General features: G+C 45.9%; 1 protein-coding gene across 3 annotated transcripts; it reads right to left on the bottom strand.

Annotated features, from left to right (window-relative positions):
* Positions 1-2,221: 2,221 nt before the first annotated feature.
* Positions 2,222-59,181, bottom strand: dnaaf4 (dynein axonemal assembly factor 4). 3 transcript variants are annotated; one of them, XM_073032837.1, is made up of 10 exons: positions 59,034-59,181; positions 38,386-38,533; positions 38,145-38,278; positions 25,137-25,371; positions 20,334-20,476; positions 18,672-18,781; positions 13,786-13,939; positions 12,398-12,503; positions 8,500-8,531; positions 4,575-8,254 (listed from the first exon to the last, which is right to left on the bottom strand). In XM_073032837.1, exons 1-10 carry the CDS (start codon positions 59,154-59,156, stop codon positions 8,171-8,173), a joined length of 1,269 nt encoding a protein of 422 aa, XP_072888938.1. In that variant the 5' UTR covers positions 59,157-59,181; the 3' UTR covers positions 4,575-8,170. The 3 variants fall into 3 exon arrangements, with proteins under 3 accessions (XP_072888940.1, XP_072888938.1, XP_072888939.1); XM_073032839.1 differs by lacking the exon at positions 8,500-8,531 and having other exon boundaries at positions 2,222-4,696; XM_073032838.1 differs by lacking the exon at positions 8,500-8,531.
* Positions 59,182-144,179: the final 84,998 nt, after the last annotated feature.

Raw genomic sequence — 144,179 nt, forward strand, 5'->3', positions numbered from 1 at the left:
CAACGTCCTTGTAATTTTCTCTGCACTCTTTCAACCTTACTTACATCTTTGGTAGGTGGGTAACCAAAACTGCACACAATACTCCAAATTAGTCTTCATTATCGTCTTATACAACTTCAACATAACATCCCAACTCCTGTACTCAGTATTTGATTTATGAAGGTCAATAATGGTATGTCAAAAGCTTTCTTTACAACTCTATCAACCTGTGATGCCACTTTTAAGGAATTATAGATTTGTTTTCCCAGATCTCTTTGTTCTACCACACTCTTCAATGCCCTATCGCTGTAAGCCCTACTCTGGTTTGTCCTCCCAAACTGCTGCATTCCTCCAGCATTGCGTGTGTTGCATGGATTTCCAGCATCTGCAGATTTACTTTTTTTAATGGTTTGAACCCCACACACTTGTCTGGATTAAACCCCATCTACCATTTTTTATTCCATTTTTCTATCTGTCCAGATCCTACTGCAAGCTTTGATAGTCTTCTTCGCCGTCCATTATACTGCCAACCTCGGCGTCAAATTTGCTGATCCAGTTTACCACATTATCATTCAGATCGTTGACATAGATTGACAAAAACAACCATCACCAATCACTGTGGCACACCACTGGTTACATTGCCTCCAGTCAAGGACGCAATGATCTACTGCAACTCTTTGGCTTCTCATATGAAGCGAATGTCTAATCCAATTTTTACCTCCTCTTGAATAACAAACATTCCTATAACCTACCCACTACTGATGTCAATCTCACCAGCCTATAATTTCCCACTACCCTGTTGTACATAATATTTGTTATAAATTACTATAATTGCACATTTGAATGGAGACATAACGTAAGAGCTTTTACTCTCATGTATATGAAGGATGTAAGTAATAAAGTCAATTCAATTCAAAAACAGAACATAAAGTGCAGTGAAAAACTTCATGGCATTATGTCACCAATCAGATCAGCCTCAATATCAGTGGTTGTGAATTATGTATATGTTTCCACTCCTTACTTACCCTATTGGACCAAACAAGGTGGGTCTTACACAGTGAACTGTAGAGCACTAAGGAGTGCAGAAGAACAAAGGGTTCTGGAAATATTGGTCCATAGGTCCATAATTCATTGAAAGTGGTGCCACAGGTAGATAGGGTCATAAAGAAAGCTTTTGGCACATTAGCCTTTATAAATCAAAGTATTGAAGTAATGGAGATGGAATGTTATGCTGAAGTTCTATAAGACATTGGTAAGGCCTAATTTGGGGTATTGTGTGCCATTTTGGTCACCTACCTACAGGAAAGATATAAATACAGTTAAAAGAGTAGTGAAAACATTTACAAGGATATTGCCAGGTCCGGAGAACCTGATTATAGGAAAGACTGAATAGGATAGGATTTTATTTCTTGGAATATAGAAGATTAAGAGGATTTGATGGATGTATACAGAACTATGACGGGGTATAGATAGGTTGAATGCAAGCAGGCTTTTTCCACTGATGTTGGGAGGGGCTACATCCAGAGATTATGAATTAGGGGTGAAAGGTTGAAGGGGAACATGGTGAGAAGTTTGCATAGGTACATGGATATGGACGGCTATAATACTGACACAGGTCAATGGGAATAGGCAGTTTAAATGTTTCGGCATGTTTCTGTGGTGTACTTTTCTAATCGAAAGTTTATAAATGAATTCTTAAAACACACACATACAGATCAAGGAGAATCCTGGAGAAACAATTTCCTTGTTCTCTTTAAATTCCCACAATTCTGTTCCATCATAATTGCAAAGATTTAGATAGCTTATCTAGATGGGCCAAAATTAAATTGTAGTTTTCTGTCCACCTTGTCTCTGTAGAACAATGACTTTTAAACCAAACATCTAGAACACACTGTTACTCTGCACAGGTTTTAGTTTTTGCATACATAGGCTGCTCATGGCCTGCAACTTATGAAACAGAGGACAGGAAAAGGTTGCTTAATAGAAATAGTTCCTGATCAGCTTTTATTTGCAATCATCCTGTGCAGATTGTGACCAGAAAACCACAGAACATGCACACAGGACCAAGGCCAATTATTAAATCATCTATCCCCACCCCCCCAGTTATATGCCAGAATTTGCCATACAAAGGATGCATCAGAGAAACAAGAATCCGTTTTAGACCTTTTCTTTTTTTGTTGCAATTTATTTTTTTATTGAGTTTCATCATTAAACAAACATTTCCATAAAATTTCAGATATTGTACATATATATCATATAGTCATATATGCCACAAATCTCCACATAATATTTATGAGGTATACACTTATAGAAAAGAGGGGAAAGAAAGAACAAGTGAAAGGAGAAAACTATGTACAAGTAGGGAGTGATTTTTTTTAACAACATATTCATTGATTTGTGAGGATAAAATCAGGCCTACGAGGTGTTATGTAGTTAAACCATTTTTCCCAGTATAAATCAAATTATTCCAACTTATGATTCTGTTATCTTCTCCATTTTGTAAATGTCCATTGTAATTTCCATCCATGCACTTAAGGATGGGCTCTCCTGTGATAACCATTTCCTAGTAAGAGTCTTTTTAACAGCCACCAGCAGTATATTCATTAAATATTTATTTCTTTTCAACCATTCTTGAGGTATCTACCCAAAATATATGGTCGTACTTTCTAAGGGTATTTCACATTTAAAGATGTCTTGTAGGGCATTGTGCATCCCACTCCAATACTCTTTGATAATGGGGCATTCCCAGCAAATATGGTAATGGTTTGCATTTTGATTTCCACAATATCTCCAGCTAACAGGGAGGTTACTGTCATAATGGGATTTCTGAGAGGGTGTAATAAAATATCTTATCAAGTTTTTCCATCCAAACTCCCTCTACTTCTGTGAACTGGTACACTTCCATTGATACCTCCATATTATTGTCCATTCTTCCTCAGATATAATTATCCCTCCTTTCTTCTCCCACTTTGTTTTAATGTATGAAGTCGAATGTGTTTTAAGATTTGACAAACCCTTATACAAGCTTGAAATGATTTTACTACCGTTATCTGAATTATATGCTTTTCTAAATAGCTCTATCAAACATGTTCTTGCTTTGGTTACATTTTTAACCATCCTATTAACATATTGTTGCACTTGTAAATACCAATAAAAGTCTTGTTTTTCTAATAAATGTTTCTCTTTAAGCATTTCAAAACTGAACAGTGTTCCTTCTTTCATTATATTGCAAAGAACTGTCATTCCTTTAGCTGTCCAGTCCTTAAATCTAGCATCCAGTTTATTTGGCGTAAAATCCGAGTCATATGCACGTCATTTAAGAATTGCAATATCTCCCTCTAGTTTATATTCTTTTATAATCATTTTCCATATTTTAAGAGTCCATTTCACCCATGGGTTATCAATAGTATTTTGATAACCCCCAAAATTGCCTGTATGGGGATGGGAAGTACCCGCTCCTCAATGTTTTTCCATTGAGTGTCATATGATGGGTTGCACCAACATATCACAGCTCTCAACTGTGCTACAAAATAATAATCTCTAAGAGAAGGTAGGCCCCATCCCCCCTTTTCCTTGGCTAATTGCAAAGTTTTGAGATGAACTTTAGGTCTTTCACCTTGCCAAATATATCTTGATAACATTTTGCTCCATTCATTGAATTGATTTTCATTAATCTCTGTTGGTAGGGTCTGAAAGAGATATAATAGTCTGGGCAGTATATTAATTTTAATAGATTCAATCCTGCAACTAAGACTAAAAAAAGGAATTAGGTTCCATCTTTATTTTAGACCTTTTTAAGTCAGTTGTGACTGTATTATGCATTTTTCCCATTTTATACTTCCATTTCAAAGTAGCAGTTTCACCTGTATAAAGAAATGCTCCACACATTATTCTAGAACACGGGTTCCCACCTTTTTTACGCCACGGACTAATGCCATTAAAGCAAGGGGTCTGTGGAGCACTAGTTGGGAACCCCCTTTCTAGAAGTAATTTCAGTGAACAAGATTAGTAATTATATCTGGGCTCTGTTAACCTTTTGTAGCAGAGAGGAAATGATACAGGTTTAACTACACAGGAAATATGAACTGCTGACAGAAACCAATACTAATTACATGAAAAAAATAGGAAAGTCCAAACCTAACTGTTGCATCACCCAGTACTTAGTTGAAGGACCCACTTATTTCCTGGGGTTGTGCTCTTCATGTTCTTTGTACTGCCTTGTACAAAGAAATATGAACTGGAACCTTTATTCAACATCATATGAACATATAAAGCAGCATTTCTAAAATATAATCAATGATCAAACTGTTCAGCACATGCACAACACATGCATTCACTGATTTTATGTATTTTATCTCACATTTGTCACAGTTCAAAGTACATACTGTATTTATCACCATACACAACCCTAAGATTCATTTTCTTGTGGGCTTACAAAGTAAATCCAACCAACATGATGGACAAATGACCAATGTGCACAAAAGAACAAACTGTGCAAATACACACAAAAAAAAACACACAATAAATAAATAAATAATATTGAGAACATGAGGTGAAGAGTCCTTGAAAGTGAGTCATAGGTTGTGAGAAGTGTTCAGAGATGGGGCGAGCGAAGTTGAATGAAGTTATTCCCTTTGGTTCAAGATCCTGATGGTTAAGGAGTAATAACTGTTCCTGAACTTGATGCTTTGGGTCCTGAGGCTCCTGTACCTTCTTCCTGATGGTAGAAATGAGAAGAGAGCATGGCTTGTATGGAGAGGGTCCTTGATAATGGGTTTCTGTGGCAGCACTCAGATTAGTTGTGCTCAGTGATGGTGAGGGCTTTACCCGTGATGGACTGGGCCATATCCACTATTTTTTTGTTGGATTTTCCATTCAATGACATTGGTTTTTCCATACCAGATCATGAAGCAATCAGTTAATATGCTCGCCACCACACATCTATAGAAGTTCATCAAAGTTTTAGATGTCATGCTGAATCTTTGCAAACTTTTAAGGATATAAAGCTGATGGTTACAGAACATATTATATCCAAATACTACACAAAGACGTTTCAAGTTGCTTTATAATTTAAAACTAGGAAATTGTTTTCTGTTGACAGTACCTGTCCAGTAGAGAGAAAATACGACAATCAAGGCATGAAATGTAATTGCCCAGTGCCTTTTGTCGCGTGAATGAAGTCACTGAGAAATGTATTGGTAGTTATGATGCAGTTTCTTTATTTGACAACAAAGGTATGACAGGCATCATATGGAGACACTTTTTGGTCGAAAGGTCTGCCTATGCCCAACACTACACTCATTTTAAATGCTGACGATCAAAGAGAATTCAGGACAAGTCAAACAAATGCATATTTGCAATCTTCCCACCATCACACCCAATACGTGTTAAAGACTGTCGCATCCATGCCATGATTGGACTTTATGCAGACCATCAGCTAGTGCCTGTTTCTTGGTCTGCCTAGTCTGTGAACGTGTGGTTCAGAGCATTAAAATCAAATCCACAATTCAGATCTGAAGACTGATGGCTGAAGTTATCTGCTAAATGTGCTAAACCCAAAAATTATTCCAACACCTTTATGTAGAAGGCTAAGGAAATGTAGCATATCCCTGTTGACCCTCACCATTTTTCATAGATGCACCATAAGACTGCAAGAAGTAGCAGAGAGTTGTGTCCATAGCTCAGCCCAACAAGAAAACCAGCCTCTTCTCCACTGACTTTGTCTCCACTCCTTGCCACCTCAGTAGAGCAACCAGCATAACCTGAGACATAAACAACAGATGTTCTTTCTTCTTCCCCTTTCCATTGGGAAGAAGATGCAAAAGCCTGAAAAAATGTACCATCGGGCTCAAGGACAGCTTCTATCCTGCTGTCATAAGATTCTTGAAAATAGACTTTTTATTATATTGAAGATGAACTCTTGACCTCACAATCTACATACCTCGTCATGGCCGTTACACCTTATTGCCTACCTGCACTGTACTTTCTCAGTAAGTTAATACTTTATTCTGCATTCTCTTACTGCTTTTCCTGTACAACCTCAAAGTATGCATGGTTTTGAAATGAATCTGAATGGATGCTGAATGGACAAGTTTTTTTCCCCACTGTATCTCTGCTTGTGGCATTAATAAACCAATAACAATTCCACAAATGATTCATACACTACTTTTCACCACCAATTAAAGTTATAACCTCAGGGTACTTATTGTTATAACAAATCTCAGATGTTCCTAGATATTATTTTAACAGTAGTATCAGAACTTGAATTTTTCCAAGTTACAGTATAATGTTTAAATCAGGAAGCCAAATGAAAAAAAGTTACCAATCAATTCTCAAAGCAATTCTGTTCCACAGGTGCAGTCATATGTTTAATTGGACTAAGACAATATTAACCAAGTTCATAATTACATCATGATATATAATTGCAAGATTACCAAAAAGTGACATTTGCTAGGTTCAGCTCAATATAGAATTAAATTTATAAATAAAATACCACAGACTAGATCTTGAAATATTTTTGAAAATGTAAGATTGGCAAAGTATATTCCTTTAAAGTTAGACTGGATCATATTAATCCATCAATTGTTTAACATCAGAGCTTGTCTTCTGCATTGGTGCTGGCTCACCTCGATGTTTTTCTCTTCTTGCTTATTGCATACTCCCCATATAGTAAACACAGCTGACAGTCAGACTCATTCCCCCTTTCTATGCTAGTATTTAAGACTGGTTTAATGCATTTCTAAATTTCAGGATTCTCCATAACACCTGCCTTGTTGCTGATGGGTTAATTCCCTTATTCATTTAAAACTTCATGTTTAAAACAATTTCCAAAGGAACACGCTAATATAAACAACACATTGCTCTAACAAACAAATCCAAGGTACATTGTGTGGTACTTTCAGAAATAGTCTGCTGTATTTCCCAGGACTTTGAAATAATGTTTATAGAAATTATATGTGTGAAACTATATTAACATAGTTGTTGAATTATTCCGAATTATTAATTATACCAACACAGCATTATTATTGTTTCACTAAAAGCTTACGAACAATTTTTGTTAATTTGCAAATTCCATAAGAAGTGATATCCATCTTAGATTGGATACATGTCAAATGAGCAGTATGGTGATACTGGTGATTGAGCAGGAAATACTAAAGCTTTGATTCTTAGGTTTATAGAGTCAAAGCAAGAAACAGGCCCTTTGACCCACCAAGTTCATGCCAATCCTTAGGCACCCATTTATACGCAACCTACACTAACTTAATTTATTCTTCACACATTCCCATCAATTTCCCCTTCCACCAAATTCTACCGCTCACCTACACAATGGACAATTTACAACAGTCGATTAACCTACCAACCTGGACATTTCTGGCATCCAGAAGAAACTGAGAGACAACCCACACATGCAAACTCCTCACAGACAAGTCATGGACAAAGCCAGGTCTTGTTGGTCCTACAATGTGCCTACCTATTTCTGATGGTAAGATCCCACACTATGTCATTACAAACAATTCCTTCTTCACTTTGTGAATGGAAGAGAACCAAACTTAAGAGCAGTAGTGCATTAAAATCTATGAATCTGGATGTGTAACAAAAAGTATGATTAATTCTTAAAATATTGGTTATTGGTGACAACATGGCAACAGGCAATCTCGGTTTAAAAAAAAAGGACAGAAATTACATCTCCTTCTCCCTACCTTGTCATACACTCATCACCCAGATGGACCTTCATGAACACAAAATAGCATTCAACTTGACTTCTCTTAAAGAGCAAGAAGAAAAGATCTAATAATTGATGCAGAACCTCTATCTTATTTAAGGTTTATTGTCACCTTAAAACAAGTCCTGAATCCCCTGAGAAAATCAAAAGAAGCCCAGACTGAACTGAGGATCCAGGCTGGATGCTGCCTCTGACTACAAATGTCGACAAGTTTTAACAAGGTATATGGGGTGTTGTTCCTCCGGCCTGAGTGTGGCTTCGTCTTGGCAGTGGAGGGGGCCATGGATGGACGTATCGAAATGTGAATGGTTTATGGGCTGAGTGCGGGCCAGTGGGACAAGGTGAGAGTAAGCGTTCGGCATGGACTAGAAGGGCCGAGATGGCCTGTTTCTGTGCTGTAATTGTTATAAATATGCTCATCTTTGTCATTGTTCATGCAGCTTTAAAAATCAGGAGGAATTCCTTGAATCACTCTACGTATCTTTTCTGCATCTGCTTTAACTGCTGCATTGTTTGGGTCAATCTTAAGAGCTGCTTCATAATCTTGAAGACCTGCCAAAGCATAAATCAAATATTAATGTAATGTAATGTAATATTGACCCACCAAGAAAAGTCCAGCTTGAACCACTAGTGTGGGCTTGGTTGCAAAATCTAATGTTGATAGCAGGGAGCTACAACTGGTTTCAGTCATTCAAGGGGAGGAAGAGGGAAAATAATTCAGGATTACACATTCAATTCAACAAACATCTGCAGATTAACATTATATATTCATTGCTTGTGCTTCCACTGATACTCACCAGCATCATTAAAGAGTGGTTATAACATATCCCTGCAACAAACAAGGGTTACAAGTTATAAACAGTCTGCTGCAGGAACTCAGCGGCTAAGCAGCATCTGTGGGAGGAAAGGAATTATTAATTTTCCAGGTCAAAATTCTGTATCAAGATACAGGGTTTTAACAGAAAATGCTGACAGTTCCTTTCCTTCTGCAGATCCTACTTCAGCCACTGAGTTCCTTTAGATGAGTGTTTGTTGCTTCAGGCTCCAGGATATGCAGTTTCTTATGTTTCCATGGGTTACAAGCTACAACGCTACTTTCAGGAAAAGAAAAGGAAAAAGTATTGTGGAAAAAAGAACACTCGTGCAACTAAGTTTCTACCATGGCATCCAATATTTCTAACTGCATACATCATGTAAATAAGCCTTCAAGAGGAGAGGCTGTACTTGATCAGATATTGGGAAATGAACCTGGTCAGGTGTCAGATCTCTCAGTGGGAGAGCATTTTGGAGATAGTGATCACAATTCTACCCCCTTTACCGTAACATTGGAGAGGGATAGGACCAGATAAGTTAGAGAAAAGTTTAATTGGAGTAAGGGGAAATATGAGGCTATCAGGCTGGAACTTGGAAGCATACATTGGAAACAGATGTTCTCAGGGAAATGTATGGAAGAAATGTGCAAAATGTTCAGGGGATATTTGCGTGGGGTTCTGTCTGGGTACGTTCCAATGAGACAGGGAAAGAATGGTAGGTACAGGAACCATGGTGTACAAAGGCTGTTGTAAATCTAGTCAAGAAGAAAAGTGGAGCTTACTAAAGGTTCAAAAAACTATGTAATGATAGAGATCTAGAAGATTATAAGGCTAGCAGGAAGGAGCTTAAGAATTAAATTAGGACAGCCAGAAGGGGCCATGAGAAGGCCTTGGCTGACAGGATTAAGGAAAACCCCAAGGCATTCTACAAGTATGTAAAGAGCAAGAGGATAAGACGTGAGAGAATAGGACCAATCAAGTGCGGCAGTGGAAAAGTGTGTATGGAACCGGAGGAGATAACAGAGGTACTTAGTGAATACTGAAGCAAAGTATTCATTACAGAATAGGATCTTGCCAATTGTTGGGATGACTTGCAGTGGACTGAAAAGCTTGAGCATGTGGATATTAAAGAAAAGGATGTGCTGGAGCTTTTGGAAATCATCAAGTTGGATAAGTCACCTGGACCAGATGAGATGTACTCCAGGCTACTGTGGGAAGCGAGGGAGGAGATTGCTGAGCCTCTGGCGATGATCTTTGCATCATCAATGAGGACAGGAGAGGTTCTGGAGGATTGGAGGGTTGTGGAGTAGAGATAGCCTAGGAAATTATAGACCAGTGAGTCTTACTTCAGTGGTTGGTAAGTTGATGGAGAAGATCCTGAGAGGCAGGACTTATGAACATTTGGAGAGGCATAATATGATTCAGAATAGTCAGCATGGCTTTGTCAAAGGCAGATCATGCCTTACGAGCCTGACTGAATTTTTTGAGGATGTGACTAATCACATTGATGAAGGTAGAGCCGTAGATGTAGTGTATATGGATTTCAGCAAGGCATTTGATAAGGTACCCCATTGCAAGGCATATTGAGAAAGTAAGGAGGCATGGGATCCAAGGGGACATTGCTTTGTGGATCCAGAACTGGCTTACCCACAGAAGGCAAAGAGTGGTTTTAGACGGGTCATATTCTGCATGGAGGTCGGTGACCAATGGTGTGCCTCAGGGATCTGTTCTGGGACCCTTACTCTCTGTGATTTTTATAAATGACCTAGATAAGGAAGTGGAGGGATGGGATAGTAAATTTGCTGATGACACAAAGGTTGGGGGTGTTATGGATAGTGTGGAGGGCTGTCAGAAGTTACAGTGGGACATTGATAGGATACAAAAATGGGCTAAGAAGTGTCAGATGGAGTTCAACCCAGGTAAGTGTGAGGTGGTTCATTTTGGTAGGTCAAATATGATGGCAGAATATTGCATTAATGGTAAGACTCTTGGCAGTATGGAGGATCAGAGGGATCTTGGGGTCTGAGTCCATAGGACACTCAAAGCTGCTGCGCAGGTTGACTCTGTGGTTAAGAAGACATACAGTGCATTGGCCTTCATCAATTGTGGGATTGAGTTTAAGAGCTGAGAGGTAATGTTGCAGCTATATAGGACCCGGGTCAGACCCCACTTGGAGTACTGTACTCAATTCTGGTCACCTCACTACAGGAAGGATGTGGAAACTATAAAAAGGGTGCAGAGGAGATATACTGGGATGTTGCCTGGTTTGGGGAGCATGCCTTATGAGAATAGGTTAAGTGAACTTGGCCTTTTCTCCTTGGAGCAATGGAGGATGACAGGTGACGTGATAGAGGTGTATAAGATGATGAGAGGCATTGATTGTGTGGATTGTCAGAGGCTTTTTCCCCAGGGCTGAAATGGCTAACATGAGAGGGCATAGTTTTAAGGTTCTTGGACGTAGTACAGAGGAGACGTCAGGAGTAATTTATTTATTTATTTATTTTTAAAAACGCAGAGTGAGGTGAATGTGTGGAATGGGCTGCCAGCAACAGTGGTGGAGGCGGATACGATAGGGTCTTTTAAGAGACTCCTGGATAGGTACATGTGGCTTAGAAAAATAGAGGGCTATGGGTAGGCCTAAGGTAATTTCTAAAGTAAAGGCCAGTTCGGCACAGCTTTATGGGCCAAAGAGCCTGTATTGTGCTGTAGGTTTTGTATGTTTCTATTATCGTGGGTCTGACCAGAAAAAAAATTGCAGGAGCCCTGGCTGAGATACTGTACATGGTCATTGTTAGTGATGGGTGATTTGCTGGAAGACTGGGCGATGGATTATGTTGTGCCTTTATTTAAGAAGGGTAAAACATGTAAAACCTGGGCACTATACAACTGTGAACCCAATATCTATGCAAGTTACTAGAGGAGCTTCCGAGGAAAAACATGGGTTGATCAGGGATATTTGGTATGGCTTTGTGTGTGAGAGATCATATCTCATGAATTTGATTGATTTTTTTTGAAGAAATAATCAAGAAGGTTGATGAGAGTAGGGCATTTGATGTAATCTATATAGAGCAGTGAGACATTGGATAAGATGGGCTGTTTTGGAAAGTTAGATCACAAGGGATCCAAGGAGAGCTTGATGGTAGGAAGCAGAATGTGATGGTGTTTTTCAGACTAGAGACCCATGACTAGTGGAGTGCCTCAGGAGACAGTGTTCCTTCAAAGTGGCGTCATAGGTAGACAGGGTGGTGAAGATGTTAGGCATGCCTACTTCTGTCGGGGCACTGAAGATAGAGCTGGGCTGATGTATTGCAGATGTACAAGATGTTGATGAGGCTGTTTTTGGAACATTGTGATCAGTTTTGATCACCCTATTAGAAGGAAGATGTCATTAAGCTGGAAAGAGTGCATGAAGAGGCGTTGACCAAGTTAGGACTTTTTTCACTGGAACGTAGGAGTATGAGGGGTGACCTTTGAGAAGTGTATAAAATTCTGAAGGTACAGATTGGGTAAATGTACATAGTCCTTTTCCTAGGGTTGGGAAATCAAAAACTAGAGAATATAATTATAGAGTGAGAGGGGAAAGAATTAAGAGGAACCTGACAAGCAATGTTTTCACACAGGGGATAGTCCATAAATGAAATGAGCTGCCAGAGAAAGTGTTTGAGGTAGGTACACTAAAAACATTTAAGAGACACTTGGACTAGTGCAATGGTAGGAAAGGGTTAGAAGTTCATGGACAAAATATGGGCAAGAGGGACTAGTTTAGATGGTAAATTTGATTGGCAAAGACTAGTTGGGTCAAAGGAGCTGTTTCCATTCTGCATGACTCAATGACTCTATTACCACAAATTCATTAAACTTAAATATTAAAGGATCTTCTTACCCTCCACATACAATTCCAACTCACAAAATGCTGCCCCTCTTCTGACATGGGCCTTCAGTCTGCTCTCAGCATTGTCTGGAACTGCAGGAGTTAATAATTCAAGTGCCTTAAAAAAGGACAAACAGGTGTCTTTCAAAAATAAAATCAAAGGAACTATTATAATTCAGAAAGCTTTTAAAGATTCAAGAATTCTCTCATGGCTTCCAAAGTTCTAAGTTCTGAGAGCAAAATCGAAGAATTTTTTTTCTCTTTGTTACTTTGATGCATTTATGATTTTACTACATTTAGGATTTCCTGCACCAATCAGCATAATTTTTTGGAGGACATTACTGTATGGATAAACTATTGACACACAGCAACTGGTTTTACTTGCAAAAAGTAGTATAACAAAGAAATCTGGGTGTGGAACCTTGTACAGTATAGGAGCAGAAAGAGTACTGTATCACCTTAAAGATATCTCGTTAACATACAGCCCTTGATTTTGCCAGCCTTGGCGGACTTCATTAGTTGGGAGGGCTTTGAGTACTTTGTGGAACGGAGGGAAACAATTCTACACCCATTGATCAGCAAGAATGGCCTTAAAAAATACTTCAAAATTTACTTTGCTAGAGCATTGATGAGTTGATACTCTTCTCAAAATTCAAAGTTGAAAATAAAGTTCATTATCTAAGTAGATTTATATCACCATATACAACCCTGAGATTCATTTTCTTGTGGGCATACTCAACAAATCTATAGAATAATAATTTCTGTATAACTGAATCAATAAAAGACCACCCAACTAGGGTGTTCAGCCAGAGCACAGAAGATGACAAAACTGTGCAAATACAAAAAAAAAAGAAACAAAATAAAGAATATTAAGAACATGAGAGGAAAAGTTCTTGAAAGTTGAATCCATTGGTTGTGGGAACATGTCAATGATGGGGCAATTCAAGTATCCCCTTTGGTTCAAGAGCCTGATGGTTGATAGTTCTGTTGTGACCCACGAAATAAATTGTCACTGCTCTTCACACTTTCAGGCTGCAGGTTAAAATAGCAAATCTGATGTAATTGGTACTCAGTCTGCAAACTGAAAGAGGATTTTATCTTTTTTGTCTGTATGCTGTTGCTGATCACACTTTAGTGAGTTGCATTAAGAAAAGTAAAGGAATGAGGTTATCTACAGGGTATCCTCTATATTAGAAAGATATTTCATTAAAATGTGTAAGTAAGAGGGGAGATGAATGATCTGAAAAGCATTAACAACAGTAACAAATTTAGCACTTAAATATTCAAAAATAAATAGTTTAGGATATATCAAAATCAAAAATTCAATTGATAGAAGGTTCTAAATTTAAATTAAAAAATCAACCATGGTTAATCTTTGCACAAGCAGATTAAGAACTAACCTTGGAACAGTCTTCAAGGGCTTTGTGCAAGTTTCTTAGCTTAAGATGGGTTGCAGCCCGATTTAGATACAAAGCTGGAAGATTGTTATTCAACCTTATTCCTAGATTGTAAGCGTTAATAGCTGCAAGATAATCTCCCGATGCAAACAGTTTGCTGCAAAAGGAAAGCAATTTTTAACAAATATGATAATCTGATTGATATTTCATTGCAGAACAGTTAATCAGGTCTGAAGAGAAATCTGCATTTCCTGTGCTCCGGAATGTCCTTTGGACTGTACACATATAATGGGAGATCATTATACCCGTAGGGATTTGGTACTGAAACTTAAAACTATCATAGGACATAACCGCACAGGTATAGGACCATTGTTCCACCAAATCTGCACCAACCATAATGCCAATCTGCACTAATCCCATCTGCCTTCACATGTCCATATCCCCTATTCTCTGTCTGTTCAAATGGGTGCCTTTTAGAATTGCACATAATATTCCAAATGTAGCCTAATCAAAAAGTTTTGTACACTGCAACATGACTTCCTGGTTTTTACACTCAATGTCATGACTGATAAAGGCAAGCATGCCTTTTGTTTTTTTTTTCAAACCACCTGATTTACTTATGTTTCTACTTTAAAGGAGCTATTGACTTGGACTTCAAAATCCCTCTGTACAAGGTTCCTGCCATTTACTGTATTCTTTCCTCTGGCATTTGATCTCCCAAAATTCATCACCTCGTGTTTGCTGTGTCCTTTGAAAGATACTCGTTATCAAAACTCCACCAATTTTTGTGCAGACTTACTAATCATTTTCATCTAAGTCATTGATATATGTCATAATTAGAGGTCCCAGCATTGATCCTTGCAGAAAACCACTATTCACAGATCTCCAGTCAGAAATCATTCTTGCCCCTCTGTCTTCTATGGCCATGCCATTTAAAATCCAATTTATTAACTCATCATGCATCTCCAGTGACAATCTTGTGAACCCATTTGCCATGATAGACCTTGTCCAATGTTTTACAAAAGCACATGTGGACAACATTAATTATCTTATATCATCAATTATCGTTGGCACTTTCTCAAAGAGCTCAAATTTTTGAGACTGGACCTTCTACCCAAAAAGCCATGCTGACTATCCCTAATAAGTCCATGCTTTTCCAAATGTGAGCACGTTCTAACTCTAAGAATCTCTACAATAATTTCCTTACCACTGATTTAAGGCTCTTCAGCCTGTAATTCCCTGGTTTATCCCAAATGCCCTTCTTAAACAAAGGAACGACATTAGATCCAGGCTTCTGGCATCTTGCTTGTGGCTAAAATAGATAGAAAGATCTCTGCCAAGGCCAAAGCAATCCTATCTTGTCTGTCTAGGTATCTAGGATAGATCCCATTATGTCCTGATGACTTTTCCACCTTAATATTTCAAGACATCCAATCCCTCCTCCCTCTTAATATCAACACATCCCTCCCTAATCTCACAATCATTTATATTCTTTTCCATGGTGAATAATCAAAGGTACACATTTAGGACCTTACTCACTTTCTCCACTCACAACTCTTTGCAAGCTGCTCTCTCCTATTCCACTCATTACTTGTATACTAATCATCCATTCTTTAAAATCTAAATTCTATGTCTAAGAATTTCTAATAATGTTCTTTTAAATCTACTTTAGAACTGGAGAGAGTGAGCAGTTTCAAGTTCCCGGCTGTCAAGATCTATGAGGATCTTACCTGGTCCCAACATATCGATGTAGTTATAAAGAAGGCAAGACAGCGGATATACCTCATTAGGAGTTTGAAGAGATTTGACATGTCAACAAGTACACTCAAAAACTTCTATAGATGTACTGTGGAGAGCATTCTGACAGGCTGCATCACTGTCTGGTATGGGGGGGGGGGCTACTGCACAGGACCGAAAGAAGCTGCATAAGGTTGTAAATCTAGTCAGCTCCATCTCCATCTACAAAGTACCCAGGACATCTTCAGGGAGTGGTGTCTCAGAAAGGCAGCATCCATTATTAAGGACCTAAGGACCTCCAGCAGCCAAGGCATGCCCTTTTCTCACTGTTACCATCAGGTAGGAGATACATAAGTCTGAAGGCACACACTCAGCGATTCAGGAACAGCTTCTTCCCCTCTGCCATCTGATTCCTAAATGGACATTGAATCCTTGGACAGTACCTCGCTTTTTAAAAAAAATATATACAGTATTTCTGTTTTTGCACATTTTAAAAATCTATTCAATATATGTATACTGTAATTGATTTACTTGTTTATTTTTTAATTTTATTTATTTTTTCTCTCTCTTCTAAATTATGTATTGCATTGAACTGCTGCTGCTAAGTTAACAAATTTCACGCCACATGCCAGTGATAATAAACATGCCTGAGATCTGGCAACACTTTATTCTGCATACTGTTATTGTTTTACCTTGCAGTGCCTCAATGCATTGTTGTAGTAAAATGAATGGTCTGCAGACAAGTATTTTCACCATACATGTGACAATAATAAACCAATTTACCAATTGTTCTGTCCACATTGCCTTGCTGGATGAGCCCTCCAGAATGCCGTCTTTTAGTGCAGCCATAGTATTCTCCCTAATCAGCAATGCAACTGCCCCATTTCTCTCACACCCTTCTCTGCCAAGTCTGAAACACCTGTACACTGGAACATAGACCCATCAGTGGATTGCTCACTCTCTCCACTTCTAAAGTACTCTGTGATTAGAAGCCAATACCCATCACAGTCACTTTAATTTGTGCAAGTCACTTTAGAGGACTAGAGCTGAATAAGATGAAGAAAGATGGACAAGGCAAATACAGTGCACAAATTCTGAGTGGAAATTAGGCTCTAGCCATGTGGACCATGACATATTCAAAAGAAGATTTTTTTTGCAGATCACACAAAGCTGTAAAAAAGAAGGTAGAACTGAATCATGACCATAAGACCTAGCAGCAGAATTGGGCTTATTTGGCCCATCGAGTCTGCTCCGCCATTCCAACATGGCTAATTTATTATTCCTCTCTACCCCATTCTCCTGTCTTCTTCCTGTAACCTTTGATGCCCTGATTCATCAAGAACCTATCAACCTCTGCCTTAAATATGCCCGATGACTTGACCTGTACAGCCATCTGTGGCAATGATTTTCTCAGATTCACCACCCTCTGGCTAAAGAAATGTTTCCTCATCTCTGTTCTAAATAGATGTCCCTCTATTCTAAGGCTGTGCCTTCTGGTCCTAGGCTATCCCACTATAGGAAACATCCTCTCCACATCCACTCTGTGTAAGCCTTTCAATATTCGATAGTTTCAATGAGATACCTCCACCCCTTCCTTCCACCCCGGACTCTCTCCAATGCTAGCACATATTTTCTTGGATGAAGGGCCCAAAACTGCTTACAATATTCCAAGTGCAGTCTGACCACTGCCTTATAAAGCCTCAACATTACATCCTTCCTTTTATATTCTAGTCCTTTCAAAATGAATGCTAATATTGCATTTGCCTTTCTTAGCAATGACTCAACCTGCATGTTAACCTTTAGGGAATCCTGCACAATGACTCCGAAGTCCCTTTGTATCTCTGATTTTTGAATTTTCTCCACTTTTAGAAAATAGTCCATGCTTTTATCTGCAACTTCTTTGCCCATTCTCCCAGTCTGTCTAAGTTCTTCAGCAGATTCCCTGCTTCCTCCCAACACTATCTGCCATGCCACCTCTGTCTTTGTATCATCCACAAACTTGACCACAAAGCCATCAATTCCATCATCCAAATCATTGACATATAACATGAAAAGAAGCAGTCCCAAACCAACCCCAGTGGCACACCACTAGTCACTGGCAACCAACAGTAAAAGATCCCCTTTATTCTCACTCTTTGCTTCCTGACAGTCAGCTAATCTTCTATCCATGCTGGTATCTTTCCTGTAATACCATGGGTTTTTACCTTGGTAAGCAGCCTCATGTATGGCACCTTGTTAAGGGCCTGAAAATCCAAGTAAAGAACATCCACTGATTCAAAGCAGCCCCAGCCTATCAAACTATACAATTTTAAATTTCCTAGTAAACACGGATCAGCTTGATGACAATCTGGTACAGTAGTTACTGCATGGTATAATGCTCTGTATATGAAGCTGTTCTGAGTTCCAATTGACTTCCCTTGGAGCTCCAAATAAGAAGAGGAGCCACTGATTAGTGCATAGCAAGGAGCATAGATCTCTTAGGCTGAGTATTATTGAAGTGAATGAGGAATAGAATGCAGTGGAAAATAAGGCTAAGTATCTTTGTAGCTGAGCCAAATTACCATTCCTGTGCTGGAGGATTACACACTTCTGTTCCACTAATATATATATGTTCCATCATCCACCTACTTTATGAAGTGTCTTTATACAAGTGTCTGCCTTGCCAAGATTGTCTCATTATAAACACAAGAGATTCTGCAGATGCTGGCAATCTTGAGCAACGCACAGAAAATGCTGGAGAAACTAGCAAGTCAAACAACATCAAAGAAGTGGAATACACAGTTGATATTTGGCCCAAAATGGTGGCTGTTTTTTACTTCTACATAAATGCTTCTTGACTTTCTGAGTTTCTCCAGGGTTGTCATATTGTCCATGCAGTACCATCATTGCTAAATCCATCCATGTCTTCACAACATCTCCATGTGTACAGATTAGACAAGATTTGCAGCATAGTGATTAACAGAAGAAATGCAGTTAATTTTCCACACTGTAACAACTCCTTTTGGAATTTCTTTTCTGTCACCCAGGGAAAGAGCAGATTACTTAATCAGCAGAGGCTGGGATTATATCTGGAACACCCATGGTTATTTTATTCAATTTGATAAACATAGCTATGTATTTCATGAGTGATTTTAAATGTTTTCATTACTTACTTCCCTTTATCCTTCAGCCAGTCTGGATTTTTTTCTTCTTCTTTTAAATCTTTAAGTTCTGGAACATATGCATTATTGGCTCGTCTAGCTTCTGCTTGTTTCCTTAGCCACTTAAGTAGAGAAGGGAAAAACAGTTCATGAGCAACAAATCCCAACCACCCATTGTTTCTTGTAAAGATTATTAAATTGAGCTATTAGCACAGCAAGAATAACAAAATAACAGGCCCCTTGGCCTACCCTGGCCAAGTTGAGTATTATGACCCCATCTCCACTAATCCCAATTACTAGCACTTGGTCTGTAGCCTTCTGGGCTTTGGTGATTCAAGTGGTCATCCAAGTATCTATTAAATGTTATGAAAGTCTCTGCATCCACTATCCCCTCAGGCATTGCATTCCAGATTCCAATCACCCTCTAGGTTAAAACATTTCTTCTCAGAATGTCCTTTAATTTCTTGCCCAGAAACACTAGTTCTAGTCACCTTTGTTATGGGAAAGCTTTCCTAATATTTGTTCTATATAGGCCCTTCATGATTTCTATATATCTATTAGGCCTCCCCTCATTGCTTTGCTCCAGCAAAACAAATCCAATTCATCTAGTCTCTCATAAAGGAAACACTCCATCACAAGCAATATCCTGGTGAATCTCCTGTACACTCTGCAGAGTACAATCCAGCCCTTCCCATAGTGTGCTAACCAGTACTAAAGCTGTGGCTTAACAACATGTACCATAACAGTCCTTACATTCCTATTAGACAGCTAATGAAAGCATATGTCGCATATTCTTCTTCAGCACTCTACCTGTGCTGCCACTTTCAGTTATCCTGGCACTTGCCCACAAAGGTCAGCAAATGTGTTTTAAATACAGTGGATTTTGGATAATTGGGACACAATGAGATGAGTACATTTTGGCCCAATTAAACAGCTGCCCCAATTAGCTGAAGTTTCATGATGTTTTATAAGGTATAAAATCAACAAACTACTGTTTAACTAACAAATCATGTATTTAAATGAAATAATGAATAAATTAGAACATTACCAAAACTACCACAGCACTATAACAATGTATTAGTTCCTAATAATTATTGAGGGAGGAATTCATCCAGTGTTTGCTGCCATGTTCTTTTGATTGACAGTAAATCAGTACAGACACCTAGTGCAGATTATGGACTGCCTTCATACAATGCTTTCGACAATTGCATCCTCCAAATATTCATTTTCATTGTAACATCCCAAATTATTGATGATACTTTCAAATTCTCCATAGTTTCTAACCTGTTGAAAGTAGTGAAATTGTTTCATGTTTACTCCTGACTGTTTCTGGCATCTCCAAGCTTGAATGCTTGAAACCGCTGTAAGCAAAACAGTCCAAATTGTCTTACTGGTTACTTCTCGCCAATTATCAGTGACACAAGTCACTGCTTTTTGAAGACAAACACAGGCAAATGATGCTATTTAAAACCTGTTCACTCTAAGCACGGTGTAGTGTCTAATGGCCCAAAGTACACATGACCGATGTCAGTTAGAAACTACTCAGCAACAGTCTCCTGTCCTAATTAAGTGACATAGTGTCCCAAATAAATGAAGAGAATCCTGGCTATTTTCTCAATTATTTTTTGTTCTTTAAGAGTTTTGGAATCCACTGTAGTTTTACAAAATCCTTACCTCCTCTTCCTCAGCAATGAGAGACTCTCGCAGTGCAGTAGGAAAAACTCGAGGTGTGAATTGTATCTGTATATTACCAGCTGAACGAGGAGCTGGGATCATTTCTTTTCTGGCATCTTCAGTAAATATATTGCTAGCATTGCCTGTAAGTAAAATGCAGTTAGAAGTTTACCATTAAATCCATCCTGTAAAAACAATGTTTTTTTTAAATATATAAAAGCAGATTATGATTTACAAAATAGGCAAAAGGTGACATTTTTCTATTTGGTATAGATATATCAAGAAATGAACTATTTCTTGCACTTTCTTAAATTAAGATAATAACCAAGGAATTTGCTCAAGCAATAGGATCTACTTATTGATATATACTATGCATAAAATTACAGTTACTATTACTCTCTTACTTAATGGTTGCCACATGAAACTATTCTGATCCTGAAATTAAATCTACTAATTTAAAGCTGCTAAACACAGGCCATATCCATGGACAAGACACTGATAAATTTTAATGGCACAAATAGGATAGGCAGTTTCCATATCTGGTTACTACCCTCAGCATCCTTGATGTGATGCAAAAGTTGACTAATATAGAGCTGTTTGCACCAGAACCTTGAGAGAGGAGTTGGCTAATGTTAAAATAAATGCTTATTTTTTACCCACAAAGTTCATTCAATGTTGAGGCTTCAAATATCCTGCCATGATAAATCTAGCGATCAGGCTGATTGAAGGACTCAACCAGAATAAATATAGATAGAGGGGATAAGGAAAGCACTTGAGCAACAGGGAAAGGGCTTAACTAATTATGCAAACACCAAAAGAAATGTGCACATACTTAAGTGTGGCACATTTAACATTATAAAATGTCCCAACGTGCTATAAAGCAGTATAATCGAACAGCTTGGTCCAAAAGGTAGAGAGAGAAAGAGTATCAAAAAGGAAAAAAGGAAAACAAAAAGACACGGGGAGAAAATTTCAGAATTAGGAACCAGTCACTGATGGCCAAATGCCAGTGATGAAGCAATTGAACCTGGGGTGAATCAGGAGGCCTGAAATTTAGGAATCTAGTAATTTCAGAGATTTTTAGGTCTGGAGATCAGTAATAAATGTGAGTGAAGCCCTGGAGAAATTTCAAAACATATGATTTAAGAGCTACTTTGCTTAACAGTGGTTCACTGGCACTCTGTCAAGAAAGCATTATCACCTGTTTGCTTTAAGCAAGGTTAGATAAAGCAGAACAAAAACAGAACACTGGGAGCAGGCAGCAACTGAGGAGGCAAAATAAAGTATATGCTGATGCTCAGCCTTGAGACACTGCATCAGGACTGGGAGGGAACAGGAAGGATCACCAGTACCTAGAAGTGTTGGGCAGCAGAAGGGGTAGGGGTATTTGGGAAGAGGCTGGTGGCTCTTTTGGTGTTAATGGGAAGGGGATGAAAGGCAGACAGAATCAGGTACTTGAGAGGATGAGATGGATGAACAAAGGACAAAGAAAAGTAGATGAGCAGGAAAGTGAGTGTGGAAGGAAAGAAACCAGGCACATGGGTTACCTGAAAGGGAATAATTAAATGTTCATACTGCAGGCTTCCCCCGCCATCCAAGGTAGAGCGTTCCTATGAAATGGTTCATAAGCCAGAATGTCATAAAGTGAAGAAGCAATTACCATTTATTTATATGGGAAAAATTTGTGAGTGTTCGCAGACCCAAAAAATAACCTACCAAATCACGCCAACTAACACATAAAACCTAAAATAACAGTAACATATAGTAAAAGCAGGAATAATATGATAAATACACAGCCTATATAAAGTAGAAATACTTTTCTGCAATCATTGCAGCACTGTCCACCGTAGTGAAAATCTCACGCAAGCACTCTCAGCAGAAACACTTGGCACAAGCACTCTCGCAGAAGCACTCTTTCCAGTAACCTTTAAGCTATGAAGCTGCCAAATCCTACCAAATAACACATAAAAATACACAGTCTATATAAAGTGGAAATAATGTATGTACAGTGTAGTTTCACTTAATGGAACTGGGAAGACAGCAAGCACACTGATAATGGTGTGTTAGGCTGAGTCGTCAGAGGTTGGGGTGGTGGGAGGTAGAGGAGACTGGGGTGTCAACTCATCATCGTCTGTTTCCATCAGGACAGGCAGGTTCATCTTCTTCTACGTCTGCCTGCCTTGATGTCGAAGGTCGAGGTTTGTCGTCTGCTGTGGCTGATGTGGAAGGCTTGAAAAACGACAGTATGCTTGACTGCTTAGCCTCATGCATTTTTCTATCATAGTTCTTTGTAAGCACTCAAACCATCCTGCAAATATGCCCTAAACCTATGTAACCTTTCAAAAGTAAAGTCGTACTTTTCTGCAATCATTGTAGCGTTGTCAATCGCAGTGAAAATCTCACGCAATTGCTTCACGTTCAGTTCCTGGACGACTTCGCTACTGCGTTTGGTTTCAATTGTTATCCTTCCCTCTTCCAACTGCATCAGCTCTTCATCTATCAGTTCTTGGTCATGGGGTGCCAAAACCTCTTCAACATCATCTTCGTCAATTTCCACAAGCCAAACTCACTTTGTCCTTACTTCGTTCACCATGATCAAAACACTTAATTATGTCTAGTTTTACGCTAAGTGTAACACCCTTACGAACTCTTTTAGGCTTTTCCGATACCTTAGAACTCATCTTGCTAACAGATGCACAAAATAAATCAAGATAAAGCACAGATGCTCACAGGCACATGTTTAAGCAATGGCGGCTAGAATGTAGTTCCAGGGGAGGAGCTTGGCTGCTCAAAGTGCGACTTGCCTTTTTCCGTAACAGTGAAAACACCTTCTGTTAGCGAAAACAGGTAACTAATGCAGGTCTTTCGTAACAGCAAGGTGTCGTAAAGCGAACGTTTGAAAAACAAGGGACAACTGTACAAGGTTGTAAGTTCCAAAAGGAGGATATGAGATGTTGTTATTCCAATGGTGAAGGCAGAGGAAAGACAGGCAAGAGTGGGAGTGGGAAGGAAGATAAACTGATTTGCAACAGGAAACTTAAGATGACCATTGTGGAAGAATTCTAGTTCTCTACAAAATTGAGACCCCTGCTCCCAAATGGCTCATTTATACCATCAACGTCTAGTGTCCATATCAAAGTCAAAATGTAAATTATCTATTAGGGTTGGCTACCAATCTGATTGATAATAAATTAAGCTTATATTCTCTCTATACACAAGGGCTGCTGCTCTCTCTACTTTATCCACCATTCAAACTTCTCCCCCAAAATTCCTGACAAGACATCAGAACTGAACATATTTTATGTGCTATATTCTTTTGTTTCAGGTTGCATCCCCAACTTCTTACTGAGAACATTGATAGTATGTTGGTACCTGCACTGAACTAAAATGTTACATCACTTTGCTGCCAAGTTTCACTCTGCTCCTAGCTTCATATAATCCATCTCTATCACTTCCCTTTCCCTCCTCAGTTTCTCCATCTCCATTTTAAGAGATATGCTGGCTATTGGTATACAGTGAGATATTCTGATGAAAGGTCATTGACCTAAAACACTTTCTCTCTTCATATCCTTCTGGATATTTCCTATATTTTCTGTTTATTTCAGATTTCCACAATCAACAAGTTTTTTTGCCTTTTCTCTGCAGTCTCTGGATCTCAGAGATACTTGAACACCATTCTTTGGCCATTAATGCATCCTACTATACTGTCTGTTATAATACCACCTTACTTGACAGTACTTCCAAAGCATTTTCTATCAATTTTAATAATAGTTTTGTCTCCTCTGCTGGATGGATTTCAACCACGTCTGCTCCTTCTCCCGTATTTCTGCTAACTCTACCTGGGTAATTTTCACCTGATCCAGTACCATAATTAGATTTCCCTTCACCTTCAAGAAGCCTCTACATTCAAACTGCAGAATTTATGCCTCCCCCAATATAAGATATAGGAGCAGAAATAGGCCATTTCAGTCATCGAGTCTGCTCCACCATTTCATCATGGCCGATCCATTTTTCTTCTCAACCCCAATCTCCTGCCTTCTCCCCGTATCTCTTCATGCGCTGACCAATCAAGAATCTATCAACCACTGCCTTAAGTTTACATAAAGACTTGGCCTCCACAGACTCACCACGCTCTGTCAGAAAAATTTCCTCATCTCTGTTCTAAAAGGACGTCCCTCTATTCTGAGGCTGTGTCCTCTGGTCTTAGACACTCCCACCGTAGGGAACATCCTCTCCACACCACTCCACCAAGGCCTTTCACCCTTTGATAGGTTTCAGTTAGGTAACCCCTCAGTCTTCTGAATTCCAGGCCCAGAGCCATTAAATGCTCTTCATATGACAAGCTGTTTAATCCTAAAATCATTTTTGTGAACCTCCTTTGAACAACATGTTCCTTTCCCCTTGCTTTTCAATATTTCAAATAAATAATTTCCTCCAGGAGCTCTGGTTTACTCTTTCTCTGCCTTTCTATGGCACTAATCACAAGAAATGAAACATCAGCTCTATTACATCTTCCTTTTACAACATATAGGGCCCTAAATACTGTTCAATTGAAGCAACATTATATTTGCATTTCTTGCAATGTAATAAATGCATTCACTGCTTGTAACAAAGTATTTTCTTAACTGGGAAAACTAAATGTGGATTGGGTTACTTTCCTCTTCACAGGGACCATCTTTGATCAGGAATTCTGTGGGAAAACCATTTCAAATGAGTTTTTGCTGATTTTCTGTGGATGGAACAGTTTCCATATTCAAACTTAAGATTACTACTGTATTAATCACTGATGTGAAATAGATTTACCTTTTTTGAGAGAGTGCTTGTATGGCGCTTCTGAGGCAGAATTTTGTATTATATTTTCACCTTTCTTCCACTTTTTTTCTGCTTCAATTTTTTGCCTTGCGATCTTTAGTTCCTCCTTTCTCTTTAGTTCCTCCTCTTCAAGCTTCTGAAGCTTCCACTTTTCTAGCTCTTCAGTAGCTTTTATTTGTTCTTGCTTTTTCAATTCTTCAATCTGTTTTCTATTATCTTCCTCCACCTTTACCATATAGCACATGTGCATCATTTTACCGTACTTTCATATAGACTATGCTTACTGTATTCTATTATCCTTTCTACTCAAATACACATTTGAAATTTAATTCAGTTTCATCTGAAAACTTAAAATGAAGTTTAGAAGCATCTTGCACTAAAAGAGTGTTTAACATCTATATTGAACATAAGACCAATATAAAAATATATTGCTGTTGACTTGTGGCATGCAGGTAAGAGACAGTTAAAAGATGGACAGGACTGGCAACTCAGTATCACAAGGAATAGAATTTTGAGGGGAAACAAAGGGAGATACATATGAGGTGGTGATATTGTTCTGTTAATCAAGGAATATATTAATTTAGTATCGCGAGAAGACATCTCAGAAGGCTTCTTAAATGAGAGCATATGGGTATTTCAGTTCTTCTTTGCAGTTGACCATCTTGAATACGTTTTTAGAACCTCACTGTTCCTGTTTTATGGTGTCTCAGGATTAAGAATGCTTTACTTAGAGTCATAGAGTAATACAGCATGGAAATATGCCCTTCAGCCCAACTGGTCTATTCTACCTTGCTAGTTCCAGTTAGCTTCATTTGGTCCAAAACCCACCAAAGCCTTCCCTCCACGTATATATCTGAATGCCTCAAATGTTACAATTGTAACTGCCTTGACCATTTTCTTTGGCAGCTCATTCCCCTCAGTCTCCTCTGTGTAAAGAAGTTACTTCTCGAGTCTCTTTTAAATCTCTTCCATATAACCACATAACAATTACAGCACGGAAACAGGCCACCTCAGCCCTTCTAGTCCATGCCGACGCTTACACTCACCTAGTCCCACTGGCCCACACTCAGCCCATAACCCTCCATTCCTTTCCTATTCATATACCTATCCAATTTTACTTTACATGACAATACCGAACCTGCCTCTACCACTTCTACTGGAAGCTCCTTCCACACAGCTACCGCTCTCTGAGTAAAGAAATTCCCCCTCGTGTTACCCTTAAACTTTTGCCCTCTAACTCTCAAATCATGTCCTCTTATTTGAATCTCCCCTTCTCTCAATGGAAAAAGCCTATCCACGTCAACTCAATCTATCCCCCTCATTATTTTAAATACCTCTATCAAGTCCCCCCTCAACCTTCTACGCTCCAAAGAATAAAGACCTAACTTGTTCAATCTTTCCCTGTAACTTAGGTGCTGAAACCCAGGTAACATTCTAGTAAATCTTCTCTGTACTCTCTCTATTTTGTTGACATCTTTCCTATAATTCGGTGACCAGAACTGTACACAATACTCCAAATTCAGCCTTACCAATGCCTTGTACAATGTTAACACTACATCCCAACTCCTATACTCAATGCTCTGATTTATAAAGGCCAGCATACCAAAAGCTTTCTTCACTACCCTATCCACATGAGATTCCACCTTCAGGGAACTATGCACCATTATTCCTAGATCATTCTGTTCTACTGCATTCTTCAATGCCCTACCATTTATCATGTATGTCCTATTTGGATTATTCCTACCAAAATGTAGCACCTCACACTTATCAGCATTAAACTCCATCTGCCATCGTTCAGCCCACTCTTCTAACTGGCCTAAATCTCTCTGCAAGCTTTGAAAACCTATTTCATTATCCACAACGCCACCTACCATTGTATCATCTGCATACTTACTAGATAGATAGATAGATACTTTATTCATCCCCATGGGGAAATTCAACTTTTTTCCCAATGTCCCATACACTTGTTGTAGCAAAACTAATTACATACAATACTTAACTCAGTAAAAAATATGATATGCATCTAAATCACTATCTCAAAAAGCATTAATAATAGCTTTAAAAAAGTTCTTAAGTCCTGGCGGTTGAATTGTAAAGCCTAATGGCATTGGGGAGTATTGACCTCTTCATCCTGTCTGAGGAGCATTGCATCGATAGTAACCTGTCGCTGAAACTGCTTCTCTGTCTCTGGATGGTGCTATGTAGAGGATGTTCAGAGTTTTCCATAATTGACCGTAGCCTACTCAGCGCCCTTCGCTCAGCTACTGATGTTAAACTCTCCAGTACTTTGCCCACGACAGAGCCCGCCTTCCTTACCAGCTTATTAAGACGTGAGGCGTCCCTCTTCTTAATGCTTCCTCCCCAACACGCCACCACAAAGAAGAGGGCGCTCTCCACAACTGACCTATAGAACATCTTCAGCATCTCACTATAGACATTGAATGACGCCAACCTTCTAAGGAAGTACAGTCGACTCTGTGCCTTCCTGCACAAGGCATCTGTGTTGGCAGTCCAGTCTAGCTTCTCGTCTATCTGTACTCCCAGATACTTGTAGGTCTTAACCTGCTCCACACATTCTCCATTAATGATCACTGGCTCCATATGAGGCCTAGATCTCCTAAAGTTCACCACCATCTCCTTGGTCTTGGTGATATTGAGACGCAGGTAGTTTGAGTTGCACCATATCACAAAGTCCTGTATCAGTTTCCTATACTCCTCCTCCTGTCCATTCCTGACACACCCCACTATGGTGTGTCATCATCTTTCTGGCTCTCCGCTTCACCCCACCCCCTCCGGTCTTCTCCTATCATTTCGCATTTTCCCCTCCCCCTCCTACTTTCAAATCTCTTACTATCTTTCCTTTCAATCCTTCCTTTCCTGACGAAGGGTCTCGGCCCGAAACGTCGACAACGCTTCTCCTTATAGATGCTGCCTGGCCTGCTGTGTTCCACCAGCATTTTGTGTGTGTTGCTTGAATTTCAAGCATCTGCAGATTTCCTCGTGTTTGCCTCCAATGATTTCACTGTTTCAATGACTCCATATCAGAGAACGTATACAATAAACAACCTGAAATTCTTACTCTCTGCAGACATCCACAAAACAGAAGAAAAACCCCAAAGAATGAATGACAAGAATAATGTTAGAACCCCAAAGCCTCCTTGCCCCTCCCATACACAAGCAGCAGCAAAGCATCAACCCTCCCCCCCCCACTTATTCCAGCAAAAAACATAAGCCTCCCCATCATCCACTATGTAAGCAATAGCAAAGCTCCCGAGGAGACTATGATCTAGAATCCATCAATAGCTACCTTTCGCCCAAGATTTCGACATGCCACACTCTCTCTCACTAACAAGGGAGATAGAGAAATCACTCCTGTCACAAAGAGGAGACCAACAGCTCACTGTTTCGGTGTTACAGTCTGCAGCGTCACTTTTATTTCAAGTTCCCCGATTCAAGAATTGGCAGCAAACTCTCTCTCACCATTGAAAGAGAAAGAGAGAGAGAGTGATCACTTGTGAAGAGGCCTCCAGCAGCTGCACCCGCTGTCTCGATGCGCCGTTTCAGTTGGTGAGACCAGCGGGGAATCGAGCGTCCACAGGGCCACACCCTGAAGGCACATATCTTTCAGGCCGCTCCTGGAGATATTGGGAATGGCCTCTTGTCAAACACTGAGAACAGGAACCCACTGCCGTGAAGAACCTTCATGATTTTATAAATTTCAGTTTGTTCATCCCTCATTCTCTAATGCTGCAACATATAAAGATCCAGAGTGGGCAGCATCCCTCTTTAATTCAGGATCTCTAGTCCAGGCAGTATCCTCGTAAATCTCTTCTGTACCCTCTCCAGTTTACCAAGGCTTTCCTACAATAGAGTGACCAAAATCGTGCACAATACTCCAAGTGCTGTCTCACCAACAATTTATATAACTGCAACATAATATCTATACTTTTAAACTTAATTCCCTGACTGATGAAAGGCAGCAAACAAAATGCCTTCTTCACCACCCTGTCTAATTTTGCAGCTGTTTTCAGTAAACTGCACACTTGTAGAAGTCCTAACCTGATTTGTATGTCCAAAATACATCACCTCACACTTAACTAAGTTGAAAACCATTTGCCAGTCCTCAGCCCATCTCCCTAACCAATTAAGATCTCTTTACAATTCATCATAGCCTGCTTCAATATCAACAGGATCCCTAGTTTAGTATCAGCAACTACAGCATCCATATCATGTATGTTCACATCCAAATTATTTATATAAATTAATATCAGAGGTCACAACCAATGAGCACTAGGCAGCCCACTATTCACAGACCACCAGTTGGAGAGTCAAGCCTCAGTTTTCATACTCTACTTCCTATTGTCGAGTCAATTCTGAATCCACCTTGCTGGATCCCCTTAAATCCCATGAAACCTAACCTTCAAGATCAGTCTGCTGTGTGATATCTTATCAAAGGCTTTACTATAGTCCATTTAGACAACATCTACTGCCCTATCTTCTTTTATCCCCTTAGTTACATCCTCAAAAAACTACTTTCCTACTTCATTTCTTGAACTTTTTTGCATACCAGGGGAATTAAAGGTTACAGGTAGGTGCAGACGAATCCATGGCCAGATCAGCCATGATCTTATTGAATGATAGAGTAGGACCGACGGACCAGATTGCCTACTTCTGCTCCTATTTTTTATGTATGTTCAAAGGAATAACATTTTCCACCCTCCAATGATCTGGTATTACTCCAGTGGCCGGTGAGGAGGCAAAAATTATCGCCAAGGGTGCAGCAATCTCTCCTCTCGCTTCCCGTAGTAACCTGGGGTATATCCAGACCAGCCCCTTTATCAGGTACCTCCTATAATGGTTTTCTGCTGCTGTGACCCAACTATTTCAAGGTTTGACATAAGGTGCATCCAGAGATGTCCTTCTGCACTCACTGTTGTAATGCCTGGTTATTTGAGTTACTGTCACCTTCCTGACAGCTTGAAAACCAGTCTAACCGTTCTATGACCTCTCTCATTACGAGGGATTTTCATTCACAGAACTGTCACTCACTAGATTTTTTTTTTGCACTATTCTCTGTGAATTGTTGTGTGCAAAAATCCCAAGAGATCAGCAGTTTCTGAGATACTTAAACCACTGTTTGGCACCAACAATCATTCCACGGTCTAAGTCACTTAGATCACACTTCTTCCCCATTCTGATGTTTGGTCTGAACAACAACTGAACCTCTTAACCATATCTTCATACTTTTAAACACTGAGTTGCTGCCACATAATTGGCTGAATAGATATTTGCATTAATGAACAGATGTACAGGTGTTTTGAAACTGTTTTGAAAAAGGTCCTGCACTTCCTCTTTCTTGAAATCAACATATTCCAGCATATCAACCTGCTTTATGCTGTCCTCACAAACGCCAAGTTCCCTCTCACCGGTGAATACTGAAGCAAAGTAGTTATGAAGGACCTCTGCTAGGTCCTCCAACTCCTGGTACACACATCACTCCTCTCCCTGATCACCCTCACAACACTCATCCTCCTATTCTTCACATACATGTGCAATGTCTTGGGATTTTCCTTAATCCAACTCAGAAAGATCTTTTTATGCCCGTTCTAGCTCTCCTAAGACCATTCTTCAGCTCCTTTCCGGCTAATCAATATTAGGGAAATATTGAAGGATGTGCCAATCAATATTAGAGAAGCTGTAGTCACCCATGACAGCAACCCTGTTATTTATGCACCCTTCTAAAATCTGCCTCCTGATGTATTCCTCGGTGTCTCCAATGCTATTGGAGGATCTATAGAATACTCCCAATAGAGTGATTACCATCCACACTGACTCAATAGACAATAGACAATAGGTGAGTAAATACCTGGTTCCTGCCTTGTCCCCATATCCCTTGATTCCCCTATCCATGAGATACCTATCTAGCTCCTTCTTGAAAGCATCCAGAAAATTGGCCTCCACTACCTTCCGAGGCAGTGCATTCCAGACCCCCACAACTCTCTGGGAGAAGAAGTTTTTCCTTAACTCTGTCCTAAATGACCTACCCCTTATTCTCAAACCATGCCCTCTGGTACTGAACTCTCCCAGCATCTGGAACATATTTCCTGCCTCTATCTTGTCCAATCCCTTAATAATCTTAAATGTTTCAATCAGATCCCCTCTCAACCTCCTTAATTCCAGCGTGTACAAGCCCAGTCTCTCTAACCTCTCTGCGTAAGACAGTCCAGACATCCCAGGAATTAACCTCGTGAATCTATGCTGCACTTCCTCTACAGCCAGGATGTCCTTCCTTAACCCTGGAGACCAAAGCTGTACACAATACTCCAGGTGTGGTCTCACCAGGGCTCTGTACAAATGCAAGAGGATTTCCTTGCTCTTGTACTCAATTCCCTTTGTAATAAAGACTAACATTCCATTAGCCTTCTTCACTGCCTGCTGCACTTGCTCATTCACCTTCAGTGACTGATGAACAAGGACTCCTAGATCTCTTTGTATTTCTCCCTTACCTAACTCTACACTGTTCAGATAATAATCTGCCTTCCTGTTCTTACTCCCAAAGTGGATAACCTCACACTTATTCACATTAAACGTCATCTGCCAAGTATCTGCCCCCTCACCCAGCCTATCCAAGTCACCCTGAATTCTCCTAACATCCTCATCACGTCACACTGCCACCCAGCTTAGTATCATCAGCAAATTTGCTGATGTTATTCTCATTGCCTTCATCTAAATCGTTGACATAAATTGTAAACAGCTGTGGTCCCAATATCGAGCCCTGTGGCACCCCACTAGTCACCACCTGCCATTCTGAGAAACACCCATTCACCGCTACCCTTTGCTTTCTATCTGCCAACCAGTTTTCTATCCATGTCAATGCCTTCCCCCCAATGCCCTGAGCTTTGATTTTACCCACCAATCTCCTATGTGGGACCTTATCAAATGCCTTCTGAAAATCAGTAGCCAGTCCCTCCACAATGTCGTCCCCTTCTGCAGCTGTGTTTAGCAGTACCACTCCCCATCCCTGTTCTTTTTGAAACATTTAAACCCCGGAATATCCAGCAGCCATTCCTGCCCTGATGACAGTCAAGTCTCCATAATGACTGCAACATTATAGTTCCATGCAGTAAGTTCATCATCCTCGTTCCTGATGTTTCTGAAGCCGGCTCTCCCGTCCATTCTGCTCTCCAATGTCCGCTCCCTGGACAATAAATTGGACTACATCTGACTCCAACGAAATACTCGGCAGGAGTACAGAGTCTGCTGTGCGTATGTTTTTATAGAAACGTGGCTCACTGATGGAATTTCGGATGCCGCCGTTCAGCTGGACGGGCTCGCTTTGTTTCGAGCAGACAGGGATGTAGCTCTCTCCGGTAAAACTCACGGTGGTGGCTTGTGTGTTTACATCAACACTGAAATTCTGTGCTGGTTTCCAGATACTGCTCATCGCTAGTGGAGTTTGTGGCTGTTAGATGCAGACCATTTTATCTGCCATGGGAATTCACCTCTGTCCTTATATTCGGTGTGTATATTCCCCCCAGCACTAATGCTAAGGAGATGCTCTGTGAACTGTTCGGGGCTATTAGTGAACTGCAGAACGCACACCCTGATGGACTGTTTATTGTCGCCGGTGATTTTAACCACGTGAACCTTAAGTTAGTGCTCCCCAAATTCCATCAGTAAGTGGACTTTACAATGAGGGGGGAGAACGCATTGGAGCTGGTTTACACAAACATCCCCGATGCGTACCTGGCAGAGACCTGCCCCCACCTCAGTTATTCAGACCACATCTCGGTTATGTTAATCCCAGCATACAGACCGCTCGTCAGGTGCTCCAGAACAGTTCAGAAGCAGGTGAAAACCTGGCCAGCAGGAGCCATCTCTGCTCTTCAATATTGCTTTGAGAACACTGACTGGCACATGTTCAGGGAGGCTGCAACCGATGGCGACTCTACCAACTTAGAGGAGTACACAGCATCAGTGATCAACTACATCAGCAAATGTATTGATGATGTTACTCTGTCCAAGACCATCACTATACACACTAACCAGAAGCCATGAATGACCGTGGAGGTGCGTGCATTACTGAGGTCCCGCGACTCCGCCTTCAGAGCAGGCGACAAGACAGCTTTAACAACAGCAAGGGCCAAACTGTCCCCAGCCATCAGAGGGGCAAAGCGTGCACATGCCCAGCTAATCCACAGTCACTTCCAGGACAGCGGTGACACGCGGCACATGTGGAAGGGCATCCAGGACATCACTAATTACAAGACAACATCACCTGACTGTGTGGGTGATGCCCCCCTCCCAGATGCGCTGAATAACTTCTACGCCCGGTTTGAGGTGGAAAGTAACGTGGCGGCAAGGAAGTCCACCCCTCCTACAAATGACCAGGTGCTGTGTCTCTCCATGGCCGACGTGAGAAGAACCCTGTGCAGGGTCAACCCACGGAAGGCTGCTGGACCAGACAACATCCCTGGTAGAGTGCTCAGAGGATGTGCAGACCAGCTAGCAGATGTTCTCACTGACATCTTCAACACCTCCCTGAGCAGCACCACCGTTCCAACGTGCATCAAGGCCGCCACCATCATCCCCATGCTGAGGAAGTCTTCAGTGTCCTGCCTAAATGACTACCGTTGCACTCACATCCATCATCATGAAGTGTTTCAAGAGGCTCGTCATGAGGCATATCAAGACCCTGCTGCCCCCCTCACTGGACCCCCTGCAGTTTGCGTACCGTCCCAACCACTCAACAGATGACGCCATTGCCATCACCCTCCACCTGGCCCTAACCCACCTGGATAAAAAGGACACGTACGTTCGAATGTTGCTCATAGACTTCAGTTCAGCATTCAACACAATCATCCCTCAGAAACTGATTGGAAATCTGAGCCTACTGGACCAGAACACCTCCCTCTGCAACTGGATCCTAGACCTCCTTGTCTGGATCGGGAGCAGTATCTCCAACACCATCACACTGAGCACGGCCGTGTACCCAGGGCTGTGTGCTCAGTCCACTGCTGTTCACTCTGCTGACCCACGACTGTGCTGCAACACACAGCTCGAACCACATCATCAAGTTTGCCGATGACACGACCGTGCTGGGTCTCATCAACAAGAATGACGAGTCAGCTTACAGAGAGGAGGTGCAGCGGCTAAAGGACTGGTGCAGAGCCAACAACCTGTCTCTGAATATGAACAAAACATAAGAGATGGTTGTTGTCTTCAGGAGGGCACAGAGTGACCACTCTCTGCTGAACATCGATGGCTCCTCCATAGAGATCGTTAAGAGCACCAAATTTCTTAGTGTTCACCTGGCAGAGAATCTCACCTGGTCCCTCAACACCAGCTCCATAGCAAAGAAAGCCCAGCAGCATCTCTACTTTCTGCAAAGGCTGAGGAAAGTCCATCTCCCACCCCCCCATCCTCATCACATTCTACAGAGGTTGTATTGAGAGCATCCTGAGCAGCTGCATCACTGCCTGGTTCGGAAATTGCACCATCTTGGATCGCAAGACCCTGCAGCGGATAGTGAGTTCAGCTGAGAAGATCATCAGGGTCTCTCTTCCTGCCATTATGAACATTTACACTACACACTGCATCCACAAAGCAAACAGCATTATGAAGGATCCCACGCACCCCTCATACAAACTCTTCTCCCTCCTGCCGTCTGGGAAAAGGCACCGAAGCATTCGAGCTCTCACGACCAGACAATTTAACAGTTTCTTCCCCCAAGCTATCAGACTCCTCAATACCCAGAGCCTGGACTGATACCTTACTGCCCTATTGTCTTGTGTATTATTTATTGTAATGCCTGCACTGTTTTGTGCACTTTATGCAGTCCTGGGTAGGTCTGTAGTCTAGTGTAGTTTTTTTCCTGTGTTTTTTTACGTAGTTTAGTCTAGTTCTTGTACTGTGTCATGTAACACCATGGTCCTGAAAAAACGTCTCATTTTTACTGTGTACTGTACCAGTAGTTATGGTCGAAATGACAATAAAAAGTGATTTGATAAAAGGTGACTTGACTTGATAAAAATAGACACATTTCAACCCATCCCACTGACTGCAAATTAGCTTTATTGACTTCTGCCTACCCTTCCTTACAATCTCGCTACACGCTGCATCTACCTGTACACCAATTGCCCTATCCTCTGACCCATCAGTGTGGTTCCTCTCCCACTGCCAAACTAGTTTAAAACCACCCTAACAGCTCTAACATATCTGCCTGCAAAGATTTTGGTCCCCTCAAGTGTAACCCGTCCTTTTTTACTAGTCCTACTTTCTCCAGTAATGGTCCCAATGACCCACAAATCTGAAATCCTGACCCCTGCACTAATTCTTCAGCCACACATTCATCTACCAAATCATCCTATTCTTATCCTCACTGATGTGTGGCACATGCAGCAATCCAGCAGTTACTATCCTTGAGGTCCTATTTTCCAGCTTCCTATCTCTCTTCAGGACCTCATCCCATTTCCAACCTATGTCTTTGGTACCAATACTTACCACAACTTATGGCTGTTCACCCCCCCCCCCCTTTAGAATTCTATGGACCCAGTCAGAGAGGTCCCTAAACCTGGCACCTTGTAGGCAATATACCATCTGAGAGTCTCTTTCAGGCCCACAGAATCTCCTGGCAGCTCCCCTATCACCACTGTACTCCTCAAAACGTTATGATAGGTACAGTCAGCAGCCACTTTATTAAGTACACCAGCTCGTTAATGCCAGGGTCCCACAGACCTAGTCACTGCGATTTTCCCCTGGTAGGTCATATCTCGCCCCCTCCCCAACAGTATCCAAAGTGATATACTTGTTATTGAGGGGAATGGCCACAGGGTTATTCTGCACTAGCTGCCTATTCCCTTTCCCTCTCCTGACTGTCACCCACCTACCTGCCTCCTGCAACCTAGGGGTGACTACCTTCCTGTAGCTCTTTCTTATTTTCCCATATGAACCGAAGGTCATCCAGCTGCAGCTACAATTCCCTAACATGGTCTGTAAGGAGCTTCAAATGGATGCACTTCACATAGATGTAGTTATCAGAGAGTCTGGAGGTCTCCCAGAACTGCCACATTTGACATGAAAAACACACCACTGACCTGGAACCATTAGCCTAGGCCTAATAGAGAAGGAAAGAAATGAACTTGCCAGAAACTTACTTTAGCCTCTGCCTCTTGAGCCAAAGCTGCAAGCTCTCCACTAACACCAGCCCATTCACACCATGGCCACTTCCACAATGGCTTCTCTGCTTAAGCTACACTTCTTTTCATAGACCTTTGCCAAATACCTAATAAATCACAATATCTCAAGCCTGCCAAAACATTTTGAAAGGTTCTGCCCATATTTTAAATCTCGTACTCAACTCACTCATCTCCAAACAAGCAACTGTTTGTGATATCTCAAGTCTACCAAAAAGTTCTGAAAGGCCCAACTCACGTTTTAAATCTCATGCTTATCTCAACCACCTTCAAACAAACAACTGCTCGTGATATCTTTTTATCTTCATCAAGGGGTTCATTCATATCCAGCTGCCTAAAAGTTATGTACACTTCCTCTTTCCTCCTTACCAGAGCCCTGAATTTGGTATGTCTATCCTTATCCCTAGCAGAAACATACTGCCATTGGACTCTTAAACTGACCCTGTTAAAAGCCTCCCACTTGCCAACTGTTCTTTTACCTTTAAATAGTCACCCAGTCACCCCCAGCTAGATCCTGTGCTCCAGTTTAGGATATTCACCTCTGACCCTAGTCTACCTTTTACCATAACTATTTTAAAACTAATACAATTATGGTCATTAGACGCAAAATGCTCCCCAACCACCACTTTAGATACTTGAATCGCCTAAGAGGAAATTCAGTATTGCTCCTTCTCAAGTAGGTTCCTCTATACATTGTGTGAGAAAACTGGCTTGAGTGCCCCATCCATCCAGGCCCTTTAGCACTACCCTACTATTCACACAACCATGTGCAATTTCTCGAACCATCTGCAGACTACTGGGGGGGGGGGGGGGTGTGGTCTATGATATATTCCTTCCATGGTGACCATCACTTTCTTATTTCTAACTTCTACCTAATGGCATTGGTTGATTCCTCAACAATATCCTCTTTAAGTAATGCAGTTATATCCTGCCTTAGCAAAAGAGGTAACAACCCCTCCCCCCACCACTCCTACCTGTTTCTCTGTCACGTCTACACTCCAAAAACATCAATATCCTGGAACATTGTGCTGCCAGTCCTGCCCGTCGCTCAGCCATCTATCTGTAATGTCCACAATATTGCTGCAGTCCCTAAAGGAAATCCACATTACTCTGCCTTACCTGTTAAGCTATCTGTATTGAAATAGGTGCAACTTAAAGCAGTGGTTCTGTCTGCCCTTTTACTATAACATGGCTATCCTGATTGCGAGGCTTACACGTTTTGGTTGCTGTACATAGTCAGTCTTTTCACTGACTTCACTCTCTCAAGTCCCACACCCCTGCCAATCGTATTTGTATACTCGCTGTTGGGATATTGGTGGCCCTCTGGTACAAGTTCTACCTGTCCCTCTTGTACAGGGCACCTCTACCCCAGAAGAGATCCTAATGATCCAAAATCCTGAATCTATATATATGAATAAGCTCACATAATATTAAGTTCAAAAATCTGACATTCATTCCTACAAGCAGTAGAACTAGTTTCCACTCTCTCTCTTTTTCCCACTCTTAATAACTGTTCTTTCTTGGCAGAGCTTTTGTTGCAATTCATTACAATTCTGTGCAGGTATGGTTAGTACAGTTAACGATTTTTGTGTACTTTCCAACTTATGAACAAAACCGACTTTATGGACTTCTATAAAAACAGTGACCATTTGTTATCCCAGGTTGGCCTGGAGTTAAGTTGTATATTTTATTCAAATGTTAAGCAAATTAGTAGCTTTACACAAATTCCTTGCCTGACTCCTTCTGCACCAACATACATGTTCAAAATGAAAAAAAAATATTTAACATGTTTAATAATAATCACCTTCATCATTTTTTCCAATGAGTATTTCTCATTTTCTCGCTTTTTAATTGCTTTTTCTTTTGCAGCTTCTTGTGCCTTCACTTGAGCAGCAAGAATGGCTCTCTCTCTCTTCTCTTGCAACTTTTCCTTATTAACTATCAAAGCAAAACCATTCAGTTATCATATTTCAAATAATCAACACAGCTGTTGTATTCACACTCTAAAGTCTACGTGAAGTTAAAACAGTTAACACTTTCCTTACCTTCAGTAGTTATAAGTTGTTCCCACATTCTAGATTCTCTTTTATGCAAGGTGAAGATGACAGCACCATTTCCAAGCTGAGCTGAGCTTTTCGATTCATCAATAGAAGCATATAGCAGCACTTCAAACAGAAATGGAGGGAAGTTCACCTGTTAAAACAAACCATATATCACTAGCTGCAGGCTGCAATTAACAACTGCACAAAAGGAATCAAATCCTTCATTCCTATCAAAACTAAAAACACAAATTAAATACATTATCATGAAGCAGTCCACAATTGAATATGGCAAGACTGTTCTTAATAAATTTGACACCATACAGAACATAGCAGCCTATTTGATAAGCACTCCATCTGCAACCATTCACTCAGTTCTCCACCTACACATAGTAGCAGCAGTTTGCACCACCTACTGCAGCAGCTCACCAAAACTCCTAGGACAGCACCCTCTAAACCTATGACCTCCACCAGTTAAAAAGACAAGGACAGTAAATATATGGGAACACCAGCACCCCAAAGATTTTCTCTGTGCCAAACATCATTCAGACTTCCTTTACTGTTGCTGGGTTAAAATTTTGTCATAGTACTGTGGGTATACTGATATCGCAAGGACTGCAGCTCACCATCATCATTTCAGGGGGCATCTAGGGACAGGAAATTAAATGCTACCTCAGCCTGTGAAACCCACATCCCTTGAATAAATATAACAAAAAATACACCAGTAGTATCCTTAAATGATTTGGAGATGAGTAATGTAATCATATTAAACTCAGATGAATGACTCAAATATAAAAGATCAAATACTGGTTTATGATCTGGCTTGACTATTGAAATCATTAAGATCATAAGACATAGGAACAGAAATAAGTTACTTGCCCCATCAAGTCAGCTCTGCCATACGATCATGGCTGAATTATTATCCCTCTCAATCCCATTCTCCTGCCTCTCCATATAGCCTTTGATGTTCTTACTAATTAAGAACTTGTTGACCTCCGCTTTAAGTAGACCCAATGACAGCTGTCTATGACAATGAATTCCACACATTTCCTGCTCACCAGCTACAGAAATTCCTCCTTATCTCTGTTCTAAAGGAACATCCTTGTATTCTGAAGCTGTGCCTTCTGGTCCTAGTCTCACCCACTGTTGGACCCTCTCAAAGTCCATTACACCTTGACCTTTCAAAATTAGGTTTGATAGGTTTCAATGAGACTCCCCTCATTCTTCTAAATATTACCGAGTACAGGCCCAGAGCTGACAAGCATTCCCCACACATTAAACCTTTAATTCCAGAGATCATTCTCATGAAATTCCTCTAAACCCTCTCTAACACCAGCATATCCTTTCTTAGATAAGTGGCCCAAAACTGCTCACGATACTCCAAGTGACTCATAAAGCCTCAGCATTACATCCTTGTTTTTACAATATATTCGAGTGCTCTTAAAATGAATGCTAACATTGCAATTGCTTTCCTTACTACTGACTCCACCTGCAAGTTAGTCTTTAGGGAATCCTACACAAGAATTCCAAAGTCCCTTTGCACCTCTGATTTCTGAAATAGCTCCCCATTTAGAAAATAGTCCACACTCTTATTCCTTCTACCAAAATGCATTACCATACACTTCCCAACACTGCCACTTCTTTGCCCGCAGTCTCCTAATCTGTCCAAGCCCTTCTCCAGACTCCCTTCTTCCCCAACACTGACTACCCTTTCACCTATCTATGCATCGTCTATAAACTTAGCCACAAAGCCATCAACTCCACCAGCCAAATTATTGACGTATTGTATAACGTGAATAAGAAGTCTCAATACAGAAGCCTCCAGATCTCCATTAATCATCAGCACCCAAATGGAAAGGCCCCCACCCCAATCCCATTCTTTGCCTCCTGCCAGTCATCCAATCTTCTGTCCATGCCAATTTCTTTTCTGTAATACCATGGACCCTTATCTTGATTTGCAGCCTATGTATTGTACCTTGTCATAGGCCTTCTGAAAACCCAAGTAAACAAAATCCACTCAGCACACAGAAAATGCCGGAGGAACTCAGCAGGCCAGGCAGCATCTATGGAAAAAAGTACAGTCAACATTTCGGGCCGAAACCCTTCGGCAGGACTTGCCGAAGTCAGTCCAACATTTTGAGTGTGCTGCTCGAATTTCCAGCATCTTCAGATTTTATCTTGTTTGTCAAACAAAATCCACTGACTCTTTTGTCTATCCTGCCAGTTATTTTCTCAAAGAATTCCAACAGATTTGTCAGGCAACATTATCCCTTAAGGAACTAAGCCTATTTTATCATGTCCCTGTACCCCGAAACCCCATCCTTAATCATGAACTTCAGCATCTTCCCAACCATTGTAGTCACAGGTTAACTGGACTATAATTTCCTTTCTTTTGCCTCGCTCCTTAATGAGTGGAGTGATAGTTGCAATTTTCCAGTCATCCAGAGCTATTCCAGAATCTAGTGATTCTTGAAAGATTACTCCTAATGCCTCCACAATCTCTTCAGTTACCTATTTCAGAATCCTGTGGTGTAGTTCATCTGGTCCAGGTGTCTTATCTAACTTCAGACCTTTCAGCTTCCCTAGCACCTTCTCCTTAGTAATAGCAATTACATTCACTTCTTCCCTCTGACACACTCAAAGTTCTGGCATATTGCTGGTGTCTTCCATAGTGAAAAATGGAGCAAAAAACCTAGTGTTTGTCTCCTATTTCTTTGTCCCCCATTGGACATCTCTGGCATCATTTTCTGGTTGTTCGATATCCTCTCTTGCCTTTCTTTTACTCCTTATATATCTGAAAAAAAAATTGCTGTCCTCTTTTACATTATTGGCTAGCTTACCTTCATATTTCATCTTTTTCCTACTTATTGCTTTTTAGTTGCCTTCTTTTGTTTTTTTTAAAGCTTCCCAATCCTCTAGCTTCCCACTATTTTTTTCTATATTGTATGACCTCTCTTTTGCTTTTGTCTTTCACTTCCCTTGTCAGCCATGGGTGCGTTATCCTCCCTGTAGAATCAAGTTTACACATTTATGAAATAAGAAAATGTATGTGAAGTTAATTTGTAGAGAACACGTAAAGGAAGACAGAATAGTAGAGGGACTTTTCCCCTTCTCTTAGATAGATAGATAGATAGATAGATAGTTACTTTATTCATCCCCATGGGGAAATTCAACATTTTTTTCCAATGTCCCATACACTTGTTGTAGCAAAAACTCATTACATACAATACTTAACTCAGTAATAATATGATATGCATCTAAATCACTAACTCAAAAAGCATTAATAATAGCTTTAAAAAAGTTCTTAAGTCCTGGCAGTTGAATTGTAAAGCCTAATGGCATTGGGGAGTATTGACCTCTTCATCCTGTCTGAGGAGCATTGCATCGACAGTAACCTGTCGCTGAAACTGCTTCTCTGTCTCTGGATGGTGCTATGTAGAGGATGTTCAGGGTTTTCCATAATTGACCGTAGCCTACTCAGCGCCCTTCGCTCAGCTACCGATGTTAAACTCTCCAGTACTTTGCCCACGACAGAGCCCGCCTTCCTTACCAGCTTATTAAGACGTGAGGCGTCCTTCTTCTTAATGCTTCCTCCCCAACACGCCACCACAAAGAAGAGGGCGCTCTCAACAACTGACCTATAGAACATCTTCAGCATCTCACTGCAGACATTGAATGACGCCAACCTTCTAAGGAAGTACAGTCGACTCTGTGCCTTCCTGCACAAGGCATCTGTGTTGGCAGTCCAGTCAAGCTTCTGGTCTAACTGTACTCCCAGATACTTGTAGGTCTTAACCTGCTCCACACATTCTCCATTAATGATCACTGGCTCCATATGAGGCCTAGATCTCCTAAAGTCCACCACCATCTCCTTGGTCTTGGTGACATTGAGACGCAGGTAGTTTGAGTTGCACCATATCACAAAGTCCTGTATCAGTTTCCTATACTCATCCTCCTGTCCATTCCTGACACACCCCACTATGGCCGTGTCATCAGCGAACTTCTGCACATGGCAGGACTCCGAGTTATATTGGAAGTCTGATGTGTACAGGGTGAACAGGACCGGAGAGAGTACGGTTCCCTGTGGCGCTCCTGTGCTGCTGACCACCGTGTCAGACCTACAGTCTTTGCCTGTTCTATTCTCCCCTACCATTCTGCTTGCTTCCCAACTCTCTTTGGCCTATCCTCCATTTCTCCTCAACTTTCTCTCCCCCTCCTATTGATGTGAGCTAGCCATGGTTATTAAGAGACTAAGTAAAGTTTTAGGTCAAAAGAAAAAGTACATGTTACCACAACAGCACCAAGATTGAGGAAATTAGAAAATTTTGTAATTCTGTCAAGTAGGATGAGGACATTGAAAAGAAAATGGGAAGTAAAATATACAAGTCTGTTATCAAGAAAAATAAAAATAAGTTGCAAGAGTTTCTATTACATATATCTAAAAAGGAAAAGATTAGCTAAAATTGTGGGTACCTTACAAATAAGAGAAACTGCATTGCTGGATAAGGAAATGGCAGAGAAGTGCTTTGTGTGTGTTTTCAGAAAGATGCAACTTCCTAAAAATACTAGAGAGAAACCGGACTAGAGTGAATGAGAAGCTTAAGAAAATTTCTGAAAATTATTGGATTGAACCATCATAATCCTATAAGACTTAATGACCAACACCCTTTGGTTTTGAAGGGGGTAAATAAGGAGACCGTGATGCACCAGCTGTCTTCCAAAATTCCACAGAAATGATCACACAGATTGGAAGATAGCAAATGTAAGTCCACTATTTAAAAATGAAAGAAAACATGGAAAATATAAACCAGTTAGCCTGACATTGATAATAGAAAAAAATGCTGGAATCAATTATTAAGAAAGTGGGCACATGACATTTGGGGAGAAAATGAGGTTCGGGAGGATTAACATGGATTTTGGATGTGTATGGGGTGTGCAGGGAGCGTAGCACCTCTGGTGAAAGGGTTTGTCATGTTCATTCCGGGGCAGCTTACTCACCTTTGGTCCCCACCAGGCACTCATCTCTCCAAACTAACCGTTTGCATGAGATAGCAACCACACCCCTGTTTACAGCTTCGACATGGGGGATAAACCAGGTGGGGGTTGCTGGACAGCCTCATACCCTGGAGAGATAAGGACGCACCTGGCCTAGCATGTGAAGTCAGCTCCAGCACAGGTGGTAGATGAGATCAACACTATGATCCAACAGCCAGGAAGGTGGTTCTGCAACACTTTGTGAAAAGCGAAGGGCATGAAGAGGCACAGAAGTCATGGTCATCCACTGCATCCAAACAAGAAACCAATTGTGATGATTATTCGTACTACTGAACCCTTTTTCCCCATTTTTCTATCATCCATGTGCCTCTCTTGAGTGACGATGGCGCTAAATGGCAACTCCTTTGCTTGCATCTTCGGAAACAGCTTTATTTCTATCTTTGATATCTCTTTTTTTTCCTTTTCAAGGTGCTTTTGAAGACCCTGACCTGGGGTTACACTCTGACTTTGGTTCTTTGCAGGAATGGGGCCCTCTCTCAGTCGCTTCTCGGTATGCCAAGGACGTGGCCTGGAAGATGAGCATGCCTTCAGGGTGCTGGATGCTCATGGTTCTGGAGGCAGACAGATGCAAGGCTGGTACTGCTACCGTTGATAGATGCGTCGCGGGAGAACAAGGAAGATCAGAAGCAGCGGGCTTGCTGTTGGCTGTGTGCCCAGCAGCATAGAGCTCAGAAAAAGTGATGCAACAGACTTTTAACACCATAGATCAGTGAGTTGTTTTGTTATGTTTCCTCTCTTGCTGTGAAACAGGGACACCTCGTTTTCCCGTGTGAGAGAGAGTGAGAGTGAGAGTGAGAGTGAGAGTGAGAGTGAGAGTGAGAGAGAGAGAGAGAGAGTGTGAGAGAGTGAGAGTGAGAGTGAGAGAGTGAGAGTGAGAGAGTGAGAGTGAGAGAGAGAGTGAGAGAGAGAGTGAGAGAGAGAGAGCGCCTGTGGTATATTGGATACTGGGTGAAAAAGTGGTCTTTGGGGTACTGCAAGTCTGTGTCCTTATTGATGCTTTGCTGCACGCTTGAGTGTCCAATGGGGGGCACCAGTGCTTTTTGCTGGTGGGGCAGGGGAAGGGCTGTTGCCTTGCTACTGCCTGTGCATGGGTGGGGGGTGTTGGGGGGGGGGTTGGGGTTCTAACACTTAACTGTCATTCATTCTTTGGGGCACTCCTCTGTTTTTGTGCATGTTTGAGAAGAAGAGGAATTTCAGGATATATATTGTATACATTTCTCTAAAAATGTACCTATTGAAACCTATCCAAGAGTTTCTTAAATATCCTTAATGTAACTGCCTCTACCACCACATCTGGCAGTGTGTTCCACCAACCCACCACTCTCCGTGAGAAACACATCTTCGACTCCTCTTTATATTTTCCACCCATCTCTTTAAAATTATGCCCTGTCGTATCAGCTATTTCCATCCCAGGAAAAAGTCTCTGGCTGTCCACTTGACCTATGCCTTGTTCTTCACCTTGTTCAAATATCTCTCAATTAACTTCTCATCCTCCTTCAATCCAAAGAGAAAAGCCCTGCCTCACTCAAGCTACCCTCACAAGACACAGTCTCTAATCCATCCTGGTTAATCTCCTCTGCACCCTCTCTGAAGCTTCCACATCCTTCCTATACTGAAGTGATCAGAACTGAACACAATATTCCAAGTGTAGTCTGACCAGGATTTTATGGAGCTGTACATTACCTTGTATTATCAAGGGGAAATGAAAGCGAGACCTCCTCACTCAGAGGGTGGTACGAGTATGGAATGAGCTGCCAGTGGAAATGATGGATGTAGGTTCGTTTGTAACATTTAAGAGAAGCTTGGCTAAGTACATGGATGGGAAGCATATGTAGGGCTATGGTCCAGGTGCAGGTCCATGGGATTAGGCAGAGTACCATGTACTAGATGGGCAAAAAGACCTGTTCCTGTGTTGTAGTTCCCGATGACTCATCCTGGTGAATCTCGTCTGCACCCTCTCCAAAGACACCACATCCTTCCTACTGTGTGGTGACCATAATCGCACAAAATATACCAAATGTGGCCTAACCAAAGTTTTATACAGCTACAGCATGACACTGATTTTCATTTCCGACTATGAAAGAAAGCATGCTATATAAATATTCTTTATCATGCTATTCTCTTGTGTTGAGCTTGCACTCCAAGATCCCTCTGTATATCAATTTTCCCAAGTCCTGCTATTTACTGTATACTTTCCTCTTGCATTTAACTTCCCTAAAAGCATTAAAATCTGTCATTTCTCCAGCTAAATTGCCAACTGATCTATATCCCACTTCCCAATACAATCCCACCACTTTCCATGTCTTCTACAAACTTACTCATGAGACCACCTACACTTTCATCCTAATCTTTTTTTTTAAACAAACAATAGAGCCCCCACCACTAATTTTTACACAACACCACTGATCATAGATCTCTAGTCAAAAAAAAAACAACCTTTTACCACTACATAAGCATAAGAAGTTCTGCAGTTGCTGGAATTCCAGAGCAACACAAAGTGCTAGAAGAACTCAGCAGATGAGGCAGCATCTTTGGAGATGAATAAACAGTTGAGGTTTTGGACCAAGACACTTCACCAGGGCCTGGACGGAAGGGGAAAGAAGCCAGAATAAGAAGAGGGGACAGGAAGCTAGAAAGTGATAGGTGAAGCCACGTAGATGAAAGAGGATGATGAAATAACCGACTGGGAGGCAATAGATGGAAAAGGTAAAGGGCTGGAGAAGGTATCTGATAGGAACGGAGAATGGACCATGGGAAAAGGGGAAGGAGGAGGGACACAGGTGGAGGTGATGGTGAAAAGAGAAGAGGTAAGAGGGCAGCCAGAGTGGGGAATTGAAGATGAAAGGGGGAGGGGGGAAATTTACTGGAAGCTGGAGAAATCAATGTTCATGCCATCAGGGTGGAAGCTACCAAACAGAATATAAGGTATTGTTTCTCCAACCTGAGAGTGATTTCATCGAGGCAGTAGATGCGGACATTGATCAACATGTCAGAGTGGGAATGAAAATAGTTGGCCACTGGAAAATCTTGCTTTTTGCAAAAAGAGCAAAGGTGAGAGACAAAGTGGTCCATCAATCTACATCAAATCTCACCGATGTGGAGCAGGTCGCATCTGGAGCACTGAATGCATCACTACCCTCTGTTTTACAAGTCCAGCCAATTCACTGAAAATTCAATGTGACCAATTTACCAAAAGGGGTCTGTCGAATGGCAGACAACATCCACTGCCCTAGCCTTATGAACCACCTTCATTAGCTCCTCAAACCTCAGTCACATTTGTGAGACAGCATCTCCGCCACACAAAACCCTTTGGACTATCCCTGATATGCAATGTTCTTTTTCCAAATGCAAGCAAATCCTGTCCATAAGAATCTTCTACAATAATTTCCCCAGCCCTGATTTAAGGCATACTAATTCCTAGTTTTAACTTGGTTGCCTTTTTTAAACAAAAGGTCTCCAGTCTTTTGGCACCTCGCCTGTGGCTAAAATCTAGGTCTATGCAAAGATCTAGGTCAAGATCCCAATCTCCTCCTTGCCACCTTCAAAATCCAGAAATAAATTCTATCTGGCCCAGGAACTTATCCATCTTAACACTTTTCAAGGAACACAATATCTCTTCTTTCTTATAATCAACATGATTTTAGATATGAACATATCCTTCATTGATCTCATTATCATCTCCCTTCTCCTTAGTGAATACTGATGCAAAGTACTCATTTAGGATCTCATCCACTTTTTCTGGTTCCATTCTTAATTTTCCTCTTATATCCTTGAGTGAACCTACCCTTTTCCTAGTTCCCTCTTGCATGTAATATATCCTCTTCCAATTCAAGTGCAACATGTCTTTCTCATACAGGTCCCACCTGCCCTGGAAAAGAACACGTCGATATAGGTACAGTATTTGAAAACTTCTCTCTTACACTGGCTCTCTAGCCATGCATTGACCTGCACTCTGCTCATATTTCTTGCTTAGCTAGCATGTAGCACAGGGATTAATCCTGAGATTAATTGCTGAGATGTTATAAAGTATTAAGATTAATAGTTGAAGGCATTGTTCAGATTGCACTTGGAATAATATGAGCAGTTGTGGGCCTCTTATTATGAGAGGATGTATTGCCATTGGAGAGAATCCAATGTAGTGTATATGGATTTCAGCAAGGTATTTGATAAGGTACTCCATGCAAGGCTTATTGAGAAAGTAAGGCGGTATGGGACCCAAGGGGACATTGCTTTGTGGATCCAGAATTGGCTTGCCCACAGAAGGCAAAGAGTGGCTGTAGATGGGACATATTCTATATGGAGGTTGGTGTCCAATGGTGTACCTCAGGGATCTGTTCAGGGACCCCTTCTCTTCATGATTTTTATAAATGACCTGGATGTGGAAGTGGAGGGATGGGTTAGTAAATTTGCTGATAACACAAAAGTTGGGGGTGTTGTGGATAGTGTGGAGGGCTGTCAAAAGTAGGACATCAATAAGATGCAAAACTGGGCTAAGAAGTGTCAGATGGAGTTCAACCCAGATAAGTGTGAGGTCATTCATTTTGGTAGGTCAAATATGATGGCAGAATATAGTATAAATGGTAAGATACTTGGTAGTGTGGAGGATCAGTGGGATCTTGGGGTCCGAGTCCATAGGACACTCAAAGCTGCTGTGTAGTTTGATTCTGTGGTTAAGAAGGAATACAGTGCATTGGCCTTCATCAATCGTGGGATTGAGTTCAAGAGCTGAGAGGTAATGTTACACCTGTACTGAACCCTGGTCAGACCCCACATGGAGTACTGTGCTCAGTTCTGGCCACCTCACTACAGGAAGGATGTGGAAACTATTGAAAGGGTGCAGAGGAGATGTACAAGGATGTTGCCTAGATTGGGGAACGTGCCTTATGTGAATAGGTTGAGTGAACTTGGCCTTTTCCCCTTGGAGCAATAGCGGATGAGAGGTGACCCAATAGAAATGTACAAGATGATGAGGGGCATTGATTATGTGGATAGTCAGAGGCTTTTCCCCAGGGCTGAAATGGCTGACATGAGAGGACACTGTTTTACAGTGCTGGGAAGTAGGTACAGAGGGGATGTCAGGGGTAAGATTTTTTTACGCAGTAAGTGGTGAGTGCGTGGAATGGGCTGCCAATGACTGTGGTGGAGGTGGATACAATAGGGTCTTTTAAGAGGCTCCTGGATAGGTGCATGCTTAGAAAAATAGAGGGCTATGGGTAACCCTAGGTAATTTCTAAAATAAGTACTTGTTCAGCACAGCATTGTGGGCTGAAGGGCCTGTATTGTGCTGTACATCTTCCATGTTTCTAGTCCAAAGGAGATTCACAAGAATGATCCCAAGAATAAAAGGGTTAACATATAAGAGCATTTGATGACTCTGGGACTGTACTTGCTGGAATTTAGAATGACGGGAAATTTTATTGAAACCTATTGAACGTTGAAAGGCTTGAATAGAGTGGATGTGGAGAGGACAGCAGTCCCAGCCTCAGAAAGAACGTCCCTTTAGAACAGAGATAAAGAAGAATTTCTTTAGCCAGAGGATGGTGAATCTGTGGAATTCATTGCCACAGACAGCTGTAGAGGCCAGTCATTAGATATATTTAAACTAGAAGTTGATAAGTTCTTCATTAGTATGGGTGTCAAAGGTTACGTGCAAAAGGCAGGAGAACAGGGTTGAGAGGGATAATAATTCAGCCATGATCAAATAGCAGAGCAGTTCTGATAGCCAAATCACCAAAATCTGCTCTTACGTCTTAATGGTCTTATGATTACAATTTAAAGCTTAGCTCAGCACATCACAGGAGCCAGCCTTCCCTCTGTGGACTCTCTCTAGACTTATTTCTACCTCAGTAAGTTGTCATTCAGTTTGGAAAGACCATCAGTCCATTACCAATTCCAAAAGCAAAACATTTCTGATGACTAATTCTAGTTAACCCACCACGCCCCTCTACCTACTACCTCAGTTATTGCACTGTAAACACTTAAAAGCACTTTTATAATGCTGTTTACATTGTAAATACATGCAACTATCTATGCATTTATGTACATTTCATTCAGTACCACACTTCTAACTTTATTTTTATATAATTCTTTACTTTTTATAATTGTTGAATGTTGTTAATTTTTGCGGCATGTAGCTCCAATAAAGCACAGTAAATTTCTCATACATGTAAATGCATATGATGAATGAAGTTGATTCTCGATCCTTAAAGCAGCCAGCATAATCAAAATCTCCACCAACCCTGGACATTCTTTCTTTTTGTCTTTTGTTGAAGATACAAAAGCCTGAAGGCGCATACTACCAGGCTCAAGGAAAGCTTCTGTTATCAGACTTTTGAACAGACCGCTTGTATGATAAGATAGACTCTTGGCCTCACAATCTACCTTGTTAGGATCTTGCACTTTTATTGTTTACCTGCACTGCAGTCTTTCGGTAGACTTTACATTTTATTCTGAATTATTATTTACTGTATTCTAGTTCAACATTCAACCCTGTTTAGCGTCATTTCCTGTACACAAGTGTAAAGGAGAATGAAATAATTGTCACTCCAGATCCAATGCACCACAAAAAAACACCATAAGATAAAGAATGCAATAATAAAACAAAATATAAATACATAAGAAAACTGATATAGATTGGTTATATGTCCACAAAATGATGCTAGACACAGGAATGTCTGTACATAAGATGACTGACAGGAAATGATGAGGTAGTGGTGGTTGGGATTGTGGCGGGTTCAGTAGTGGGTAGAGGTGTTGATTAGCCTTACTGCTGGGGAAAGTAACTGTTCTTTTTTTGAGTCTGGTGGTCCTGGAATGCATGCTACATTGCTTCCTCCCTGATGGGAGTGAGACAAACAGTCCATCAGCAGGGTGGGTGGGATCCTTCATGATGTTATTGGCCCTTTTCTGGCACCTTGCTGAATAAACATCCTTGATGGTGGGTAGGCTGGTGCCAGGGATGCGTTGGGCAGCTTTTACAACCCTGTTGTATGGCCTTCCTGTCCTCTGCAGTGCAGTTTCTGTACCATGCAGTGATGCATCTTGTTAGGATGCTCTCCACTGCACATCTGACATGACATGAATATAGATGAGCATGGTCACTTTTCTTCAACTTCCTCAGAAAGTAGCTGCATTGCTGAGCTTTCCTGACTGTGTAGAATGTGTTCAGGGACCATGAAAGGTTGTGCAAGATGTGCAGTCCCAGGAGTTTGAAACTGCTCAGTTTTCACTGCTGTGCTGCTGATGTAAGGGGGGGGGGGGGGTGAGGTGTGAGTGATGCGCGTTCTCCTAAAGACAACAGCCATCTCCTGTCTTGTTGACAATGAAGAGGAGATCATTTGCCTAGCACAAATGTACAGTGTAATGATTTGATCTGTATATACAGTAAGCAAGACAAGCTTTTCACTGTATCTTGGTAAAAAAAAACCAATAGAGGTCCTGATTTATAATTTTCTATCAAATTCCCCAAATTCTTTTTGCAGTCTCATTCCTCTTTTTGACTATGCTATTGGTACTAATAGCTTCATGGTCTCTGGCTGATCAGCCTTTCCTTTCAGTGTGTTCTCTGCCCATTCAGAGACATCCTTGACACTGGCACGAATGTGAGGTCAACCATTTTGAGGCTACCTGCCTTTTAAATCACAACAGGTTAAAAGATGCTCAGAAGCAACAAAAAAAAGCAATAAGGACAAAAAATTAAATATGAAGGTAAGATACCTAATAAGGTAAAAGAGAATGCCAAACATCTTCTCAGATATATAAAAGGTAAAAGAGAGGTGAGAGTGGATATCAGACAGCTGGAAAATGATGCTGGAGAGGTAATAAATGGAGGACAAAGAAATTGTGGATTAAGTATTTTGTGTCACACTAGAAGACACTAGCAATATGCCAGAAATCAAGTGTCAATGGGCATAAGTGCCTACTGCTACTTGCTACTAAGGAGAAGGTGCTTGGGAAGCTGAAAGGTTACCTGGACCAGATGAACTACACCCCATGTACTCAAAGAGGTAGCTGAAGAAATTGTGGAAGCATTAGTAATTATCTTTCAAGAATCAATGGATTCTGGAATTGTTCTGGAGGTCTTGGAAATTGCAAATGTCACTCCAATCTTTAAAAGGGAGGGAGGCAAAAGACAGGAAATTATAGGCCAGTTAAATGGACTTCAGTAGTTGGGAAGATGTTGGAGTCCATTATTAAGGATGAGGTTTTGGGGTACTTGGTGGAATATGATAATTAGACTGAAGTCAGCATGATTTCCTTAAAGAGAAATCTTGCCTGACAAATCTGTTAGAACTCTTTCAGGAAATAACAAGCAGGATAGAAAAAGGAGAGTCAGTGGAGGGGAACCAATATCCTGGCTGGGAGGGTTGTTAATGTTACTCGGGAGAGTTTAAAATAGCTTTTTAGGGTCTGGAAACAGGAGCCTCAGGTCAGTAAGGGAAGGATCAGACCAGAAGGTGGATGTCAGGAAAAGTATTGAAAGGCAAAATCGAAATAACAGGTATGATGGGTCGGATAGTTCAAAGTGTGTATATTTTAATGCTAGGAGTATTATGGGTAAGGATAATGAGGTTAGAGCATGGATTAGTACATGGAACTACAATTTTGTAGCCATTACTGAAACTTGGTTGAGAGGGAGCAGGAATGGGAGATTAATGTACCAGGTTTTCAATGTTTTAGAAAGGATAAGAGGAGGAGGTTAAAGAGGAGGTAGAGTTGCCCTACTAATTAGGACAATATCACAGCTGCTCTCAGTGGAGACATAATTCAGGGGTCAGACACTGAGTCCATCTGGGTGGACCTCAGGAATACGAAGGGTGCAGTCACACTAATGGGCTTGTACTAAAGATCCCGTAATAGCCACCGGGACATTGAGGAACAGATATGTAATTAGATTAAGGAAACGTGTAAAAACAATAGGGTTGTTGCATTACCAACTTGATTGAGTTTTTGACAAGGTGACAAGACAGACTGATGAGAGTAGCACAGTGGATGGTGTCTAGATGGATTTTAGTAAGGCATTTGACAAAGTGCCTCATGTAAGACTAATCCAGAAGATTAAGATGCATGGGATCTATGGAAAATTGACTGTTTGTATTCAGAACTGTCCAGAAGACAGGGTAGTGGTTGAAAGAAATTATTCGAGCTGGAGTTCTGTAATTAATGGAGTTCCACAGGGATCTGTGCATTACAAGTGTGCAGATATACAAATATCAGAACAGAAGTAAGAAAGAATAAAAAATAAGTTACCTCAAACAATCTAACAGGAGGGGATCATCACTTCCCTGGCTATAGGTTGACTCAATATAAAGGCTAATGGCCGAGGGTAACAATGACCTCATGCAGCCTCTTTGGAGAAGCGCAGCTGTCTTAGTCTATTACTGAAAGTGTCCTCTGTTCAGCTAAGGTGGCATGCAAAGGGTAAGAAACATTGTCCACCATTGCCAGGATTTTCCATAGGTTCCTTTGTTCTACCACAGCCTCCATTGTGTCCAGTTTGACTCCTATTACAGAGCCAGCCTTTCTAATCAGTTTATCGAGCCTGTTGGTATCACCCATGTTGGTGCCATTGCTCCAGCAAACCATTGCATAGAAGATTGTACTGGCGACAACAGACTAGTAGAACATGTGAAGGAGAGACCTGCATACTCCAAAGGACCTCAGTCTCCTCAGGAATTAGAGGCGACTCTGGCCCTTCTTGTACACAGTCTCTCTGTGTTGATGCTGCACTCAAGTCTGAAATCCAGATTCACCCCCAGGTATTCGTAGTTCCTCACCACATCCATGTCCTCACCATCAATAGTGACAGGGAGCAGTGCAGGCTTAGCCTTCCTAAAGTCCATCACCATCTCCTTTGTCTTACTGATGTTCAGCTGCAGATGATTCAGCTTGTACCATTTGACAAAGTCCTCCACCAGGGCCCTGTATTCATCCTCCCGTCCTCCCTTTATACACCCAACCACTGCTGAGTCATCAGAGAATTTCTGCAGACGACATGACTCAGTGTTGTATCTAAAGTTCTAGGTATACAGGGTAAGCAAGAAGGGAACCAATACAGTCCTCTGTGGGGCCCCAGTGCTACTTATAACCACGTCTGACACACAGCTCTGAAGCCACACCAACTGAGTTCTGCTGGTCAGGTAGTACATTACCCAGGATCCAATTCAGTGCCAATCTGCATTGAACAGAGCTTTTCCCTCATGGAGGCACGAGAAATCAAGAAATATGATCCTCACAGTGCTACCCTGATTACCCAAATGGGAGCAGGCTTTGTGCAGAAGGTAGATATGGGAAGACTGGCAAAGAATAGAGCACATTATCGACCAGTTACAGATACGGGCTGAGAAATGGCAGATGGCGTTTAACCCAGATAAATGTGAGGTGTTGCACCTTGGTGGGGCAAATGCAAGGAGACAGTACATTGTTAAGGGCAAGATCCTGAACAGTGTTGCCGAGCAGAGAGATTTCAGGATCCAAGTTCATAGCTCCGCAAAAGTGGCTACACAAGTCAATAAGGTGGTTAAGAAGGCTTATGGAATGCTTGTTTTTATTAGTCCAGACATTGAGTTCAAAAGCCAAGAGGTTATGTTGCAACTTTATAAAACTCTGGTTCGGCCACATCTAGAGCCTTGTGAATAGTTCTGGTCGTCCCACTACAGGAAGGATTTAGAGGCTTTGGAGAGGGCGCAGAAGAGGTTTACCAGGATGCTGGCCTGATTCAAGGGTATGTACTGTAATGAAAGGATTGGACAAACACAGTTCTGGTCACCTCACTACAGGAAGGATTTAGAGGCTTTGGAGAGGGCGCAGAAGAGGTTTACCAGGATGCTGGCCTGATTCAAGGGTATGTACTGTAATGAAAGGATTGGACAAACACAGTTCTGGTCACCTCACTACAGGAAGGATTTAGAGGCTTTAGAGAGGGCGCAGAAGAGGTTTACCAGGATGCTGGCCTGATTCAAGGGTATGTACTGTAATGAAAGGATTGGACAAACACAGTTCTGGTCACCTCACTACAGGAAGGATTTAGAGGCTTTAGAGAGGGCGCAGAAGAGGTTTTCCAGGATGCTGGCTGGTTTAGAAGGCATGTGCCATCATGAGAAGCTGGATAAACTTGGGTTGTTTTCTCTGGAGTGTCGGAGGTTGAGGGGAGATCCAATAAGAGCTTTACAAGATTATGATGGGCATAGATAGAGTGGAGAGAGACAATCTGTACCCAGGATTGAAATGTCTAATAACGGAGGGCATGCATTAAAGGTGAGAGGATAGGTTCAAGGGGGATGTAAGGGGCAAGTTTTTTTTACTCAGAGAGTGGTGGATGCCTGGAATGCACTGCCTGATGGTGGTAGAGGCAAATACATTAGAGGCTTTTAAGAGATGTTTAGATAGGGACATGGATGTAGGGAAGATGGAGGGATATGGACAGGAAGAATTAGTGTTTGGGTATTTTTGATGTTCAGCACAACATTGTGGGCCATACAGCCTGTTCCTGTGCTGTACTCTTCTATGTTTACTTGGATTTTCAGGAGTTTGACAAGGTGCTATATATTAGGCTGCCAAACAAGATAGGAGCCCATGGTATTACAGGAAACATACTAGTACGGAAAAAGGATTGGCTGACTAGCAGGAGAAAAAGAATGGGAATAAAGGAGGCTTTATATAAAAACTGACTGTAAAAGCTTTTATAGATACGTGAAAAGAAAAAGATTGGTCAAGACAAATGTAGGTCCTTTACAGTCAGAAACAGATGAATTAATCATAGGGAACAAAGACATGGCAGACCAATTGAATAACTACTTTGGTTCTGTCTTCACTAAGGAGGACATAAATAATCTTCCGGAAATAGTAAGGGACCGAGGGTCTAGTGAGATGGAGGATAAATACATGTTAGTAGGGAAGTGGTGTTAGGTAAATTGAAGGGATTAAAGGCAGATAAATCCCCAAGGCCAGATGGTCTGCATCCCAGAGTGCTTAAGGAAATAGCCCAAGTGGATGCATTAGTGATAATTTTTCAAAACTTCTTAGATTCTGGATTAGTTCCTGAGGATTGGAGGGTGGCTAATGTAACCCCACTTTTTAAAAAAGGAGGGAGAGAGAAACCGGGGAATTATAGACCGGTTAGTCTGACATCAGTGGTGGGGAAAATGCTAGAGTCGATTATCAAAGATGTGATAACAGCACATTTGGAAAGAGGTGAAATCATTGGACAAAGTCAGCATGGATTTGTGAAAGGAAAAACATGTCTGACGAATCTTATAGAATTTTTTGAAGATGTAACTAGTAGAGTGGATAGGGGAGAGCCAGTGGATGTGGTATATTTAGATTTTCAAAAGGCTTTTGACAAGGTCCCACACAGGAGATTAGTGTGCAAACTTAAAGCACACGGTATTGGGGGTGTGGTATTGATGTGGATAGAGAATTGGTTGGCAGACAGGAAGCAAAGAGTGGGAGTAAACGGGACCTTTTCAGAATGGCAGGCAGTGACTAGTGGGGTACCGCAAGGGTCAGTGCTGGGACCCCAGTTGTTTACAATATATATTAATGATTTAGACGAGGGAATTAAATGCAGCATCTCCAAGTTTGCAGATGACACAAAGCTGGGCGGCGGTGTTAGCTGTGAGGAGGATGCTAAGAGGATACAGGGTGACTTGAATAGGTTAGGTGAGTGGGCAAATTCATGGCAGATGCAATTTAATGTGGATAAATGTGAGGTATCCACTTTGGTTGCAAGAACAGGAAAACAGATTATTATCTGAACGGTGGCCGATTAGGAAAAGGGGAGATGCAATGAGACCTGGGTGTCATTGTACACCAGTCATTGAAGGTGGGCATGCAGGTACAGCAGGCGGTGAAAAAGGCAAATGGTATGTTGGCATTCATAGCAAAAGGATTTGAGTACAGGAGCAGGGAGGTTCTACTGCAGTTGTACAAGGCCTTGGTGAGACTGCACCTAGAATATTGTGTGCAGTTTTGGTCCCCTAACCTGAGGAAAGACATTCTTGCCATAGAGGGAGTACAGAGAAGGTTCACCAGATTGATTCCTGGGATGGCAGGACTTTCATATGAAGAAAGACTGGATCAACTAGGCTTATACTCACTGGAATTTAGAAGATTGAGGGGGGATCTTATTGAAACGTATAAAATTCTAAAGGGATTGGACAGGCTAGATGCAGGAAGATTGTTTCCGATGTTGGGGAAGCCCAGAACGAGGGGTCACAGTTTAAAGATAAAGGGGAAGCCTTTTAGGACCGAGATGAGGAAAAACTTCTTCACACAGAGAGTGGTGAATCTGTGGAATTCTCTGCCACAGGAAACAGTTGAGGCTGGTTCATTGGCTATATTTAAGAGGAAGTTAGATATGGCCCTTGTGGCTAAAGGGATCAGGGGGTATGGAGAGAAAGCAGGTACAGGGTTCTGAGTTGGATGATCAGCCATGATCATACTGAATGGCGGTGCAGGCTCGAAGGGCCAAATGGCCTACTCCTGCACCTATTTTCTATGTTTTTCTGATTGGCTGCCAGTGACTAGTGTTGTTCTGCAAGGGTCGGTGATGGGCCAGGTTTGCAGAAGATAAAAAGATAGGCGGAGGGCCAGTCAGTGTTGAGGAAAAAGGGAGTCTGCAGAAGGAATTAGAGAATGGGCAAAGAAGTGGCAGCTAGAATATAGTGTAGGGAAGTAAATGGTCATGCACTTTGGTAGAGAAAATAAAGGTGTTAACTATTTTTTAAATGGGGAGCAAATTCAGAAATTGAAGGTGCAAAGGGACTTGGGAGTCCTGATGTAGGATTCCTAAAGGTTAAGTTACAGGTTGAGTCAGTGGTAAGGAAAGCAACTGCAATGTTTGCATCCATTTTGAAAGGACTAGAGTATAAATCAAGAACATAATGCTGAGTCTTAATAAGGCATTGGTCAGATCACACTTGGAGTACCGTAAGCAGTTTTGGTCCACTTTTCTAAGAAAGGATATGCTGGTGTTAGAGACAGTCCAGAGAAGTTTCCTGATAACGTTCCCGGGAATGAAAGTGTTAATGCATAAGATGCATTTGATGGGTCTGGGCCTGTAATTACCGGAGTTTAGAAGGATGAGGGGGAATCGCATTGAAATCTATTGAATACTGAGGAGAGGATGTTTCCTATAGTTGGTGGTCTAGGACCAGGGGGCACAGGTTCAAAGTACAAGGAAGGCACTTTAAAACAAAGCTAGGTGGAAGTTCTTTCGCCAGAAGGTGGTGAATCTGTGGAATCTGCTGCCACAGACTGCTGTGGATATCAAGTTATTGGTTATATTTAAAACAGAGGTTGATAGGTTCTTGATTTGTAAGGGCGGCAAAAGTTATGGGGTGAAGGCAGCAAAATGGGCTGACAGCGATAACAGGCATCCAATCTGACTCGATGGGCTAAATGGCCTAACTCTGCTGCCATGTCATATTGTCCAATGGTCAGAGGAACCTGGGTGTACATGTCCTACAAGTGATTAGGAAGACAAAGATTGTTTATAACAAGATGAATTCAGTTCTTGAAATACCTTACCTAATTTACAGAGCCCTGGCACAAATAAACCTGGAATATTGTCTACACGTCAAATTGCAACCACGAGGAAAGGTACGTTTACAAAGAAGGGAGTGCTTCAAAAATATGCTCAAATGATTCTCAAGATCACAGTTTTTCTTTTAAATCAGCATAAGTTAAAAAGACCAGCCTATATTCAAAGATGATTTTGCATCCACAGATGACTGCATTGATACAATAGATGAAGGGATGATGTCTCGCTGGCTGGAGGGAACAGAAAATATTACAGTTGCAGAATAGCAAGTTTAGGTTTGGAGCAAATAAGAGATTTCCTCTCCCATTGGTTCTTGAAAATTTTAAATCTCTATTAAAAGAAAACGAAGGTTAAGTCAATGAGAATATTCAAAACACTGTGGATTTTTGTTTACTGTATTAAGGACTGAAGGGATAAATAAATGGTCAGCACAAGACAGCAACATATTAGGTAAAAAATCTGCCAGGAGCTTACTAAATAGCCAAACTTTTGATTCTCCTCTTTGTTGGTCCATTTCCATCCTTTCATGTGCACCCCCATCTGCCTTCCTCTTCTTCGCCCTTTCTCTCCTCCTCTTCTCTACCCTCAACCCTCCCCCTCCCCTTCTCTCCCCCTTGCTGCCCTCCCCTTTCCCCTTCTCTCCCCTCGCTGCCCGCCCCTTTCCCATTCTCTCCCCCTCTGCCCTCCCCTTTCCCATTCTCTCCCCCTGCCCTCCCCTCTCCCCTCCCCTTTCCCCTCCTCTCCCCCTCTCTGCCCTCCCCTTTTCCCTCCTCTCCCCTCCCCTTTCCCCTCCTCTCCCCGCTCCCCTTTCCCCCCTCCCCCCTCTCCCCTTTCCCCCCTCCCCCCTCCCCTCCCCTCCCCCTCCCCTCTCCCCTCCCCCTCCCCTCTCCCCTCCCCTCCCCTCCCCCTCCCCTCTCCCCTCCCCTCCCCCTCCCCTCTCCCCTCCCCTTTTCCCTCCCCCTTTCCCCCCACCCCCACCCCCCTTTCCCCCCACCCCTTGCCCAGGAGACTGCCTGAATTCCATCGCCGATCCTGATGCCGCCATTGCTTCCCTTGCCTTCACGTAATCCTCCGCACAGAAGATGTCCGCTTTTCCAGCGCTGACCCCCTTCAGCGGCACCGTGATAAACACTTCGGACTCCACCTGCTCCCAAGTGTAATCTTTGACCAGCACCGGCATCTCAGCCCCGATGGCGCCGTTGCTAAGGAAGCTGCCTTGATTGCTAGGGGCCGATATTTCCGGTGACGTTTCGGTACTTCCGGAGGAAGTGGGTGTTGCTGGAGGAATAGAGTCAATGTAGAGAGCAGGGAAGGCGTGAGTGAACTGGTATCACTCCCCCCTCTCCCAGAGCTTTTAAAGAGAGCTGCAAGGTTTATGGTGTCAGTGTAGGCTGCTGAGATGATTATCCAAATTAGTGTTGTCTGTGATGGTTTAATCTCAAAGAGGGAGTGTAACCTGTGGAGATCAGATCGACCATCTCACTCTTGTCAGAGGGAAGAGATATGGGGGGTGGGGAGGATGTGAGGTTGATAGAAAAGGATTTAGACACTGACTGAGGTACTGACTCTTGAATGAAACTTTAAATTGAAGTACCATCTGCTCTTCAGAAGTGCCATTTTGTAAAAGAACAGGAGAATTTTTTTAATATACAGATTTATTACTCTCAACAACTCTGATTGAACCCTAACTGAATCACTGAACAACTTAACATGACCAGTTAACCTACCTGATGTATCTTTGGACTGGGAGGGAACCAGAGCAACTGGACAAATAGAGACTCCTTACAGAGGACGGAGGGGTGAACTCCAAAGCCGCGAGCTGTAATAGTGTAATGCTAACCGCAGGGCTGCCGTGGCACCCTTATTCCATTAATGCGTCTATTATTCTTCACGCAACATCACTAAGCAAATTTCAATGTTGTACAGCTGTTCCTTTTACTACAACACTGGGTACTCTTCAAAATTATTTCCTTAGCTGTAAAGTATTTAAAATATCTTAGAATACACGATATGAATACACAATATGAATACACTATATGAATACACTATATGAATACACGTCTTTGTACAAGCTGTTGTTGCACATTTGATGATTTGGAAGACTGCAAGGACTAAGCCCTTGCCACCACACTCCAGACTGTTACCTTGATTAGTCTTGATTGGCACATACTCAATGGGCCAAGTAGTCTACTTCTGCTCCTATGGTCTTGTAGGGTAAGGTAATGGCTGGAAACTTATGCAAAATTCACAACCACCAGTATTAAGTTGGGATTCATTTTAAGCGGCTGGTCTGACAAAATGACGTGGTTTTGTACTGCACTTTATGTTCTGTGTTTGGAGGACAATAAAGGAGCTTTTACGATTTCCTTCAAACATAAAACCCCTCTGCTGTTTTATTTACTAAAACCTACATTGGTGACCATGATGCTCCAGGACGAATCCAGAGTTATTCAACATGTCAGCCAATGCAGTCGCTTTGGGAGCAAAATGCTTTTGCTTGATTTGTACAAGATTTGGCCCAGTTCGTGATGTGAGGAATGGCTGTGGACTGCTCCAGATATTACTATGTGTTAGTGTCGCTCTGTATTCCACAGCAGTAAGAGCGATAAGCCAGCTTCAACACCCTCTTCAGCTGGAAAAATATGGCACGCTGAAGACTCACCTACTACAGACTTCTGAACTATCGAAGTCTGAAAGCGCCAAGCAGTTGCTCTCCTTGCCCAGCCTGGGGGATGCTAGACCTTCAGAGCTAATGGACCACATGCTGTCTCTCCTGAGAAATCACCATCCTTGTTTTACTTTTAAAGAGCTCTTGTTAATGCACCTATGAAGGACTATAGAAGCTTGCTAAAATGGCTGACCGTCTTAGCCAGGCAGAAGTGCATAATTCCTCCTCCTTTCCCTGCCTCAGTAAGCCCGATAGCAGGGGCTCCAGAACACGCAGCCCTGTGGCTGCAGAAGAGACAACACTGTGTCTGTGCCTTTACCTCGCTCGCTTTGGTCCAAATGCCAAGAAGTGCCAGCCATCTTGCAGCTTTGACTGTGCCAATGCATCGGGACATCAGAGGTCTGTGAACGCCACGGGTTCCGGCTGCCAGGGTCGTCGACTGTTCATTACTGACAGGGCAACGCTGCTTTTGTGACATGAGAATTCAAATGAGTGTGCTGCCAGCATCACCTATTGATCAGAAGGCAAAGGACAGTGAAACCTTGCTGGAGGCCACCGACAACAGGATCCAGACTTACAGGACACGATGGAGGATGCTCTACTTCAGTGAGTGACGTAACACGTGGGACTTTGTCCTTGCTAAGTGGCTAGACCTCTGCTCAGTGCAGATTTCCTGTGTGCCCAATTGATCAAAAGCTGTCAGCTTTTGGATGTCATTGGAATTTGGGTCGTTAACCCTGTTCCCCCAGTAAGTTCCCCAGGATGACTTTGTCAAGTGCATGCACCATCAAATGTGAATTTACTCATCTGCTGGGCAAATTCCCAAACCTACATTCCCCACAACAGTCACAAAACATGGGGTCAACCACCACATCTCCACAACTGGCCCACAAGTCCATGCCCATGTGCGTAGATTGGACCCAGAAAAGCATAGTTGCTGCACATGAGGTGATTACCGATGCCTTAACAAGGTCACCACCTCCTCCCTGATCATTACCTGGACCCACACATCCAAGACTTTATGTTTAGCCAGCAAGTTAATTTTTTCTAAAGTCAGGTGCCTATGTGCTAGAGGACATTCCCAAAACCACTGTGATGATCCAGTTTGCCCCTTTGAGTTTTCTACACTTGCTATTTGCATTGAAAAATGCAGCTCAGACTTTCCAACAGCTAATGAACTCTATTAAAAGACTTAGATTTTCTTGTTGTTTATCTGGATGACATACTTGTCACCAGTACATCCAAATCCAAACACTTATCACATATGCACAGACTTTTCAAGCACTTAAGCCAACATGGGTCGATTATTAATCCTGCTATATGCCAGTTTGGGTTGTCAACCATTGCCCTTCTCGGCCATCACATCTTTGCAGAATGTGGTAAAATCCTCCCATAAAAAAGCTCGCACTACTTTGGATTTCCCTACAAGTGAAAACCTACAAGAGTTTTTCGGCATGGTGAATGTCTGTCATTCTGTAAGCTGCTGAACTTTTACTCACCTGGTATAATGTGCTTAAAGGCAATGCCTCTAATCGCGTGCTTGACTGGTCAGCGGACACGACCAGAGCATTTGATGAGTCACTAAATGAGCTCTATCCAATGTGACCCAGCTCCTCAATGCACCCATAGCCATTATACTGATGCTTCAGACTATGCTATGGGTGCTGTGCACAAACATTTGGTCGGGGGCTTGTGACAGCTGCTCCCTTCTTCAGCTGTCAGCTCTGTTCCCCCCCCCCCACCCCCAAAAGGAAGTACAGCACGTGTGACTGTGAGCTTCTCTGTCTCTATCTGGCTGTCCGCCTTTTTCATTTTCCACTACAGGGTCATCATTTCACAGCACACCCCAAACCCCTTGTGCATGTGATGGCCAAAATGTCAGACCCGGGTCTGCGTGGCAGGAACCAGGTGGCTACATATTAGAGTTCACAACTGACATTAAACACATCAAGGAGTAAAATAATGCCATGGCTGATTGCCTCTCACAGCCACCCTTCGAGGCCATACACATTGGGGTTGACTATGCCAGCATGGCAGCCAACCATGTTGATCCAGAGGTCCAGGCTTCCTGAACAACAGTCACTGGTCTGCGGATGGCTGGCATGAAGTTTGGGGAAGCTGGAGTTTCTCTTCCGAGCGATGTCCTCACCCCATCGGGCCCACAAACTGCAGGCATACTGTTTTTAACTATATTCACAGCCTCTCACATCCAGGCTGGAAGGTCTCAAAGGAACTGGTTGCATTAAGGTTCATGTGGCATGGCCTTAGAAGGGATGTGTGTGATTGGAGTGCAGCCTGTCTGTGGTGTGCCAGTGTGTAAAAACTACCCCCCCCCCCCCAGTAGTTTCATACACCTCCTTACCACCAGGTGGCCAGAGGTCATCCCTCTAGCATCAACAACAGCTACAGACGTGGCTCGGGCATTCATTAGCATCTGCATTGCTCAGTTTGACACCCCATAAGATATTTTCTCCGACAACGGTCCCCAATTCACATCAGATTTCTGAGCTGCGATGGCCCAGAACCACAGCACTAGGCTATATCACACTATGGTGTATCACCTGCAGGCCAATGGCCTATGCAAGTGGTTTCACTGCACCTGAAAGGTTGCCCTGAGCACTCTCCTGATGGATAAGTGTTGGCATGATCGTCTCCCATGGGTCCTGCTGGGGCTCAGAACAGCTCCAAATGTGGAACTTCAGTTGTCCATAGCTGGGTTGGTGTATGGGCAGCCGTTAAAGAGTGCCAGGTGATTCTATTCCTGATGCCACGGCCGCTAGGCCTCTCAACAGCATTCCACCCTCCTCAGTAAACTCTATTCCTACCTCCCACCATAGTGTACAGCACTCTTGGGTTCCTGTCGACCTACATTCTGCCTTGTTCATTTTTGTCTGGTGTAGTGCATGCTGATATCCCCTTGGGCCCACTTACAATGGCTCATTCTGCATTTTGGAATGGAGATAAAAGACTTTTATCATAGATAGGAGGTGTAAACTTGAATATATTTTGGTAATCTCCTCTTAACTAGCCCACCAAGATTTTGAAGATTCCACTATCACGCCCCTGGCATCATGACATGACCATGAGCATGGCAACACTCCTCTGGATGAGCCAGAGGCACCTGCCATTCCTCCACCCAAGCTGTCTGAGTTCCAGACAGGCTCATGATACCAGTTTTGGTGGATTCTTGCGGGCTCTGTGTGCGGTAATGTAATTGGTGGAAACATATACATAATTCACTACCACCAGCATTGTGTGTTGGGGTTCTATTTAAGAGGCTGGTCTGACGTGATGATGTAATGAGACCACAAGATATAGGAGCAGAATTAGACCATTTGGCACATTGAGTCTGCTCCACCATTTCAGCATGGCTGATTCAATTCTCCCCTCAGCCCCAATCTCCTGCTTTCTTCCTGTATCCCTTCATGCCCTGACCAGTCAAGAATCTGTCAACCTCTGCCTTAAATATACATAAAGATTTTGCCTCCACAGCTGCCTATGGAAAAGAATTCCACAGGTTCACCACTCTCTGGCTAAAGAAATTCCTCCTCATCTCCATTCTAAAAGGACACCACTCTATTCTGAGGCTGTGTACTCTGGATTTAGACTCTTCCACCATAGGAAACAGCCTCTCCACATCCACTCTGTCAATCCCTTTCACCATTTGATAGGTTTCAATAAGGTCACCCCTCATTCTTCTGAATCCCAGTGAATACAGACCCAGAGCAATCAAACACTCTTCATATAACAAACCATTCAATTCTGGAATTATTTTCATGAAGCTCCTTTGAATCCTCACCAATTTTAGCACATCCTTTCCAAGATAAAAGGACAAAAAAGCTCACAATACTACAAGCGAGGCCTCACCCCTGTTTTATAAAGTCTCAACATTACATCCTTACTTTTATATTCTAGTCCAGATGAATGTTAACATTGCATTTGCCTTCCTCACACAGACTCAACCTGCAAAGTAACCTTTAGAGAATTCTGCACAAGAACTCCAAAGTCATTTGCGCCTGTGTTTTGTTTTTTGTTTCCAATTAGAAATTAGTCAATCCTTTCATTTCCTCTACCAAAGTGGACGACCGTACATGTCCTGACACTGTATTCCATCTGCCCATTTTTCTACTCTGTCTAAGTCCTTCTGTAGCCTCTCTGCTTCCTCAGAACTACCTGCCCCTTCACCGATCATCATATCATCTACAAACGTTGCAACAAAACCATCAATTCCATCATCCAAATCATTGGCATATAATGTAAAAAGAATCGGTACCAATACAAACCCCTGTGGAACACCACTAGTCACTGGCAGTCAACCAGAAAAGGCACCCTTTATTCCCACTCTTTGCCTCCAGTCAATCAGCCACTGTTTTATCCACACTAATATCTTTCCTGGAATACCATGGACTCTTAACTTTTAAGCAGCTCTATATGTGGTACCTTGTCAAAGGCCTTCAGAAATCCAAGTACACTATCAACCAATTTTCCTTTGTCTATCCTACTTGTTATTTCTTCAAAGAATTCCAAAGATCTGTCAGACAAGATTTTCCCTTGAGGAAACCATGTTGACTTTGGCCAATTTTATCATGTACCTCCAAATACCCTGAGACCTCATCCTTAATAATTGACACCAATATCTTCCCAACCACTAAGGTCAGACTAGCTGGCCTATATTTTCCATTCTTGAAGAGTGCAGTGACATTTGCAATTTTCCTGTCTTCCGGAACCATTCCAGAATCTAGTGATTCTTGAATGATCATTACTATGCCTGCACAATCTCTTCAGCCACCTCTTTCAGAACCCTGGGGTGTACACCATCTGGTCCTTCAGACTTCTCAGTTTTCCAAGAACCTCTCTCTAGTCATGGTAACTTCACACACTTCATGATCCCTGACACTTAGAACTTCCACCATATTGCTAGTGTCTTCCACAGATGCAGACAGTTGGAACGCTTTCCACAATACACTTGTAGAAACTTGTGAGTGGTTTTGGTGACATACCAAATCTCCTCAAACTCCTAATGAAATATAGTCACTGTCATGTCTTATTTGTAGCTTCATTGATATGTTGGACCCAGGATAGATTCTCAGAGAACTTTGAAATTGCTCACTCTCTCCACCTCTACTCACTCTATGAGGATTGGTGTGTGTTCCCCTCATCTTCTACTGATGTTGAATACAAGGTTGTTGCTGTGACAGCACTCAACTAGCTGATATTTCTCACTCCTGTACATCCTCTCATCACCATCTGACATTCTGCCAACAATAGTTGTATCGTCAGGAAATTTGTAGATGGCATTTGAGCCATGCCTAGCCACACATCATGGTGTAGAGGGGGTAAGTGGGCTAAGCACATATGCCTGAGGTGTACAGGTGTTTGATAGTCAGTAAGGTGGAGATGTTATTTCTGTTCCGCACAGATTGTGGTCTTCTGGTTAGGAAACTGAGGATCCAGTTGAAGAGGGAGGTACAGAGGCCCAGGTTTTGGAGCTTTTTGATCAGATCTGTGTTAAACGCTGAGCTGTAGTCGATAAAGAGCATCCTGACATGGGTATTAGTGTTGTCCAGATGATCCAAGGTTATGTGAAGAGGTAATAAGATCGCATCTGCTGTAGGTCTATTATGGAGATAGGCAAATTGCAGTGGGTCCAGGTCCTTGTTGAGGCAGGAGTTAATTCTAGCCATGACCAACCTCTCAAAGCACTTCACCTTCCACATGTGAGTGCTACTGGCCGAAGCATCAAAATTCTTCAGTGAGGAAATTTACATAAAGATTATTGTGTAATGACTAAATTGTAAAGTCAATCAGAACCAGCTGCAACATAAATTATATCGTGTAATACAAATTAAATTGAAGATTCAGAAGTGAAATCAACTTCTTAAGGTGACTGTTTTACAGATGATCACTGCTTGACTATTTCCAAACCAATGGCACCCGGACCAAGGCTGATGATTCATACCAATTCGCTAATTTATCACAGACAGGCACAAGATCCAATACGTAGTTCATCGAGTTTGAAATAAAACCCATGACATGCAAAATCAGCTGTCAAATAAAAATGTTAATTAAGTCTGGCACAATTCTCTTTGTGATAAAATGTTCTGTTGATTTCTGCTTGACAAAAGCTAATGTGCTTCTAGTCTATCCTCAGTAGCTCAAATGTTCGTATTCTGGCAGCAAATATCAACCTTACATAGATCATAGTATCCAACATCTTTTGTTCATAAATTGCTTTGCAAGATATATTGTATGTAGTTGATCCACTTCTGTCAAACAAAATCCTTCCTGTAGCTGGTAAACCTGGGCTTAATCAGTATAATTTTTGATGGGGGGAGATCTTATTTTCAACTAATTACATTGAATTTTTTGGGGAAGTAATGGAAAGTATTGATGATGGCAGTGAATTGATATATTGTGCGTGAATTCCAGTTTAGCCTTTGACAGTGTCCCAATATGTTAGAACTGATGGGATCCGAGACAGTGTGAGAAATGCAATTCCTTCTTTTATTACTCCACTCATTTTACTATTTGATTGTTATACAATCTTTCAGTAGCCTAAGACGATCAACATCACCATCATTTTATACATCATCTCTGAATTTACTAATCAGCACTCCTACATTTATTTCCAAACCATTAACATACAATGGAATTGGAATTCACAAGTAACAAGATACAGAGAAAAGCTTGTTATGTATACTGAATACAGAGTAAACTGTAGCAGTTACAGAGAACATGCAGTGCGGGTAGACAATAAGATACAAGATAATGAATAGGATGGTAAATAGGATTAGTATATATATTCACTTTATGGCTGGCATAGACATGAAGAGCCTACTGCTTGCTGGATAACTATCTTTCTATGATTCCATAATGACTTGGTTTATTCTGGATCATTCTAACTCTAGTCGTGAAGCATAGTTGGTTTTTACTGTTTAAGTTTATTCGTTTATAGCATATCGGTCTCTAGGATTGCTGATATTTATTACACTATCCCTGATTACCTTTGAACTGAGGAAGCAGTTGGTGGGTCCAGACTAACATAGACCAAATAGACCACAGCATATTTCCTCACCTGTAGAACGTTAGTGAACTAAATAGATTTTTAACAATGTGGATGCCATTAATGAGACCAGCCTTTAATTCCATAATATTTTTAAATGGTTGATTATGCAAATATAAATCACCTGGCTGTTACAGTGGGATTTGAACTTTGATAAGTCACCACTGCAGACCTCTGGCTATTGGTCCATTAACATAACCACTACTGTACTTAGAAATATCATCGGCAATAGCAGCGAGACACTCCCCAAGGAACCTAACCTGAATTAAGCAGAATCATGAAAACTTACAAAGCTTTCTCTGTTTGCAAGCAAAACTAACTGCTTTACTAATGCAGCCACCATCTTAGAACCAAAAATAAAGAAACTGGAGCAAGCCGTGTGGTCCCCTCAGCACCAGTCAGCATCACAGCTGATCTGATCTTGGCCTCCACTCCAGTTATCTTTCTGATCCCCTCAATCCTTGATCTCCTCACTGTACAAAAAATTTTCTTCGCTTTGATCAATGACTTATCAGGGCACAGCTGCTGTGAGCCCAGTGGCTCTGTGGCTGGTTCTGAGGCTCAGCAGAGAAGCGTAAGGTCAGGTAGAACAATAGTGATAGGAGACTCGATAGTTAGGGGGGCAGACAGGACATTCTGTAGTGGTGAAAGGGACGCCAGGATGGTGCATTGCTAAGGCCTCAGAGCAGCTGCAGAATATTCTCAAGAGGGAGAATTGTGGTGCCAGAGATTGTGGTGTACATTGGCACCAATGACTGGTAGAAAGGAGGAAGAGGTCCAGTGCAGTGAGTTAGAGAAGAGGCTGAAGAACAGTAACTCCAAGATAGTAATCTTTGGATTACTCCTGGTGCCATGACAGGAATAGCATGACAGTACTGATGAATGAGTGGCTGAGGAACTGGTGTGAAGTAATGGAAAATATTATAAATCAGAACATTGAGTATAGGAGTTGGGATGTAATGTTAAAATTGTACAAGGCATTGGTAAGGCCGAATTTGGAGTATTGTGTACAGTTCTATTCACCGGATTTTAGGAAAGATGTCAACAAAATAGAGAGAGTACAGAGGAGATTTACTAGAGTTACCTGGGTTTCAGCATCTAAGTTACAGAGAAAGGTTGAAAAAGTTAGGTCTGTATTCTTTGGAGAGTAGAAGGTTGAGGGGGGACTTGATAGAGGTATTTAAAATTATGAGGGGGATAGATAGAGTTGACGTGGATAGGTTTTTCCCATTGAGAGTAGGGGAGATTCAAGCAAGAGGACATGAGTTGAGAGTTAAGGGGTAACACGAGGGGGAACTTCTTTACTCAGAGAGTGGTAGCTGTGTGGAACAAGCTTCTGGTAGAAGTGGTAGATGCAGGTTCGATTTTGTCATTTAAAGTAAAATTGGATAGGTATATGGACAGGAAAGGAATGGAGGGTTATGGGCTGAGTGCAGGTAGGTGGGACTAGGTGAGAGTAAGCGTTCGGCACGGACTAGAAGGGCTGAGATGGCCTGTTTCAGTGCTGTAATTGTTATATGGTTATAAGGGCAGGGCTTTAGGTTTCTGGATTATTGGAATATCTTATGGGGAAGTTATAACCTATATAGAAAGAATGGGTTATGCCTGAACCCGAGGGGGACCAATATTGTTGCAGCAGATTTGCTAGAGCTGTTGGGGAGGGTTTCAACTAATTTGGCAAGTGGATGGGAACCAGAGTGATAGGGCTGAAGATGGGGCAGTTGGTATACAAATAGACACAGTGTGTAGTGAGACTGTAAGGAAGGGCAAGTAGATGATTGGCCAAAGTTGCAGTCAGTGGGATGAACATGGGGACAAAATTTAAAAGGATGATGAATGAAGGTGTTATATTTGAATGCACGCAGTATATGGAATAAGGTAGATGTTCTTGTAGCAAGGTTAGAGATTGGCACGTATGACATTGTGCATTGTGGGCATCACTGAGTCATGGCTGAAAGATCATATTTAGGAGCTTAATATCCAGGTATGCATATTGTATCAAAAGGACAGGCAGGTGTGATTTGGCTCTGTTTTTAGAAAGTATGACATGGAATCAGAAGATGTAGAATCCTTGTGGGTAGAGTTAAGGAACTGCAAGGGTAAAAAAACCCTGATGGGAGTTATATACAGGCCTCCAGGATGTGGGATATAAATTACAATGGGAGATGGCATACACATGCTAAAGGGCAATATGAAGATAGACTGGGAAAATCAGGTTGTGCTGGATCCCAAGAGGTGGAATTTTTAGAGCAGCTTGTGATTAAGCCCACTAGGGGAAAGACAATTTTGTGTAGGGTATTGTGTAATGAATAAAATTTGATTAGGAAGCTTAAAGTAAAGGAGCCATTAGGAGTAATGATAGAATTCACCTCGCAGTTTTAGAAGGTAAAGCCAGATGTATCAGTGTTACAGTCAAGTAAAGGGGGTTTGAGGTGTGAGAGAGGAGCTGGCAGAAGCTGATTGGAAGAGGGCACTAACAGGGATGACAGCAGAACAGCAATGGCCGGCCGCAGTGTCTCGGGACAATTCAAAAGGCACAGCATAGATACATGCCAAAATTGAAGAATTCTAAAGGGAGGATGAGGTAGCCAGAGCAGGTAAGGGAAGTCAAAGATAGCACAAAAGCAAAAGAGAGGGCATATAATGTAGCAAAAATTAATGGGAATTTAGAGGATTGGCAAGCTTTTATAAACCAATGGAAAGCAACTAAAAAAGCCATAAGGACAGAAAAGATGAACTGTGAAGGTAAGCCAGCTAATAATATCAAAGATAATACAAAAAGTTTTTTCGGATATATAAACAGTGAAAGAGAGTTGAGAGTGGATTTTGGACCACTGGAAAATCACGCTGATGAAAAGGCATATAAAAAGGGTAATATTATGACAGCCATTGGGAATTTCAATATGCAGGTAGATTGAGAAAATCAGGTAAGGGGGAGTCATTTCTGAATTGGGTGTTGGTAATGAACCAGATTTGATTAGGGAACTCAAGGTAAAGGAACCCTTAGGAGGCAGTGATCATAATATGTTAGAATTCACCCTGCAGTTTAAGAGGGATAAGATAAAGTCAGATGTATCAGCATTACAGAGAGAGGAGCTCGACAAAGTTGATTGGAAGGGGACACCAATGCCTTTGAGCTCTACAAAAAGTAGTAGAATTGGCCCAGTACATCATGGGTAAAGCCCTCCCAACCATTAAGCACATCTACATGAAACATTGCTGTAGAAAAGCAGCATCCATCATCAAAGATCCTCACCACCCAGGCCATGCTCTCTTCTCGCTGCCGCCATCAGGTAGAAGGTTCTATGGGATGTATTGAGTTTTATTTAATGTACTTCGCCATTGAGCAAAAGCTTTGTTTTCTTCACGACAATGAAGAGTCAGGTACACGTTTGGAAACCAATTTTCAAATATAAGTGCATGAAAACCAGTAACATTTCCCATCTTTTTGATAAAGTTGATGGAAAGGAGTCAAGAAACAAGCTCTTTAAAATTGGGGGATATCTGTTAAGCAGTTGTGTTCTTCCTTCTAGCAATAATAGCTGTTGGAGTAATGGTTTGTAAAACTCATTTTACTTTTACCTTATCAAAATAAATACAATTAGCTTCGGATTTACTTTTCCTTATTTCTGATTTATCTCTTCATATCTGCAGTAACTGATATCGTCCATATGTTAAAGTCACATTATACAAATCTTTTGTGGAACAAAGAGTCCTTTAAGAACCTAACCAGATACTTGTCTAGTCATTCACAGTTCTTACAAAGTTTGAAAGCACATACCACTCGGACAGCTACTATCCTATAGTTACAACACTATGTCCTGTAGTACAAAAAGATGGACTCTTGACTTTAAAGTCTTTCTCTTTTTTGCCTTGCATCTTATTGTCTGCCTGCATTGCACTTTTTTATAACTGTAAAACTTTATTCTTTCTTTATTTTTTCCCCCTTGTGAAACCTCAAATTCACTGTTGTAATGACTTGATTTGTCTGGATGATAGACAAAACAGTTTTTCACTGTACCTCAGTACATATGACAATAATAAACCAAATTTACCTTAATGAATTGTTGATATTATGTTCCCTCAATCTACATATTGAGACTATGCTTCACAACCCATGTACATACTATTCACAGCAAATCCATTTATTCTCTCTCACTCTTAGCTGTGGTCCAGGACCTCAAATGTTCAAAGACAATTCATGTTCTTATGTTGACTGACATATTGAATCATGTTCGGACTGATCTGCTCATTCTTCTGATTCAGACTGGACTACTGAATGTCCTACATTGGTCAAGAATTCTGTCATACTTCATGATTAGATGACATTCATAGCTTATTATAATATAGAATACATCATTGAGACTGAAGTTCATACTGTTAGAATTTAAATACAACCATAGTAGACAGAGACAACTGAAGACTGGTACTCATGGTCTGTGTGTTTCTGGTGCCTTCCATATTTATGAACTATGCAACAAACAAGCATTGTGCTTATTTTTCAAAGATGTTGAACAGAACCAGAATTATCTCTGAAATATGACACAAAATGTGTTGGTCAAAGGACACTGAGGCTGTCTACAAGAAGGGTCAGAGCCGTCTCTATTTCCTGAGGAGACTGAGGTCCTTTAACATCTGCCGGATGATGCTGAGGATGTTCTACGAGTCTGTGGTGGCCAGTGCTATCGTGTTTGCTGTTGTGTGCTGGGGCAGCAGGCTGAGGGTAGCAGACACCAACAGAATCAACAAACTCATTCGTAAGGCCAATGATGTTGTGGGGGTGGAACTGGACTCTCTGACGGTGGTGTCTGAAAAGAGGATGCTGTCCAAGTTGCATGCCATTTTGGACAATAACTCCCATCCACTCCATAACGTACTGGTTAGGCACAGGAGGACATTCAGCCAGAGACTCATTCCGCAGAGATGTAACACTGAGCATCATAGGAAGTCATTCCTGCCTGTGGCCATCAAACTTTATAACTCCTCCCTCGGAGTGTCAGACACCCTGAGCCAATAGGCTGGTCCTGGACTTATTTCCACTTGGCATGATTAACTTATTATTATTTAATTATTTATGGTTTTATATTGCTATATTTCTACACTATTCTTGGTTGGTGCAACTGTAACGAAACCCAATTTCCCTCGGGATCAATAAACTATGTCTGTCTGTCTGTCTGTTTGCAGCAGCAGTACACTGCAAAGATATAAAATTACTATAAAATACAAATATAATAAGTACTGCAAAGAAAAGGAATAACAAGTTAGGATTCAAGGGTTCATGAACCGCTCAGAATTCTGATGGTGCAGGGAAAGAAGCTTTTGCCGGATTGTTAAGTGTGGGTAATTTATGCTGGAAGTACTCAGCAGGTCAGATCACATATCATGGAAGAGAAGCAGAGTTAATGTTTGAAATCAATAGATCTTCATTAGAACTTAATTAGTAATCTAAATTGCTGATATTTATTTCTCTATTTCTTGAATGTACTGAGAAAGAAGTAACTCACAGACCTCAGAACCTTCCAAAACATGGTTAATCAAAAGACAATGCCGGAAATGGTAGATCAACTTCTTCTGAAATAACAAAAGACAATGCGAAAATGGTAGATCAGCCATCTTCTGTGGACAGAGATAATGATTTAACCTTTTGGTGCACTATAATTTAGCAAAAAATAGCTATAATTTGCAGATAACAAGGTTGCAAAAACAGCAATGAGATACTGATTAAATTCTCTAAATTAGTACATTGCTTGGTGAATACAGTTTGACCAGGACTCTCCTGCAAGAACACCTCTCTTCTCTGAAATCATCTCTTGGGTAATGTTTTATGCACATGAAGAGAATGCAACATCTTGGTTTGAGTGTTAATTTTTAAAAGGCAGAGCATACAGTCCAGCCTGAATTTTATCCTTTTTCTGTCACCTCTCTCCCCTTTCTCGATTCTCTTTGTCACCATCTCTGGAGACAAACTGTCTACCCACACCTTTTATAAACCTACTGATTCCGATGGCTATCTTGACAATACCTCTTCCCACCCTGTCTCCTGTATAAATGCTATTCCCTTTTCTCAGTTCCTCCATCTCCTCTGCTTTTGTTCCCTGGATGAGGCTTTCCTCATGATAAGGGTTTGCAGGCCATTTCTTCCTACAACAATACCCAACATCACGAATGGCAGTGATGCTTCACTACCAGACGAGCTCAACACCTTTTATGCAGACTTTGAAAGGGAGAATAAAACTGCAGTTATGAGGATCCCTGCAGCATCCGAAAACCCTGGGATCTCTGTCTCGGAGGCCAACATCAGCCTGTCTTTCAAGAGGGTGAACCCTCACAAGGCAGCAGGGCCCAATGGAATACCTGGTAAGACACCGTAAACCTGTGCCAACCAACTGCGGGTGTATTCAAAGACAATTTCATTCTCTCACTGCTACAGTTGGAAGTTCCCACCTGGTTCAAAAGAGCAACAGTCATACCAGTGCCCAAGAAGAGTAGCATGAGCTGCCTTAATGACTATCATCCAGTAGCATTCATATCTGCAGTGAGGAAATGCCTTGAGAGGTTGGTGATGGATAGAATCAACACCTGCCTCAGCAAGGACCTGGACCCATTGCAATTTACCTATTGTCACAATAGGTCTACAGCAGATGTGATCTCAATGGCTCTCCACACAAACTTGGGTCACTTGGACAAAGCAAATACCCATGTCAGGATGCTGTTTCTTGACTACAGCTCAGCATTTAACACAATCGTCCCTACAGTCCTGATCAAAAAGCTACAGAACCTGGGCCTCTGTACCTCCCTCTGCAACCAGATCCTCAATTCTAGTGCAAGTCTCCATGAATAAAGAGAATGCACACCACAGCTTAGGTGGGCTTAATATTTGGTAACTTCATCTCCTAAATGTGAAAAGTGTTCCTACAGTACCCCTACAAGATCTGACCGGTGCCAATCTGAAAAGTGCACAAAACTGCAAATTAAGCTCCAAGTGCACAAGTGGGCTTAAATGAATAAACCCCAGGATTCTCACATGGACAAGTGATCCAAAAGTGATCTGGGGTACATTGGTAAATTAGGTCCAAGATTAGCTTGGCAACAGGAGATAGAGGGTGGTGGTAGAGTGCTGTTTTTGTGATTGGCTGTTTATAGCTAATAGTATTTCAGAGGGATCAGTGCTGGGACCCTTGAGTTTGTAATATTCATGAATGATTTGGTTATGGACATAGAAGGCATGTTTAAAAAGTTTGTGGGTGACATAAAGAATAGTTGACTGTGTCCAAGACAGTCTTGGGATATAGTGTGATATCAATGTATGGTGAAATGGGCTGAGAGCCAGATGGAGTTCAATCTTTGAAAATGTGAGCTGATGTATTTCTGGAGCAGAAATTAAGATAGGACATATACCATAGAAACATAGAAAACCTATAGCACAATACAGACCCTTTGGCCCACAAAGCTGTGTTGAGTATGTCCTTACCTTAGAACTACCTAGGTTTACCCATAGCCCTCTATGAATATGTATATAATGTATACATATTATAATCCTTGCAACAGAGGAATCTTGGTGTGTTAGTTCAAAGATCTTTGAAGTGCAGGTAGGGAGGTAACATGGTTCAGAAGGCATACAGGAGACTGGCTTCATTAGTCATGTGTTTCAACAAAGGATCAGCAAGCTGTGCTCCAATTTTATGCAACATTGGTCAGACCGCAGCTGAAGTAGTGTGTGCAGTTCTGGCCCTCACACAAAAGGAATGATGTAATAGTGCTGGAAAGGTGCAGAGGGGATCCACAGGATGGTGCCTGGGTGGAGAATTTTAGTTGTGAGGAAAGATTGAAGAAGCTGGATCTGTCCTTCCTGGAGCAGAGGAAGTTCAGAGGGAGCATGATTGAGGTAAATAAAATTATGAGGGGTAAAGATAGGATAGCTTGCAGGAACCTTTTCCCCAGGTCAAGGTGAATAAAACTAAAGGCACAGATTTAGTGTAAGAGAAAAGAAAATTAGAGGGGATCTGTTGGGGACCTTTTTCATCAAAAGCAGCCTTTCTCAAACTATTTGCCCTGGAGGAACCCTTGAAATTATTTTCAGGTCTCAGGGAATCTGTGCACAAAAGTTGTTATTTCTATAGCTCACGGTACATTAGTGTGATCAGTAAGTTCTAGATATAATAATCCAGAAATAATTGTCAGTGCTCTTTTGAGTAGAGAATGAATTTTTAGCCAACCTTTCTTGTAAATAAAAATGTAGTTAAGCTTAGCAGGACTCCGAAGATTGTCAGCCCGAAACATCGACTGTACTTTCTTCCATTGACGCTGCCTGGCCTGCTGATTCCCTCCAGTTTTTTGTGTGTTCATTGGGCTTCCAGCATCTGCGGTTTTTATTTTGTTTGTAGTTAAGCTTAGCTTACCTTTCTTTAAATTAATCTCTTTCTTTGACCTTCATAAATTTTAAAAACTCGTAAAGCAAACAGAGTAAATTTCTCAATTGTGGGTTGAACTTAAGATAAGTAAACATGAATTTCACCTTTAACTGAAATGAGACAATTTCTATCCTTGCTCTTGATCCTTGTTAAACAGGAAAAAGCTTGCTTACACATGTAAGAAATTGAAAACTGCAGCAAAATGTTCATTGTTTTCCTATGAATGGCAGGATACTCTTCCACAGAAATCCAGCATTTGTCCAGGGGCAGGTTTCATCTTGAGTGCATGATCAGAGTGCAGCTCACAAAGTTCTTCTTCTTCTCTCAAAGAGAAGTTCTCAGACTGAGCAGAAGATTCAGAGAAAGGGTCCCTCACCCAGTCATACACTTGGCTTGAAAGGGAGGAAAAATACTGTTCAATTTTGTTCTGCAGTTCTTCCAGGTGGTTTTCAATGAGACTGGAGATTTTCTGATTCCTTCTTCACTCTCAATCCCAAGCAGCAGTGGAAACATTTCAAGATTACATTTTGCAACGTGATTTTTTCCAAAGATTCAGTTTCCTTTTAAGTCCAAGAATCTTGTCACTTGAAAACAAAACATTTTCTCCAGGGCCTTGCCGGGACTTGTTCAACTGGTTCATATGATGAAAAATGTTAAGTAAGCTAGCTTCTACAGCCATTCTTCATCTTCAAAGTACTTAGCAAAATCTGGCCTACTATTTTCGTGGAAGTACTCCTGCAATTCACCTTTCAGCTCAAACACACTGCTGAGAATTCTTCCTCTGCTAAGCCACTGGATTTCTGTCTGTAGCAGGAGATTGGTGTGTTCTTTGGTCAGTTTTTCACACTGATTTTTAACGTTCTTGAGTGAACTGGTCTTAAGTTACTAAATAACTTGCTTCCTGAATCCTTTTACCGACTGAATTTATTTTCAAAAGCTTTAATCTGTTTGCTTTGAAATTCCAATAGTTGTTCAAAATATTTAGCACTTTTATGTGTCATTTGTAGTTCAGTGTCCTTTCAATTTTACCGGAGCATCTGTACGTTGTTTGCCACAATGGAACAGGACAACCTGGATCCCCAGTCCATGTGAAACCCTTTGATAAGTAGCTTTCATCGTAAAGACAGCCTTTTTTGTGTCCGTTGTTGCACTAGTGCAGTGAAAAGACTCAGAAGATTGTAATTGTTCATCATTAACCTTATCAGAATTGTCTGTAGGTCTAGGCCCAGAATCCTCCTCTTCCATCCCACATCTCCTCTTCAAAAATCCCCACAACGGACCACCTTTAGAATGAAAATTTCCCTGCAATTTTCTACGACACTGGAAGCTTGTTCACTCCCATAGGTCAGTCAGCGCCATGTAAGGGGAAGTTGGGGGAGGTAATTCGGGAGGGAGAGGCTGACGTCACAGCCCAAGTTGGGCAGGTCCATTCAAACTTGGGAAATGCACTTTTCGCTCCTCATCAGCCTACCATCCTCCCCTCCGTGCAATAGAGCAATCACCAATTATCAGCCTACCATCCTCCACTCCGTGCAATGCAGCAATCACCAATTATCAGCCTACCATCTTCCCCTCCGTGCGGTACAGCAATCACCAATTATCAGCCTACCATCCTCCCCTCCGTGCAATACAGCAATCACCAATTATCAGCCTACCATCCTCCCCTCCGTGCAATACAGCAATCACCAATTATCAGCCTACCATCCTCCCCTCCGTGCAATACAGCAATCACCAATTATCAGCCTACCATCCTCCCCTCCGTGCAATACAGCAATCACCAATTATCAGCCTACCATCCTCCCCTCCGTGCGGTACAGCAATCACCAATTATCAGCATACCATCCTCCCCTCCGTGCGGAACAGCAATCACCAATTATCAGCCTACCATCCTCCACTCCGTGCAATACAGCAATCACCAATTATCAGCCTACCATCCTCCCCTCCGTGCGGTACAGCAATCACCAATTATCAGCCTACCATCCTCCCCTCCGTGCGGTACAGCAATCACCAATTATCAGCCTACCATCCTCCCCTCCGTGCGGTACAGCAATCACCAATTATCAGCCTACCATCCTCCACTCCGTGCAATACAGCAATCACCAATTATCAGCCTACCATCCTCCCCTCCGTGCAATACAGCAATCACCAATTATCAGCCTACCATCCTCCCCTCCGTGCAATACAGCAATCACCAATTATCAGCCTACCATCCTCCACTCCGTGCAATACAGTAATCACCAATTATCAGCCTACCATCCTCCCCTCCGTGCAATACAGCAATCACCAATTATCAGCCTACCATCCTCCCCTCCGTGCAATACAGCAATCACCAATTATCAGCCTACCATCCTCCCCTCCGTGCAATACAGCAATCACCAATTATCAGCCTACCATCCTCCCCTCCGTGCGGTACAGCAATCACCAATTATCAGCATACCATCCTCCCCTCCGTGAGGTACAGCAATCACCAATTATCAGCCTACCATCCTCCACTCCGTGCAATACAGCAATCACCAATTATCAGCCTACCATCCTCCCCTCCGTGAGGTACAGCAATCACCAATTATCAGCCTACCATCCTCCCCTCCGTGCAATACAGCAATCACCAATTATCAGCCTACCATCCTCCCCTCCGTGCAATACAGCAATCACCAATTATCAGCCTACCATCCTCCCCTCTGTGCAATACAGCAATCACCAATTATCAGCCTACTATCCTCCCCTCCGTGCAATACAGCAATCACCAATTATCAGCCTACTATCCTCCCCTCCGTGCAATACAGCAATCACCAATTATCAGCCTACCATCCTCCCCTCCGTGCGGTACAGCAATCACCAATTATCAGCCTACCATCCTCCCCTCCGTGCGGTACAGCAATCACCAATTATCAGCCTACCATCCTCCCCTCCGTGCGGTACAGCAATCACCAATTATCAGCCTACCATCCTCCCCTCCGTGCGGTACAGCAATCACCAATTATCAGCCTACCATCCTCCCCTCCGTGCAATACAGCAATCACCAATTATCAGCCTACCATCCTCCACTCCGTGCAATACAGTAATCACCAATTATCAGCCTACCATCCTCCCCTCCGTGCAATACAGCAATCACCAATTATCAGCCTACCATCCTCCCCTCCGTGCAATACAGCAATCACCAATTATCAGCCTACCATCCTCCCCTCCGTGCAATACAGCAATCACCAATTATCAGCCTACCATCCTCCCCTCCGTGCGGTACAGCAATCACCAATTATCAGCCTACCATCCTCCACTCCGTGCAATACAGCAATCACCAATTATCAGCCTACCATCCTCCACTCCGTGCAATACAGCAATCACCAATTATCAGCCTACCATCCTCCCCTCCGTGCAATACAGCAGTCACCAATTATCAGCCTACCATCCTCCACTCCGTGCAATACAGCAATCACCAATTATCAGCCTACCTTCCTCCCCTCCGTGCAATACAGCAATCACCAATTATCAGCCTACCATCCTCCCCTCCGTGCAATACAGCAATCACCAATTATCAGCCTACCATCCTCCACTCCGTGCAATACAGCAATCACCAATTATCAGCCTACCATCCTCCACTCCGTGCGGTACAGCAATCACCAATTATCAGCCTACCATCCTCCCCTCCGTGCAATACAGCAATCACCAATTATCAGCCTACCATCCTCCCCTCCGTGCAATACAGCAATCACCAATTATCAGCCTACCATCCTCCACTCCGTGCAATACAGCAATCACCAATTATCAGCCTACCATCCTCCACTCCGTGCGGTACAGCAATCACCAATTATCAGCCTACCATCCTCCCCTCCGTGCAATACAGCAATCACCAATTATCAGCCTACCATCCTCCACTCCGTGCAATACAGCAATCACCAATTATCAGCCTACCATCCTCCACTCCGTGCGGTACAGCAATCACCAATTATCAGCCTACCATCCTCCCCTCCGTGCAATACAGCAATCACCAATTATCAGCCTACCATCCTCCACTCCGTGCAATACAGCAATCACCAATTATCAGCCTACCATCCTCCACTCCGTGCAATACAGCAATCACCAATTATCAGCCTACTATCCTCCCCTCCGTGCAATACAGCAATCACCAATTATCAGCCTACCATCCTCCACTCCGTGCGGTACAGCGTTTACCAATTATCAATGGCTTCCACTATTTCACGTCAAAAACTGAGAAGGGATTCAACTGAATAATCACGGTCCTACTATGCACTGCCAGACCTCTAGAGGGCTAGGAGACCTCTAACGAGATTGGTAATGAGGCTACTCCGTCACTGCCCACCACTGCAAGCACTAGCATCATGCGCTGCACAAAGTTCAAAAAAAGATGTTTTTTTTATCATGATCTCTCGTGGAACCCCGACTGACCTCTCACAGAACCCTGGCTGATAAACCCTGATCTAGAGCGTGGTGAGTACCTGGACCAAGATATATGTGAAATCTATGCCAACGTTTCAAGTGCAGCATTTAACCTGTCACTCTATTCATTAAACGGAAGGGAAACAACTGTTTCACAACTAAAGGGGAGGTGAAGGGAATTCTGACCAGGAAAGAGAAAATTGACCCTGCATTCATGGAATTCTGAAACATAAACTACAATCCATGGAAAGAGGACATGGGGAAGGGAAGAGGGACTTGGCATTCATCATGCAGGAGGAGTGGGACGTTTGGAAGAGTAGTTTAAGATCGAGAGGAGGAAACAAAAAAGTTGTTCAGAATATTGGCAACCAGCAGGTCTAAACACCCTGCTCCATCTCATTGTTGCAAAGGTAGTTCCTTTTGGCTTTCCCAGAGCTATAATCTTTTAATAGGTATTTCCAGAGCAATTTCCTCCCTGCATAGTTACATCCAGCAGGTCATTCCCTGGTGAGTTCTGTGCTTTCAGGTGGCCATAGCTTTCTTAATCTCCTTCACGTTGAGAGGCTTATCAAACTGTTTCTACTGCTTTCTTTCTAATTGGGAAGCTTATTATGTTAAAGATTGTGCTGCTTGGTGGGCATTCCATGCATTGTAGTTTGTTTTTTTTCAGAATATCATGACTGCAGGGTTAATCTCTTCTTTCCTGGCCAGAATTCCCTTCACCTCCCCTTTAATTATGTAGTTGTGATGATGCTGCATTTTGGTTAAGCAGTTATTGCCCTTCTATTTAATAACACACTTGAAACGTTGCCACGTGTATTTTTGTAATTTTCTCTCAATGACCAATTTTCTGATTTATTTTATAATGACGTGGATCTCAAAACAAACAAAAAAAGAAATGAGTTAAATGAGGGAAAGCCAAGAACACTTATACCATTTTTGGATTTTGAAGCAGGAGCCTGGACTGTAAACAAAGCTAATTTTGCATTTAAAATGCTACTTTCAATTTAGTAAATTAATCTGACTTTAACAGTACTAGACATGGGAGGTGCGGAATAGAGCTTTGCAACATAAGATGTGAATAGAAAGCATCTCTCATTTGCGTTGTTATTGCCAATATATATTTGACTTTATGCATGTAATGATAGAAGGAATGGCGGAAGGTATATGTCTTCTGTGACCTATTCAAAAGGGGTGGGTTACGTCGAGGAACCAATATCCTTGTGGGCAGGTTCGCTAGAACCGTTGGGCAGGGTTTAAACTAATTTGGTAGGAATGGGAAGTGAAGTAATAATGCTGAAGATGGGCAATTGGTATACCAGTAGATAGAGTGTGTGGTGAAATGTCAGGAAAGACAGGCAGATGACAGGGCAAAATTGCAGACAGTGGGATGAGTTTCTGTGTAGTGGGGACAAAATCAAAATCAAAATCGGATACCAAGAGACAGAATTTGTAGAATGCCTATGAAATGCTTTTTAGAGCAGCTTGTGGTTGAGTCCAGAAGGGGAAAGGCTATTCTGGATTGGGTGTTGTGTAGTGAATCAGATTTGATTAGGGAGCTTAAGGTAAAGGAATCATTTGGAGCAGTGGTCATAATTTGATAGAATTCACCCAGCAAATTGAGATGGAGAAGTTATAGTCAAAAGTTTCAGTAGTACAATGGAGTAAAGGGAATTACAGAGGCATGAAAGAGGAGCTGGCCAAAACTGAGTGGAAAGAGACACTAGCAGGGATGACAGCTGAGCAGCAATGGATGGGGTTCCTGGGAGCAACTTGAAAGGTGCAGGATAGATACATCCCAAAGAAGTAGTATTCTAAAGGCAGAATGACACAGCCATGGCTGGCAAGGGAAGAAGAGCAGAAGAGGGGGTATATAGTAGAGCAAAATAATAGAGGGAAGTTAGAGGACTGGGAAGCTTTTTAAATCCAACAGAAGGCAACTAAAAAAAGTCATAAGGAGGGAAAAGATGAAATATAAAGATAAGCTGGCCAATAATATCAACCAGAATATCAGAAGTCTTTTTTTAAGGGGGCAGAAGTGAGGGCAATTGTTAATATTGGGGAGAGGGTTCTTGGGAAGCTGAAATGTCTGAAGGTAGATAAGACACCTGGACCATGGGCTACACCCCAGGTTCCGAAAGAGGTAGCTGAAGAGATTGTAGAGGCATTAATAGTGATCTTTCAAGAATCACTAGATTCTTGCAGGTTCCAGAGGACTGAAAATTTGCAAATGTCAGTCCATCCTTCAAGAAGGGAGGGAGGCAGAAGAAAGGAAACTGTAGGCCAGTTAGTCTGACCTCAGTGGTTGGAAAGATGTTGGAGTCAATTGTTAAGGATAAGGTTTTGGGGTACTTGGAGGCACATAGAAACATAGAAAACCTACAACACAATACAGGCCCTTCAGCCCACAATGCTGTGCCAAACATGTTCTTACTTAAGAAATTACCTAGTGTTACCCATAGTCCTTTATTTTTCTAATCTCCACGTACCACATAAAATAAGCCAAACTCAACATGGCTTCCTTAAAGAAAAATCTTGCCTGACCAATCTGTAGGAATTTTTTGAGGAAGCCACAAGCAGGATAAACAAAGCAGAATCGGTGAATGTTTCACAGGAAAGATACTAGCATGATTAGCAGGAGGCAAAGAAACAAATAAAAGGAGCATTTTCTGATTGGCTGCTGGTGACTAGTGGTGTTTTGCAAGGCTTGTGTCTTTTTATGCAGTGTGACAATGATGTGGATGATGGAACTGATAGCTTTAGGCCAAGTCTGTGGATGATATCAAACTATACGGAGGGGTAGGTGGTGTTGAGGAAGCAGTGAGGCTACAGAGGGACTTAGACAGATTAGGAGAGTGGGCAAAGAAGTGGCAGATGGAATACAGTGTACGGAAGTGTATAGTCATGCACCTTGGTAGAAGGAATAAAAGCATAAACTATTTTCAAAATGAGGAGAAAATTAAAAATTCTGCGGCACAACAGGACTTGGGGGTTCTCGTGCAAGATTCCCTAGATGTTAGCTTGCAGAATGAGTGGGTGATAAGGAAGACAAATGCACTCATTTTGAGAGGACTAGAATAGAAGAGCAAGGATGCGATGCTGAGGCTTTGGTGAGGCCTCGGAGTACTGTGAGCAGTTTTGGACCGCTTATATAAGAAAGGATGTGGTGGCTTTGGAGAGAGTTCAGAGGAGGTTTATGAAAATGTGTCCAGGAATGCAAAGCTTCTCATGTAAGTTGTGTTTGATGGCTTTGGGCTTGTACTTGCTGTGGCCGACTGGGGATTTCAATGGACTGAAGGGTCTGGACTACAGTATTTACAAGTATAGTTTTTGGGGTTGTATTTTGTTGGTAGTTCTAAATGTGCTTGCTTACCTTGTATACGTGAGGGATGGGTCTCGAGCCTCGGTGTCACGGGGGGAGGGGCGTTCCACTGGGGGTGGTGTGGCATGGCGTCCAGGCTGGAGTAGGTACTGCAACCACCCGCCCACCCCCAGTGTTAGATGGCGCGAGTTTTAGACTCTCTTACTGCTTGATAGTGATACCATTTGTACGGGTTATCTTGTGCCTGCTTTGTGCTGTGTGCACCGACCCCAAACTAACGGTGTTCATTTGGCTGTATTCATGTATGCCAAGATGACCATTAAATTTGAATTGAATTGGATTTAGAAGAATATGGTTCAAAAGGGTTCAAAGGTACATTCATTATCAAAGTATATAACTGCGAAATTCTTTCTCTCCAAATAGCCACAAAACTAAGAACGATAGCATGACCATCAACCCCAAAATCTCCCCTCCACACACAAAACAACAAACAAAAACAGAACAGGCATGTTGACACCAACACCCCCCCCCCCCCACAACTCCTCCCTGCATACAAAAACAAGAAAGATCAGGTGGAAAAGATAGAATCTAAAAAACTATAAGACAGGGAAAAAGTCCAAAACCCAAATCCATATTTATATCCATATCCAAAATGCAGAAAACTCGGTTAACAGTCTTTGGGCCCAGTGGCAGCCTCACCCCTCTCTGATAACACAGCGATCCCACCACTGATCACAAGGCAGTCTCCCCTCTCTGATAACAGAGTGATCCCATCAGTAATCACAAGGCAGTCTCCTCTCTGATAACAGAGTGATCCCACCAGTGATCACAAGGCAGTCTCCTCTCTTTGATAACAGAGTGATCCCACCAGTGATCACAAGGCAGTCTCCTCTCTTTGATAACAGAATGATCTCACCAGTGATCACAAGGCAGTCTCCCCTCTCTGATACCAGAACAATCCCACCAGTGATCACAAGGCAGACTCCCCTCTGATAACAGAGTGATCCCACCAGTGATCACAAGGCAGTCTCCTCTCTCTGATAACAGAGTGATCCCACCAGTGATCACAAGGCAGTCTCCTCTCTCTGATAACAGAGTGATCCCACCAGTGATAACAAGGCAGTCTCCCCTCTCTGATAACAGAGTGATCCCACCAGTGATCACAAGGCAGTCTCCTCTCTGATAACAGAGTGATCCCACCAGTGATCACAAGGCAGTCTCCTCTCTGATAACAGAGTGATCCCACCAGTGATCACAAGGCAGTCTCCCCTCTCTGATAACAGAGTGATCCCACCAGTGATCATAAGGCAGTCTCCCCTCTCTGATAACAGTGTGATCCCACCAGTGATCACAAGGCAGTCTCCCCTCTCTGATAACAGTGATCCCACCAGTGATCACAAGGCAGTCTCCCCTCTCTGATAACAGAGTGATCCCACCAGTGATCACAAGGCAGTCTCCCCTCTCTGATAACAGAGTGATCCCACCAGTGATCACAAGGCAGTCTCCCCTCTCTGATAACGGAGTGATCCCACCAGTGATCACAAGGCAGTCTCCTCTCTGTAATCAGAGTGATCTCACCACTGATCACAAGGCAGTCTCCCCTCTGATAACAGAGTGATCCCACCAGTGATCACAAGGCAGTCTCGCCTCTGATAACAGAGAGATCCCATCAGTGATCACAAGGCAGTCTCCCCTCTCTATCAGCTGAGCGATCCCACCCCTGATCACAAGGCAGTCTCCCCTCTCTGATAACAGAGTGATCCCACGAGTGATCACAAGGCAGTCTCCCCTCTGATAACAGAGTGATCCCACCAGTGATCACAAGGCAGTCTCCCCTCTCTGATAACAGTGATCCCACCAGTGATCACAAGGCAGTCTCCTCTCTGTAATCAGAGTGATCTCACCACTGATCACAAGGCAGTCTCCCCTCTCTGATAACAGAGTGAGCCCACCAGTGATCACAAGGCAGTCTCCCCTCTCTGATAACAGAGTGATCCCACCAGTGATCACAAGGCAGTCTCCTCTCTCTGATAACAGAGTGATCCCACCAGTGATCACAAGGCAGTCTCCCCTCTCTGATAACAGAGTGAGCCCACCAGTGATCACAAGGCAGTCTCCCCTCTCTGATAACAGAGTGATCCCACAGTCATCACAAGGCAGTCTCCTCTCTGATAACAGAGTGATCCCACCAGTGATCACAAGGCAGTCTCCTCTCTGATAACAGAGTGATCCCACCAGTGATCACAAGGCAGTCTCCCCTCTCTAGCAACAGAGTGATCCCACCAGTGATCACAAGGCAGTCTCCCCTCTCTGATAACAGAGTGATCCCACCAGTGATCACAAGGCAGTCTCCCATCTCTGATAACAGAGTGAGCCCACCAGTGATCACAAGGCAGTCTCCCCTCTCTGATAACAGAGTGAGCCCACCAGTGATCACAAGGCAGTATCCCCTCTCTGATAACAGAGTGATCCCACCAGTGATCACAAGGCAGTCTCCCATCTCTGATAACAGAGTGAGCCCACCAGTGATCACAAGGCAGTCTCCCCTCTCTGATAACAGAGCGATCCCACCAATGATAACAAGGCAGTCTCCCCTCTCTGATAACAGAGTGATCCCACCAGTGATCACAAGGCTGTCTCCCCTCTGATAACAGAGTGATCCCACCAGTGATCACAAGGCAGTCTCCCCTCTCTGATAACAGAGTGATCCCACCAGTGATCACAAGGCAGTCTCCCCTCTCTGATAACAGAGTGATCACACCAGTGATCACAAGGCAGTCTCCCCTCTGATAACAGAGTGATCCCACCAGTGATCACAAGGCAGTCTCCCCTCTCTGATAACAGAGCGATCCCACCAGTGATCACAAGGCAGTCTCCCCTCTCTGATAACAGAGTGATCCCATCAGTGATCACAAGGCAGTCTCCCCTCTCTGATAACAGTGATCCCACCAGTGATCACAAGGCAGTCTCCCCTCTCTGATAACAGAGTGATCCCACCAGTGATCACAAGGCAGTCTCCCCTCTCTGATAACAGAGCGATCCCACCAGTGATCACAAGGCAGTCTCCCCTCTCTGATAACAGAGTGATCCCATCAGTGATCACAAGGCAGTCTCCCCTCTCTGATAACAGAGCGATCCCACCAGTGATCAGAAGGCAGTCTACCCTCTGATAACAGAGTGATCCCACCAGTGATCACAAGGCAGTCTCCCCTCTCTGATAACAGAGTGATCCCACCAGTGATCACAAGGCAGTCTCCCCTCTCTGATAACAGAGCGATCCCACCAGTGATCACAAGGCAGTCTCCCCTCTCTGATAACAGTGATCCCACCAGTGATCACAAGGCAGTCTCCCCTCTCTGATATCAGAGTGATCCCACCAGTGATCACAAGGCAGTCTCCCCTCTCTGATAACAGAGTGAATCCATCAGTGATCACAAGGCAGTCTCCCCTCTCTGATAACAGAGTGATCCCACCAGTGATCACAAGGCAGTCTCCCCTCTCTGATAACAGAGTGAATCCATCAGTGAACACAAGACAGTCTCCCCTCTCTGATAACAGAGTGATCCCACCAGTGATCACAAGGCAGTCTCCTCTCTCTGATAACAGAGTGATCCCACCAGTGATCACAAGGCAGTCTCCTCTCTCTGATAACAGAGTGATCCCACCAGTGATCACAAGTCAGTCTCCCCTTTGATAACAGAGTGATCCCATCAGTGATCACAAGGCAGTCTCCTCTCTCTGATAACAGAGTGATCCCATCAGTGATCACAAGGCAGTCTCCCCTCTCTGATAACAGAGTGAATCCATCAGTGATCACAAGGCAGTCTCCCCTCTCTGATAACAGAGAGATCCCACCAGTGATCACAAGGCAGTCTCCCCTCTCTGATAACAGAGTGATCCCACCAGTGATCACAAGGCAGTCTCCCCTCTCTGATAACAGAGTGATCCCACCAGTGATCACAAGGCAGTCTCCCCTCTCTGATAACAGAGTGATCCCACCAGTGATCACAAGGCAGTCTCCCCTCTCTGATAACAGTGTGATCCCACCAGTGAACACAAGGCAGTCTCCCCTCTCTGATAACAGTGATCCCACCAGTGATCACAAGGCAGTCTCCCCTCTCTGATAACAGTGATCCCACCAGTGATCACAAGGCAGTCTCCCCTCTCTGATAACAGAGTGATCCCACCAGCGATCACAAGGCAGTCTCCCCTCTCTGATAACAGAGTGATCCCACCAGTGATCACAAGGCAGTCTCCCCTCTGTTAACAGAGTGATCCCACCAATGATCACAAGGCAGTCTCCCCTCTCTGATAACAGTGATCCCACCAGTGATCACAAGGCAGTCTCCCCTCTCTGATAACAGTGATCCCACCAGTGATCACAAGGCAGTCTCCCCTCTCTGATAACAGAGTGATCCCACCAGTGATCACAAGGCAGTCTCCCCTCTCTGATAACAGAGCGATCCCACCAGTGATCACAAGGCAGTCTCCCCTCTCTAGCAACAGAGTGATCCCACCAGTGATCACAAGGCAGTCTCCCATCTCTATCAGCTGAGCGATCCCACCCCTGATCACAAGGCAGTCTCCCCTCTCTGATAACAGAGTGATCCCACAGTCATCACAAGGCAGTCTCCCATCTCTATCAGCTGAGCGATCCCACCCCTGATCACAAGGCAGTCTCCCCTCTCTATCAGCTGAGCGATCCCACCCCTGATCACAAGGCAGTCTCCCCTCTCTGATAACAGAGTGATCCCACGAGTGATCACAAGGCAGACTTCCCTCTCTGATAACAGTGTGAGCCCACCAGTGATCACAAGGCAGTCTCCCCTCTCCGATAACAGAGTGATTCCACCAGTGATCACAAGGCAGTCTCCCCTCTGATAACAGTGTGATCCCACCAGTGATCACAAGGCAGTCTCCTCTCTCTGATAACAGAGTGATCCCACCAGTGATCACAAGGCAGTCTCCTCTCTCTGATAACAGAGTGATCCCACCAGTGATCACAAGGCAGTCTCCCCTCTCTGATAACAGAGTGATCCCACCAGTGATCACAAGGCAGTCTCCTCTCTCTGATAACAGAGTGATCCCACCAGTGATCACAAGGCAGTCTCCCCTCTCTGATAACAGAGTGATCCCACCAGTGATCACAAGGCAGTCTCCCCTCTGATAACAGAGTGATCCCAGCAGTGATCACAAGGCAGTCTCCTCTCTCTGATAACAGAGTGATCCCAACAGTGATCACAAGGCAGTCTCCTCTCTCTGATAACAGAGTGATCCCACCATTGATCACAAGGCAGTCTCCTCTCTCTGATAACAGAGTGATCCCACCATTGATCACAAGGCAGTCTCCTCTCTCTGATAACAGAGTGATCCCACCATTGATCACAAGGCAGTCTCCTCTCTCTGATAACAGAGTGATCCCAACAGTGATCACAAGGCAGTCTCCTCTCTCTGATATCAGAGTGATCCCAGCAGTGATCACAAGCAGTCTCCCCTCTGTTAGCAGAGTGATCCCACCAGTGATCACAAGGCAGTCTCCCCTCTCTGATAACAGAGTGATCCCACCAGTGATCACAAGGCCGTCTCCCCTCTCTGATAACAGAGCGATCCCACCAGTGATCACAAGGCAGTCTCCCCTCTCTGATAACAGAGCGATCCCACCAGTGATAACAAGGCAGTCTCCCCTCTCTGATAACAGAGTGATCCCACCAGTGATCACAAGGCAGTCTCCCCTCTCTGATAACAGAGCGATCCCACCAGTGATCACAAGGCAGTCTACCCTCTCTGATAACAGTGATCCCACCAGTGATCACAAGGCAGTCTCCCCTCTCTGATAACAGAGTGATCCCATCAGTGATCACAAGGCAGTCTCCCCTCTCTGATAACAGAGTGATCCCATCAGTGATCACAAGGCAGTCTCCCCTCTCTGATAACAGAGTGATCCCATCAGTGATCACAAGGCAGTCTCCCCTCTCTGATAACAGAGTGATCCCATCAGTGATCACAAGGCAGTCTCCCCTCTCTGATAACAGAGTGATCCCATCAGTGATCACAAGGCAGTCTCCCCTCTCTGATAACAGAGTGATCCCATCAGTGATCACAAGGCAGTCTCCCCTCTCTGATAACAGTGTGATCCCATCAGTGATCACAAGGCAGTCTCCCCTCTCCGATAACAGAGTGATCCCACCAGTGATCACAAGGCAGTCTCCCCTCTCTGATAACAGAGTGATCCCATCAGTGATCACAAGGCAGTCTCCCCTCTCTGATAACAGAGCGATCCCATCAGTGATCACAAGGCAGTCTCCCCTCTCTGATAACAGAGTGATCCCACCAGTGATCACAAGGCAGTCTCCCCTCTGATAACAGAGTGATCCCACCAGTGATCACAAGGCAGTCTCCCCTCTCTGATAACAGAGTGAATCCATCAGTGAACACAAGGCAGACTACCCTCTCTGATAGCAGATCGATCCCATCAATGATCACAAGGCAGTCTCCCCTCTCTGATAACAGAGTGATCCCACCAGTGATCACAAGGCAGTCTCCCCTCTCTGATAACAGAGTGATCCCACCAGTGATCACAATGCAGTCTCCCCTCTCTGATAACAGAGCGATCCCACCAGTGATCACAAGGCAGTCTCCCCTCTCTGATAACAGAGTGATCCCAACAGTGATCACAAGGCAGTCTCCCCTCTCTGAAAACAGAGTGATCCCACCAGTGATCACAAGGCAGTCACCCCTCTCTGATAACAGAGTGATCCCACCAGTGATCACAAGGCAGTCTCCCCTCTGATAACAGAGTGATCCCAGCAGTGATCACAAGGCAGTCTCCTCTCTCTGATAACAGAGTGATCCCAACAGTGATCACAAGGCAGTCTCCTCTCTCTGATAACAGAGTGATCCCACCATTGATCACAAGGCAGTCTCCCCTCTCTGATAACAGAGTGATCCCACCATTGATCACAAGGCAGTCTCCTCTCTCTGATAACAGAGTGATCCCACCATTGATCACAAGGCAGTCTCCTCTCTCTGATAACAGAGTGATCCCAACAGTGATCACAAGGCAGTCTCCTCTCTCTGATATCAGAGTGATCCCAGCAGTGATCACAAGCAGTCTCCCCTCTGTTAGCAGAGTGATCCCACCAGTGATCACAAGGCAGTCTCCCCTCTCTGATAACAGAGTGATCCCACCAGTGATCACAAGGCCGTCTCCCCTCTCTGATAACAGAGCGATCCCACCAGTGATCACAAGGCAGTCTCCCCTCTCTGATAACAGAGTGATCCCACCAGTAATCACAAGGCAGTCTCCCCTCTCTGATAACAGAGCGATCCCACCAGTGATCACAAGGCAGTCTACCCTCTCTGATAACAGTGATCCCACCAGTGATCACAAGGCAGTCTCCCCTCTCTGATAACAGAGCGATCCCACCAGTGATCACAAGGCAGTCTCCCCTCTCTGATAACAGAGTGATCCCATCAGTGATCACAAGGCAGTCTCCCCTCTCTGATAACAGAGTGATCCCACCATTGATCACAAGGCAGTCTCCCCTCTCTGATAACAGAGTGATCCCATCAGTGATCACAAGGCAGTCTCCCCTCTCTGATAACAGAGCGATCCCATCAGTGATCACAAGGCAGTCTCCCCTCTCCGATAACAGAGTGATCCCACCAGTGATCACAAGGCAGTCTCCCCTCTCTTATAACAGAGTGATCCCACCATTGATCACAAGGCAGTCTCCCCTCTCTGATAACAGAGTGATCCCATCAGTGATCACAAGGCAGTCTCCCCTCTCTGATAACAGAGCGATCCCATCAGTGATCACAAGGCAGTCTCCCCTCTCCGATAACAGAGTGATCCCACCAGTGATCACAAGGCAGTCTCCCCTCTCTGATAACAGAGTGATCCCACCAGTGATCACAAGGCAGTCTCCCCTCTCTGATAACAGAGTGATCCCACCAGTGATCAAAAGGCAGTCTCCCCTCTCTGATAACAGAGTGATCCCACCAGTGATCACAATGTAGTCTCCCCTCTCTGATAACAGAGCGATCCCACCAGTGATCACAAGGCAGTCTCCTCTCTCTGATAACAGAGTGATCCCACCAGTGATCACAAGGCAGTCTCCTCTCTCTGATAACAGAGTGATCCCACCAGTGATCACAAGGCAGTCTCCCCTCTCTGATAACAGAGTGATCCCACCAGTGATCACAAGGCAGTCTCCCCTCTCTGATAACAGAGCGATCCCCCCAGTGAACACAAGGCAGACTCCCCTCTCAGATAAACAGAGTGATTCCACCAGTGATTACAAGGCAGACTCCCCTCTCTGAAAACAGAGTGATCCCACCAGTGATCACAAGGCAGTCACCCCTCTCTGATAACAGAGTGATCCCACCAGTGATCACAAGGCAGTCTCCCCTCTCTGATAACAGAGCGATCCCACCAGTGATCACAAGGCAGTCTCCCCTCTCTGATAACATTGATCCCACCAGTGATCACAAGGCAGTCTCCCCTCTCTGATAACAGAGCGATCCCACCAGTGATCACAAGGCAGTCTCCCCTCTCTGATAACAGTGATCCCACCAGTGATCACAAGGCAGTCTCCCCTCTCTGATAACAGAGTGATCCCATCAGTGATCACAAGGCAGTCTCCCCTCTGATAACAGAGTGATCCCACCAGTGAGCACAAGGCAGTCTACCCTCTGATAACAGAGTGATCCCACCAGTGATCACATGGCAGTCTCCCCTCTCTGATAACTGAGTGAATCCATCAGTGAACACAAGACAGTCTCCCCTCTCTGATAACAGAGTGATCCCACCAGTGATCACAAGGCAGTCTCCCCTCTCTGATAACAGAGTGATCCCATCAGTGATCACAAGGCAGTCTCCCCTCTCTGATAACAGAGTGATCCCATCAGTGATCACAAGGCAGTCTCCCCTCTCTGATAACAGAGTGAATCCATCAGTGAACACAAGACAGTCTCCCCTCTCTGATAACAGAGTGATCCCACCAGTGATCACAAGGCAGTCTCCTCTCTCTGATAACAGAGTGATCCCATCAGTGATCACAAGGCAGTCTCCTCTCTCTGATAACAGAGTGATCCCACCAGTGATCACAAGGCAGTCTCCCCTCTCTGATAACAGAGCGATCCCACCAGTGATCACAAGGCAGTCTCCCCTCTCTGATAACAGAGTGATCCCATCAGTGATCACAAGGCAGTCTCCCCTCTCTGATAACAGAGCGATCCCACCAGTGATCACAAGGCAGTCTCCCCTCTCTGATAACAGAGTGATCCCACAGTCATCACAAGGCAGTCTCCCATCTCTATCAGCTGAGCGATCCCACCCCTGATCACAAGGCAGTCTCCCCTCTCTGATAACAGAGTGATCCCACAGTCATCACAAGGCAGTCTCCCATCTCTATCAGCTGAGCGATCCCACCCCTGATCACAAGGCAGTCTCCCCTCTCTATCAGCTGAGCGATCCCACCAGTGATCACAAGGCAGTCTCCCCTCTCTGATAACAGAGTGATCCCATCAGTGATCACAAGGCAGTCTCCCCTCTCTGATAACAGATTGATCCCACCAGTGATCACAAGGCAGTCTCCCCTCTCTGATAACAGAGTGATCCCACCAGTGATCACAAGGCAGTCTCCCCTCTCTGATAACAGAGCGATCCCACCAGTGATCACAAGGCAGTCTCCTCTCTCTGATAACAGAGTGATCCCACCAGTGATCACAAGGCAGTCTCGCCTCTCTGATAACAGAGCGATCCCATCAGTGATCACAAGGCAGTCTCCCCTCTCTGATAACAGAGTGATCCCATCAGTGATCACAAGGCAGTCTCCCCTCTCTGATAACAGAGTGATCCCACCAGTGATCACAAGGCAGTCTCCCCTCTCTGATAACAGAGTGATCCCACCAGTGATCACAAGGCAGTCTCCCCTCTCTGATAACAGAGTGATCCCACCAGTGATCACAAGGCAGTCTCCCCTCTCTGATAACAGAGCGATCCCACCAGTGATCACAAGGCAGTCTCCTCTCTCTGATAACAGAGTGATCCCACCAGTGATCACAAGGCAGTCTCCCCTCTCTGATAACAGAGTGATCCCACCAGTGATCACAAGGCAGTCTCCCCTCTCTGATAACAGAGTGATCCCATCAGTGATCACAAGGCAGACTCCCCTCTCTGATAACAGAGTGATCCCATCAGTGATCACAAGGCAGTCTCCCCTCTCTGATAACAGAGTGATCCCACCAGTGATCACAAGGCAGTCTCCTCTCTCTGATAACAGAGTGATCCCACCAGTGATCACAAGGCAGTCTCCCCTCTCTGATAACAGAGTGATCCCACCAGTGATCACAAGGCAGTCTCCCCTCTCTGATAACAGAGTGATCCCATCAGTGATCACAAGGCAGACTCCCCTCTCTGATAACAGAGTGATCCCATCAGTGATCACAAGGCAGTCTCCCCTCTGTTAACAGAGTGATCCCACCAGTGATCACAAGGCAGTCTCCCCTCTCTGATAACAGAGTGATCCCATCAGTGATCACAAGGCAGTCTCCCCTCTCTGATAACAGAGTGATCCCACCAGTGATCACAAGGCAGTCTCCCCTCTCTGATAACAGAGTGATCCCACCAGTGATCACAAGGCAGTCTCCCCTCTCTGATAACAGAGTGATCCCACCAGTGATCACAAGGCAGTCTCCCCTCTCTGATAACAGAGTGATCCCATCAGTGATCACAAGGCAGTCTCCCCTCTCTGATAACAGAGCGATCCCACCAGTGATCACAAGGCAGTCTCCTCTCTCTGATAACAGAGTGATCCCACCAGTGATCACAAGGCAGTCTCCCCTCTCTGATAACAGAGTGATCCCACCAGTGATCACAAGGCAGTCTCCCCTCTCTGATAACAGAGCGATCCCACCAGTGATCACAAGGCAGTCTCCTCTCTCTGATAACAGAGTGATCCCACCAGTGATCACAAGGCAGTCTCGCCTCTCTGATAACAGAGTGATCCCACCAGTGATCACAAGGCAGTCTCCCCTCTCTGATAACAGAGTGATCCCACCAGTGATCACAAGGCAGACTCCCCTCTCTGATAACAGAGTGATCCCACCAGATATCACAAGGCAGTCTCCCCTCTCTGATAACAGAGTGATCCCACCAGTGAGCACAAGGCAGTCTACCCTCTGATAACAGAGTGATCCCACCAGTGATCACATGGCAGTCTCCCCTCTCTGATAACTGAGTGAATCCATCAGTGAACACAAGACAGTCTCCCCTCTCTGATAACAGAGTGATCCCACCAGTGATCACAAGGCAGTCTCCCCTCTCTGATAACAGAGTGATCCCACCATTGATCACAAGGCAGTCTCCCCTCTCTGATAACAGAGCGATCCCATCAGTGATCACAAGGCAGTCTCCCCTCTCCGATAACAGAGTGATCCCACCAGTGATCACAAGGCAGTCTCCCCTCTGATAACAGAGTGATCCCACCAGTGATCACAAGGCAGTCTCCCCTCTCTGATAACAGAGTGAATCCATCAGTGAACACAAGGCAGACTCCCCTCTCTGATAGCAGATCGATCCCATCAATGATCACAAGGCAGTCTCCCTTCTCTGATAACAGAGTGATCCCACCAGTGAACACAAGGCAGTCTCCCCTCTCTGATAACAGAGTGATCCCACCAGTGATCACAAGGCAGTCTCCCCTCTCTGATAACAGAGTGATCCCATCAGTGATCACAAGGCAGTCTCCCCTCTCTGATAACAGAGCGATCCCACCAGTGATCACAAGGCAGTCTCCTCTCTCTGATAACAGAGTGATCCCACCAGTGATCACAAGGCAGTCTCCCCTCTCTGATAACAGAGCGATCCCACCAGTGATCACAAGGCAGTCTCCCCTCTCTGATAACAGAGCGATCCCACCAGTGATCACAAGGCAGTCTCCTCTCTCTGATAACAGAGTGATCCCACCAGTGATCACAAGGCAGTCTCCCCTCTCTGATAACAGAGTGATCCCACCAGTGATCACAAGGCAGTCTCCCCTCTCTGATAACAGAGTGATCCCATCAGTGATCACAAGGCAGTCTCCCCTCTCTGATAACAGAGTGATCCCACCAGTGATCACAAGGCAGTCTCCCCTCTCTGATAACAGAGTGATCCCACCAGTGATCACAAGGCAGTCTCCCCTCTCTGATAACAGAGTGATCCCACCAGTGATCACAAGGCAGTCTCCCCTCTCTGATAACAGAGTGATCCCATCAGTGATCACAAGGCAGTCTCCCCTCTCTGATAACAGAGCGATCCCACCAGTGATCACAAGGCAGTCTCCTCTCTCTGATAACAGAGTGATCCCACCAGTGATCACAAGGCAGTCTCCCCTCTCTGATAACAGAGTGATCCCACCAGTGATCACAAGGCAGTCTCCCCTCTCTGATAACAGAGCGATCCCACCAGTGATCACAAGGCAGTCTCCTCTCTCTGATAACAGAGTGATCCCACCAGTGATCACAAGGCAGTCTCGCCTCTCTGATAACAGAGTGATCCCACCAGTGATCACAAGGCAGTCTCCCCTCTCTGATAACAGAGTGATCCCACCAGTGATCACAAGGCAGACTCCCCTCTCAGATAAACAGAGTGATTCCACCAGTGATTACAAGGCAGACTCCCCTCTCTGAAAACAGAGTGATCCCACCAGTGATCACAAGGCAGTCACCCCTCTCTGATAACAGAGTGATCCCACCAGTGATCACAAGGCAGTCTACCCTCTGATAACAGAGTGATCCCACCAGTGATCACAAGGCAGTCTCCCCTCTCTGATAACAGTGATCCCACCAGTGATCACAAGGCAGTCTCCCCTCTCTGATAACAGAGTGATCCCACCAGTGATCACAAGGCAGTCTCCCCTCTCTAATAACAGAGTGATCCCACCAGTGATCACAAGGCAGTCTCCCCTCTCTGATAACAGAGTGATCCCACCAGTGATCACCAGGCTGTCTCCTCTCTCTGATAACAGAGTGATCCCACCAGAGATCACAAGGCAGTCTCCCCTCTCTGATAACAGAGTGATCCCACCAGAGATCACAAGGCAGTCTCCTCGCTCTGATAACAGAGTGATCCCACCAGTGATCACAAGGCAGTCTCCCCTCTCTGATAACAGAGTGATCCCACCAGAGATCACAAGGCAGTCTCCCCTCTCTGATAACAGAGTGATCCCACCAGATATCACAAGGCAGTCTCCCCTCTCTGATAACAGAGTGATCCCACCAGTGATCACAAGGCAGTCTCCCCTCTCTGATATCAGAGTGATCCCACCAGAGATCACAAGGCAGTCTCCCCTCTCTGATAACAGAGTGATCCCACCAGTGATCACAAGGCAGTCTCCTCGCTCTGATAACAGAGTGATCCCACCAGTGATCACAAGGCAGTCTCCCCTCTCTGATAACAGTGTGATCCCACCAGTGATCACAAGGCAGTCTCCCCTCTCTGATAACAGAGTGATCCCACCAGTGATCACAAGGCAGTCTCCTCGCTCTGATAACAGAGTGATCCCACCAGTGATCACAAGGCAGTCTCCCCTCTCTGATAACAGAGTGATCCCACCAGTGATCACAAGGCAGTCTCCCCTCTCTGATAACAGAGTGATCCCACCAGTGATCACAAGGCAGACTCCCCTCTCTGATAACAGAGTGATCCCACCAGTGATCACAAGGCAGTCTCCCCTCTCTGATAACAGAGTGATCCCACCAGTGATCACAAGGCAGTCTCCCCTCTCAGATAACAGAGTGATCCCACCAGTGATCACAATGCAGTCTCCCCTCTCTGATAACAGAGTGATCCCATCAGAGATCACAAGGCAGTCTCCTCGCTCTGATAACAGAGTGATCCCACCAGTGATCACAAGGCAGTCTCCTCGCTCTGATAACAGAGTGAATCCATCAGTGATCACAAGGCAGTCTCCCCTCTCTGATAACAGTGATCCCACCAGTGATCACAAGGCAGTCTCCCCTCTCTGATAACAGAGTGATCCCATCAGAGATCACAAGGCAGTCTCCCCTCTCTGATAACAGAGTGATCCCACCAGTGATCACAAGGCAGTCTCCTCGCTCTGATAACAGAGTGATCCCACCAGTGATCACAAGGCAGTCTCCTCGCTCTGATAACAGAGTGATCCCACCAGTGATCACAAGGCAGTCTCCCCTCTCTGATAACAGTGTGATCCCATCAGTGATCACAAGGCAGTCTCCCATCTCTGATAACAGAGTGATCCCACCAGTGATCACAAGGCAGACTCCCCTCTCTGATAACAGAGTGATCCCACCAGTGATCACAAGGCAGTCTCCCCTCTGATAACAGAGTGATCCCACCAGTGATCACAAGGCAGTCTCCCCTCTCTGATTACAGAGTGATCCCATCAGTGATCACAAGGCAGTCTCCCCTCTGATAACAGAGTGATCCCACCAGTGATCACAAGGCAGTCTCCCCTCTCTGATAACAGAGTGATCCCATCAGTGATCACAAGGCAGTCTCCCCTCTGATAACAGAGTGATCCCACCAGTGATCACAAGGCAGTCTCCCCTCTCTGATAACAGAGTGATCCCACCAGTGATCACAAGGCAGTCTCCCCTCTCTGATAACAGAGAGATCCCATCAGTGATCACAAGGCAGTCTCCCCTCTCTGATTACAGAGTGATCCCACCAGTGATCACAAGGCAGTCTCCCCTCTGATAACAGAGTGATCCCACCAGTGATCACAAGGCAGACTCCCCTCTCTGATAACAGAGTGATCCCATCAGTGATCACAAGGCAGTCTCCTCTCTCTGATAACAGAGTGATCCCATCAGTGATCACAAGGCAGTATCCCCTCTCTGATAACAGAGTGATCCCATCAGTGATCACAAGGCAGACTCCCCTCTCTGATAACAGAGTGATCCCATCAGTGATCACAAGGCAGTCTCCCCTCTGTTAACAGAGTGATCCCACCAGTGATCACAAGGCAGTCTCCCCTCTCTGATAACAGAGTGATCCCATCAGTGATCACAAGGCAGACTCCCCTCTCTGATAACAGAGTGATCCCATCAGTGATCACAAGGCAGACTCCCCTCTCTGATAACAGAGTGATCCCACCAGTGATCACAAGGCAGTCTCCCCTCTGATAACAGAGTGATCCCACCAGTGATCACAAGGCAGTCTCCCCTCTCTGATAACAGAGTGATCCCACCAGTGATCACAAGGCAGACTCCCCTCTCTGATAACAGAGTGATCCCATCAGTGATCACAAGGCAGTCTCCTCTCTCTGATAACAGAGTGATCCCATCAGTGAACACAAGGCAGTCTCCCCTCTGATAACAGAGTGATCCCACCAGTGATCACAAGGCAGTCTCCCCTCTCTGATAACAGAGTGATCCCATCAGTGATCACAAGGCAGACTCCCCTCTCTGATAACCGAGTGATCCCACCAGTGATCACAAGGCAGTCTCCCCTCTCTGATAACCGAGTGATCCCACCAGTGATCACAAGGCAGTCTCCCCTCTCCGATAACAGAGTGATCCCACCAGTGATCACAAGGCAGTCTCCCCTCTCTGATAACAGAGTGATCCCACCAGTGATCACAAGGCAGTCTCCCCTCTCCGATAACAGAGTGATCCCACCAGTGATCACAAGGCAGTCTCCCCTCTCTAGCAACAGAGCAATCCCAGCAGTGATCACAAGGCAGTCTCCTCTCTGATAACAGAGTGATCCCACCAGTGATCACAAGGCAGTCTCCCCTCTCTAGCAACAGAGCAATCCCACCAGTGATCACAAGGCAGTCTCCCCTCTCTGATAACAGAGTGATCCCACCAGTGATCACAAGGCAGTCTCCCCTCTCTGATAACAGAGTGATCCCACCAGTGATCACAAGGCAGTCTCCTCTCTGATAACAGAGTGATCCCACCAGTGATCACAAGGCAGTCTCCCCTGTCTAGCAACAGAGCAATCCCACCAGTGATCACAAGGCAGTCTCCCCTCTCCGATAACAGAGTGATCCCAGCAGTGATCACAAGCAGTCTCCCCTCTGATAACAGAGTGATCCCACCAGTGATCACAAGGCAGTCTCCCCTCTCTGATAACAGAGTGATCCCACCAGTGATCACAAAGCAGTCTCCCCTCTCTGATAACAGAGCGATCCCACCAGTGATCACAAGGCAGTCTCCCCTCTCTGATAACAGAGTGATCCCACCAGTGATCACAAGGCAGTCTCCCCTCTGTTAACAGAGTGATCCCACCAGTGATCACAAGGCAGTCTCCTCTCTCTGATAACAGAGTGATCCCAACAGTGATCACAAGGCAGTCTCCCCTCTGATAACAGAGTGAACCCACCAGTGATCACAAGGCAGTCTCCCCTCTGTTAACAGAGTGATCCCACCAGTGATCACAAGGCAGTCTCCCCTCTGTTAACAGAGTGATCCCACCAGTGATCACAAGGCAGTCTCCTCTCTCTGATAACAGAGTGATCCCACCAGTGATCACAAGGCAGTCTCCCCTCTGATAACAGAGTGAACCCACCAGTGATCACAAGGCAGTCTCCCCTCTGTTAACAGAGTGATCCCACCAGTGATCACAAGGCAGTCTCCTCTCTCTGATAACAGAGTGATCCCACCAGTGATCACAAGGCAGTCTCCCCTCTCATAACAGAGTGAACCCACCAGTGATCACAAGGCAGACTCCCCTCTCTGATAACAGAGTGATCCCAACAGTGATCACAAGGCAGTCTCCCCTCTCTGATAACAGAGTGATCCCACCAGTGATCACAAGGCAGTCTCCCCTCTGTTAACAGAGTGATCCCACCAGCGATCACAAGGCAGTCTCCCCTCTCTGATAACAGTGTGATCCCACCAGTGATCACAAGGCAGTCTCCACTCTCTGATAACAGAGTGATCCCACCAGTGATCACAAGGCAGTCTCCACTCTCTGATAACAGAGTGATCCCACCAGCGATCACAAGGCAGTCTCCCCTCTCTGATAACAGTGTGATCCCACCAGTGATCACAAGGCAGTCTCCACTCTCTGATAACAGAGTGATCCCACCAGTGATCACAAGGCAGTCTCCCCTCTCTGATAACAGAGTGATCCCACCAGTGATCACAAGGCAGTCTCCCCTCTCTGATAACAGAGTGATCCCATCAGTGATCACAAGGCAGTCTCCCCTCTCTGATAACAGAGTGATTCCACCAGTGATTACAAGGCAGTCTCCCCTCTCTGATAACAGAGTGATCCCACCAGTGATCACAAGGCAGTCTCCCCTCTCTGATAACAGAGTGATTCCACCAGTGATTACAAGGCAGTCTCCCCTCTCTGATAACAGAGTGATTCCACCAGTGATTACAAGGCAGTCTCCCCTCTCTGATAACAGAGTGATCCCACTAGTGATCACAAGGCAGTCTCCCCTCTCTGATAACAGAGTGATTCCACCAGTGATCACAAGGCAGTCTCCCCTCTCCGATAACAGAGTGATCCCACCAGTGATGACAAGGCAGTCTCCCCTCTCTGATAACAGAGTGATCCCACCAGTGATCACAATGCAGTCTCCCCTCTGTTAACAGAGTGATCCCACCAGTGATCACAAGGCAGTCTCCCCTCTCTGATAACAGAGTGATCCCACCAGTGATCACAAGGCAGTCTCCTCGCTCTGATAACAGAGTGATCCCACCAGTGATGACAAGGCAGTCTCCCCTCTCTGATAACAGAGTGATGCCACCAGTGATCACAATGCAGTCTCCCCTCTCTGATAACAGAGTGATCCCATCAGTGATCACAAGGCAGTCTCCCCTCTCTGATAACAGAGTGATCCCACCAGTGATCACAAGGCAGTCTCCTCGCTCTGATAACAGAGTGATCCCACCAGTGATCACAAGGCAGTCTCCTCGCTCTGATAACAGAGTGATCCCACCAGTGATCACAAGGCAGTCTCCCCTCTCTGATAACAGAGTGATCCCACCAGTGATCACAAGGCAGTATCCCCTCTCTGATAACAGTGTGATCCCATCAGTGATCACAAGGCAGTCTCCCATCTCTGATAACAGAGTGATCCCATCAGTGATCACAAGGCAGTCTCCCCTCTGTTAACAGAGTGATCCCACCAGTGATCACAAGGCAGACTCCCCTCTCTGATAACAGAGTGATCCCACCAGTGATCACAAGGCAGTCTCCCCTCTGTTAACAGAGTGATCCCACCAGTGATCACAAGGCAGACTCCCCTCTCTGATAACAGAGTGATCCCACCAGTGATCACAAGGCAGTCTCCTCTCTGATAACAGAGTGATCCCACCAGTGATCACAAGGCAGTCTCCACTCTCTGATTACAGAGTGATCCCATCAGTGATCACAAGGCAGTCTCCCCTCTGATAACAGAGTGATCCCACCAGTGATCACAAGGCAGACTCCCCTCTCTGATAACAGAGTGATCCCACCAGTGATCACAAGGCAGTCTCCCCTCTCTGATACCAGAGTGATCCCACCAGTGATCACAAGGCAGTCTCCCCTCTCTGATTACAGAGTGATCCCATCAGTGATCACAAGGCAGTCTCCCCTCTCTGATTACAGAGTGATCCCATCAGTGATCACAAGGCAGACTCCCATCTCTGATAACAGAACGATCCCACCAGTGATCACAAGGCAGTCTCCCCTCTCTGATAACAGAGTGATCCCACCAGTGATCACAAGGCAGTCTCCCCTCTCCGATAACAGAGTGATTCCACCAGTGATCACAAGGCAGTCTCTCCTCTCTGATAACAGAGTGATCCCACCAGTGATCACAAGGCAGTCTCCTCTCTGTTAACAGAGTGATCCCACCAGTGATCACAAGGTAGTCTCCCCTCTCTGATAACAGAGTGATCCCACCAGTGATCACAAGGCAGTCTCACCTCTCTGATAACAGTGTGATCCCACCAGTGATCACAAGGCAGTCTCCCCTCTCTGATAACAGAGTGATCCCACAAGTGATCACAAGGCAGTCTCCCCTCTGTTAACAGAGTGATCCCACCAGTGATCACAAGGCAGTCTCCCCTCTCTGATAACAGAGTGAACCCACCAGTGATCACAAGGCAGTCTCACCTCTCTGATAACAGTGTGATCCCACCAGTGATCACAAGGCAGTCTCCCCTCTCTGATAACAGAGTGATCCCATCAGTGATCACAAGGCAGTCTCCCCTCTCCGATGACAGAGTGATCCCACCAGTGATCACAAGGCAGTCTCCCCTCTCTGATAACAGAGTGATTCCACCAGTGATCACAAGGCAGTCTCCCCTCTGTTAACAGTGATCCCACCAGTGATCACAAGGCTGTCTCCTCTCTCTGATAACAGAGTGATCCCACCAGTGATCACAAGGCAGACTCCCCTCTCTGATAACAGAGTGATCCCATCAGTGATCACAAGGCAGTCTCCTCTCTCTGATAACAGAGTGATCCCATCAGTGATCACAAGGCAGTCTCCCCACTGATAACAGAGTGATCCCACTAGTGATCACAAGGCAGTCTCCCCTCTGATAACAGAGTGATCCCACCAGTGATCATAAGGCAGTCTCCCCTCTCTGATAACAGAGTGATCCCATCAGTGATCACAAGGCAGACTCCCCTCTCTGATAACAGAGCGATCCCATCAGTGAACACAAGGCTGTCTCCCCTCTCTGATAACAGAGTGATCCCACCAGTGATCACAAGGCAGTCTCCCCTCTCCGATAACAGAGTGATTCCACCAGTGATCACAAGGCAGTCTCCCCTCTCTGATAACAGAGTGATCCCACCAGTGATCATCAGGCAGTCTCCCCTCTCTGATAACAGAGTGATCCCACCAGTGATCACAAGGCTGTCTCCCCTCTCTGATAACAGAGTGAATCCATCAGTGATCACAAGGCAGTCTCCCCTCTCTGATAACAGAGTGATCCCATCAGTGATCACAAGGCAGACTCCCCTCTCTGATAACAGAGCGATCCCATCAGTGAACACAAGGCTGTCTCCCCTCTCTGATAACAGAGTGAATCCATCAGTGATCACAAGGCAGTCTCCCCTCTCTGATATCAGAGTGATCCCACCAGTGATCACAAGGCAGTCTCCCCTCTCTGATAACAGAGTGATCCCACCAGTGATCACAAGGCAGTCTCCCCTCTCTGATAACAGAGTGATTCCACCAGTGATTACAAGGCAGTCTCCCCTCTCTGATAACAGAGTGATTCCACCAGTGATTACAAGGCAGTCTCCCCTCTCTGATAACAGAGTGATCCCACTAGTGATCACAAGGCAGTCTCCCCTCTCTGATAACAGAGTGATTCCACCAGTGATCACAAGGCAGTCTCCCCTCTCCGATAACAGAGTGATCCCACCAGTGATCACAAGGCAGTCTCTCCTTTGATAACAGAGTGATCCCACCAGTGATGACAAGGCAGTCTCCCCTCTCTGATAACAGAGTGATCCCACCAGTGATCACAAGGCAGTCTCTCCTTTGATAACAGAGTGATCCCACCAGTGATGACAAGGCAGTCTCCCCTCTCTGATAACAGAGTGATCCCACCAGTGATCACAATGCAGTCTCCCCTCTGATAACAGAGTGATCCCACCAGTGATCACAAGGCAGTCTCCCCTCTGATAACAGTGATCCCACCAGTGATCACAAGGCAGTCTCCCCTCTCTGATAACAGAGCGATCCCACTAGTGATCACAAGGCAGTCTCCCATCTCTGATAACAGAGTGATCCCACCAGTGATCACAAGGCAGTCTCCCCTCTCTGATAACAGAGTGATCCCATCTGTGATCACAAGGCAGTCTCCCCTCTCTGATAACAGAGTGATCCCACCAGTGATCACAAGGCAGTCTCCCCTCTCTGATAACAGAGTGATCCCACCAGTGATCACAAGGCAGTCTCCCCTCTCTGATAACAGAGTGATCCCACCAGTGATCACAAGGCAGTCTCCCCTCTCTGATAACAGAGTGATCCCATCTGTGATCACAAGGCAGTCTCCCCTCTCTGATAACAGAGTGATCCCACCAGTGATCACAAGGCAGTCTCCTCGCTCTGATAACAGAGTGATCCCACCAGTTATCACAAGGCAGTCTCCTCGCTCTGATAACAGAGTGATCCCACCAGTGATCACAAGGCAGTCTCCCCTCTCTGATAACAGTGTGATCCCATCAGTGATCACAAGGCAGTCTCCCCTCTCTGATAACAGAGTGATCCCACCAGTGATCACAAGGCAGTCTCCCCTCTCTGATAACAGAGTGATCCCACCAGTGATCACAAGGCAGTCTCCCCTCTCTGATAACAGAGTGATCCCACCAGTGATCACAAGACAGTCTCCCCTCTCTGATTACAGAGTGATCCCATCAGTGATCACAAGGCAGTCTCCCCTCTCTGATAACAGAGTGATCCCACCAGTGATCACAAGGCAGTCTCCTCGCTCTGATAACAGAGTGATCCCACCAGTGATCACAAGGCAGTCTCCCCTCTCTGATAACAGTGTGATCCCATCAGTGATCACAAGGCAGTCTCCCCTCTGTTAACAGAGTGATCCCACCAGTGATCACAAGGCAGACTCCCCTCTCCGATAACAGAGTGATCCCACCAGTGATCACAAGGCAGTCTCCCCTCTGATAACAGAGTGATCCCACCAGTGATAACAAGGCAGTCTCCACTCTCTGATTACAGAGTGATCCCATCAGTGATCACAAGGCAGTCTCCCCTCTGATAACAGAGTGATCCCACCAGTGATCACAAGGCAGACTCCCCTCTCTGATAACAGAGTGATCCCACCAGTGATCACAAGGCAGTCTCCCCTCTCTGATACCAGAGTGATCCCACCAGTGATCACATGGCAGTCTCCCCTCTCTGATTACAGAGTGATCCCATCAGTGATCACAAGGCAGTCTCCCCTCTCTGATAACAGAGCGATCCCACCAGTGATCACAAGGCAGTCTCCCCTCTCTGATAACAGAGTGATCCCATCAGTGATCACAAGGCAGTCTCCCCTCTCTGATTACAGAGTGATCCCATCAGTGATCACAAGGCAGTCTCCCCTCTCTGATAACAGAGCGATCCCACCAGTGATCACAAGGCAGTCTCCCCTCTGATAACAGAGTGATCCCACCAGTGATCACAAGGCAGTCTCCCCTCTCTGATACCAGAGTGATCCCACCAGTGATCACAAGGCAGTCTCCCCTCTCTGATTACAGAGTGATCCCATCAGTGATCACAAGGCAGTCTCCCCTCTCTGATTACAGAGTGATCCCACGAGTGATCACAAGGCAGTCTCCCCTCTGTTAACAGAGTGATCCCACCAGTGATCACAAGGTAGTCTCCCCTCTCTGATAACAGAGTGATCCCACCAGTGATCACAAGGCAGTCTCCCCGCTCTGATAACAGAGTGATCCCACCAGTGATCACAAGGCAGTCTCCCCTCTCTGATAACAGAGTAATTCCACCAGTGATCACAAGGCAGTCTCCCCTCTGTTAGCAGAGTGATCCCACCAGTGATCACAAGGCTGTCTCCTCTCTCTGATAACAGAGTGATCCCACCAGTGATCACAAGGCAGTCTCCCCTCTGTTAACAGAGTGATCCCACCAGTGATCACAAGGCTGTCTCCTCTCTCTGATAACAGAGTGATCCCACCAGTGATCACAAGGCAGTCTCCCCTCTCTGATAACAGAGTGATCCCACCAGTGATCACAAGGCTGTCTCCTCTCTCTGATAACAGAGTGATCCCACCAGTGATCACAAGGCTGTCTCCTCTCTCTGATAACAGAGTGATCCCACCAGTGATCACAAGGCTGTCTCCTCTCTCTGATAACAGAGTGATCCCACCAGTGATCACAAGGCTGTCTCCTCTCTCTGATAACAGAGTGATCCCACCAGTGATCACAAGGCTGTCTCCTCTCTCTGATAACAGAGTGATCCCACCAGTGATCACAAGGCTGTCTCCTCTCTCTGATAACAGAGTGATCCCACCAGTGATCACAAGGCAGTCTCCTCTCTCTGATAACAGAGTGATCCCACCAGTGATCACAAGGCAGTCTCCCCTCTCTGATAACAGAGTGATCCCACCATTGATCACAAGGCATTCTCCTCTCTCCGATAACAGAGTGATTCCACCAGTGATCACAAGGCAGTCTCCCCTCTCTGATAACAGAGTGATCACATCAGTGATCACAAGGCAGTCTCCCCTCTCTGATAACAGAGTGATCCCACCAGTGATCACAAGGCAGTCTCCCCTCTGTTAACAAAGTGATCCCACCAGTGATCACAAGGCAGTCTCCCCTCTCTGATAACAGAGTGATCCCACCAGTGATCACAAGGCAGTCTCCCCTCTCTGATAACAGAGTGATCCCACCACTGATCACAAGGCAGTCTCCCCTCTCTGATAACAGAGTGATCCCACCAGTGATCACAAGGCAGTCTCCCCTCTCTGATAACAGAGTGATCCCACCAGTGATCACAAGGCTGTCTCCTCTCTCTGATAACAGAGTGATCCCACCAATGATCGCAAGGCAGTCTCCTCGCTCTGATAACAGAGTGATCCCACCAGTGATGACAAGGCAGTCTCCCCTCTCTGATAACTGAGTGATCCCACCAGTGATCACAATGCAGTCTCCCCTCTCTGATAACAGAGTGATCCCACCAGTGATCACAAGGCAGTCTCCTCGCTCTGATAACAGAGTGATCCCATCAGTGATCACAAGGCAGTCTCCCCTCTCTGATAACAGAGTGATCCCACCAGTGATCACAAGGCAGTCTCCTCGCTCTGATAACAGAGTGATCCCACCAGTGATCACAAGGCAGTCTCCTCGCTCTGATAACAGAGTGATCCCACCAGTGATCACAAGGCAGTCTCCCCTCTCTGATAACAGAGTGATCCCACCAGTGATCACAAGGCAGTCTCCCCTCTCTGATAACAGTGTGATCCCATCAGTGATCATAAGGCATTCTCCCATCTCTGATAACAGAGTGATCCCATCAGTGATCACAAGGCAGTCTCCCCTCTGATAACAGAGTGATCCCATCAGTGATCACAAGGCAGTCTCCTCTCTGATAACAGAGTGATCCCACCAGTGATCACAAGGCAGTCTCCTCTCTGATAACAGAGTGATCCCACCAGTGATCACAAGGCAGTCTCCTCTCTCTGATAACAGAGTGATCCCACCAGTGATCACAAGGCAGACTCCCCTCTCTGATAACAGAGTGATCCCACCAGTGATCACAAGGCAGTCTCCCCTCTCTGATAACAGAGTGATCCCACCAGTGATCACAAGGCAGTCTCCCCTCTCTGATAACAGAGTGATCCCACCAGTGATCACAAGGCAGTCTCCCCTCTCTGATAACAGAGTGATCCCACCAGTGATCAGAAGGCAGACTCCCCTCTCTGATAACAGAGTGATCCCACCAGTGATCACAAGGCAGTCTCCCCTCTCTGATTACAGAGTGATCCCATCAGTGATCACAAGGCAGTCTCGCCTCTGATAACAGAGTGATCCCACCAGTGATCACAAGGCAGTCTCCCCTCTCTGATAACAGAGTGATCCCATCAGTGATCACAAGGCAGACTCCCCTCTCTGATGACAGAGTGATCCCATCAGTGATCACAAGGCAGTCTCCCCTCTGTTAACAGAGTGATCCCAACAGTGATCACAAGGCAGACTCCCCTCTCTGATAACAGTGATCCCACCAGTGATCACAAGGCAGACTCCCCTCTCTGATAACAGAGTGATCCCACCAGTGATCACAAGGCAGTCTCCCCTCTCTGATAACAGAGTGATCCCACCAGTGATCACAAGGCAGTCTCCCCTCTCTGATAACAGAGTGATCCCACCAGTGATCACAAGGCAGTCTCCCCTCTCTGATAACAGAGTGATCCCACCAGTGATCACAAGGCAGTCTCCCCTCTCTGATAACAGAGTGATCCCACCAGTGATCACAAGGCAGTCTCCCCTCTCTGATAACAGTGATCCCACCAGTGATCACAAGGCAGACTCCCCTCTCTGATAACAGAGTGATCCCACCAGTGATCACAAGGCAGTCTCCCCTCTCTGATAACAGAGTGATCCCACCAGTGATCACAAGGCAGTCTCCCCTCTCTGATAACAGAGTGATCCCACCAGTGATCACAAGGCAGTCTCCCCTCTCTGATAACAGAGTGATCCCAACAGTGATCACAAGGCAGTCTCCCCTCTCTGATAACAGAGTGATCCCACCAGTGATCACAAGGCAGTCTCCCCTCTCTGATAACAGAGTGATCCCACCAGTGATCACAAGGCAGTCTCCCCTCTCTGATAACAGTGATCCCACCAGTGATCACAAGGCAGACTCCCCTCTCTGATAACAGAGTGATCCCACCAGTGATCACAAGGCAGTCTCCCCTCTCTGATAACAGAGTGATCCCACCAGTGATCACAAGGCAGTCTCCCCTCTCTGATAACAGAGTGATCCCACCAGTGATCACAAGGCAGTCTCCCCTCTCTGATAACAGAGTGATCCCACCAGTGATCACAAGGCAGTCTCCCCTCTCTAGCAACAGAGCAATCCCACCAGTGATCACAAGGCAGTCTCCCCTCTCTGATACCAGAGTGATCCCACCAGTGATCACAAGGCAGTCTCCCCTCTCCGATAACAGAGTGATCCCAGCAGTGATCACAAGGCAGTCTCCCCTCTCCGATAACAGAGCGATCCCACCAGTGATCACAAGGCAGTCTCTCCTCTGATAACAGAGTGATCCCACCAGTGATCACAAGGCAGTCTCCCCTTTCTGATAACAGAGTGATCCCAGCAGTGATCACAAGGCAGTCTCCCCTCTCTGATAACAGAGTGATCCCACCAGTGATCACAAGGCAGTCTCCTCTCTCATATAACAGAGTGATCCCACCAGTGATCACAAGGCAGTCTCTCCTCTGATAACAGAGAGAACCCACCAGTGATCACAAGGCAATCTCACCTCTCTGATAACAGAGCGATCCCACCAGTGATCACAAGGCAGTCTCCCCTCTCTGATAACAGAGTGATCCCACCAGTGATCACAATGCAGTCTCCCCTCTGTTAACAGAGTGATCCCACCAGTGATCACAAGGCAGTCTCCCCTCTGTTAACAGAGTGATCCCACCAGTGATGACAAGGCAGTCTCCCCTCTCTGATAACAGAGCGATCCCACCAGTGATCACAAGGCAGTCTCCCCTCTCTGATAACAGAGCGATCCCACCAGTGATCACAAGGCAGTCTCCCCTCTCTGATAACAGAGTGATCCCACCAGTGATCACAAGGCAGTCTCCCCTCTCTGATAACAGTGATCCCACCAGTGATCACAAGGAAGACTCCCCTCTCTGATAACAGAGTGATCCCACCAGTGATCAAAAGGCAGTCTCCCCTCTCTGATAACAGAGTGATCCCACCAGTGATCACAAGGCAGTCTCCCCTCTCTGATAACAGAGTGATCCCACCAGTGATCACAAGGCAGTCTCCCCTCTCTAGCAACAGAGCAATCCCACCAGTGATCACAAGGCAGTCTCCCCTCTCTGATACCAGAGTGATCCCACCAGTGATCACAAGGCAGTCTCCCCTCTCCGATAACAGAGTGATCCCACCAGTGATCACAAGGCAGTCTCCCCTTTCTGATAACAGAGTGATCCCAGCAGTGATCACAAGGCAGTCTCCCCTCTCTGATAACAGAGTGATCCCACCAGTGATCACAAGGCAGTCTCCTCTCTCATATAACAGAGTGATCCCACCAGTGATCACAAGGCAGTCTCTCCTCTGATAACAGAGAGAACCCACCAGTGATCACAAGGCAATCTCACCTCTCTGATAACAGAGCGATCCCACCAGTGATCACAAGGCAGTCTCCCCTCTCTGATTACAGAGTGATCCCATCAGTGATCACAAGGCAGTCTCGCCTCTGATAACAGAGTGATCCCACCAGTGATCACAAGGCAGTCTCCCCTCTCTGATAACAGAGTGATCCCATCAGTGATCACAAGGCAGACTCCCCTCTCTGATGACAGAGTGATCCCATCAGTGATCACAAGGCAGTCTCCCCTCTGTTAACAGAGTGATCCCAACAGTGATCACAAGGCAGACTCCCCTCTCTGATAACAGAGTGATCCCACCAGTGATCACAAGGCAGTCTCCCCTCTCTGATAACATAGTGATCCCACCAGAGATCACAAGGCAGTCTCCCCTCTCTGATAACAGTGATCCCACCAGTGATCACAAGGCAGACTCCCCTCTCCGATAACAGAGTGATCCCACCAGTGATCACAAGGCAGTCTCCCCTCTCTGATAACAGTGATCCCACCAGTGATCACAAGGCAGACTCCCCTCTCTGATAACAGAGTGATCCCACCAGTGATCACAAGGCAGTCTCCCCTCTCTGATAACAGAGTGATCCCACCAGTGATCACAAGGCAGTCTCCCCTCTCTGATAACAGAGTTATCCCACCAGTGATCACAAGGCAGTCTCCCCTCTCTAGCAACAGAGCAATCCCACCAGTGATCACAAGGCAGTCTCCCCTCTCTGATAACAGAGTGATCCCACCAGTGATCACAAGGCAGTCTCCCCTCTCTGATAACAGTGATCCCACCAGTGATCACAAGGCAGACTCCCCTCTCTGATAACAGAGTGATCCCACCAGTGATCACAAGGCAGTCTCCCCTCTCTGATAACAGAGTGATCCCACCAGTGATCACAAGGCAGTCTCCCCTCTGATAACAGAGTGATCCCACCAGTGATCACAAGGCAGTCTCCCCTCTCCGATAACAGAGTGATCCCAGCAGTGATCACAAGGCAGTCTCCCCTCTCCGATAACAGAGCGATCCCACCAGTGATCACAAGGCAGTCTCTCCTCTGATAACAGAGTGATCCCACCAGTGATCACAAGGCAGTCTCCCCTTTCTGATAACAGAGTGATCCCAGCAGTGATCACAAGGCAGTCTCCCCTCTCCGATAACAGAGCGATCCCACCAGCGATCACAAGGCAGTCTCCCCTCTCTGATAACAGAGTGATCCCAACAGTGATCACAAGGCAGTCTCCCCTTTCTGATAACAGAGTGATCCCAGCAGTGATCACAAGGCAGTCTCCCCTCTCTGATAACAGAGTGATCCCACCAGTGATCACAAGGCAGTCTCCCCTCTCTGATAACAGAGTGATCCCACCAGTGATCACATGGCAGTCTCCCCTTTCTGATAACAGAGTGATCCCAGCAGTGATCACAAGGCAGTCTCCCCTCTCTGATAACAGAGTGATCCCACCAGTGATCACAAGGCAGTCTCCCCTTTCTGATAACAGAGTGATCCCAGCAGTGATCACAAGGCAGTCTCCCCTCTCTGATAACAGAGTGATCCCAGCAGTGATCACAAGGCAGTCTCCCCTCTCTGATAACAGAGTGATCCCACCAGTGATCACAAGGCAGTCTCCTCTCTCATATAACAGAGTGATCCCACCAGTGATCACAAGGCAGTCTCTCCTCTGATAACAGAGAGAACCCACCAGTGATCACAAGGCAATCTCACCTCTCTGATAACAGAGCGATCCCACCAGTGATCACAAGGCAGTCTCCCCTCTCTGATAACAGAGTGATCCCACCAGTGATCACAATGCAGTCTCCCCTCTGTTAACAGAGTGATCCCACCAGTGATCACAAGGCAGTCTCCCCTCTGTTAACAGAGTGATCCCACCAGTGATGACAAGGCAGTCTCCCCTCTCTGATAACAGAGCGATCCCACCAGTGATCACAAGGCAGTCTCGCCTCTCTGATAACAGAGCGATCCCACCAGTGATCACAAGGCAGTCTCCCCTCTCTGATAACAGAGTGATCCCACCAGTGATCACAAGGCAGTCTCCCCTCTCTGATAACAGTGATCCCACCAGTGATCACAAGGCAGTCTCCCCTCTCTGATAACAGAGTGATCCCACCAGTGATCACAAGGCAGTCTCCCCTCTCTGATAACAGAGTGATCCCACCAGTGATCACAAGGCAGTCTCCCCTCTCTGATAACAGAGTGATCCCACCAGTGATCACAAGGCAGTCTCCCCTCTCTGATAACAGTGATCCCACCAGTGATCACAAGGCAGTCTCCCCTCTCTGATAACAGAGTGATCCCACCAGTGATCACAAGGCAGTCTCCCCTCTCTGATAACAGTGATCCCACCAGTGATCACAAGGCAGTCTCCCCTCTCTGATAACAGAGTGATCCCACCAGTGATCACAAGGCAGTCTCCCCTCTCTGATAACAGTGATCCCACCAGTGATCACAAGGCAGTCTCCCCTCTCTGATAACAGTGATCCCACCAGTGATCACAAGGCAGTCTCCCCTCTCTGATAACAGAGTGATCCCACCAGTGATCACAAGGCAGTCTCCCCTCTCTGATAACAGTGATCCCACCAGTGATCACAAGGCAGTCTCCCCTCTCTGATAACAGAGTGATCCCACCAGTGATCACAAGGCAGTCTCCCCTCTCTGATAACAGTGATCCCACCAGTGATCACAAGGCAGTCTCCCCTCTCTGATAACAGAGTGATCCCACCAGTGATCACAAGGCAGTCTCCCCTCTCTGATAACAGAGTGATCCCACCAGTGATCACAAGGCAGTCTCCCCTCTCTGATAACAGAGTGATCCCACCAGTGATCACAAGGCAGTCTCCCCTCTCTAGCAACAGAGCAATCCCACCAGTGATCACAAGGCAGTCTCCCCTCTCGAATACCAGAGTGATCCCACCAGTGATCACAAGGCAGTCTCCCCTCTCCGATAACAGAGTGATCCCACCAGTGATCACAAGGCAGTCTCCTCTCTCATATAACAGAGTGATCCCACCAGTGATCACAAGGCAGTCTCTCCTCTGATAACAGAGAGAACCCACCAGTGATCACAAGGCAATCTCACCTCTCTGATAACAGAGCGATCCCACCAGTGATCACAAGGCAGTCTCCCCTCTCTGATTACAGAGTGATCCCATCAGTGATCACAAGGCAGTCTCGCCTCTGATAACAGAGTGATCCCACCAGTGATCACAAGGCAGTCTCCCCTCTCTGATAACAGAGTGATCCCATCAGTGATCACAAGGCAGACTCCCCTCTCTGATGACAGAGTGATCCCATCAGTGATCACAAGGCAGTCTCCCCTCTGTTAACAGAGTGATCCCAACAGTGATCACAAGGCAGACTCCCCTCTCTGATAACAGAGTGATCCCACCAGTGATCACAAGGCAGTCTCCCCTCTCTGATAACATAGTGATCCCACCAGTGATCACAAGGCAGTCTCCCCTCTCTGATAACAGTGATCCCACCAGTGATCACAAGGCAGACTCCCCTCTCCGATAACAGAGTGATCCCACCAGTGATCACAAGGCAGTCTCCCCTCTCTGATAACAGTGATCCCACCAGTGATCACAAGGCAGACTCCCCTCTCTGATAACAGAGTGATCCCACCAGTGATCACAAGGCAGTCTCCCCTCTCTGATAACAGAGTGATCCCACCAGTGATCACAAGGCAGTCTCCCCTCTCTGATAACAGAGTTATCCCACCAGTGATCACAAGGCAGTCTCCCCTCTCTAGCAACAGAGCAATCCCACCAGTGATCACAAGGCAGTCTCCCCTCTCTGATAACAGAGTGATCCCACCAGTGATCACAAGGCAGTCTCCCCTCTCTGATAACAGTGATCCCACCAGTGATCACAAGGCAGACTCCCCTCTCTGATAACAGAGTGATCCCACCAGTGATCACAAGGCAGTCTCCCCTCTCTGATAACAGAGTGATCCCACCAGTGATCACAAGGCAGTCTCCCCTCTGATAACAGAGTGATCCCACCAGTGATCACAAGGCAGTCTCCCCTCTCCGATAACAGAGTGATCCCAGCAGTGATCACAAGGCAGTCTCCCCTCTCCGATAACAGAGCGATCCCACCAGTGATCACAAGGCAGTCTCTCCTCTGATAACAGAGTGATCCCACCAGTGATCACAAGGCAGTCTCCCCTTTCTGATAACAGAGTGATCCCAGCAGTGATCACAAGGCAGTCTCCCCTCTCCGATAACAGAGCGATCCCACCAGCGATCACAAGGCAGTCTCCCCTCTCTGATAACAGAGTGATCCCAACAGTGATCACAAGGCAGTCTCCCCTTTCTGATAACAGAGTGATCCCAGCAGTGATCACAAGGCAGTCTCCCCTCTCTGATAACAGAGTGATCCCACCAGTGATCACAAGGCAGTCTCCCCTTTCTGATAACAGAGTGATCCCAGCAGTGATCACAAGGCAGTCTCCCCTCTCTGATAACAGAGTGATCCCAGCAGTGATCACAAGGCAGTCTCCCCTCTCTGATAACAGAGTGATCCCACCAGTGATCACAAGGCAGTCTCCTCTCTCATATAACAGAGTGATCCCACCAGTGATCACAAGGCAGTCTCTCCTCTGATAACAGAGAGAACCCACCAGTGATCACAAGGCAATCTCACCTCTCTGATAACAGAGCGATCCCACCAGTGATCACAAGGCAGTCTCCCCTCTCTGATAACAGAGTGATCCCACCAGTGATCACAATGCAGTCTCCCCTCTGTTAACAGAGTGATCCCACCAGTGATCACAAGGCAGTCTCCCCTCTGTTAACAGAGTGATCCCACCAGTGATGACAAGGCAGTCTCCCCTCTCTGATAACAGAGCGATCCCACCAGTGATCACAAGGCAGTCTCGCCTCTCTCATAACAGAGCGATCCCACCAGTGATCACAAGGCAGTCTCCCCTCTCTGATAACAGAGTGATCCCACCAGTGATCACAAGGCAGTCTCCCCTCTCTGATAACAGTGATCCCACCAGTGATCACAAGGCAGTCTCCCCTCTCTGATAACAGAGTGATCCCACCAGTGATCACAAGGCAGTCTCCCCTCTCTGATAACAGAGTGATCCCACCAGTGATCACAAGGCAGTCTCCCCTCTCTGATAACAGAGTGATCCCACCAGTGATCACAAGGCAGTCTCCCCTCTCTAGCAACAGAGCAATCCCACCAGTGATCACAAGGCAGTCTCCCCTCTCGAATACCAGAGTGATCCCACCAGTGATCACAAGGCAGTCTCCCCTCTCCGATAACAGAGTGATCCCACCAGTGATCACAAGGCAGTCTCCCCTTTCTGATAACAGAGTGATCCCAGCAGTGATCACAAGGCAGTCTCCCCTTTCTGATAACAGAGTGATCCCAGCAGTGATCACAAGGCAGTCTCCCCTCTCTGATAACAGAGTGATCCCACCAGTGATCACAAGGCAGTCTCCCCTTTCTGATAACAGAGTGATCCCACCAGTGATCACAAGGCAGTCTCCCCTTTCTGATAACAGAGTGATCCCACCAGTGATCACAAGGCAGTCTCCCCTTTCTGATAACAGAGTGATCCCACCAGTGATCACAAGGCAGTCTCCTCTCTCATATAACAGAGTGATCCCACCAGTGATCACAAGGCAATCTCCCGTCTCTGATAACAGAGTGATCCCACCAGTGATCACAATGCAGTCTCCCCTCTGATAACAGAGTGATCCCACCAGTGATCACAAGGCAGTCTCCCCTCTCAGATAACAGAGTGATCCCACCAGTGATCACAAGGCAGTCTCCCGTCTCTGATAACAGAGTGATCCCACCAGTGATCACAAGGCAGTCTCCCGTCTCTGATAACAGAGTGATCCCACCAGTGATCACAATGCAGTCTCCCCTCTGTTAACAGAGTGATCCCACCAGTGATCACAAGGCAGTCTCCCCTCTGTTAACAGAGTGATCCCACCAGTGATGACAAGGCAGTCTCCCCTCTCTGATAACAGAGCGATCCCACCAGTGATCACAAGGCAGTCTCCCCTCTCTGATAACAGAGCGATCCCACCAGTGATCACAAGGCAGTCTCCCCTCTCTGATAACAGAGTGATCCCACCAGTGATCACATGGCAGTCTCCCCTCTCTGATAACAGTGATCCCACCAGTGATCACAAGGCAGACTCCCCTCTCTGATAACAGAGTGATCCCACCAGCGATCACAAGGCAGTCTCCCCTCTCTGATAACAGAGTGATCCCACCAGTGATCACAAGGCAGTCTCCCCTCTCTGATAACAGAGTGATCCCACCAGTGATCACAAGGCAGTCTCCCCTCTGATAACAGAGTGATCCCACCAGTGATCACAAGGCAGTCTCCCCTCTCTGATAACAGAGTGATCCCACCAGTGATCACAAGGCAGTCTCCCCTCTGTTAACAGAGTGATCCCACCAGTGATCACAAGGCAGTCTCCCCTCTCTGATAACAGAGTGATCCCACCAGTGAGCACAAGGCAGTCTCCCCTCTGATAACAGAGTGATCCCACCAGTGATCACAAGGCAGTCTCCCCTCTCTGATAACAGAGTGATCCCACCAGTGATAACAAGGCAGTCTCCCCTCTCTGATAACAGAGTGATCCCACCAGTGATCACAAGGCAGTCTCCCCTCTCTGATAACAGAGTGATCCCACCAGTGATCACAAGGCAGTCTCCCCTCTCTAGCAACAGAGCAATCCCACCAGTGATCACAAGGCAGTCTCCCCTCTCTGATACCAGAGTGATCCCACCAGTGATCACAAGGCAGTCTCCCCTCTCCGATAACAGAGTGATCCCAGCAGTGATCACAAGGCAGTCTCCCCTCTCCGATAATAGAGCGATCCCACCAGTGATCACAAGGCAGTCTCTCCTCTGATAACAGAGTGATCCCACCAGTGATCACAAGGCAGTCTCCCCTCTCTGATAACAGAGTGATCCCACCAGTGATCACAAGGCAGTCTCCCCTTTCTGATAACAGAGTGATCCCAGCAGTGATCACAAGGCAGTCTCCCCTCTCCGATAACAGAGCGATCCCACCAGTGATCACAAGGCAGTCTCCTCTCTCTGATAACAGAGTGATCCCACCAGTGATCACAAGGCAGTCTCCCCTCTCTGATAACAGAGTGATCCCACCAGTGATCACAAGGCAGTCTCCCCTCTCTGATAACAGAGTGATCCCACCTGTGATCACAAGGCAGTCTCCCCTCTCTGATAACAGAGTGATTCCACCAGTGATCACAAGGCAGTCTCCCCTCTCTGATAACAGAGTGATCACAGCAGTGATCACAAGGCAGTCTCCCCTCTCTGATAACAGAGTGATCCCACCAGTGATCACAAGGCAGTCTCCCCTCTCTGATAACAGAGTGATCCCACCAGTGATCACAAGGCAGTCTCCCCTCTCTGATAACAGAGTGATCCCAACAGTGATCACAAGGCAGTCTCCCCTTTCTGATAACAGAGTGATCCCAGCAGTGATCACAAGGCAGTCTCCCCTCTCTGATAACAGAGTGATCCCACCAGTGATCACAAGGCAGTCTCCCCTTTCTGATAACAGAGTGATCCCAGCAGTGATCACAAGGCAGTCTCCCCTCTCTGATAACAGAGTGATCCCACCAGTGATCACAAGGCAGTCTCCTCTCTCATATAACAGAGTGATCCCACCAGTGATCACAAGGCAGTCTCTCCTCTGATAACAGAGAGAACCCACCAGTGATCACAAGGCAATCTCACCTCTCTGATAACAGAGCGATCCCACCAGTGATCACAAGGCAGTCTCCCCTCTCTGATAACAGAGTGATCCCACCAGTGATCACAATGCAGTCTCCCCTCTGTTAACAGAGTGATCCCACCAGTGATCACAAGGCAGTCTCCCCTCTGTTAACAGAGTGATCCCACCAGTGATGACAAGGCAGTCTCCCCTCTCTGATAACAGAGCGATCCCACCAGTGATCACAAGGCAGTCTCCCCTCTCTGATAACAGAGCGATCCCACCAGTGATCACAAGGCAGTCTCCCCTCTCTGATAACAGAGTGATCCCACCAGTGATCACAATGCAGTCTCCCCTCTGTTAACAGAGTGATCCCACCAGTGATCACAAGGCAGTCTCCCCTCTGTTAACAGAGTGATCCCACCAGTGATCACAAGGCAGTCTCCCCTCTGATAACAGAGTGAACCCACCAATGATCACAAGGCAGACTCCCCTCTCTGATAACAGAGTGATCCCATCAGTGATCACAAGGCAGTCTCCCCTCTCTGATAACAGTGTGATCCCACCAGTGATCACAAGGCAGTCTCCCCTCTATGATAACAGAGTGATCCCACCAGTGATCACAAGGCAGTCTCCCCTCTCTGATAACAGTGTGATCCCACCAGTGATCACAAGGCAGTCTCCCCTCTCTGATAACAGTGTGATCCCACCAGTGATCACAAGGCAGTCTCCCCTCTATGATAACAGAGTGATCCCACCAGTGATCACAAGGCAGTCTCCCCTCTGTTAACAGAGTGATCCCACGAGTGATCACAAGGCAGTCTCCCCTCTCTGATAACAGTGTGATCCCACCAGTGATCACAAGGCAGTCTCCCCTCTCTGATAACAGAGTGATCCCACCAGTGATCACAAGGCTGTCTCCTCTCTCTGATAACAGAGTGATCCCACCAGTGATCGCAAGGCAGTCTCCCCTCTCTGATAACAGAGTGATCCCACCAGTGATCACAAGGCTGTCTCCTCTCTCTGATAACAGAGTGATCCCACCAGTGATCACAAGGCAGTCTCCCCTCTCTGATAACAGAGTGATCCCACCAGTGATCACAAGGCAGTCTCCCCTCTCTGATAACAGAGTGATCCCACCAGTTGTCACAAGGCAGTCTCCCCTCTCTAGCAACGGAGTGATCCCACCAGTGATCACAAGGCAGTCTCCCCTCTCTAGCAACAGAGTGATCCCACCAGTGATCACAAGGCAGTCTCCCCTCTCTGATAACAGATTGATCCCATCAGTGATCACAAGGCAGTCTCCCCTCTGTTAACAGAGTGATCCCACCAGTGATCACAAGGCAGACTCCCCTCTCTGATAACAGAGTGATCCCACCAGTGATCACAAGGCAGTCTCCCCTCTGATAACAGAGTGATCCCACCAGTGATCACAAGGCAGACTCCCCTCTCTGATAACAGTGATCCCACCAGTGATCACAAGGCAGTCTCCCCTCTCTGATAACAGAGCGATCCCATCAGTGATCACAAGGCAGTCTCCCCTCTGATAACAGAGTGATCCCACCAGTGATCACAAGGCAGACTCCCCTCTCTGATAACAGAGTGATCCCACCAGTGATCACAAGGCAGTCTCCCCTCTGTTAACAGAGTGTTCGCACCAGTGATCACAAGGCAGACTCCCCTCTCTGATAACAGAGTGATCCCATCAGTGATCACAAGGCAGTCTCCCCTCTGTTAACAGAGTGATCCCACCAGTGATCACAAGGCAGTCTCCCCTCTCTGATAACAGAGTGATCCCACCAGTGATCACAAGGCAGTCTCCCCTCTCTGATAACAGAGTGATCCCACCAGTGATCACAAGGCAGTCTCCCCTCTCTGATAACAGAGTGATCCCACCAGTGATCACAAGGCAGTCTCCTCTCTCTGATAACAGAGTGATCCCACCAGTGATCACAAGGCAGTCTCCCCTCTCCGATAACAGAGTGATCCCACCAGTGATCACAAGGCAGTCTCCCCTCTCTAGCAACAGAGTGTTCCCCCCAGTGATCACAAGGCAGTCTCCCCTCTGATAACAGAGTGATCCCACCAGTGATCACAAGGCAGTCTCCCCTCTCTAGCAACAGAGTGATCCCACCAGTGATCACAAGGCAGTCTCCCCTCTCCGATAACAGAGTGATCCCACCAGTGATGACAAGGCAGTCTCCCCTCTCTGATAACAGAGTGATCCCATCAGTGATCACAAGGCAGTCTCCCCTCTCCGATAACAGAGTGATCCCACCAGTGATCACAAGGCAGACTCCCCTCTCTGATAACAGAGTGATCCCACCAGTGATCACAAGGCAGTCTCCCCTCTCTAGCAACAGAGTGATCCCACCAGTGATCACAAGGCAGTCTCCCCTCTCCGATAACAGAGTGATCCCACCAGTGATCACAAGGCAGTCTCCCCTCTCTAGCAACAGAGCAATCCCAGCAGTGATCACAAGGCAGTCTCTCCTCTCTGATAACAGAGTGATCCCACCAGTGATCACAAGGCAGTCTCCCCTCTCCGATAACAGAGTGATCCCATCAGTGATCACAAGGCAGTCTCCCCTCTCTGATAACAGAGTGATCCCACCAGTGATCACAAGGCAGTCTCCCCTCTGATAACAGAGTGATCCCACCAGTGATCACAAGGCAGTCTCCCCTCTGTTAACAGAGTGATCCCACCAGTGATCACAAGGCAGTCTCCCCTCTCCGATAACAGAGTGATCCCACCAGTGATCACAAGGCAGTCTCCCCTCTCCGATAACAGAGTGATCCCACCAGTGATCACAAGGCAGTCTCCCCTCTCCGATAACAGAGTGATCCCATCAGTGATCACAAGGCAGTCTCCCCTCTGTTAACAGAGTGATCCCACCAGTGATCACAAGGCAGTCTCCCCTCTCCGATAACAGAGTGATCCCATCAGTGATCACAAGGCAGTCTCCCCTCTCTGATAACAGAGTGATCCCACCAGTGATCACAAGGCAGTCTCCCCTCTGATAACAGAGTGATCCCACCAGTGATCACAAGGCAGTCTCCCCTCTGTTAACAGAGTGATCCCACCAGTGATCACAAGGCAGTCTCCCCTCTGTTAACAGAGTGATCCCACCAGTGATCACAAGGCAGTCTCCCCTCTCTGATAACAGAGTGATCCCACCAGTGATCACAAGGCAGTCTCCCCTCTCTGATAACAGAGTGATCCCACCAGTGATCACAAGGCAGTCTCCCCTCTCTGATAACAGAGTGATCCCACCAGTGATCACAAGGCAGTCTCCCCTCTCTGATAACAGAGTGATCCCAACAGTGATCACAAGGCAGTCTCCCCTCTCTATCATCTGAGCGATCCCACCCCTGATCACAAGGCAGTCTCCCCTCTCTGATAACAGAGTGAACCCACCAATGATCACAAGGCAGACTCCCCTCTCTGATAACAGTGTGATCCCACCAGTGATCACAAGGCAGTCTCCCCTCTCTGATAACAGTGTGATCCCACCAGTGATCACAAGGCAGTCTCCCCTCTGTTAACAGAGTGATCCCACCAGTGATCACAAGGCAGTCTCCCCTCTCTGATAACAGAGTGATCCCACCAGTGATCACAAGGCAGTCTCCCCTCTGTTAACAGAGTGATCCCACCAGTGATCACAAGGCAGTCTCCCCTCTGTTAACAGAGTGATCCCACCAGTGATGACAAGGCAGTCTCCCCTCTCTGATAACAGAGCGATCCCACCAGTGATCACAAGGCAGTCTCCCCTCTCTGATAACAGAGCGATCCCACCAGTGATCACAAGGCAGTCTCCCCTCTCTGATAACAGAGTGATCCCACCAGTGATCACAATGCAGTCTCCCCTCTGTTAACAGAGTGATCCCACCAGTGATCACAAGGCAGTCTCCCCTCTGTTAACAGAGTGATCCCACCAGTGATCACAAGGCAGTCTCCCCTCTGATAACAGAGTGAACCCACCAATGATCACAAGGCAGACTCCCCTCTCTGATAACAGAGTGATCCCATCAGTGATCACAAGGCAGTCTCCCCTCTCTGATAACAGTGTGATCCCACCAGTGATCACAAGGCAGTCTCCCCTCTATGATAACAGAGTGATCCCACCAGTGATCACAAGGCAGTCTCCCCTCTCTGATAACAGTGTGATCCCACCAGTGATCACAAGGCAGTCTCCCCTCTCTGATAACAGTGTGATCCCACCAGTGATCACAAGGCAGTCTCCCCTCTATGATAACAGAGTGATCCCACCAGTGATCACAAGGCAGTCTCCCCTCTGTTAACAGAGTGATCCCACGAGTGATCACAAGGCAGTCTCCCCTCTCTGATAACAGTGTGATCCCACCAGTGATCACAAGGCAGTCTCCCCTCTCTGATAACAGAGTGATCCCACCAGTGATCACAAGGCTGTCTCCTCTCTCTGATAACAGAGTGATCCCACCAGTGATCGCAAGGCAGTCTCCCCTCTCTGATAACAGAGTGATCCCACCAGTGATCACAAGGCTGTCTCCTCTCTCTGATAACAGAGTGATCCCACCAGTGATCACAAGGCAGTCTCCCCTCTCTGATAACAGAGTGATCCCACCAGTGATCACAAGGCAGTCTCCCCTCTCTGATAACAGAGTGATCCCACCAGTTATCACAAGGCAGTCTCCCCTCTCTAGCAACGGAGTGATCCCACCAGTGATCACAAGGCAGTCTCCCCTCTCTAGCAACAGAGTGATCCCACCAGTGATCACAAGGCAGTCTCCCCTCTCTGATAACAGATTGATCCCATCAGTGATCACAAGGCAGTCTCCCCTCTGTTAACAGAGTGATCCCACCAGTGATCACAAGGCAGACTCCCCTCTCTGATAACAGAGTGATCCCACCAGTGATCACAAGGCAGTCTCCCCTCTGATAACAGAGTGATCCCACCAGTGATCACAAGGCAGACTCCCCTCTCTGATAACAGAGTGATCGCACCAGTGATCACAAGGCAGTCTCCCCTCTGATAACAGAGTGATCCCATCAGTGATCACAAGGCAGTCTCCCCTCTCTGATAACAGAGCGATCCCATCAGTGATCACAAGGCAGTCTCCCCTCTGATAACAGAGTGATCCCACCAGTGATCACAAGGCAGACTCCCCTCTCTGATAACAGAGTGATCCCACCAGTGATCACAAGGCAGTCTCCCCTCTGTTAACAGAGTGTTCGCACCAGTGATCACAAGGCAGACTCCCCTCTCTGATAACAGAGTGATCCCATCAGTGATCACAAGGCAGTCTCCCCTCTGTTAACAGAGTGATCCCACCAGTGATCACAAGGCAGTCTCCCCTCTCTGATAACAGAGTGATCCCACCAGTGATCACAAGGCAGTCTCCCCTCTCTGATAACAGAGTGATCCCACCAGTGATCACAAGGCAGTCTCCCCTCTCTGATAACAGAGTGATCCCACCAGTGATCACAAGGCAGTCTCCTCTCTCTGATAACAGAGTGATCCCACCAGTGATCACAAGGCAGTCTCCCCTCTCCGATAACAGAGTGATCCCACCAGTGATCACAAGGCAGTCTCCCCTCTCTAGCAACAGAGTGTTCCCCCCAGTGATCACAAGGCAGTCTCCCCTCTCCGATAACAGAGTGATCCCACCAGTGATCACAAGGCAGTCTCCCCTCTCTAGCAACAGAGTGATCCCACCAGTGATCACAAGGCAGACTCCCCTCTCTGATAACAGAGTGATCCCACCAGTGATCACAAGGCAGTCTCCCCTCTCTAGCAACAGAGTGATCCCACCAGTGATCACAAGGCAGTCTCCCCTCTCCGATAACAGAGTGATCCCACCAGTGATGACAAGGCAGTCTCCCCTCTCTGATAACAGAGTGATCCCATCAGTGATCACAAGGCAGTCTCCCCTCTGATAACAGAGTGATCCCACCAGTGATCACAAGGCAGTCTCCCCTCTGTTAACAGAGTGATCCCACCAGTGATCACAAGGCAGTCTCCCCTCTCCGATAACAGAGTGATCCCACCAGTGATCACAAGGCAGTCTCCCCTCTCCGATAACAGAGTGATCCCACCAGTGATCACAAGGCAGTCTCCCCTCTCCGATAACAGAGTGATCCCATCAGTGATCACAAGGCAGTCTCCCCTCTGTTAACAGAGTGATCCCACCAGTGATCACAAGGCAGTCTCCCCTCTCCGATAACAGAGTGATCCCATCAGTGATCACAAGGCAGTCTCCCCTCTCTGATAACAGAGTGATCCCACCAGTGATCACAAGGCAGTCTCGCCCTCTGATAACAGAGTGATCCCACCAGTGATCACAAGGCAGTCTCCCCTCTGTTAACAGAGTGATCCCACCAGTGATCACAAGGCAGTCTCCCCTCTGTTAACAGAGTGATCCCACCAGTGATCACAAGGCAGTCTCCCCTCTCTGATAACAGAGTGATCCCACCAGTGATCACAAGGCAGTCTCCCCTCTCTGATAACAGAGTGATCCCACCAGTGATCACAAGGCAGTCTCCCCTCTCTGATAACAGAGTGATCCCACCAGTGATCACAAGGCAGTCTCCCCTCTCTGATAACAGAGTGATCCCAACAGTGATCACAAGGCAGTCTCCCCTCTCTATCATCTGAGCGATCCCACCCCTGATCACAAGGCAGTCTCCCCTCTCTGATAACAGAGTGAACCCACCAATGATCACAAGGCAGACTCCCCTCTCTGATAACAGAGTGATCCCAACAGTGATCACAAGGCAGTCTCCCCTCTCTATCATCTGAGCGATCCCACCCCTGATCACAAGGCAGTCTCCCCTCTATGATAACAGTGTGATCCCACCAGTGATCACAAGGCAGTCTCCCCTCTATGATAACAGAGTGATCCCACCAGTGATCACAAGGCAGTCTCCCCTCTCTGATAACAGTGTGATCCCACCAGTGATCACAAGGCAGTCTCCCCTCTCTGATAACAGTGTGATCCCACCAGTGATCACAAGGCAGTCTCCCCTCTGTTAACAGAGTGATCCCACCAGTGATCACAAGGCAGTCTCCCCTCTCTGATAACAGAGTGATCCCACCAGTGATCACAAGGCAGTCTCCCCTCTGTAAACAGAGTGATCCCACCAGTGATCACAAGGCAGTCTCCCCTTTCTGATAACAGAGTGATCCCACCAGTGATCACAAGGCTGTCTCCTCTCTCTGATAACAGAGTGATCCCACCAGTGATCGCAAGGCAGTCTCCCCTCTCTGATAACAGAGTGATCCCACCAGTGATCACAAGGCAGTCTCCCCTCTCTGATAACAGAGTTATCCCACCACTGATCACAAGGCAGTCTCCTCGCTGTGATAACAGAGTGATCCCACCAGTGATGTCAAGGCAGTCTCCTCGCTCTGATAACAGAGTGATCCCACCAGTGATCACAAGGCAGTCTCCCCTCTCTGATAACAGTGTGATCCCACCAGTGATCACAAGGCAGTCTCCCCTCTGATAACAGAGTGATCCCACCAGTGATCACAAGGCAGTCTCCCCTCTGATAACAGAGTGATCCCATCAGTGATCACAAGGCAGTCTCCTCTCTGATAACAGAGTGATCCCACCAGTGATCACAAGGCAGTCTCCCCTCTCTGATAACAGAGTGATCCCATCAGTGATCACAAGGCAGTCTCCTCTCTGATAACAGAGTGATCCCACCAGTGATCACAAGGCAGTCTCCTCTCTGATAACAGAGTGATCCCACCAGTGATCACAAGGCAGTCTTCCCTCTGATAACAGAGTGATCCCACCAGTGATCACAAGGCAGTCTCCCCTCTCTGATAACAGAGTGATCCCATCAGTGATCACAAGGCAGTCTCCCCTCTGATAACAGAGTGATCCCACCAGTGATCACAAGGCAGTCTCCCCTCTCTGATACCAGAGTAATCCCACCAGTGATCACAAGGCAGTCTCCCCTCTCTGATTACAGAGTGATCCCATCAGTGATCACAAGGCAGTCTCTCCTCTCTGATAACAGAGTGATCCCACCAGTGATCACAAGGCAGTCTCTCCTCTCTGATAACAGATTGATCTCACCAGTGATCACAAGGCAGTCTCCCCTCTGATAACAGAGTAATCCCACCAGTGATCACAAGGCAGTCTCCCCTCTCTGATAACAGAGTGATCCCACCAGTGATCACAAGGCAAACTCCCCTCTCTGATAACAGAGTGATCCCATCAGTGATCACAAGGCAGTCTCCTCTCTCTGAAAACAGAGTGATCCCATCAGTGATCACAAGGCAGACTCCCCACTCTGATAACAGAGTGATCCCACCAGTGATCACAAGGCAGTCTCCCCTCTCCGATACCAGAGTGATCCCACCAGTGATCACAAGGCAGTCTCCCCTCTCTGATTACAGAGTGATCCCATCAGTGATCACAAGGCAGTCTCCCCTCTGATAACAGAGTAATCCCACCAGTGATCACAAGGCAGTCTCCCCTCTCTGATAACAGAGTGATCCCACCAGTGATCACAAGGCAAACTCCCCTCTCTGATAACAGAGTGATCCCATCAGTGATCACAAGGCAGTCTCCTCTCTCTGATAACAGAGTGATCCCATCAGTGATCACAAGGCAGTCTCCTCTCTCTGATAACAGAGTGATCCCACCAGTGAGCACAAGGCAGTCTCCCCTCTGATAACAGAGTGATCCCACCAGTGATCACAAGGCAGTCTCCCCTCTCTGATAACAGAGTGATCCCATCAGTGATCACAAGGCAGACTCCCCTCTCTGATAACAGAGTGATCCCATCAGTGATCACAAGGCAGTCTCCCCTCTGTTAACAGAGTGATCCCACCAGTGATCACAAGGCAGTCTCCCCTCTCTGATAACAGAGTGATCCCACCAGTGATCACAAGGCAGTCTCCCCTCTCTGATAACAGAGCGATCCCACCAGTGATCACAAGGCAGTCTCCCCTCTCTGATAACAGAGTGATCCCACCAGTGATCACAAGGCATTCTCCCCTCTGTTAACAGAGTGATCCCACCAGTGATCACAAGGCAGTCTCCCCTCTCTGATAACAGAGTGATCCCACCAGTGATCACAAGGCAGTCTCCCCTCTCTGATAACAGTGCGATCCCACCAGTGATCACAAGGCAGTCTCCCCTCTCTGATAACAGAGTGATCCCACCAGTGATCACAAGGCAGTCTCCCCTCTCTGATAACAGAGTGATCCCACCAGTGATCACAAGGCAGTCTCCCCTCTCTGATAACAGAGTGATCCCACCAGTGATCACAAGGCAGTCTCCCCTCTCTGATAACAGAGTGATCCCACCAGTGATCACAAGGCAGACTCCCCACTCTGATAACAGAGTGATCCCACCAGTGATCACAAGGCAGTCTCCCCTCTCTAGCAACAGAGCAATCCCACCAGTGATCACAAGGCAGTCTCCCCTCTCTGATACCAGAGTGATCCCACCAGTGATCACAAGGCAGTCTCCCCTCTCCGATAACAGAGTGATCCCAGCAGTGATCACAAGGCAGTCTCCCCTCTCCGATAACAGAGCGATCCCACCAGTGATCACAAGGCAGTCTCTCCTCTGATAACAGAGTGATCCCACCAGTGATCACAAGGCAGTCTCCCCTCTCTGATAACAGAGTGATCCCACCAGTGATCACAAGGCAGTCTCCCCTTTCTGATAACAGAGTGATCCCAGCAGTGATCACAAGGCAGTCTCCCCTCTCCGATAACAGAGCGATCCCACCAGTGATCACAAGGCAGTCTCCCCTCTCTGATAACAGAGTGATCCCAACAGTGATCACAAGGCAGTCTCCCCTTTCTGATAACAGAGTGATCCCAGCAGTGATCACAAGGCAGTCTCCCCTCTCTGATAACAGAGTGATCCCACCAGTGATCACAAGGCAGTCTCCCCTTTCTGATAACAGAGTGATCCCAGCAGTGATCACAAGGCAGTCTCCCCTCTCTGATAACAGAGTGATCCCACCAGTGATCACAAGGCAGTCTCCTCTCTCATATAACAGAGTGATCCCACCAGTGATCACAAGGCAGTCTCTCCTCTGATAACAGAGAGAACCCACCAGTGATCACAAGGCAATCTCACCTCTCTGATAACAGAGCGATCCCACCAGTGATCACAAGGCAGTCTCCCCTCTCTGATAACAGAGTGATCCCACCAGTGATCACAATGCAGTCTCCCCTCTGTTAACAGAGTGATCCCACCAGTGATCACAAGGCAGTCTCCCCTCTGTTAACAGAGTGATCCCACCAGTGATGACAAGGCAGTCTCCCCTCTCTGATAACAGAGCGATCCCACCAGTGATCACAAGGCAGTCTCCCCTCTCTGATAACAGAGCGATCCCACCAGTGATCACAAGGCAGTCTCCCCTCTCTGATAACAGAGTGATCCCACCAGTGATCACAATGCAGTCTCCCCTCTGTTAACAGAGTGATCCCACCAGTGATCACAAGGCAGTCTCCCCTCTGTTAACAGAGTGATCCCACCAGTGATCACAAGGCAGTCTCCCCTCTGATAACAGAGTGAACCCACCAATGATCACAAGGCAGACTCCCCTCTCTGATAACAGAGTGATCCCATCAGTGATCACAAGGCAGTCTCCCCTCTCTGATAACAGTGTGATCCCACCAGTGATCACAAGGCAGTCTCCCCTCTATGATAACAGAGTGATCCCACCAGTGATCACAAGGCAGTCTCCCCTCTGTTAACAGAGTGATCCCACGAGTGATCACAAGGCAGTCTCCCCTCTCTGATAACAGTGTGATCCCACCAGTGATCACAAGGCAGTCTCCCCTCTCTGATAACAGAGTGATTCCACCAGTGATCACAAGGCTGTCTCCTCTCTCTGATAACAGAGTGATCCCACCAGTGATCACAAGGCAGTCTCCCCTCTCTGATAACAGAGTGATCCCATCATTGATCACAAGGCAGTCTCCCCTCTCTGATAACAGAGTGATCCCACCAGTGATCACAAGGCAGTCTCCCCTCTCTGATAACAGAGTGATCCCACCAGTGATCGCAAGGCAGTCTCCCCCTCTGATAACAGAGTGATCCCATCATTGATCACAAGGCAGTCTCCCCTCTCTGATAACAGAGTGATCCCACCAGTGATCACAAGGCTGTCTCCTCTCTCTGATAACAGAGTGATCCCACCAGTGATCACAAGGCAGTCTCCCCTCTCTGATAACAGAGTGATCCCACCAGTGATCACAAGGCAGTCTCCCCTCTCTGATAACAGAGTGATCCCACCAGTGATCACAAGGCAGTCTCCCCTCTCTGATAACAGAGTGATCCCACCAGTGATCACAAGGCAGTCTCCCCTCTCTGATAACAGAGTGATCCCACCAGTTATCACAAGGCAGTCTCCCCTCTCTAGCAACGGAGTGATCCCACCAGTGATCACAAGGCAGTCTCCCCTCTCTAGCAACAGAGTGATCCCACCAGTGATCACAAGGCAGTCTCCCCTCTCTAGCAACGGAGTGATCCCACAAGTGATCACAAGGCAGTCTCCCCTCTCTGATAACAGATTGATCCCATCAGTGATCACAAGGCAGTCTCCCCTCTGTTAACAGAGTGATCCCACCAGTGATCACAAGGCAGACTCCCCTCTCTGATAACAGAGTGATCCCACCAGTGATCACAAGGCAGTCTCCCCTCTGATAACAGAGTGATCCCACCAGTGATCACAAGGCAGACTCCCCTCTCTGATAACAGAGTGATCGCACCAGTGATCACAAGGCAGTCTCCCCTCTGATAACAGAGTGATCCCACCAGTGATCACCAGGCAGTCTCCCCTCTCTGATAACAGAGTGATCCCATCAGTGATCACAAGGCAGTCTCCCCTCTCTGATAACAGAGTGATCCCATCAGTGATCACAAGGCAGTCTCCCCTCTGATAACAGAGTGATCCCACCAGTGATCACAAGGCAGACTCCCCTCTCTGATAACAGAGTGATCCCACCAGTGATCACAAGGCAGTCTCCCCTCTGTTAACAGAGTGTTCGCACCAGTGATCACAAGGCAGACTCCCCTCTCTGATAACAGAGTGATCCCATCAGTGATCACAAGGCAGTCTCCCCTCTGTTAACAGAGTGATCCCACCAGTGATCACAAGGCAGACTCCCCTCTCTGATAACAGAGTGATCCCACCAGTGATCACAAGGCAGTCTCCCCTCTCTGATAACAGAGTGATCCCACCAGTGATCACAAGGCAGTCTCCCCTCTCCGATAACAGAGTGATCCCACCAGTGATCACAAGGCAGTCTCCCCTCTCTAGCAACAGAGTGATCCCACCAGTGATCACAAGGCAGTCTCACCTCTCTGATAACAGAGTGATCCCACCAGTGATCACAAGGCAGTCTCCCCTCTCCGATAACAGAGTGATCCCACCAGTGATCACAAGGCAGTCTCCCCTCTCTAGCAACAGAGTGATCCCACCAGTGATCACAAGGCAGTCTCCCCTCTCCGATAACAGAGTGATCCCACCAGTGATCACAAGGCAGTCTCCCCTCTCTAGCAACAGAGTGTTCCCCCCAGTGATCACAAGGCAGTCTCCCCTCTCCGATAACAGAGTGATCCCACCAGTGATCACAAGGCAGTCTCCCCTCTCTAGCAACAGAGTGATCCCACCAGTGATCACAAGGCAGACTCCCCTCTCTGATAACAGAGTGATCCCACCAGTGATCACAAGGCAGTCTCCCCTCTCTAGCAACAGAGTGTTCCCCCCAGTGATCACAAGGCAGTCTCCCCTCTCTGATAACAGAGTGATCCCACCAGTGATCACAAGGCAGTCTCCCCTCTCTAGCAACAGAGTGATCCCACCAGTGATCACAAGGCAGTCTCCCCTCTCCGATAACAGAGTGATCCCACCAGTGATCACAAGGCAGACTCCCCTCTCTGATAACAGAGTGATCCCACCAGTGATCACAAGGCAGTCTCCCCTCTCTAGCAACAGAGTGATCCCACCAGTGATCACAAGGCAGTCTCCCCTCTCTAGCAACAGAGTGATCCCACCAGTGATCACAAGGCAGTCTCCCCTCTCCGATAACAGAGTGATCCCACCAGTGATCACAAGGCAGTCTCCCCTCTCCGATAACAGAGTGATCCCATCAGTGATCACAAGGCAGTCTCCCCTCTCTGATAACAGAGTGATCCCACCAGTGATCACAAGGCATTCTCCCCTCTGATAACAGAGTGATCCCACCAGTGATCACAAGGCAGTCTCCCCTCTGTTAACAGAGTGATCCCACCAGTGATCACAAGGCAGTCTCCCCTCTGTTAACAGAGTGATCCCACCAGTGATCACAAGGCAGTCTCCCCTCTCTGATAACAGAGTGATCCCACCAGTGATCACAAGGCAGTCTCCCCTCTCTGATAACAGAGTGATCCCAACAGTGATCACAAGGCAGTCTCCCCTCTCTATCATCTGAGCGATCCCACCCCTGATCACAAGGCAGTCTCCCCTCTCTGATAACAGAGTGAACCCACCAATGATCACAAGGCAGACTCCCCTCTCTGATAACAGAGTGATCCCAACAGTGATCACAAGGCAGTCTCCCCTCTCTATCATCTGAGCGATCCCACCCCTGATCACAAGGCAGTCTCCCCTCTCTGATAACAGTGTGATCCCACCAGTGATCACAAGGCAGTCTCCCCTCTATGATAACAGAGTGATCCCACCAGTGATCACAAGGCAGTCTCCCCTCTCTGATAACAGTGTGATCCCACCAGTGATCACAAGGCAGTCTCCCCTCTCTGATAACAGTGTGATCCCTCCAGTGATCACAAGGCAGTCTCCCCTCTGTTAACAGAGTGATCCCACCAGTGATCACAAGGCAGTCTCCCCTCTCTGATAACAGAGTGATCCCACCAGTGATCACAAGGCAGTCTCCCCTCTGTTAACAGAGTGATCCCACCAGTGATCACAAGGCAGTCTCCCCTTTCTGATAACAGAGTGATCCCACCAGTGATCACAAGGCTGTCTCCTCTCTCTGATAACAGAGTGATCCCACCAGTGATCGCAAGGCAGTCTCCCCTCTCTGATAACAGAGTGATCCCACCAGTGATCACAAGGCAGTCTCCCCTCTCTGATAACAGAGTGATCCCACCAGTGATCACAAGGCAGTCTCCTCGCTCTGATAACAGAGTGATCCCACCAGTGATGTCAAGGCAGTCTCCTCGCTCTGATAACAGAGTGATCCCACCAGTGATCACAAGGCAGTCTCCCCTCTCTGATAACAGAGTGATCCCACCAGTGATCACAAGGCAGTCTCCCCTCTCTGATAACAGTGTGATCCCACCAGTGATCACAAGGCAGTCTCCCCTCTGATAACAGAGTGATCCCACCAGTGATCACAAGGCAGTCTCCCCTCTGATAACAGAGTGATCCCATCAGTGATCACAAGGCAGTCTCCTCTCTGATAACAGAGTGATCCCATCAGTGATCACAAGGCAGTCTCCCCTCTCTGATAACAGAGTGATCCCATCAGTGATCACAAGGCAGTCTCCTCTCTGATAACAGAGTGATCCCACCAGTGATCACAAGGCAGTCTCCTCTCTGATAACAGAGTGATCCCACCAGTGATCACAAGGCAGTCTTCCCTCTGATAACAGAGTGATCCCACCAGTGATCACAAGGCAGTCTCCCCTCTCTGATAACAGAGTGATCCCATCAGTGATCACAAGGCAGTCTCCCCTCTGATAACAGAGTGATCCCAGCAGTGATCACAAGGCAGACTCCCCACTCTGATAACAGAGTGATCCCACCAGTGATCACAAGGCAGTCTCCCCTCTCTGATACCAGAGTGATCCCACCAGTGATCACAAGGCAGTCTCCCCTCTCTGATTACAGAGTGATCCCATCAGTGATCACAAGGCAGTCTCCCCTCTGATAACAGAGTAATCCCACCAGTGATCACAAGGCAGTCTCCCCTCTCTGATAACAGAGTGATCCCATCAGTGATCACAAGGCAAACTCCCCTCTCTGATAACAGAGTGATCCCATCAGTGATCACAAGGCAGTCTCCTCTCTCTGATAACAGAGTGATCCCATCAGTGATCACAAGGCAGTCTCCTCTCTCTGATAACAGAGTGATCCCACCAGTGAGCACAAGGCAGTCTCCCCTCTGATAACAGAGTGATCCCACCAGTGATCACAAGGCAGTCTCCCCTCTCTGATAACAGAGTGATCCCATCAGTGATCACAAGGCAGACTCCCCTCTCTGATAACAGAGTGATCCCATCAGTGATCACAAGGCAGTCTCCCCTCTGTTAACAGAGTGATCCCACCAGTGATCACAAGGCAGTCTCCCCTCTCTGATAACAGAGCGATCCCACCAGTGATCACAAGGCAGTCTCCCCTCTCTGATAACAGAGTGATCCCACCAGTGATCACAAGGCAGTCTCCCCTCTCTGATAACAGAGCGATCCCACCAGTGATCACAAGGCAGTCTCCCCTCTCTGATAACAGAGTGATCCCACCAGTGATCACAAGGCAGTCTCCCCTCTCTGATAACAGAGTGATCCCACCAGTGATCACAAGGCAGTCTCCCCTCTCTGATAACAGAGTGATCCCACCAGTGATCACAAGGCAGTCTCCCCTCTCTGATAACAGAGCGATCCCACCAGTGATCACAAGGCAGTCTCCCCTCTCTGATAACAGAGTGATCCCACCAGTGATCACAAGGCAGTCTCCCCTCTGTTAACAGAGTGATCCCACCAGTGATCACAAGGCAGTCTCCCCTCTCTGATAACAGAGTGATCCCACCAGTGATCACAAGGCAGTCTCCCCTCTCTGATAACAGAGTGATCCCACCAGTGATCACAAGGCAGTCTCCCCTCTCTGATAACAGAGTGATCCCACCAGTGATCACAAGGCAGACTCCCCACTCTGATAACAGAGTGATCCCATCAGTGATCACAAGGCAGTCTCCTCTCTCTGATAACAGAGTGATCCCATCAGTGATCACAAGGCAGACTCCCCTCTCTGATAACAGAGTGATCCCACCAGTGATCACAAGGCAGTCTCCCCTCTCTGATAACAGAGTGATCCCATCAGTGATCACAAGGCAGACTCCCCTCTCTGATAACAGAGTGATCCCATCAGTGATCACAAGGCAGTCTCCCCTCTGTTAACAGAGTGATCCCACCAGTGATCACAAGGCAGTCTCCCCTCTCTGATAACCGAGTGATCCCACCAGTGATCACAAGGCAGTCTCCCCTCTCCGATAACAGAGTGATCCCACCAGTGATCACAAGGCAGTCTCCCCTCTCTAGCAACAGAGCAATCCCAGCAGTGATCACAAGGCAGTCTCCCCTCTCTGATAACAGAGTGATCCCACCAGTGATCACAAGGCAGTCTCCCCTCTCTGATAACACAGTGATCCCACCAGTGATCACAAGGCAGTCTCCCCTCTCCGATAACAGAATGATCCCACCAGTGATCACAAGGCAGTCTCCCCTCTCCGATAACAGAATGATCCCACCAGTGATCACAAGGCAGTCTCCCCTCTCTGATAACAGAGTGATCCCACCAGTGATCACAAGGCAGTCTCCCCTCTCTGACAACAGAGTGATACCACCAGTGATCACAAGGCAGTCTCCTCTCTCTGATAACAGAGTGATCCCACCAGTGATGACAAGGCAGTCTCCCCTCTCCGATAACAGAGTGATCCCAGCAGTGATCACAAGGCAGTCTCCCCTCTGATAACAGAGTGATCCCACCAGTGATCAGAAGGCAGTCTCCCCTTTCTGATAACAGAGTGATCCCACCAGTGATGACAAGGCAGTCTCCCCTCTCTGATAACAGAGTGATCCCACCAGTGATCACAAGGCAGTCTCCCCTCTCTGATAACAGAGTGATCTCACCAGTGATCACAAGGCAGTCTCCCCTCTCTGATAACAGTGTGATCCCACCAGTGATCACAAGGCAGTCTCCCCTCTCTGATAACAGTGTGATCCCACCAGTGATCACAAGGCAGTCTCCCCTCTGATAACAGAGTGATCCCACCAGTGATCACAAGGCAGTCTCCCCTCTGATAACAGTGTGATCCCACCAGTGATCACAAGGCAGTCTCCCCTCTGATAACAGTGTGATCCCACCAGTGATCACAAGGCAGTCTCCCCTCTGATAACAGAGTGATCCCACCAGTGATGACAAGGCAGTCTCCCCTCTCTGATAACAGAGTGATCCCACCAGTGATCACAAGGCAGTCTCCCCTCTCTGATAACAGAGTGATCTCACCAGTGATCACAAGGCAGTCTCCCCTCTCTGATAACAGTGTGATCCCACCAGTGATCACAAGGCAGTCTCCCCTCTCTGATAACAGTGTGATCCCACCAGTGATCACAAGGCAGTCTCCCCTCTGATAACAGAGTGATCCCACCAGTGATCACAAGGCAGTCTCCCCTCTGATAACAGTGTGATCCCACCAGTGATCACAAGGCAGTCTCCCCTCTGATAACAGTGTGATCCCACCAGTGATCACAAGGCAGTCTCCCCTCTGATAACAGAGTGATCCCACCAGTGATCACAAGGCAGTCTCCCCTCTGATAACAGTGTGATCCCACCAGTGATCACAAGGCAGTCTCCCCTCTGATAACAGTGTGATCCCACCAGTGATCACAAGGCAGTCTCCCCTCTGATAACAGAGTGATCCCACCAGTGATCACAAGGCAGTCTCCCCTCTGATAACAGTGTGATCCCACCAGTGATCACAAGGCAGTCTCCCCTCTGATAACAGTGTGATCCCACCAGTGATCACAAGGCAGTCTCCCCTCTCTGATAACAGTGTGATCCCACCAGTGATCACAAGGCAGTCTCCCCTCTCTGATAACAGAGTGATCCCACCAGTGATCACAAGGCAGTCTCCCCTCTCTGATAACAGAGTGATCCCACCAGTGATCACAAGGCAGTCTCCCCTCTCTGATAACAGTGTGATCCCACCAGTGATCACAAGGCAGTCTCCCCTCTCTGATAACAGAGTGATCTCACCAGTGATCACAAGGCAGTCTCCCCTCTCTGATAACAGAGTGATCCCACCAGTGATCACAAGGCAGTCTCCTCTCTCTGATAACAGAGTGATCCCACCAGTGATCACAAGGCAGTCTCCCCTCTGTTAACAGAGTGATCCCACCAGTGATCACAAGGCAGTCTCCCCTCTGATAACAGAGTGATCCCACCAGTGATCACAAGGCAGTCTCCCCTCCCTGATAACAGAGTGATCCCACCAATGATCACAAGGCAGTCTCCTCTCTGATAACAGAGTGATCCCACCAGTGATCACAAGGCAGTCTCCCCTCTCTGATAACAGAGTGATCCCACCAGTGATCACAAGGCAGTCTCCTCTCTGATAACAGAGTGATCCCACCAGTGATCACAAGGCAGTCTCCCCTCTCTGATAACAGAGTGATCCCACCAGTGATCACAAGGCAGACTCCCCTCTCTGTTAACAGAGTGATCCCACCAGTGATCACAAGGCAGTCTCCCCTCTCTGATAACAGAGTGATCCCACCAGTGATCACAAGGCAGTCTCCCCTCCCTGATAACAGAGTGATCCCACCAATGATCACAAGGCAGTCTCCTCTCTGATAACAGAGTGATCCCACCAGTGATCACAAGGCAGTCTCCCCTCTCTGATAACAGAGTGATCCCACCAGTGATCACAAGGCAGTCTCCTCTCTGATAACAGAGTGATCCCACCAGTGATCACAAGGCAGTCTCCCCTCTCTGATAACAGAGTGATCCCACCAGTGATCACAAGGCAGTCTCCCCTCTCTGATAACAGAGTGATCCCACCAGTGATCACAAGGCAGTCTCCCCTCTCTGATAACAGAGTGATCCCACCAGTGATCACAAGGCAGTCTCCCCTCTCTGATAACAGAGTGATCCCACCAGTGATCACAAGGCAGTCTCCCCTCTCTGATAACAGAGTGAATCCATCAGTGATCACAAGACAGTCTCCCCTCTCTGATAACAGAGTGAATCCATCAGTGATCACAAGGCAGTCTCCCCTCTCTGATAACAGTGTGATCCCACCAGTGATCACAAGGCAGTCTCCCCTCTCTGATAACAGAGTGATCCCACCAGTTATCACAAGGCAGTCTCCCCTCTATGATAACAGAGTGATCCCACCAGTGATCACAAGGCAGTCTCCCCTCTGTTAACAGAGTGATCCCACCAGTGATGACAAGGCAGTCTCCCCTCTCTGATAAAAGAGTGATCCCAACAGTGATCACAAGGCAGTCTGCCCTCTCTGATAACAGAGTGATCCCACCAGTGATCACAAGGCAGTCTCCCCTCTCTAGCAACAGAGCAATCCCAGCAGTGATCACAAGGCAGTCTCCCCTCTCTGATAACAGAGTGATCCCACCAGTGATCACAAGGCAGTCTCCCCTCTCTGATAACACAGTGATCCCACCAGTGATCACAAGGCAGTCTCCCCTCTCCGATAACAGAATGATCCCACCAGTGATCACAAGGCAGTCTCCCCTCTCCGATAACAGAATGATCCCACCAGTGATCACAAGGCAGTCTCCCCTCTCTGATAACAGAGTGATCCCACCAGTGATCACAAGGCAGTCTCCCCTCTCTGACAACAGAGTGATCCCACCAGTGATCACAAGGCAGTCTCCTCTCTCTGATAACAGAGTGATCCCACCAGTGATGACAAGGCAGTCTCCCCTCTCCGATAACAGAGTGATCCCAGCAGTGATCACAAGGCAGTCTCCCCTCTGATAACAGAGTGATCCCACCAGTGATCAGAAGGCAGTCTCCCCTTTCTGATAACAGAGTGATCCCACCAGTGATCACAAGGCAATCTCACCTCTCTGATAACAGAGTGATCCCACCAGTGATGACAAGGCAGTCTCCCCTCTCTGATAACAGAGCGATCCCACCAGTGATCACAAGGCAGTCTCCCCTCTCTGATAACAGAGTGATCTCACCAGTGATCACAAGGCAGTCTCCCCTCTGTTAACAGAGTGATCCCACCAGTGATCACAAGGCAGTCTCCCCTCTGTTAACAGAGTGATCCCACCAGTGATCACAAGGCAGTCTCCCCTCTGATAACAGAGTGAACCCACCAGTGATCACAAGGCAGACTCCCCTCTCTGTTAACAGAGTGATCCCACCAGTGATCACAAGGAAGTCTCCCCTCTCTGATAACAGAGTGATCCCACCAGTGATCACAAGGCAGTCTCCCCTCCCTGATAACAGAGTGATCCCACCAATGATCACAAGGCAGTCTCCTCTCTGATAACAGAGTGATCCCACCAGTGATCACAAGGCAGTCTCCCCTCTCTGATAACAGAGTGATCCCACCAGTGATCACAAGGCAGTCTCCTCTCTGATAACAGAGTGATCCCACCAGTGATCACAAGGCAGTCTCCCCTCTCTGATAACAGAGTGATCCCACCAGTGATCACAAGGCAGTCTCCCCTCTCTGATAACAGAGTGATCCCACCAGTGATCACAAGGCAGTCTCCCCTCTCTGATAACAGAGTGATCCCACCAGTGATCACAAGGCAGTCTCCCCTCTCTGATAACAGAGTGATCCCACCAGTGATCACAAGGCAGTCTCCCCTCTCTGATAACAGAGTGATCCCACCAGTGATCACAAGGCAGTCTCCCCTCTCTGATAACAGAGTGATCCCACCAGTGATCACAAGGCAGTCTCCCCTCTCTGATAACAGAGTGAATCCATCAGTGATCACAAGACAGTCTCCCCTCTCTGATAACAGAGTGAATCCATCAGTGATCACAAGGCAGTCTCCCCTCTCTGATAACAGTGTGATCCCACCAGTGATCACAAGGCAGTCTCCCCTCTATGATAACAGAGTGATCCCACCAGTGATCACAAGGCAGACTCCCCTCTCTGATAACAGAGTGATCCCACCAGTGATCACAAGGCAGTCTCCCCTCTATGATAACAGAGTGATCCCACCAGTGATCACAAGGCAGTCTCCCCTCTGTTAACAGAGTGATCCCACCAGTGATGACAAGGCAGTCTCCCCTCTCTGATAAAAGAGTGATCCCAACAGTGATCACAAGGCAGTCTGCCCTCTCTGATAACAGAGTGATCCCAACAGTGATCACAAGGCAGTCTCCCCTCCCTGATAACAGAGTGATCCCACCAGTGATCACAAGGCAGTCTCCCTTCTCTGTCAGCTGAGTAATCCCACAGTCATCACAAGGCAGTCTCCCCTCTCTATCAGCTGAGCGATCCCACCCCTGATCACAAGGCAGTCTCCCCTCTCTGATAACAGAGTGATGCCATCAGTGATCACAAGGCAGTCTCCCCTCTCTGATAACAGAGTGATCCCACCAGTGATCACAAGGCAGTCTCCCCTCTCTGATAACAGAGTGATCCCAACAGTGATCACAAGGCAGTCTTCTCTCTCTGATAACAGAGTGATCCCACGAGTGATCACAAGGCAGTCTCCCCTCTCTGATTACAGAGTGATCCCATCAGTGATCACAAGGCAGTCTCCCCTCTCTGATAACAGAGTGATCCCACCAGTGATCACAAGGCAGTCTCCCCTCTCTGATAACCGAGCGATCCCCCCAGTGATCACAAGGCAGTCTCCCCTCTCTGATACCAGAGTGAGCCCATCAGTGATCACAAGGCAGTCTCCCCTCTCCGATAACAGAGTGATCCCACCAGTGATCACAAGGCAGTCTCCTCTCTCTGATAACAGAGTGATCCCACCAGTGATCACAAGGCAGTCTCCTCTCTCTGATAACCGAGCGATCCCCCCAGTGATCACAAGGCAGTCTCCCCTCTCTGATACCAGAGTGAGCCCACCAGTGATCACAAGGCAGTCTCCCCTCTGATAACAGAGTGATCCCCCCAGTGATCACAAGGCAGTCTCCTCTCTCTGATAACAGAGTGATCCCACCAGTGATCACAAGGCAGTCTCCTCGCTCTGATAACAGAGTGATCCCACCAGTGATCACAAGGCAGTCTCCCCTCTCCGATAACAGAGTGATCCCCGCAGTGATCACAAGGCAGTCTCCCATCTCTGATACCAGAGTGAGCCCACCAGTGATCACAAGGCAGTCTCCTCTCTCTGATAACAGAGTGATCCCACCAGTGATCACAAGGCAGTCTCCCCTCTCTGATAACAGTGAGCCCACCAGTGATCACAAGGCAGTCTCCTCTCTCTGATAACAGAGTGATCCCACCAGTGATCACAAGGCAGTCTCCCCTCTCTGATAACAGAGTGATCCCACCAGTGATCACAAGGCAGTCTCCTCTCTCTGATAACAGAGTGATCCCACCAGTGATCACAAGGCAGTCTCCCCTCTCTGATAACAGAGTGATCCCACCAGTGATCACAAGGCAGTCTCCCCTCTGATAACAGAGTGATCCCACCAGTGAACACAAGGCAGTCTCCCCTCTCTGATAACAGAGTGATCCCACCAGTGATCACAAGGCAGTCTCCCCTCTCTGATAACAGAGTGATCCCACCAGTGATCACAAGGCAGTGTCCCCTCTCTGATAACAGAGTGATCCCACCAGTGATCACAAGGCAGTCTCCCCTCTGATAACAGAGTGATCCCACCAGTGATCACAAGGCAGTCTCCCCTCTCTGATAACAGAGTGATCCCACCAGTGATCACAAGGCAGTCTCCCCTCTCTGATAACAGAGTGATCCCACCAGTGATCACAAGGCAGTGTCCCCTCTCTGATAACAGAGTGATCCCACCAGTGATCACAAGGCAGTCTCCCCTCTGATAACAGAGTGATCCCACCAGTGATCACAAGGCAGTCTCCCCTCTGATAACAGAGTGATCCCACCAGTGATCACAAGGCAGTCTCCCCTCTCTGATAACAGAGTGATCCCACCAGTGATCACAAGGCAGTCTCCCCTCTCTGATAACAGAGTGATCCCACCAGTGATCACAAGGCAGTCTCCCCTCTGATAACAGAGTGATCCCACCAGTGATCACAAGGCAGTCTCCCCTCTCTGATAACAGAGTGATCCCACCAGTGATCACAAGGCAGTCTCCCCTCTGATAACAGAGTGATCCCACCAGTGATCACAAGGCAGTCTCCCCTCTCTGATAACAGAGCGATCCCACCAGTGATCACAAGGCAGTCTCCCCTCTATGATAACAGAGTGATCCCACCAGTGATCACAAGGCAGTCTCCCCTCTGATAACAGAGTGATCCCACCAGTGATCACAAGGCAGTCTCCCCTCTGTTAACAGAGTGATCCAACCAGTGATCACAAGGCAGTCTCCCCTCTCTGATAACAGAGTGATCCCATCAGTGATCACAAGGCAGTCTCCCCTCTCTGATAACAGAGTGATCCCACCAGTGATCACAAGGCAGTCTCCCCTCTCTGATAACAGAGCGATCCCACCAGTGATCACAAGGCAGTCTCCCCTCTCCGATAACAGAGTGATCCCACCAGTGATCACAAGGCAGTCTCCCCTCTCTGATAACAGAGAGAACCCACCAGTGATCACAAGGCAGTCTCCCCTCTCTGATAACAGAGTGATCCCACCAGTGATCACAAGGCAGTCTCCCCTCTCTGATAACAGAGTGATCCCACCAGTGATCACAAGGCAGTCTCCCCTCTCTGATAACAGAGTGATCCCACCAGTGATCACAAGGCAGACTCCCCTCTCTGATAACAGAGTGATCCCACCAGTGATCACAAGGCAGTCTCCCCTCTCTGATAACAGTGATCCCACCAGTGATCACAAGGCAGTCTCCCCTCTCTGATAACAGAGTGATCCCACCAGTGATCACAAGGCAGTCTCCCCTCTCTGATAACAGAGTGATCCCACCAGTGATCACAAGGCAGTCTCCCCTCTCTGATAACAGAGTGATCCCACCAGTGATCACAAGGCAGACTCCCCACTCTGATAACAGAGTGATCCCATCAGTGATCACAAGGCAGTCTCCTCTCTCTGATAACAGAGTGATCCCATCAGTGATCACAAGGCAGTCTCCCCTCTGATAACAGAGTGATCCCACCAGTGATCACAAGGCAGTCTCCCCTCTCTGATAACAGAGTGATCCCATCAGTGATCACAAGGCAGACTCCCCTCTCTGATAACAGAGTGATCCCATCAGTGATCACATGGCAGTCTCCCCTCTGTTAACAGAGTGATCCCACCAGTGATCACAAGGCAGTCTCCCCTCTGATAACAGAGTGATCCCACCAGTGATCACAAGGCAGTCTCCCCTCTCCGATAACAGAGTGATCCCACCAGTGATCACAAGGCAGTCTCCCCTCTCCGATAACAGAGTGATCCCACCAGTGATCACAAGGCAGTCTCCCCTCTCTGATAACAGAGTGATCCCACCAGTGATCACAAGGCAGTCTCCCCTCTCTGATAACAGAGTGATCCCACCAGTGATCACAAGGCAGTCTCCCCTCTCCGATAACAGAATGATCCCACCAGTGATCACAAGGCAGTCTCCCCTCTCCGATAACAGAATGATCCCACCAGTGATCACAAGGCAGTCTCCCCTCTCTGATAACAGAGTGATCCCACCAGTGATCACAAGGCAGTCTCCCCTCTCTGACAACAGAGTGATCCCACCAGTGATCACAAGGCAGTCTCCTCTCTCTGATAACAGAGTGATCCCACCAGTGATGACAAGGCAGTCTCCCCTCTCCGATAACAGAGTGATCCCAGCAGTGATCACAAGGCAGTCTCCCCTCTGATAACAGAGTGATCCCACCAGTGATCAGAAGGCAGTCTCCCCTTTCTGATAACAGAGTGATCCCACCAGTGATCACAAGGCAATCTCACCTCTCTGATAACAGAGTGATCCCACCAGTGATGACAAGGCAGTCTCCCCTCTCTGATAACAGAGCGATCCCACCAGTGATCACAAGGCAGTCTCCCCTCTCTGATAACAGAGTGATCCCACCAGTGATCACAAGGCAGTCTCCTCTCTCTGATAACAGAGTGATCCCATTAGTGATCACAAGGCAGTCTCCCCTCTCTGATAACAGAGTGAACCCACCAGTGATCACAAGGCAGTCTCCCCTCTGTTAACAGAGTGATCCCACCAGTGATCACAAGGCGGTCTCCCCTCTCTATCATCTGAGCGATCCCACCCCTGATCACAAGGCAGTCTCCCCTCTCTGATAACAGAGTGATCCCACCAATGATCACAAGGCAGTCTCCTCTCTGATAACAGAGTGATCCCTCCAGTGATCACAAGGCAGTCTCCCCTCTCTGATAACAGAGTGATCCCACCAGTGATCACAAGGCAGTCTCCCCTCTCTGATAACAGAGTGATCCCACCAGTGATCACAAGGCAGTCTCCCCTCTCTGATAACAGAGTGATCCCACCAATGATCACAAGGCAGTCTCCTCTCTGATAACAGAGTGATCCCACCAGTGATCACAAGGCAGTCTCCCCTCTCTGATAACAGAGTGATCCCACCAGTGATCACAAGGCAGTCTCCTCTCTGATAACAGAGTGATCCCACCAGTGATCACAAGGCAGTCTCCCCTCTCTGATAACAGAGTGATCCCACCAGTGATCACAAGGCAGTCTCCCCTCTCTGATAACAGAGTGATCCCACCAGTGATCACAAGGCAGTCTCCCCTCTCTGATAACAGAGTGAATCCATCAGTGATCACAAGACAGTCTCCCCTCTCTGATAACAGAGTGAATCCATCAGTAATCACAAGGCAGTCTCCCCTCTCTGATAACAGTGTGATCCCACCAGTGATCACAAGGCAGTCTCCCCTCTATGATAACAGAGTGATCCCACCAGTGATCACAAGGCAGTCTCCCCTCTATGATAACAGAGTGATCCCACCAGTGATCACAA

The sequence above is a fragment of the Hemitrygon akajei genome, chromosome 30 (genome assembly GCF_048418815.1).
Source record: "Hemitrygon akajei chromosome 30, sHemAka1.3, whole genome shotgun sequence".
NCBI classification, from domain to species: Eukaryota; Metazoa; Chordata; class Chondrichthyes; order Myliobatiformes; family Dasyatidae; genus Hemitrygon; species Hemitrygon akajei.

Coding starts and splice junctions, on each gene's coding strand:
- dnaaf4 (XM_073032837.1), bottom strand. CDS start 59,156: ATGCCGGTGCTGGTCAAAGATTACACTTGGGAGCAGGTGGAGTCCGAA. Junction 25,372..38,144: donor CATTGGAAAAAATGATGAAG/GTGATTATTATT, acceptor TATATGGTAAAG/GTGGAGGAAGATAATAGAAA. Junction 20,477..25,136: donor CAAGCACTCTCTCAAAAAAG/GTAAATCTATTT, acceptor TTTTACTTACAG/GCAATGCTAGCAATATATTT.